Source organism: Sphaeramia orbicularis, chromosome 4 (assembly GCF_902148855.1).
Source record: "Sphaeramia orbicularis chromosome 4, fSphaOr1.1, whole genome shotgun sequence".
Lineage (NCBI taxonomy): Eukaryota > Metazoa > Chordata > Actinopteri > Kurtiformes > Apogonidae > Sphaeramia > Sphaeramia orbicularis.
Window position 1 is genome coordinate 33,571,072 of NC_043960.1, and position 144,179 is coordinate 33,715,250.

Genomic DNA, 144,179 nt, shown 5'->3' on the forward strand with positions numbered 1-144,179 from the left:
AAGACTGTATTATTTACAGACTTTACAATGATTTTTTTAGAGTTGTTATTAGCGGTAAGAATATTAAAAAAAAATAGTTTTACAACATGTCGTATCAATGCTAAAAGGACATAACAGGTGTAGTATATATGGTGACATGTATTAAAAAACTAAATAGCTTAAAGCAGGTGCAGTGATCTTGTAGGTAATAGTTGAATGGAGTTTTTGAAAGAGGACAGCAGAATGAATGAGCTCAGCTTTAAGGCTAATCTGCAGCAGAAAACTGAGAAGAGGAGTAGCCAAAAGAGGTGCAGGGTTTGGATATGAGGAGACTGATGAAGCTACTAGAACACAGAGTATGACTGTGAATATTAAGCACTGACTGTAGATATGAGGGGGTTTTCCCAATTAGAGGTTTTTTTTCTTTTTAATAAAAATGAACCAGTGAGTTTTCCTGTGATTGTGAAGAGAAGGCCAGTTCAACATAGCTTACAGAAAGGTGTGTAAATAAAAACTACTGCTTACCTGTCCTTGTAGTCCAGTTTTTTCCATGTACACATCCATAAAGGTTTGTAAACCTCAGTGTCTGGACTTGACAGGATGTTGCTGCATGTTGCAGATACACACATCTGGTTCATTTCCACGGTTTATGTGGACATGAACACTAATACAACACACTGTGAAGGATTATGACCAGCAGGGTTAGACGTTGTATAGAGACAAGGTTTACTTTCAGGTGGGTACTTCTGTAAACCACCAACTTTAACTCAGTACTGCTAGGATACTATCTAGCTCTACATCCAGTGTGACTTACCTGTATGTGTTGTGCTCTTTGGGTTTACCTGGTGTAAAGAGGTAGTGACATCTGATTTACCGCCACCTGCTGCATTGGAGTGTTACTACACTTACCTCAGTGGTTCTTAATCTTTCTGCTGACAAGATAAAATAAAGCCAAAAAAAAAAATCCCAGGTGCCCCTTACATACAGCAAACACATTTCCATCATGTCTGTTTTGCTACAATGATGACAAATGGGCTTTCTTTCAAACTAACATTCATTTCCTTAACCCATGAAGACCCGAACAGCCACTGGTGACCAAAACCATCTACTGATCTAAAATGCTCAATAACTTTTGAACCACTAAACCTACCAATATGTTGAAATATTTCAGGTAAAATGCAGTTATTCATCTTTTCATGGTCATCAGATAGGACCCATTTGGATGTTCAGGGGCTCCATAGTGAACGTGGAAACATCATTATCTTCTACAACACTGATTCACAAGTAAAACCCATGGAATTGGATAAATGACAGTGGATATATAATAATAATAATAATAATAATAATAATAATAATAATAATAATAATAATAATAATGGATTAGATTTATATAGTGCTTTTCTATGAACGCATACTCAAAGCACGTACAGAGGATCCATTATTCATTCACTCTCACATTCACACTCTGGTGGTGGTAAACTACATTTGTATCCACAGCTGCCCTGGGCAGACTGACAGAAGCGTGGCTGCCAATCTGCACCTACGGCCTCTCCGACCACCACCAAACACAGACACCTGACACCTGGTTTGTGTTCAATTATTGATATATTTGCTGAAAAAGTCACTTTTCCTTTAGTTTTCTCCATTTTGATATAATAACCTTTGAATTCACTCAGAGTTTTAATGAACATCTACATGATCAGTGGAATAAATATCAGAAAATGCCTGATTTTCACTGTAAAAAATGCAAAATTACAAAAGGTAATATTGTAATAAATGGTGATAAATCACTTAAGAAATATTAAATAGAGAGAAAAATTCATTTAGGAGCTGCCACAGAAGTAGGTCTTTATGGGTTAAATAAATCACATTGGCCACTTTTCAGTATGAAGTTGCAGTGTGGAAGTTGTTGGCCTTCATGCAACAAGGGGTACAGAAATAAAGTAGGGCATGAAAATGAAGTAGAAGCTTGTAAAATTATAACATTTCTTGTAGAAGCCATCCACAAACTTAGGAATAATATGAATAAACTTGATTTTAACACACTAGGTTTTGCCAGCTTATAGTATAGTGAAGATAAATGTAAAAAAAAATAAAATAAAATAAAATAAAATAAAATAAAATAAAATAAAATAAAATAGTACCAAAAACATGACTACCACCAGAGAAGACACCCAGACAAGCCCTTAGAGAACATAGGGAGAACCATGATCTACTCACTGTGGCCTATATTATGTTTAAGTATTGGACATTTTGGGTGGGGTATCATTGATTGAGTGTTGCATCATGGGTCATTAACACTACTGTTTCTAGGCTACTGAGTTTATTCAAGTCTCTTTATAGCGATTTGTGAAGAGTCTTAGCAATGAAAGTGTTGATCGGTCCATGTTAACCTGCAGAGTTTGTAGTTTGTCGTAGTTTGAAGATAACTGACCATGTGGTAAGTCATGTTGGTGAAGTCCTCATTAATGTAGTCATGGAAATGCTGGGAATATTAGCCCCTTTTCCACCGTATGAACTTTACCAGGAACTTAAACATTACCCAGGATTTTGTAAAACCTCAGCACGATTCCACTGAAATGACCAAGGTAAAAATATATTCCCTCAATACCAAATTTTCCCTTGAAAAAAAGTTCCTAGCAGGGGGGTGGGATTTTTCAGGTTCTCTGGAATTCATGAGGGGCGGGGCTAAGACTGTTGATAGGTGGAATATACTTGCTGCATTCTGCACTTACATTCATCTACAATATTTAAGCCATAAAGATCCAGACACCCAACAAAATTATCTATTGATCTAAAATGTCTAATACCTGTTGATCCCCTAATCCTACCAATACATGTAAATAATTGGTGTAAAATACAGTTTGTCATCTTTTCATGGTCATCAGATATGATCCATTTGGACATTCACAGGCTCCGTAATGAATGTGGAAACACCGTCATCTTCTACAACATTGATTCACCAGTAAAACGCATGAAGTTGGACCAATGATAGTGGATGGACACACTGGGTTTATGTTAAATTCATGAAATATTTTGTTGAAAAAGTCACTTTTTTCTATTTTTTTCTGTTTTCATCCAAAAACCTTTCTCTGAGCTTTTATGACCATCTAGATCAGGGGTGTCAAACTCATTTTAGTTCAGGGGCCACATTCAGCTAAAGTTGATCTGAAGTGGGCCGAACCAGTAAAATAATAACAGAATAATATATAAATAATGTCAACTCCAAAATTTTCTCTATGTTTTAGAGTAAAAAAAAAGGAAAATTAAACAATGAAAATGTTTACATCTACAAACTCTCCTTTCAAACAATGTGAATAACATGAACAAACTGAAACAGTAAGTGTAATTTTGACAATATTATGCTTCAGTTTATCATTTCCACATGTTCATTATAACGTACAGATCATAGCGGGTCTACAAATACACAAAAACATTTAATATCAGGCAGAATATTGTTAACATTGTACTTACTTCTCTTCAAACATTTCAGGTTGTTCATATTTGTTCAGGTTATTCACATTTTTTTGTGAAAGTACACTTTGTTTTAGTGTAAATACATGAAAATATTTACATTTACTAAGAGAAAAAATTTGGAGTTGTGAGTATTTATAGATTATTATGATAGTATTTTACTGTTTTGACCCACTTGAGATTGAATTGGTCTGAATGGAGAACCTGAACAAAAAGGATTGTTAATATCTTAGTGTAATTTTTGCATTTCACAACTTCATCTCAAGGGCCGGACTGGACCCTTTGGCGGGCTGGATTTGGCCCCCGAGCTGCATGTTTGACACCTGTGATCTAGATGATCAGTAAATTAAATATAAGAAAATACATGATTAACACTGAAAAATGCAAATTACAGAGGATAATATTATAATAAATGGTGATCAATCACTTAAGAAAGGTTAAATACAGAGAAAAATTGTGTTTGAAACCAAACATAGGCTCTAAATTAGTCCAATCAGGTTCATACTGTCTACTAGGACTTATACAGATTTCCTTTTCTTACTTGTCAGACAGATGGAAAAAGAGTTAATTCTTTTACCCTGACATGTTTTGGTTACAGGTTGTAACCAAAACATGTAAAAAAGAACTAACTTTTTTTTTTCCATCTGTCTGACAAATAAGAAAAACAAATCTGTATAGCCTCAAACTTATTTTCACTATATGGCTTTTTAATTTTAATTTTTTTTTTTAAATATAGATTTTCACATTTATCATTTAACTCAAGTGACTACATGGTTTTTTTTTTTTACTCTTCCACATTTCAGCTCTATAACCCCCGTGCTGGAGTTATAACTACATTATACCGTATGATGCAGTCACATACAGTATATTAGGCCCTAATTAGAACTACTTTGGTCTTAGTTTTTCATTATTTAACCTCCCAAGACCCAGCTATGGGTTTTGTGTCTACATTTTTGGACAAGAGTTTCACAACTTTATAAAAAATAAAATAAAATAAAATAAAATAAATAAATTGAAAAGAAAACTGTCCACCACAAAAAGGACATTCTATAAAAATTTTAAAAACTGCATCTGAAAAAACTGTTGCATCATAATGTTTCCAGTATGGACACTTATTTAACAAAAAAACAAAAAAAGCTTGTACTTTGCTGACATTTCCTGGGTCTCAGGAGGTTAAGAAAACAGTCTACTGTCTTACAGCCTCCTGTTTCTGGTCAGTTTTATCTGTCAAATATTTCAATGATAAGACATTTTAATAAGCACATGTCATTTTATCGTGTTCATGATTACTATCACATGAAACTGCTGTGTTAGTCTTTTTATTCATACCATAAAACCCCCTGATGGTAGTTAGTGGATTATTATAGCATTGGCAGGACAAAGGATTCTATTAAGAATTTATCTTCTTAATTATGCTGCAGTTGTCACAGTTTTATGGGACATTTATGCCCTATGGTGTTTTCCAAATATATACTAACAACTCATCCCTGGACTGTAAACTCTGTACTGAAAGTTCCTGCATAGTAACAAAGAGAATTCACAACAATTACAAATGCAGATAATTAGTCAGCGATTGCTAGAAATTAGGCCATTATGAAAACTGCCGCCACCCCCGCTGACAGCTTCACTCCATGATTAACTGTTAATAACGCTGCCTCCCCAAAAAACACTGTTATAGTACTGAACATGTTGGATCCAAAGCAGCAAAGCAAAAACAGGATATACTTTCCAACAAATATAAAGCATTCACATACCTTTGGTGTTTTTATCAGTACATAGAGAGTACATTTGTTATTGTGTTATCAAGTTAATATTGATCAACTATGGTATCCAACAAAACTATAGTGAAACAAAGTGAGCAGTGATTTAGAACATCTACACCAAATCCATGAGACGCAAGGCTGCTCATAAAACTTTGTAGCTCTGCTGTTGTAATAGTGTTACTCAGCTTGAATTCAGAGAAGCTCACTTTCCAGAATTATAGCAGGGAAAGGCAATAAAATGTCCACAGTTGGCAAAACATACCACACTTCTTCAGCTTTTGACAATTGTCCATAACTACTACTGTGTTTCCCACTCATGATGCAGTCTATGGTGTGTATTATGCTCTTTGAATTATCTGAAAACATAGCAGAAAGTATTGTAGAGTCTCACTCCACCATGTTGGTTATGTAAAATAATTTTGGGACAAACTTGGAGCATAAACATTACACTGCATGATGACGAAAATGAAACTAAGCTACTACACTGCTAACAGTGGGTGTCTGAAAACAAGATAAAAACACTACATCTGAGGAAAAAGGCACTCAGAACAAGTGAAATATCTGTCCATGCAGCACGATAATTTCCCTTGACAAGATTTCTCGAATTAGCTAAATCAAGAAATAAGCTTGTCTACAAATGCATGAACACTTTAAACAGTGTTTTTCAACCTTGGGGTCCCGACCCCAAGGTTGAAAACCCCGCCTGCAATTCAAATTGGGTCACCTGAAATTTCGAGTTATTGATAAAAATTAAAATTAAAACTTACTAATAAAAATATATGGTGAGTTGACAGAGACAATCCCAATATATAAAAGACATGACAAACTGAAGCTGAAACTGAAGCACTGTGGTTCTGTTTATCTGTCAAATGTTCATTGTGGTCGGTTTCAGATGCTGCAGCTCTTTCATAATTCATTCTGTGAGTTATTGTTTTTTTCAGTATTAATTGTCAGCCTTGTAAATCCAAGCTGGACTGACTGTACATATCCTGACCAAGGAAAATACAATTCTCACTTTGTGCAGAAATCTCAACCTGGCTTTTCTGCCTCTGTCCATAATAATATACATTATATAGCCTAAATGTCATCTAAAATTAACATTTATTTGCAACATATTTGCACAAAAAAAGTCTCTGTTTTGAATGTCTGGGGTCACCAGAAATTTGTGATGTTAAAATGGGGTCACGAGACAAAAAAGGTTGGGAACCACTGACTTAAAATAAGAAATTAACTCATAAAACAAGATAAATTATATACCATTTCTAAATCTAGGTTGTTGTTTTTTTTTTTTTTTATCTTGGTAAGAACCAAAAAATTTGTAGTGTATATTTTGCAAGATACATACACCAGTGAGCAAAACGTATGTAAGGCTCAGAAGTTAAAATTGTGTTGAAGGAATGTAAGGTTTGACAGTGGAGTAGATTGCAGGGAATAAGTTAATTCAGGTATTTGTTAAAAAAAATATATTGACAGTGTTTACACAACTAACTATTTACATTTATGTTGCAGAATTATTATTTACGCATATACACATTTAATTATTTTCATTTGTTGTCTATAAGCAGCTGAAATAACTTGTTGAATGTGCCTTTCTAAATCACTTAACATTTACCGATCTAGGTACTGTTAGTTCCTGATTGGCTGGTTCAGTCATGTGAGATGTTGTTTTCAGGAAGTGTTGTGGTAGCTGTTACGGCACATGAAAAGTAAAGCACTGTTGTAAGAAGAAATCCATCTCCATCCTGCAGTCTCATTTTATACAGAATGAACTATTAACCACCAACGAACCCTCACGTTACATGTACAATGGAACCAAACTCAGAGCCAGCAGCCTCTGAAAACATAAAAACTGCAAAACAAAACTCAACATCAACTCAATGAGACAAATCAAGTGTGAAGCCAGTGTGTCCATGATTCCTTCAAAAGTCAGAAATTTGTCCTAAATTAAGGCCTTAATAATTCTCAATATTGATCATTCATCCTTGTATCTGGCACCTCAAAGTTCGTAAACCTCTTAAAACCCAGTTGCCCCTGGCAGCCGCAGTTCCATCTGTGTTGCCATGGTAATGCTACACAATGCTTGTAGCAATATACACATGTTATACATCCACATAAACAGAGGAACATCAGCTAAAAGCTCAATAAAACCAATTTTCAGAAAACAGAACTCAAACAACAAGCACTTACATGGACAAATATCTAAACCAAGCTAACAGTCTGAGACCAGTCATGAATAATTGAATAAAACAACAGACCAATGCAACAAACTTCGCAGCGCAAGGCTAACACTAAGCAGATCCAACAGTACAACTATTATTTCTGGACTACTAAAACTCACTGAGACAAAGAACAGCAATAAAAGTCCCATTATGTAGTTACCGTGGAAACACCATCATCTTCTACAACACTGATTCACCCATAAAACCCATGGAGTTTGATCAATGACAATGGATGGAGATATTTGTATTTACATTCAGTTAATGATATATTTGCTGAAAAAGTGACTTTTTCTTCAGTTTTCTCTGTTTTGATGTAATAACTTTTGCATTTTCTCTGAGTTTTCATGAGGATCTGAATAAAGTATAGGAAAGGAAATACAGGAAAATACATGATTTACAGTGAAAATTAAAAAAAAAAAAAAAAAAAAAAAAAAAGAGAATAATATAATAATAAATGGTGATAAATCAATTAAGAAAGGTTAAATAGAAATAAAAATTCATTTGGGAACTGACATAAAATTAGCACCGGGTCTTTATGTTTATGCATTTGGCAGATGCTTTTTTCCAAAGCAACTTACAGTGGAAAACCAATTAAATCACTCAAACAATCAAATTTATTTATATAGCGCCAGATCACAAAAAAGTTATCTCATGACACTTTATATATAGAGCTGGTCAAAACCAGACTAAGCCAATTTACAGAAACCCAACAGAATCTTCCAGGAGCAAACACTTGTGACTGGTGACAGTGGAAGGAAAAACTTCCCTTTAACAGTAGAAACCTGGAGCAGACCCAGACTCCTGGAGGATGGCCGTCTGCCTTGACCAGTTGGGGTTAAAGAGAGAGGGTAAAGCAAGAGAAAAAGAGAGAGCGATAGAGACAGAGACTGGGGGAGAGGGGGAGAAGGGGCGAAGGGGGGAGTAGGGGGTGACACATGGAGGCAGATGAGGATAAGTGAGTGGTGATGATGAGGGCAGGGAAGAGGCAAGACCACTGCAGCAGGTCCAGAGATAATCCTGGAAGAATCTGTGATAATCCTGGGAAAAACCTTATCAGAATATTTAAAAAGGAATGTTTGAAAGTGCTAGGATAGGAGGTGCTCTCAGAAGAGCTGGGTCTTCAGGAGCTTCTTGAAGATAGGCAGGGATGCCTCTGTTCTTGTAGCACTTGGCAGAGCGTTCCACCAACGTGGAACGACCCATGAAAAGAGCCTGGATTGTCTTGTACAAGGTCTGGGGACCACCAGACAACGTTCCCCAGACGAGCGGAGTGGTCGTGGAGCAATGTAATGGGTTAATGTATGTCAGTCACTAGGTTACATTCATCCAGTTCTTCAGAAAACTTCTCCTTCTACAGCTCTTTGGTCTGTGGTGTTTGTTCCACAGGAAAAAAAACAAAACAAAAACATGTCTGAAACATACATTTGTATTTGTCACATTACAGTAACAGGTAGTATCTGTGTTGTTATAGAATCACTGTGTCCTTTTCAGGTCTAGGTTTCATCTACTTTCCTGCTGCTTCTGTCTCTATAAATTAAACCAGACCTTTATTTGAGTTCTAGTGACATTATAATGACCTTACATCACATCATGTGTTTTGTTTTCTTTTTTTATCTGTATATTATATATACTTTTTTTACTTAGTTGAAATGAGTCATATTTGTTGTTAAAACATCTTGTTTTTATGATGATTATTTAAATGTGTGGTATCTCATGTATCTGTGATTATGTTCATCAACACCAAAAACAAACTGGGTGGATGATTTCTTTTTTGTGTTTTTCTGCTGCCTGTCTTTTCCACTTTCCTGTCCTCAGCCGCTAATCGGAAAAATTGGCTTTTTCCACCAACACCTGTTGAGAAATAATTAGTTGATGATTAAGAAAGAAGGAAGAAAGAAAGGGAAGAAGGGAGTAACCAGATCATGCACATACTGTACATACATCATTTATTTCTGGCTTCTTTGTTGTTTTACCTGCAACTGGCCTCAACATACCTAGGATCAATGAACCTTTTGAAAATTTTGAAAACACATTCACAAATCTAAACACAGAATGGAAACAAAACAAATGCTTTTTTCCCCTTTAGTTTTCTTTTGCAGATGAACAAAGAAATAACATTACCCCAACTGGGCAGAAAAATATAAATCCACACATACAGAAAATACATACTTAAAAGTAATTACCATAAAATTGAAGATTTTCTAGATAAATAGAAATAGTAAATAAAATAAATAAATAAAACTAAATTTAAAAAAAAAAAAAAAAATAGAACGACAATACAATTATAAAATTATAAAATCAGACCCTAGTAGTGTACAACTGTAGCACAGAATAGGAAATTAAGTAATACAGATATGACAGAAATAATATTGAAAAATAAATACTTTAATCTAAAATGGAGAGTTGAAGAGCCAGCTAAATTAACAGTGGGAGCGAGGTATGACAACAGGTGAAATCAGAAATCTGGTACCTTTGATCCAGTACCTGTGAGGAATACTTTCATATGTGGCAATTTTAGAAACACTGAGATTCATGTGCAGAAATTCACACATTTGTGGCTAACTAAAAAAAGAGTGTAGATCAGAGTCTGACACTTACACTGACTTCTTTGATTGAAGTTATTTTAAAACTCATCCAAGACACGTTCCAAATTCAAATGTACTGTGATGACTTTGAAACATGTGGAATTCACTAAATTAGCTGTCTTTTTTTTTTTCTAAGACACCCCCCCCCCCAAAAAAAAAAAAAAAAAAAATTAATTCAGACTTGAACATTCATGTGGTCTCACTTTTCATGTACAAGATCTGCACAAAAATGGCTTTGATGTTATACTGGAACTGTTGATAAATGATTAGAAAAAAAACTACAAATCCAAAGGTTAACTCTTCCTTTTTCTGATGAGCAGGTATATGGTACAATAGCACAAATCACTGCTGATTATCTAAGGATGCACACAATTCTCAGTTTTAATGAATCATTCAGTAGCTGCCATTTCTGTCGCCTCTGATTAATTGAAAATAATCAGTCTCAAACCATGTACAGTGACAATGACCATACGGTGGTCCTTCATGGAAAAGAGATGTTTGAAACACATATCCAGTCTCTCCAGGAAAACCCACAACTGATGTCACTATATGATTTGACGAAAAAAATCTAGATGCATCTGTGATGGATCCAGAAAAACTGGAAGGAGAGGCGTTGAAGAATGGTGAGGTCCAGGGTCGGAGCCCCGGTGGGGATTCAAGGGGGAGAAGATGAGCAAAATTACCATTAAAAATGCTTCAAATCACATAAAACTGTATTTTTTCTTATCATATTCTAATAAAATGAATACAGTTGAACCTCATTAATGTGACCACTTTTGGAACAAAAGCAAAGAGTTGGCTTTAATGAGGTTGGACTTAGTTATAGTATTGAATTCCATTGCATTCCAAATAAGGGCGACACGGTGGTCCAGTGGATAGCACTCGTGCCACACAGCAAGAAGGTCCTAAGTTCGATTCTGGGTTCGATGGGGGTGGGACCTTTCTGTGCATGTTCTCCCTGTGTCTGCGTGGGTTCTCTCTGGGTACTCCAGCTTCCTCCCACCATCCAAAGACATGCACTGATAGGTTAATGGGTTCATCTAAATTGCCCATAGGTGTGAATGTGAGAGTGATTGTTTGTCTCTGTATGTTCAGCCCTGCGATGAACTGGAGACTTGTCCAGGGTGTACCCCGCCTTCGCCCCATGTAGCTGGGATAGGACCCCCGTGACCCTAGTGAGGATAAAGTGGGTTCAGAAAATGAATGAATGAATGAATGCATTCCAAATAATTCAAAATTAGAAACAACAGGATACAGCAGAGCAGTGGTTCTCAACTTCGGGGGGGGGGGTATAACATCATTATGCGTGCGTATGGGTGCGTTAGCGACTATTGTTATACATCACAACATCACAAATCACTCAGCACATAATGTCAATATAGACCTCAATCCGTGAGTGTGTGTGTGTGTGTGTGTGTGTGTGTGGGGGGGGGGCATATAGGCCAGCACATTGTCGCAATTTTATTTTTGGGGGGGCAGCAGAATGTTAGGGTGAGTGGAGCTCACTTTCACACTTTCTCCTCATATAGGTCAGTCACGTTACTGTTAGAATTAGTACCCCCTCTCCCAGACATGGGGGGGCACCAGTCAGTCCCTCCAGGAATTCGCGATGTTGCAATCACAACAATTAACGCAAATTCAACCAATCACCGTGAATTCTGCACGGTGCTGCAATTTCATCCATTTGCCACGACTTTTCCGCAAATTTGACTAATCACCTTAGCCCCCTTTCACCCACCCCTGTCTACGTGACATGTACGTCATCACGTTCACTTCCTTGTTGACGGTTGAGAAGATGAAGACATGTGCGATTCAAAACACTCATATTTACCGACAAATATCACTGCCAAAGTTCGAGCAAGTCAGTTTCCAGAAGTGTTACACAAAAGCAGAAGTACACTGTTCTGCACTGCCTGCAGTATTGTGGTGGAACACGAACAAAAGTGGCCGCTCCACAGACACTTTTCAACCGCAAAACATGCAAGAGAACGAATGAAACTGGAAGAGGAAAAATGAGACAAGTCCCAATGACAGAGGCTGTTGGATCCAGAACAACAGCAGGAGCTGAAAGGGTCAAGGTTACAACAGATATACTCTATAAGGCAATAGAAGAGAAGAAGAAAGAACCTGTGGAGGCATCATCGGCTGACGTTCTGTGACGCTCTTCTCTGATTGGCTGACGTTCTGTGATGCTGTGCTCTCATTGGCTGATGTTCTGTGACAGTGCGCTCTCATTGGCTGATATTCTGTGATGCTACACTCTCATTGGCTGGTGTTCTGTGACGGTGAGCTCTAATTGGCTGACATTTTGTGACGCTACGCTCTCATTGGCTGACGTTTTGTGACGCTACGCTCTGATTGGCTGGCATTCTGTGACACTGCGCTCTCATTGGCTAATGTTCTGTGATGCTCTTCTCTGATTGGCTGGCGTTCTGTGACGCTGTATTCTCATTGGCTGGCCTTCCATGATGCTGCACTCTCATTGGCTGATGTTCTGTGATGCTGCACTCTCATTGGCTGGCATTCCGTGATGCTGGGCTCTCATTGGCTGACATTGCGTGATGCTCCACTCTCATTTGCTGATGTTCTGTGACACTGCGCTCTGATTGGTTGATGTTCTGTGATGCTGCACTCTCACTGGCTGGTGTTCTTTGACGCTGCGCTCTCATTGGCTGGCGTTCTGTGATGCTGCGCTCTCATTGGCTGACGTTCTGTGACGCTCCACTCTGATTGGCTGGCATTCTGCGACGCTCCGCTCTCATTGGCTGCTCAAAACAAATAAATGAATGAATGAAAAAAAGCCTGTTTTGTTTAAAATCATTGCTTCCTGGTGGTTTTTAAGGCTAAAAACTCAAAAAAGAAAAGCTGCCGCAAAATCAGGCATTTCAGGCCGCAACAATCAAAAAAAAATCCAGCGAAATCCTGGAGGGACTGACCAGTAGGCTCATGATGCTGTTAGTGGGGCGTGGTTCAAAAAAAGTTGAGATACCCTGCAGTAGAGGTATCGGCCTATGTTTGACAACTTTATGTGATTCATTCAATCACTGCCTGTGTTCAAAGATATTTGATATTCAGTCCATGTCGTTCTATAGTTCCTTCCCTCTGTATAATAATACATCCCATACCTTCTTTGGCTGCCCCTTTGTTTTTCATGCAGACCCAAATGCTGCTTAAATAGACTGTTGTCTGTTCATGATTAGTTAGTTAGTTTAGTTTTATTTCGAGCACATAGAATCCTCAGATAACAAAGAACCATACAACATGATCAAACTAAAGATTTCGGCACTCGAAAAGGAGTGGGAAGAAGTATAACATAAACTCCCACCCCCTTTTTTTTTTTTACAAACTAATAATTAAATCAATTCTGCTTCCTTTGTTAACACTTTTTTTTCTGTGTATTTTTCCAATAACACAAAAACATCCATACAAACCATTCACATACACTTTTTTAGTCACTTCTTAGACTTTAGTCAAGTTTAGATTGAACTCCCTTTAACATATAGACTGTAGTCATAAATGGTGTGTGTACAGTAGACCCCCCCACTCCCCCAATACAAGAGATAGAAGAGCGTTTGGACGAATCCATTTGTGCAACATAGATGTGGATGGATTGTTCAGTGAGTAGCACTATGGGCTATGTTGTGGAAGTCCAGGGTTTGAATCCTGGAAAGTGTGCTTTTATTATCTTCAACATTATACATGTTCAAACAGGGGGGGCACAGGGCCGAGGGTGCCAGTAGGTAAATCCACCACTGTGTATGTATGCAAATAGTTTACTGCAGATACTCTTTTATATTTTCTGTTTTTGATCTTAGATAATTAGCAAATAAGTAATAAAGCCGTCAGCTGAGTCTGTGTATCTGTGACAATGACAGGATCTGGTCCATTTTTACTCTGACTCTCGCTGCAGTGATGTAACTCTTGCACTGAACGTCTGTCTGATGAGGTGAAAAAGAACTTCAGATCTTGGTAAAACAAAGACAACACTGACAGAACACAGTGCATGCAAGAGATGAAGCAGACCTCAACGATGAAATGTAATAATTGTACAATTTCCGTCATGATACCATATAATACACAGGCTGCACCCTGACCCCCTGCACCATACACCAGGACCCCGAGGGAACCACTGGAACTGTCTGAATATTCTGGATTTAATCATTATCATGGATTTATATTTGATGAGGGCCTAAAACACAATGCGCCCACTTTTTCATGACTAGTTGATTAGATGGATGTCATTCTGTGTTTAGGAAATAACAGGTTACTGATACTTGTTTAAGTGCTGTCACATGTACTACAGTTTCAGGACACCCTTATAATTTTACACAAATATCTCAAATATTATGAAATATGTGTGTATTTTTGTGTTTCAAAAGGTGTGGCTGTATCAGAGAGACATAAACAAATGCAAAAATGTGTTTATTGTTAACAAGAAAAAACTGCAAAAGTAAATTTATGACAGTTTCAACATTTTTCATTATTTTGCTGAAACATCCAGTTTTGACCTCGACTGAACTGAGCAATTGCAGAAGGGAGCATGTGCGTTTGGAGAATGGAATAATACTAGACAGAGTTCAGTGACTTCAGAGTGATACTTAATGCAATATATCACAAATGCATGGGGGTGTCCAAAAATGTTTTACCACCACTGCAGATGTTTCCAGAAGCACTGACTACCATTATGTATCCACCATGTGACCATTTCTTCTCCTTCTTGGTAACCACTTGGTGATAGTAGGTATGCAAAGAGTTGATTACTGCTCTTTAAGAAGCTCCCACTGATTTTTGTGATATATGACTTAACCTTTTGTCGGGCAAGTGACTATTTTTGGTTATTTTCACTTACATTACAAGACAGTAACAGTAACAGTTCTAGTGAGGACAGTGAGTCCCTAGTCTCAGGTCCAATGTGGTCTCCAGGGTCTGTAAGGTCCACCTCTGCATGAACAGTGAGTGTACCTGCTTTGTTAGGTACCATGAAGTAATGGTACTAATGTGAGGAATGATGTTCAAAGGGAGAACGTGGATGTGGACAGGTGTGTGGATCAGCACTGATGTTGGTCTAATGTTCTAAAAGTGATGTTCTAATGTTCTAAAATACATGTTCCTTTCCTTGTATTTTTACCTCCGCCAAGTGAAACGGTGGAGGTTATGTTTTCATCAGGGTTTGTTTGTTTGTCTGTCTTGTAGCAAAATAACTCAAAAAGTTATGGATAGATTCTGATGAAATTTTCAGGAAATGTTGATACTGTCACAAGGAACAAATGATTCAGTTTTGATCGGCCTTAGCAGAAGTCTGCGCTCTTCGAGTGCTTTTCTAGTTTATATATACAGGGTGACACAAAAAAACGGGAACTTTTTAACAATCCAATAAAACCAAGAGTGATGGAAGAAAAATATTTTATTCATAGTAATTGAAACCTTAAAACATGCCATTTAAGAAACATTGATGGAATTTTCATTTTTTAAAAATTACTTCCTGTAGATGGCGTCCTTCTGTATGAATGCATTCTTGAAATCTGCTGTTGAGATTCCTCATTGACCGCTGCAACATCTCAGCTGGGATACTGTGAATTTCATCCTGAATTCTCTGTTTTAACTCATCCAGAGTTCTTGGTCGAGTCGTGTACACTTTACTCTTGAGATAGCCCCACAAGAAAAAAAATCACAAATGGACAAATCTGGCGATCTAGGGGGCCAGGGAACGTTACAGAATCTTGAGATCACACGGTTACCGAACAATTCTCGCACAGCCGCCAATGGTTACTAAAATGGGGGTGTGTTTACTTGCTCAAGGTCACTGTCTCGCAGTGCTGCCACTTGCTCATGTCTGCCAATACGCACTTCAAAAATTCCCGTTTTTTTGGGTCACCCTGTACTTGTTCGATTTTTACCTCTGCCAAGTGAAACGGTGGAGGTTATGTTTTCATCAGGGTCTATCTGTCTGTCTGTTAGCAAGATAACTCAAAAACTTAATGAAAGATTTAAATGAAATTTTAAGGAAATGTTGATACTGGCACAAGGAACAAATGATTAAATTTTGGTGGGGGATTTTTTGTTTGTTCGTCTGTCTGTTAGCAAGATAACTCAAAAACTTACGGATGGATTTGGATGAAATTTTCAGGAAATGTTGATACTGGCACAAGGAACAAATGATTACATTTTGGTGGTGATGGGGGGGGGGCAGATCTGTCTTGGCAGAGGTCTGTGTTCTTTGAGTGCTTTTTTTTTTTTTTTTTGCCACAAACGTGCAAAGAACCAAATGCGCTAGCTATTTTATTCATGACAATAAAAAACGTGGAAAAATTTCACAAAATTCAAGTCTTATATCCTCCTCCAATAACACACTAAGTTTGAAATTTTGAATTTCAGAGTATTTCTATGAGTGCCCTATAAAGGGTTAAGAATATTTGTTGGACTGAATTTTTCCAAATGATGAATTAAATGTTCTCATATATCCTACAGAGTGCAGACTATGTTTTTGTGACTTCCAGGGTCTTTATAACATGTCATACTCTTCCTCTTTTCCCTTCATTTGCTGTGACTTCATACCTTTTTATTATATCATAGATCTCTTATCTCATGTTGCACAAGAAAAAGAGCAGTAACCCCTATGAAAACAACAGTGCACTGGTGCAATTTTCAATTTCTACAACTCATAAATTTCCATGTAAGCACACAATTTAAGACACTATCATTTTCAAAAGGGTTACCAGTGCCTGTGACAACCAGACTATCCAACCATATGAACAAGATTTCCAATTAGGACTACTATTTTAGGAAAAGAAGACATCATTGTCAACTGTGTGGAGTGCTATTACAAATAACTGTGGGTCTAGAATTTCCAACATCTTCTTATGAGAAGGATTTACAATGTGTGTAAAGCATTAATTTGTTTATAAGGACATTTCATTATGCATCGTTCTACTGGATACTCATTTGTTTCTTCACACAATGTAAGACAAGGAGGCAACACTTAAACCTTTAAACATAATACTGAATAGAAAATCTACTAATGCAGTACTACTGTTTGCATCTAATTCACATTTAACAGTCGTCAACAACCAAAAGTATCTACTGAACTAAAATGTAACTTCTGAATTACTAATCTTATCATATTTGACTAATTCAGGTAAAATGCAGTTTCCAAGCTTTTCAGCATCATCACATATGACCCATCTGGACGTTCAGAGGTGATGTTGTGAATATGGATACACCGTCATCGTCTGCGTCGTTGATTCACCAGTAAAACACATGGATTTTGATAAATGACAGTACCTGTAGATGCTAGTTTTTATGTTCAGTTCATAATATATTTTGCTGGGAAGTTACGTTTTCATATAATAACCTTTGAATTCACTCTGAGCTTTCATGAATATCTACTTGATCAGTAAATTAAATATAGGAAAATAACTGATTTATACTGAAAAATGTAAAATGCGAAGGATGATAATATAATAAATAGTGATAAAGCATAAATGTAGAGAAAAACTAATTTGGAAGTTGCCACAAAAATGTTTGTAGCTTTTTAAGGGTAAAGATGAAATTGTATTCATGAGTAAATCCAGCAAAGTTGTAGTTTACACCCATGTTTGTCCAAATGTATATTGCTCATAAAGTTGGAATAACTGTGTTTTCAGACACATTCCCCTTTTTATTCCTATTTATACACATCAGTAATCACTTTTATACTGAGTCCCAGCTGCACTTTATCTATCAAGAATAAATGACATCGTCACAATCATATCACTATTAGAGGGAAAAATATTTGATTCTAACTTTACTGACAACAGTGTATGTACAGGGTGACACAAAAAAACAGGAACTTTTTAACAATCCAATAAAACCAGGAGTGATGGAAGAAAAATATTTTATTCATAGTAATTGAAACCTTAAAACATGCCATTTAAGAAACAATGATGGAATTTTCATTTTTTAAAAATTACTTCCTGTAGATGGCGTCCTCCTGTACGAATGCATTCTTGAAATCTGCTGTTGAGATCCTCATTGACCGCTGCAACATCTCAGCTGGGATACTGTGAATTTCATCCTGAATTCTCTGTTTTAACTCATCCAGAGTTCTTGGTTACTAAAAAATGGTTACTAAAATGGGGGTGTGTTTACTTGCTCAAGGTCACTGTCTCGCAGTGCTGCCACTTGCTCATGTCTGCCAATACGCACTTCAAAAATTCCCATTTTTTTGGGTAGTAACCATAGTAACCACAGTAACCAATAAAGTGTACACAACTCGACCAAGAACTCTGGATGAGTTAAAACAGAGAATTTAGGATGAAATTGACAGTATCCCAGCTGAGATGTTGCAGCGGTCAATGAGGAATCTCAACAGCAGATTTCAAGAATGCATTCATACAGGAGGACGCCATCTACAGGAAGTAATTTTAAAAAAATGAAAATTCCATCATTGTTTCTTAAATGGCATGTTTTAAGGTTTCAATTACTATGAATAAAATATTTTTCTTCCATCACTCTTGGTTTTATTGGATTGTTAAAAAGTTCCCGTTTTTTTGTGTCACCCTGTACGCATGTATGTGTTTGAAAGATTTTCCTCAAAGGTGATAAATGTAAACACTGTCAAATGAATGCTGACATGTGACCAAGCTCCAGTGGAAAAACAAACTCTTCACTTAGAAACTATTAGTACTTCAGAGGAGTACTGCAGTCTGATAAAGCCCTCCATCACATGGTGCAGAAATAAACCGAACAATGGTCAGAACTGCAGAACAGTATTAGGTCACAGTAAAGTTGACCTTGGAAATAAAGTGAATACAAATTGGTTGTTGTCATAATTGGTGTATGTTCTTGAGTTCTGACCAAATACGTTGACTCAGAGTGCAAGTGTTTGCCAAATTTGAAGAAACTGTATGAAGGTTTTCCCCGAGAAAAAGCGTATTTAAGTCTGTTCACGGTGATTCGTTACAGCAGCGGTGTCAAACATACGGTCCATGGGCCAAAACCGGTCCTCCAAAGGGTTCAGTCTGGCCCAACGGATTCAAAAAATACACAGACGACACTGACAGTCAAGGCTTTTTTGATCAGAATGTTAAATGCTATATTTTTCCGTTTAGTGTATTTATAGATCCACTGAAACCTGTAAATTATAATACACGTGTAAATGATAAGCTGAGGTTTAATACTGTTAAATTTACACTTACTTTTCTTAAGAAATTTCAGGTTCATAGATGTTCAGATTATTCACATTTTTGTGAAATGATAGTTTGTAAATTATTTTTGCATTAAAACAGAAAAATCATTATATATAGGTTATTATTCTATTATTTGACTGGTCCGACCCATTTGAGATCAAATTGGGCTAAAATGAGTTTGACACTGCTTTTTTAGAGTCTGTTAGCCCAGTTTAACCTGCAGGACTCTGTGTAATGTTTTTTTTCTGTCAGTGGAAAATGAAGCCATGACAACGAGAACAATTTTCGATCACACTGAGCTTATGGTTGTAGAAGTCGACTGTGCTTTAAGCCGGAATTATCAGAAATGCTGACACACAATACAACATTACACCTTTAGTTACGTTATAATACAAAGTTCATGTTTTTAATAATAATATGATAAAATGTCTCTATCTTACCAAACTGCAATGGGACAAACTAGACTGTGAGGCCATTAATGCAAAACACATTTTATCTTAATAGCGATATTAATATCAAAATAATGATCTGCATCTGAGATATTGGTGTCTTTTATGTAATACTGTGTTTTCACTGTGGAAATCCACCAGCTGTTCCTATGTCTGTCTGTGCATCACATATCAAAACTATGAAAGACGATTTTGATTCAAGTCACGGATTATAGCATTAATGCTCAATGATCTGTATGGTGATGTTTATGATTGGTGTTTTAATTAAAGATAGTGGCACATAACTGGATTGTAATCACTTTATGTACTATTTTACTGAGTGTGTTTGTGTGGTTTAGGGTGTGTTCTGGATGTTGGAGGGAGCGCCTCTGGTCATTGCATGCCAGTCTTTTCAATGTAATGCAAGACCTTCCTGAAACTCTTGAAAGCTGACAGTGCTTGACGTGCGCTGTGTTAATTACAGTAATGGCACGCATTCTCATTAAGTCATTGTTTACGTATCCCGGGGCCTTATGGAGCCTGAATGGTGCTGTGGTCTGCTCCAGCACCGCCGCCTCGCTGGTCTGTGCGGCTATGGCCTCGTTAACACAGACAGCTGTTCCTCCGAGCCAGGGCCAACATGACGAGTGGCGCCGGACAAGCCAGTGAACGCACCCACTGAGGGAGCAACTGTCAGAAATAGAAGTATCCCACAAGGCAGAAAAAACGTCAATGAGTAATCAGCGACAGAGCAATCCTCGGGTTATGTTTTTCAGGCCCCCCCCCCCCACCCATCTACCCCCCCAACCCTGATGAACCCGGCAGTCTCCTCTTCATAAGACTGTCTCATGACCCGATGGTTTCCCTTTAAATCGGTGCAGTCAGAGGTGTAGCCGCAGTATAATTCACCAGTAACCTGTGGTGGAGGAAGGGCATGTGCATGAGATGAACAGTGTCATTTTATCAGACAGCACATGCAGCTAAAAGGCAAAGGTACCAGTGATGCTGCAGGAGACAATGGTTGGTTCTCAATATGCGTTCTTGTCTGTTCTTCTGTTCTCGAGAAACATCAAGTACTTTTCCGTTTAAAAGTTTGCACAAACTAAGATCGGATGGAATACTCGGATGTTGTTTTTGTCTGCTGGCTTAAACTAAGGATGCATTGGCTGGTGACTGTCGAGGGACGATTGGAGTCACCGGACGGTGCATAGAAGCATTTATCTCTGTCGGCCATCTTTTATGACTCGCTACGGCAGTGGTTTCCACCTTTTTTGGCTCGTGACCACATTTTAACAGCATAAATTTCTGGTGACCCCAGACATTCAAAAACAGACTTTTTTTTTTTTTGCTAAAATTAATTTGTTTTTGACCATGTAAGAGTTTGCTATACTATGTTGCAAATAAACGTTAATTTTAGACGACATTTAGTCTATATAATGTATATTATTATGGTCGGAGGCAGAAAAGCCAGGTGTAGATTACTGCACAAAGGGAGACTTTTATTTTCCTTGGTCAGGATATGTACAGTCAGTCCAGCTTGGATTTACAAGGCTGACAATTAATACTGAACAAACAATAACTCAAACTATGAATTATGAAAGAGCTGCAGCATCTGAAACTGACCACAATGAACATTTGACAGAAACAGTACCACAGTGCTTCAGTTTCACAGCCATGTCTTTTATTTATTTTTTAGTAGCAAGTTTTTATTTTTATCAATTACTAGAAATTTCAGACGACCCCATTTGAATTCCAGGCGACCCCACGTGGGGTCCCCACCCCAGGGTTGAAAAACACTGCGCTACGGCAACCTCGCTAGGACTGTTGCCATAGAGCTGTGATTACCCTCCACTGCTCAGCTTCCCCCCAGATTTAGATCAAAACATTTGTCAGGTGGCTGTGAAAGAAACCAAAAGTAGACATATAAATTGACTCTCGAAATCACTTCTGATCACTAGAAAGATACTCCTTGAAGGTAAAGTCTCTGTACTTTTACATAATTTGACTCATACAACAGTGATTTGTCCTCGCAAGGTTGCCGTAGTGAGTTGTAAAAGATGGCCAACAAAGATAAACGTTTCTATGTATGCGCAACTCACATCGTCCCGAGACTCAAATCGTCCCTTGACAGGTGACTTGTATAGACTTGGCTGTCAAATATCCCATGATGCATTTGCTGTTACTCTCGAAGGCAACAGTAGTTACTGTGATAACTTACCTCAGAAATATTTTATTGAGTAGATGACCGTCACCAGATGATGTGATACAATGTTGGAACACACGTGAAGCAGAATAGCAAGAAAATACATATTATTATCATGACATGGGATTCAACCAAATTTGTTCATCCAATTTTGAAGAATATACAAAATGTATAAAAAAAATATAAATGACATGTAAATAGTACAAATGTATTGAAATCAATTGTGGGAAATACGTTAGGCAGCATTCCAATTACAGAGAGACTGGCGTTCTTAGGAAGGCCGTTTTCTTGGACCGCTCTTACCAAGACCGTACTCATGAACTTGATATTTAGAAATGGTCAATATAAGTGACAGATGAGGTCAGATTTAACTTTTTTTATTTTTTGGTGACTGAATATCTGCACCTGGTCATAAAAAGACATTTATGACTGCTAGTTTTTCCACCCAACATCAAGTTAAATTGACCTAGCTGAGTTGTTTACAGTGGGGCTGGACTTCGGAGATGTTCCCAAAGTCAAAACACAACACTGGGTGTAGTAGATGTTTGTTGGTGGCTTTTGAATGGGGCTCAACTAAACAAAAAAGATTCTGATTGAAATCCATATTGAAAATCCTGACATTGACTTTTTTTTTTTTTTACATCTAACTTTTTCAGTAGATGACCTTTAACCCCAGTGTTCACCTCTGGCACTTGTTGGACATGTTTAACAAAACATATCAACACTTTGGGGTCAATTCTTACCAATACAAGTATCATTTAAAGCATTATTTTTCTGACAAGCTTTATCATATCCAAGAAAACCTGCTTTTGCAACTGAAATAACTGACTCTGTATCAATTGACTACGAAGTCAGATCAAATTGGGACTTTGTAAATCAGAGATGAGTCTATTCATGTAATCAGTGATGGTGCACAGCCCGACTCTTTATGCCCACATTAAGTTTTTCTGACTTCCCATGCGACTAGTTCTTTCATACTCAAAGTTCCTCATTTGTTACAGTCGGCTTCAAGGCCAGATTTCACCAAACTTCGACTGTTGAAAATTAATACTAACAGCAAATCATTTTAGTTGAATGATTTTAGAAACAGCTTTTTGTAGGATAACAGGAGATGCCATGGTGGGTTACACACCGCATGGAGACTCATAAGTGACTGGACTGAGTATTATATGATTAGTAGAATGCATTAAATGTGTATATAGCCTATGGAGCTTTATTACTATTATTATTTTTGTATTGTTTGTTTGTTATTTGTACTATCATTAAGCATGCATATTGTCTTGCACATTCCTTAATCAGTGGATTTCCCCACTGTGGGATCAATAGTTCCATCTTCTCTTATATTGCATTTTGTGCAACAGCCTCTATTTACGAATTCATGCCTTTATGATAGAGTGAAACATAAATATTTTACATAATGTACAAAAGTCCTAGACCTGTGGTTCTCAACCTTTTTGAACAAAAGCCCCTTTATGTCAAAAAAAAAAAAAAAATGCGCAGTGGGGTGGTGGTGTTTATAGTTCTCCATAGGTAACATCCCCCTTACCTCATTAGCCTCCTTGTCGCATCCATCGAGCGGGGGGCAGTTGGTCTGAGGGAGCTTATATACGTAGCATAGGTAGCACCCCCCTAACGACTGCGGGGGGGGCGTTTCCACCAAAGACCGGGGGGCGTAGTTCCATAAGTGCTGTGAAATACCTTATTATGGAAAAGTGTCAGGGGGAACTCGGAAATTTGTCACTAACATAACATGCTGCTTCATACTGATACTTACACAAACGCCCCCCATTTGTTGCTGTAGTTGTTTAACCTTGTTTTTAATTTCAGCCCCCCCACCCCCGACTCCTCAAGGAGCCATTGCGCTTTGATCAGGCTGCATTTGTAAATAAGAATCTGTTCTTAATTTCTTGCCTGGGTAAATAAAGGTTAAATAAAATAAAAATTAAATAAATTTCAATCTCAGCGCCCCCCCTTGTTGAGAAACACTGTCCTAGTCTAACATTAGGTTTGTTGGTTTAATGAAGTTCTAATGTCCACACATATGCTTTCCTCAGTCTCTGCATTAACCCTTTCATGCATGAATTATGAGACCCTTAATCAAGATTTTTTTTTCTGAGTGTTTTTATTCCTCTTAAAGCATGAAAAAAACATGCCTAAAGAAAATTTTCTTATGAACTTATTTTTCAGGGAGCTGCAAAAATGTCCACTCAACTGGACACCATGCGTTTAATTTTTGGAGCAAAGAAACATATATTTACTGATATATTGTGTGAAAACTATGAAATAAAAACATTTTTAATGCTTATTTTAGGTAATTCATTTATCAGACAGGGGTAGTGGTTTATTTACTTGTTTTATTAGTTTTTCTGATAAATGAATTATCTACAATAATTATATGTAGAAGACAGTATGAACCTTTACCAGACATGTTTAATGCTGCTAATCTAATGTTTTCTCACATTTTAACACTCTAATACCAGTCATTACTCAATTCACGGAGATAGAATGCAAAAAGACCAACAACTTTTGTTTAAAAAAACTATTAATTACAGACTAATAACAATAACAAGCACTTGATTTACACTTAAACATGTTACTCTAGATCAGGTTTATCAAGAACAGTAAAGTTACAATAATGGTATAAATGGCAGTGTATGAGATGATGCATAAGCGTCCACTGTGTTGGCTGATATGGAACTAAAACAACAATATCCATGAATATATAAGAGAACAGCTACAGAATAACTGTCCACTGTAGTGACCACTATGCATGAAAGGGTTAATGTACAATCTGATATATGTGAAGTATGTGCAGCCTTTAGTGTTGTGACCTCCCTTTGCACTTAACATGTCTTTAACCCTTTTGTTCGATATGTGATTTATTGCATTAGTTTTCTGATGTTTTACACCAGGTTTCATTCAACACATGTCACATGTTTCAAACTGTTCGTGCTGCTTCTTGTCATGTGGTCAGGGGTCACAATAAATACTAACTTTAACCTTTACAACCCATTTAGTGCAGTTTTTTGTGTGTATTATAAGGCTGTGCACATATTTCCTGTATTTTCTTGCTGTTTCTGAAGAAAAGACAATGAGAAATAACTGTTTGCTCATTTCAACCGTGAAAAAACACCAAAGCTAAAGGTGGACTAAGACTTCTGCACATTATCGTATACATAATAAAAGCTTAAGAGATACATAGATTTAGATGGACTGATAGATTTTCACACCACCTATAATAAACCATTTTCAAATCAGAGTTTATAAGAAGTGATGAATGCTTTCTGAAATGTATTGCAGTATTTAAATGTCCAACTTATCATGTCAGAGAAAAGATGGCAGCGATGGCTTCAAGAAACGGGGGATTGAAATGTCTAATAAGGGAACACTGCCTTTCCTCTGAATGTGTGAACTATAAAAGCTTTAATTTCCCTATCATCACTGGGATCTAATACCAATCTGTAGTCTTTATTCAGGCCGTCTGTGTTGCTGCCAGACAAAGCCTTTGAAAAGCCAATTCCTGGGAATTAAAGAAAAGAGATTAAAATATCATTAGGTGCTACATAATTGAATGTCAATTTTGAATAAACTTGAATTCAATTCCTGGTCATTAAACTGGATGTGGTCTGCCTTTTTCCAATCACGGTTTTGAGCCCACAGATGAGAGCTAGGTACTAACTTCAAAATCATTAAATTGAGGGGAGTTTGTTTGGCCTTGGCGTGCCAGAACGCTTTGATTCTGGCTCAGAGCGGAGGGATGAGCAGCTGGAAGAGAGATCAAATTGAAACAAAGCTTCGGGAAATTGAAGGAAACATGAGCATAATAATATTTAATAATTAAATTCTCACAAACAATGGCAACCGAATGAAGTAATCTGCAAAAGTGTGCAACATCATTTGCATAATTGACACAGTCCCCCCTTCTCCCTCCTCTAAATGAATGATGAAGACAATAAAAGATGTTGCTAAAATTGGGAACAATAACAGCAAAATTTCATCAAGGCCCCCATGCTCTGATTAATCTGCGCTTGCAAATCAGTGCAGGGGAAAAGAGAGAGAGAAAGAGAAAGAACCCGGAGAAAATTGGGGGAGGGGGGGAGTGAGATTTGGGGGTGTGGGGGGAGGCAGGTGATTAACAACAGCAGGGATTGCCGCTGTGGACAACGTGGCCTGTTTTGCTCAGCTCTGGGGGCATCACACTAGAGCCCCTTCCTCACAGCTGCTGCAGGCCTTGGCTCACCGGATCATCAACCAGGAAAGCATGAACGGGTGCATTAAACTGGCAGGAATTTATATTATCATTAACTATCTACTGCCTCCATGCCTCAGCATTTATAAAGCCACAACTTCAATCCTCACCCCCCCCCCTCAAAAAAAAAAAAAAAAAAAAAAGTGCAGACCAAAAACACGCAGAGTTAAAATAACATGCATGACATCAAACAGCAGCTGATATATTGAGTATCATATCATTTCATGTGGCATTCCTAAATGTTTCTAATCTTTCTCAGCTAATTATTTGCTATCTGAGTATACTGTCAGTTTTAATTAATCAGTCTGAAGGAGACACATTAAATGAAAACGCAACACAATGAGAAACCCATTTTATATTCAGAATTTCTAATTAACGGTTTCTCTTTATACACAATTTCTATCTCTCTGATCATTTAGATAACAACTTTCATCACCATCTTTTGATGTTTACAAAATACAAAAACCAGGCATCATGTAGATTTATGCCGCATATTCTGCTCCCAATAACGTCTGCATTTACTAGTCAATTAACTTGATTAAATTCATATTCGGAGTCTGATTCAACTTTGGGCGTGCAGACAGTTATTGCTCAGTGGATTAAATAGCAACACGGGGAAAATGACGCAAGAGAGGGAGGGGGGGTGGGCTGAGGGGAAGGGGGGTGGGGTGGGATGGGGTTGGGGGTGGGATGTGTCAGGTGCCATTATGCTGTAAACAACACAAGACAACAGAAATTACACATTACAAAACCACCCATGTAACATGTCTGGTCATTCTCTTTTGCAAGCACAGGTATATTTTACCGTTACTTCTAAGACAATAAATCCCATTTTCCTCCACGATCATCAGTGATTGTTCACGTTTACAGGCCGGGCTGCAGCCCCAAAGCCTCGTTAACACATGAATAAAAATCCAATGATTATACGACTGTACATTCTTCCCCAACAACCTCAAATGTAACCCCCCGACTTTGTATTCCCACAAGCAAATGCTATCTTGTAAATTCCATGCAATTAGTAGCCTTACCATACACACAGACATTCATTTGATTTTAACCTCCTCTGCCCAATTAACAAAATGTAGGTTGGAAAATAAATGGCAGACGCCTAAGCAAATTAATTATGTGTCCACCAAGCTGTTAGTCCGTGTGCTCAGAGCAGGGCTGGCAATAAGAGCCGGGCCCACACTGCCATATGGCCTATGTGAGAGCGGACATCATTTGGGGGTGCAGCTCTACGCCCCTGAAATTCTCACACATATTTGTGTCTAAGTCTTGCTCGTAATAGATGTGCGACATATGCTGTAAAATACTGCAGGACGAGTGTAACATAAAGGTTTGGGTGATTGTTTAAAGTGCTCTGTTTGGATCCATCTGTGACCCTTTGAGCCAATCTTATTTTCTATTGTAAAATGCAATTCTGCTCTGACATGGTTTAGCGCCAGAACAATAGCTTTTTGTTTGCCGGACCTTTAGAACAACTCCTCTGTTTCAATACAAATTAAGAGTATTTGACCTATCGCTGCAAACAAAATCAATCCTTATTAAATCTGAATTTGAGTCATGTGTACAAGACCACAATATGACCCAGTGTATGGTGGGTACAAAGACCTACACGTAGCTTATTTTGGGGGATATGGCATAACAGTTCCAGCATTAGGGTAAAAGTTGAGTTGGGAATAGGCCCCACAGTCGTCTGCATCTCCCTGCAGAACATGATCAACGTGGCCACCTAGAGGTAACACTAAATAACACAAACATCTGGTCTCATTTTAAGGACAACAATAACCTAATTCCTCTTTCATAACAGGATCGTGACATTCGATTATTGACACAATAATCATAATTAACATAAATTATGATGGTATTATACAGACAGACAGCTAATCCACGGGGATCTGGTTGTTGCGCAGTAAATATGTCTGATAACTGCAATCAACATAATAATCCTAATCAGATTTTTACTCCGTGTTCCCAGCACAAGTTCTCACACTATGGAACAACGACGTAGTATTATTCATTTATGATTCTGTGTATTTCAAGACGTTCAAAATGGACTCAGCTTGGCACATGTTGTAGAAATTGGTGTTAGACACAGTTACATAAAAAAAACTGGAAAAATATGAACAACAACAGATTAACCCTTTCATGCATGACATTACTGCAGTGTATAGTTATTCAGTCTTTAATTAAAGCTACATTATTAATAGTAATGACTCAGACTCTTCATTTTCTAATATTTATGGTCAATTTTTTGTAAATACCACTTACTGCACACTCACTACTTTATTTAATATTATTATTACCATTTATGTCATTTAGTCAATTGAACACATTTTTATATTTTTTTATCTTCTCTTTATTTTTCTGTTCTTTGTTATGTTTTTTGTCTTGTGCTGCTGTACATTTGAATTTCTCCCTTGGGGGATCAATAAAGTATATCTTATCTTATCTTAAATACTGCTCTGAGACTTGAATATCCCCATTGTAGGTTCAATAGTCATATCGGATCCAAAATAAAGAAATTGTCTAAAAAGCTATAGTTTACAGAAGAGTTTGTTCATAGTTTAATCCATGTTTTGTTTTGGGTTTTTTTTTGTCATTTTGTTTCAGTGACTAAAGTTTCCTAGAATATAATCACTGATTCATGGCATTCACAACAGTTACATTTTACACTGAAATAATGTATTTTCTTAAATTAATGCTAAAGTCGCGGAAAAAATTATTGACCACCCCTAGTTTTCTTCAATTTCTTGTTCATTTTAATGCCTGGTACAACTAAAGGTACATTTGTTAGGATAAATATAATGATAACAACAAAAATAGCTCATAGTAGTTTAATTTCAGAGCTGATATCTGTCCATTTTCCTTGTTTTCTTGTTATTAACCAAAATCACTTAAGTTCTTACATCAATATCTAAGGCACTGTACTGACTAAAACAGTGCTTTTAGACATTCCATGTTTTCTTTTGCCTGTTTTAGTCACATAATACACACGGGAGTTAGTACCTGATTTGCATAATCATTGTTTTTGTTGACTTTTGATGATTTAATAATTTTTTCCGCAACTCTGTGGAAAGAGCTTTATGGATGTGTTCATGCTTCAGAAATAATACATGTTAAACTGTTGATGCATGGATTCAATGAATAGCTGTGTATTATGCTAAAGAAATCCGACTGAATACGCTTTATGTCAAAAATACCACTAGTTTATATACTATACATGCATGAAAGGGTTAAAAATGCAAGAACTGAATGTTATAACACTAACCCTAATGACACTGAGCATATACAGTAGATATCAGTCAGTAAAGATCCCACAAAGCATCTAAAGGAAATATTAGTGAGCCTCACCAGTGTAGTAGTTGGATTCATTAACCTCACATAACACTAAAGCACTTATTACTTATTAAACATGACCTAATTCTTCCTGTTTAAAATAATGCACATCAAATGATCAGATTACACCACACGCAAACTGTGAAACTGTGAAGCAGAAGACACAAGAGGAACGAGCCGACTGCAGAAACAAGAAACAAATGTATATTTAAAGAAAACTGATCCCTGGTCCGAGCACACAGACAGACAGACAGACAGACAGACAGACAGACAGACAGACAGACAGACAGACAGACAGACAGACAGACAGACAGACAGACAGACAGGATATTTTCTTTGGTTATGCATAAACTCTGCCCCATATTTCCATGACATCATCAGCCTGCATAAATTCTAAAGTTCACACGGTCACGGTGTGTAGATGTTAATCTCAGGATTGGAAGAAGGGGGGGTGTGAACATCAGTACCCCCCACCCCCCCACCCTCACCCCCTCAACCCAACCCCTTACCTTCCCCTGTCTTTACACAGAACAGAGCACCTTCGTCCCTAAAAGCACAATTTCATGCCGAGTAGCTTGGAACGTTAACTATTAACTCTGAGGCTACAATTAAAAGCATTTCATCAGATAATGCTTCCTGGCAGAGTTCTGGTGCCGAACCAGTGTTGACGATGACGCTGGAAATAGCTTGAAGTTGAGTATTTATTACAGCATGTTTGACTCGTATGTGGTTTAGACCTAAAACAACATCCATTTTTCCTTGAATGTGAATAGAAGCAGTTAGAGATTATCACAACCTGACTGTGTTTAGCCTTAAACACACTTTAGAATAACTGAAAACAGCAAATAAAAGCCATCATGACATAGATAAACACTGGTAAAACTCCATTTCCGTCCATGTTTTTCATCACTAGGTCTTCCTCGTTTTTACATTTTCATTTCTATGTATTGTAATTACTCTTTAATCTATTTTACTTCTTTGTGTTTTATGCATTGTCTGTTTTATCCTCTGCTGTACAGTGTCCTTGGGTGTCCTGAAAGGCACTTATGAATAAAACTTATTATTATTATCATTATTATTATTATTGTTTTATTATTACATTTTATGAGCATTTATTCTATCGTCACATCTGATTATCACAACTTGAGACTTTGTGTTCTGTTTTTAGCCTTAAATATACCTCGGAATAATTAAAAACAACAAATAATAGCCATCATGACAGATTAACACTGGTAAAACACCATTTCCCTGCCATGTTTTTACATTTTCCTTTCTACGTATTGTAATTACTCTTTTTTCTATTTTACTTCTTTGTATTTCATGCATTGTCTGTTTTATCCTCTGCTGTACAGTGTCCTTGGGTGTCCTGAAAGGCACTTATAAATAAAATTTCTTATTATTATTATTATTATTGCATTTTATGACCATTATTCTATTGTCACATGTGATTATCACAACTTGAGACTTCGTGTTCTGTTTTTAGCCTTAAATACACCTTAGAATAATTAAAAACAATAATTAATACCCATCACAACATGGATAAACACTGGTAAAACTCCATTTCTCTGCCATGTTTTCCATCACTAGGCCTTCCTTGTTACATTTTATGAGCATTTATTCTACATCTAAGATATCATCACACCTGGTTATCACAACTTGAGACTTTATGTTTTGTTTTTAGCCTTAAATACACCTTAGAATAATTAAAAACAACCATTATTTGCCGGCATGACAAATGTAAAATGCTATTTGGAGTAAACACTGGTAAAACTCAGTGTTCCTGCCATGTTTATTGATCACTAACCTTTTCTTGTTACATTTGAAGTCCATTTATTCTACATATACTTTCCAAATACATATAGTATAAATGTATTCACTTTAGTCTCAGTAACTGAAGTATTTTATTTATTCATAAAAAGTGGGACTAGTCAATAAAATAAAAAGTTGGGTTCCAGATTCGTCGTCACTGATGTTAGCTTTAATGGAGGACGTCACACCACTCATAACAACGCCTCCATTTTAGGTTGAGCTATTAAAAAGTGCCTTACATTAGCACATACAGAATAATAACACCCATCCTTAGAGATTTTCTGAATTATTTTAAACTTCCTGTATTTTCTCTAGTGGAGCATGTCCTTGTTCTTCAACTGCTAATGTGACTTTGCCTGATATATCCATATGCCAACACTCCTGAGGCAGCAGCCACGGGATGGTATTATGTAAAGAAACGTTCTGAGGCAAATTTGTTTTTCCTTTTACGTAACGAGGAGAGAAATGTAAATGTTATATGCTGAGTTTTAATGGTCACTGTCAAGTTTGGATGCGGTCTGATGTACTTTGTCTCCCCCAAGTGGTCTCAGGATCACCCCATTGTCTGTGCACTGAGGGTCTGATGTGTTGACATACAGTCGTGGAAGAAATTATTAGACCACCGCTTGTTTTCTTCAATTTCTTGTTCAGTTTAATGCCTGGTACAGCTAAAGGTACATTTGTATGGACAAATATAATGATAACAACAAAAATACCTCATAAGAGTTTAATTTAAGACAGTGTTTTCCAACCTTGGGGTCGGGACCTCACATGGGGTCACCTGGAATTCAAATGGGGTCGCCTGAAATTTCTAGTAATTGATTAAAAAAAAAAAAAATGTACTAATAAAAAAAATATGGTGAGTTGACAGAGACAATCCCAATACATAAAAGACATGACAAACTGAAGCTGAAACTGAAGCACTGTGGTACTGTTTATCTGTCAAATGTTCATTGTGGTCAGTTTCAGATGCTGCAGCTCTTTCATAATTCATAGTTTGAGTTCTCGTTTGTTCAGTATTAATTGTCAGCCTTGTAAATCCAAGCTGGACTGACTGTACATATCCTGACCAAGGAAAATAAAATTCTACCTTTGTGCAGTAATCTACACCTGGTTTTTCTGCCTCCGTCCATAATACTATACATTATATAGAATAAATGTTGTCTAAAATGAACCTTTATTTGTAACATAGTATAGCAAACTATTATATGATCAAAAACAAATTAATTTTAGCAAAAAAAAAAAGAGTCTGCATTTTGAATGTCTGGGGTCGCCAGAAATTTGTGATGTTAAAAATGGGGTCACGAGCCAAAAAAGGTTGGAAACCACTGATTTCAGAGCTGATATCTATCCATTTTCCATGTTTTCTTGATAATAACCAAAATCATTTCAGTTCTTCCATCAATAGCTATGGCATTGTTCTGCCAAAAACAGTGCTTTTAGGCATTCCATGTTTTCTTTTCTCTGTTTTAGTCACATGATACACACAGGAGTTAGTGCTTGATTGCATAACCATTGTTTTTGATGACTTTTGATGGTCTAATAATTTTTCCTGTGACTGTATATAGATGTTTTCCAAAGCTGATACCCAGACAAGATAAAACAGGCAAAGCACAAGTGTTATTAATATCTTTAATGACGGCAGCATTCCACTGTGACAGACAGTCCTGTGGCTCTGCTGCTGCTGTTGTTGTTGCAGACAGGAATGACCTCCTCAGTGTAACAGCAGGGTTACGTCATTAATGTTATTAATTATACCTGTGTCTTTCCTGTTATGGTAAGTTAAAGTCAGAGCAGGAGAGGCTTCAAAGTAGTTTCGCTGCATTTGTCTCTGGTGCTAAATTACAGGCCACATATTGTCACGTTCTCATTTTTCTGCACTAATTATAGGTATGTTTTCAATAAAAGCTAATATATAAGTAAATACCAATATGTGACCAAACCAGACAGTATTTTCTGGGTCTATTCTGACTGTTACATTAAAGTTTAAGGATGTGGTGGAATTTAAAACAGCACAAACTGTAAATAAAGCAAGGAATAATTTACTTACTCTTTTCTGCTGGGCCTGGCCAAGTGAGAACACACTGTGCAGTAATACTAATCATTCCATAACTGTTTTACAAATTAATTTAGCAGCAACCATAATAGCTCAAATTGTAGGTCTAAGCAAGTACTGTAACATGCCATTAAGGAATAATAACCAAATATTTAATAAAAACAAGAATTTATTATCATTGACCAAGTAATGGAGTGAGGAAAAATATACAGCAGTTATTCAAGGTTTGGAAAAATACCAAAAAGTGCTGTTCCTCAAGGAAAGTGCAAATATTTAGCAAACCACACTTTTCCTAATATACAAGAGTACATTATATCCAAAAATGAAACTGATATCATTTTTATTTTAGTTTTAAAAGACATTAATTCACGGTATCGGAGTGAGAATCCAAAAAAGTAACACAGTGAGGTGTTTGTTCAGCGTGACGCACCAGAATAATAACCAAAGGTTTTATTAAGATACTCATGAAATTATCAGTCTGTGGCCACATATGTTTCATTACTGTATTTAATACACATCTTTCTGCTGTTGTTTTATAATACATAACATTCAAAGTCATTATAGTATTTGATTATTATGAAATATAAGATTAGACACAGGCATATATTTTGAACATATTTATTTACACATTGCTATTTACATTCTGAATTTATGCTGTATACATTCATTTACAACCTTTACTGTTCTTCATTTAGACTGTATTCTCATATATTTTCTTATATATTCAGATGTAAATTAAAAATTAACAAATTAAATAAACACAGTTTTAGAAACTAGAGATATATGTCTTTCATGCTGAGTAATTAAAAATATTGTTTTAGAGAAAAAAGAAATTGACCCTGATGTTCACTTTCACTTGGCCAGGCTCCACTGTAGTGGACAAGAGTTTCACAGCTTTACTTAAAGGTGCGGGAGACTTTCATGACCAATTTTTCATCAAATCTGTAAAACCTCAGTCACAGCCTAAGTATCGTGAATCTGTAAGTCTTTCTGTGATTACTCACCTGAATCTCTTGCATTACGGTGAACAATTTCACGGTGCCATCCACCATAAACAAATAATTTGTTTACAAACCGAGCCAGGAGGTAACTTGGGCATCTTCAGAATTTTGACGCAAACTGCATTGTGGGAAGCGAAAGCTCGCGCAGCTGGAACAGACACGACGCAGAAACGTCAGGAGCTTCCTTCCCTCTATGCATATTCCTCCAGCCGTTTCCACGTTTCAGCTGTTTCCGCATCATGTTTGTTTCATCCATATAATATATGGTTGCGCTGCCACTGCCGCTGTCAGGCAGCTGTGTGAACCTCCCTTTCCCACAATGCACATCGCAACAAAATTCCGAGTTACCTCCCGCCTCGGTTTGTAAACATATGGTTTGTTTATGGTGGATGGCACTAAGAAATTGCAAATTACAAATGTTTAAAACGGTGTTTTAGTAAAAAGAAAAGAAAAAAAGTTTTTAGCATATTTATCAGAAATAACTGTAAATATCCATAAGAGATTGCAAAAATAAACTTTCATCTATGATATGCATTTGACACTGTGGAGTAGTTTTGTGGAATGGAAGAAAATATCATACCAAAATGTTATTAAATTCAAGAAGATGTATATTTATTTATTTTCAGAGATATTTTAACAAAGAAAGAGAGCGTAACGGTAACAGTTACTGATGGCGAGGGTCTTATAGATCTGCTTTGCTTTGTTTTCTTTCTCTTGGAACTGAATAGACCTTCTTTTGTGTACTGTATCATACATCGATTAATCAAATACCATGGAACTGAGGGGGGCCAAGATAAGCTCATCTTCCATTTCAGACACAAAGTGCTTTTAATGTCCTACATTGAAATAATTGTACACTTTCTTTGGCCTCGCCTCTTTCTGTCTGTATTCTAGAGTGTTCTGTTGAACTGTTTTCTTTTCTTTTCCTCTCTTCTACCTTTACAGGGTGCTTGCTCTTTATCCAAATAAAAATTCAAGACCTTTTCAAAACTGCTATTTTTTCTCCCAAGACCTTGACTTTATGTACTTTTATGCTTGCGTGCCTACTTTTTTGGTTGAGACTGTACCTGTTGTGTGTAGTAGAAACGTTCATTTTAATAAATAAATAAATGAATGAATGAATAAATGCATAATTCACAGTAAATTATGTTTTACTGACAGAAATGTTTTCAGAACCTATGAAAATCACAAAAGTGCATGAATATCACACAGATAAGTTTCATTCGGATCATTACAGTATCGACCGGTTAGTGAAATCATCTCTAGTTCTTTATACACTTTCCTCATGTATTTCTTATCTTACAAGATGGTGTGCCTTTGAGTACACTCTAAAATTTAACTAAGAGAGAAACTTTTTTTCCAAACTTTATTAAGATTTTTACACAAAATTCCAGGCTTTTCAAGGTCTGGAAAATAGCATTTCAAAATTCCATACTTTTTAAGACTTTCAAGACCTGAACAAGCACCTTGCTTAACAATTTTGTTGTTTCTTGTGTTTGAAATAAAGTTTATCATTATCATCAGCCAATGGGGTGTCCTCAGCCTGGGGGAATTATTCTATTCTCCCAGGGTGTGAGTTAAAAGGTAGTTAAAGTAAAGCTGTTTAACATTGTCTTCATCTCTACTGTGAATGTCTAATAATGGACAAAAGTCATTAGGTTAGTTAGTCTAGTGTCATGTCTCGTCAGATTTGTTAATTATGTTCATGTTCAGTGTTTCATGTCTCGTCTTTGGTTTTCCGTGTTTTGTCTTTGTTTCATTAGTTACTTTATGTTAAGTTAGAGTTTCACATTTTGTCTTGTCTTGCACTTGCTGTTTTATTTTGTACACATCTCTTCCCTCTTGTTTCAGACCCTGACTTCCTCCCTTTGTGTGTTTTCCCACCAGTGTGATTGTTAGCCCCACCCCTGATTGTTGTCACCTGTGTCCCCCTACCTCATGTATAAATAGTCCTGTCTCCCTTTGTCTTGTGTCAGTTTGTCTGATTCTGTCATTGTGTTTCACGTCAAGCTGCCTACCAGGTTTTTCTGTGTTTGTCAAGTTTTATGCTTCAAGTTTTCCTGTAAGAGTTTTGTTCATCATAGAGGTTTGTTTGTAGTTCTTTATATCCTCCTTGTGAGCGCTTTTTGTTAATCACTGTCATAATTAAAATATTTTTGTTAAAATCTTAAGTTTTTGTGAGTTGTGCATTTGAGTCCACCATTTCATGTCAAGGAGTTCTAACGTCTAGTAGAGTTATAATGTCCACACATTTGCATTTCTCAGTATAACCTCCTAAGACCCACTGTCCACATTTGTGGACAAGAGTTTCACAACTTTATACAAAAAAAAGAAAACTGTCCACCGCAAAGGACATTCCATAAAAATTTTAAAAACTGCATCTGAAAAAACTGTTGCATCATGATGTTTCCAATATAGGCACTTATTTAATTAAAAAAAAAAAAAAAGTTTTTACTTTGCTGACATTTCCTGGGTCTTAGGAGGCTATTAAGATCCAAATGGATATATAGGGAGAATGTACAGCAGTAAAACTAATGTTTCAGGGAAAAACAACTTCTATAAACCAGTGGTCGTATTTACTGTGACATTCTTTTGCACTTAACGTGTTTAACCCTTTTGTTCAATGTGAGATTTATTGCATTAATTTCTGATATTTTACATCAGGTTTCATTCAACATGTCAGATGTTTGTGCTGTTTCTTATCATGGGGGGTCAAACTAAATACTAAATGTAACCTTTAGAACCTGTTGAGTTCAGTTTTGTTTTATTGTGTGTCTTTAAAGGCTGAAGAGAATGTGAAATATATGTTCATTTCAACCCTGTAAAAACAATAGAACTAAAGGTGGCCTAAGACTTTCCCACAAATAGAATTATAATAATATAAATATAGCTATTATTAGCTAAAAGATGCTCTTACCTGAGGATTCATACCAACTGAACTTCTTCAAAATAGTTCTTTTTATGAGCTTTTTGTATTTTATTTATCTTGTTTGCATAATGTAATACCATCTAATATTTTGTACAAAAAAGCACCAAGGGCTTACACTAGTTCACTTTGATGTCCATAAAGAAGTGAACTTGTCCTTCAGCTTCATGGATGTATTGGCTTATGTGATCACATCCTCATTTTACTACATCGACTCACTGCAGAGTATTAAAAACAAATCAGAACTCTGCTGTATCTACATGTTTGAGCCAGGATTCAGTAGCACCTCTGTTCTGCTGATGAAAAGTCATCCAACCATTAAAAACATTCAAACATGTGTTGAATGAAATATTAAATATAAAAGACAAGAAAATGCAGTGAATCTCATATTGTCTGAAAAAGAGGCAAAAGGAGGTCATACTAATTATGTCACTTTGGTCTAGAGATGTAGTTTGTTGTTTTAAATGCTCTACACATTGTAAATCGTGGTCATATCTTAATAAAGATACTGGGAATTGCATATGGATGATGGTTGTATCTTTACTAAAACAATAAATACTGTTTCTTCACATAGTGTATGTAATACTGTGCAAAAGTCTTAGACCATCCTTAGCTATGTTGTTTTTATATGGTTGTAAGGAGCTTAATATCTATTCTTCAGTCCCTTTATTTAAACATAATACAGAAATAAAAGTAAATATTATGTACAGCATTAAAAACTAACAATCACTATAAACTCCATGGTTTCAGCAGGAAACATTCAGTATTTAGTATGATCTCTATGGCAAAAGGAGCCCAAACAATAAGAAACATTGAACATGAGTTGAATAAACCTGGTGTAAAACACTAGAAGAATAATTCAGTAAATCTCAGAATGTCTGTGCAGAAGAGTTCAACATATGTTAGTTACAAAAGGTCACATGAAAACTGAATACTTCTGCTTTTTCTGAAGTTCTTGTTTTTAATACTCTTCTATATTTCAGTTGAAATCTGTACATACATTATAACAGCATTATATTTTCGTAAAATAAACTTACTTGTGGAATAAATCTTTTATACAACATTACTGTAGTTAAATGACAAAGTACAATATTTGAGGTTATGTTTGGTTTTAGTGTAAAAACAACTAGAGAATGATTTTAATTAATATGATCTTCTGTTAACATTAATAAAATCAGATGACTACAGTTGATGCATTGGAAGTGTTCTGGTCTGTACCAAACTAATCATAGCTATGATTGAAAACTTTTTACTAAAAAATGTCAGAATTTATACTGAATGAAGTGACCAAATCCATCATGAACAAGACATACTTTTGAGACATTTTCAGCTAAAATCCTATTTAAATCAACCCAGACACCCATGTGGTTGGTCATAAACTTTGGTTTGTTTTTTATTTTGGACTGGTCACTTCTGGGAACAGGTTTAGATTTCAGTGTTCTGTAAACAGGTCTCATCTGAGGATTATTTCATGCTTGGCTGCTCGTCTGTCATCATATTCAGCCGAGCGCTGCAGTAATAGAAACTATTACTGACTAATACTTATTTATTCTGAGAAACTTGGGAGATAAATTATTTCTGAGTATCTCTGATGTTATTAAAGAACATTTACAGAAGGGGAAGAAAACCTCCAAAACAGCTGAGTGTTTCTAAATGTCGTGTGTTGTGTGGCTGCCCCCTGGTGGTCAATAATAATACAACTGTTCTACTTTCAGTAACATACAATCAAATATGGGACTCAAAGATATTAGTCTTTCTCGACTACGTTAACAAAATTACTGGTTTTCTTGAGCAAGTGTTTCACAAACAAACTCAAATAAAGGAAGACAAGAGAACAGAACACTGATAATTAAACAGCTTAAATAATGGATAAAAGAGGAACATAAGAGATAAAACAAGTACAAAACTAGATAAGCACTCAGAGAGTGCAGACCTCCACCAAAGCAGATCAGTGCCCCCCCCCCACCCCATCACCACCAAAATTTAATAATTTGTTCCTTGTGCCAGTATCAACATTTCCTGAAATTTTCATCCAAATCCGTCTATAACTTTTGAGTTATCTTGCACACAGACAGACAGACAAACCAATGGCAGCAAAAACATAACCTCCTTGGTGGAGGTAATAATTGACTAAGTCCTTTATTCAGATTTTTCAGGAAACACAAAAACCTTAACCAGAAATTGAACATTTGATGATTAAGCCAAAATCAGTTCTGTCAAAAAATGCCATGGGAAATTATTTTAGAAGGGTGACGATATGAAGAAAACTACAAGATAGGAAATTAAGTAACATTACTTAGAAGACAATATGTATATAAGTGTCTCCTGTGAAAATGCAGATGTTTCAGACACTTTAGTGGCAACTGCACACAAGTAGAGCTCTAGTTCCAGTTTGACCTAAATACTGACTTCTGTTTCGTCACCTTCCTAAACTAATGGCCATAATTTTCTAAAAACATTAAAAAATATATATTACCTGCTCATATATTTGTTTTTGTTTTTTTTTGTTTTTAGAAAAACTTGAAAATTGTGACTTTATTTTAAGGTGATGATTTTATTGTTGTTAATATTGTGGCGAAGAGCATAACAAATAAAAGTTACTCATTCAACTGTAACATCACCTTTTATTTCAGGGTTCCTACAAGTTTCTACAAGTTAAATTTCAGACCTTTTTAAGAGCTGTTTAAGACCTGTTTAGGATTACTTAGAACAGAATCTAATGTCTATGTCACAGCCTATTTCACGGCCATACTGGCAAAAATTTGTGACTCCTAAAATTTAGGAAAATGTATTTATTTACTCAAATGTCTTTATTCCCAATGTTCTTACCAGAGGCTGCAAATTTGGAGATAATTGGTTCCTAATTTCAAAATAAATTGTCAGGTTGGAACGGATGGAACTGAGTAGACGAACGTTACTTTCTTTGCAGTTTAGACATTTCCCAGACACATTTAAACACAATACAGTGAACACGTTTATGGCAACATAACTTAAGACCTACCATAACAAATTTAATACATTTTAAAGACTTTTTTATGGTATTAAATGCAGATTCCTAAATTCAAGACTTCTAAGACTTTTAAGACCCCATGGGAACCTTGTAATATGTAATTAAAAAGAGCCATTTGTAAGTTCAGATCAATAAGACAATGTTCAAACAAAACATATCTGACGGGTTGATTAAAAAAAAAAAAAAAATCAGTGTACTCCATCATGTTTAAGTTGCCCAATAAAACAAGAATGTTACAACTGAATGGTCTTCTGTATTCCTGCTAATCAGTGTCTGTTCCTTGTCAAGAAGTTACAAATAATGTAATCAAAAAGCATATTTAATAGAAATCTGAAATAGTAATTGGATTATCCTGGATGGAGGGGTTCACATGATGTCTTCTGATATTGATATCTGATATTGATCCCTTCTTTAATATACACAGTACTATGGTTCATACTTTCATAATTCAGTCTCATTTTTTAGTACTCTGACATTATATCCCATTTGTCCTAGATTAATGTATGAGTCCCTGTGTAGAGTTGAATTTTTTAACTAAATTCTTGAAAAAATTTGTGCAGATAAATTCGTGAACAAACACCATCAAAAATAGTTTAAGATTTTTTATTTTTTTTACGTGTCTATTTGTTAATCTGTGGTTCTATACATTAAAGACACCGATATTTTGGGTGTTCAAACACACAGTCAAAGAAGAAACAGTCAAAGTTTTATAGTTTAATAGGAAATTTGTGTTCAAATTTACAGTAAAATAGTTCTTTCTCAGCTGATCCATGTTGTGCTATTATTAATTGTATTCAAATAACCAGTAACACAAAAAAAGGAACAAATAAACCATTATTTTGAGATAAGAAACAAAAATAAATCTTTTTTATCTAGACTCACACATTGGGGGATTTATCACAGTAACAGTGTGGTTTGAGTACATTATATGTGTGTGTTCAGGGGGGGGTCCTCCATCTTAGAACAGGATGAAGGTCAAAGTCTTCAACACTGATGTGGTTTGAACTCACAGTTTGTTGTTCTTTCAGTCTGATTGAGCTGTTCATGTGTGAGTCCCATTATACTCTTCTCCAGTTTTTCAGAATGGCCTCTGCTGCATCCAGCGTACTGTCTTGCTGTTGAGACAAAGACAGTGAAAGGTTGGATCACACTCATGTGGTTTTCCTCCATAAACCTGGTGACATTGATGTCTCATATTTACCTTAATGAAGCACAGGCGAATATATTTCTCAAACTCTTTCTTGGACTCATCTCCAACAAATGCAGTGACTGGAATGGCTGCCAGTTTCTGTATGAAATACGGTTAAAACACAACAATAAGAGGGTAAAACTAGGACTGTGTGACGGCCAGCAGATGGCCTTTGTGCTGAAGCCCTTGCTGCTCATCACTCTTGTCCTGTCTGTCCAGGAAGCTGGGGGTGTTGTCCCAATCAGGCCCTCATCTGCCTCACCTTGCTGAAGCCCACAAAATGGCTGAGAGCATGGTTGTTCTCTCTCTGCTCCTCTCCTGACCTGACCATGGGCTGTCTTCATTTAGTTTAGTTGATTGATCCACACTGCCACACACCACATGCACCAACATCACTACTTTCACTACTGACTTACACGTTCACATTATTTTTATTTAATAAATCTTTGTTAAACTGTTTATGCCTTGTGTGGTCTCCCCTCTTTGTTGCTGCTCCTGAGCCAGAGTAGTAACAACTGTGATGCAAATCAATGTGGAAAGAACACAAACATTACCTTTTCTTTAATCATCCACTTGACAAACTTATAGTCATAAGCTTCATCTTCACCCATATGTGACAAGTCCTGATCTAAAACAAAACAGGACAAACAAAACACATCATATAAATCAATAAGTGGTAGGTGCCCCTTCTTATCCAGGTTAAACATTAATGTCAGATATAAACAAAAAACGTATCCTCAGTCTTATGAACAATGCCATACTCTCCATACTCATTGTTTTTATTCTATATTAATTATATTATCAATATTTCCTTAATAGGTTGTATATATTTCTTCTATGTGAAGTATAGAGTTGGTCTTTTGTATATTTTAGTATTCCTTTGTAGTTTTGTATATCGTCAGTGTTTTTACCCCACCCCACCAAAGGGGGTAGTGTTTTAGGTTCGGTTTGTTTAACACTCCAACAGCAAAACTATTGGTTGAATTCATACCAAACTGACTTTATAGATTGCCAGTGACCCAGAATAGATCTCATTACATTTCAGGAACAGTAGGTAAAAGTTCCAATTTTTTATGAGTTTTTAAAAAAATCTTTCCATTTACTTATAATGGGCAAAATATCTACAAGGGGCGGGGTTTGTTGTGCCTGGCACCACTTGTTCGGTACATATTTTCAGTATAATTTAAGTGTAATACTTTTATACAGTCTTTCTTTTTGCACTTAAAGAATCTGCTGCTAAATTTTCATTCATTCAGCATAAATGTAGTTTTAATCTGCAACTGTCACTTCAAACTACACTGTCTTACATTTCTTTTATTTTTATTGCATATTGATTTTATCCATTGTTGTTTTAATGACTGCTGGAGGTTGTACAGTGTCCTTGAGTGTGAAGAAAGGCACTTAGAAATACAATTATTATTATTATTATTGTTATTATTATTATACTCTTAAAGACCATTATGAAGACAATTCTACACCATTTTACAAAACAAGTAAGGATATGAAGAAAGATGTGAGTTTGGTGATGCTGCTGATGTGAATATAAACAGTACTCGGTGATGGCGCACATTTGTTTTTCTGACATCCCATGTGACTCTAATGCTTTTATTCCCAAAGTTCCTCATTTAAGTGTTTTTTTTTTTTTTTTTACGAGGTGCAACAAAGCTTTACATTCATTACTTTCAACAGGCTTCACCCAACAGTAAATGTGCTTTTGTCAAGTCACATCTTATTGAACATGCACTTACACATATTAGATCAAAGCAACGTTAACAGAGTCAGTTCACGCTGTACACTCTAACTGGGCTGCACAGTTTGGATTAATGGTTTTTGGTTCCACGTTGGTTTTTGTTTTGATGTTTTTGTTTTGTTTGGTTTTTTTTACAGCGTGATCAATACAAAGTTTTTCCCAAAACACATGTAAAATAAGGCTGAAGCTTTAAAATGGACAAAGTAACATTCATTTAATAATCCAATTAAACTAAACATTTAAAGGCCTAAAGTTCAGATTAGTGGAGTTTATGACCTGTAGTAATCTTGTTTAACACTGTTTGAAGTCACAGAGAAATTAAATGTTAAAATTAAATGTATGTCACTGTTTGCACACAGAATCAAACAGTGAATGACGTCATTACAAAAACATTTGGAAATAATAAGGAGACACATACAAGCACTGAACAGTATATAAACTTTTACTTTTGCAGATGTTTTGATATTTAATCATCCTTGTTTATGTTGACATTTAAATGAATAAAAATGTGTTGCATTTTCTCAGCTTGGGTTATAATATGAAATATCAGTAATGAAGTTAAGCTCAAGTTTGTGGGTCATGGATCTTCTTCAGAAGGTTGGAAACCTCCTGGACATTGACGGCTGCTCTATCTGTCCTTCCTCTGGACTCCACCCTTTCCTTCCAGTCTCATGGTAAGTCCGTCACCAAATCCACCTTCTTTCACAGCAAAAATATCTCCACACTCTGGCCAATTCTCTCTGATTCTACAGCTGAAAAACTCATACATGCCTTCATAATTTCCTGTCTGGACTATTGCAGTAGTGTTCTGTCTGAGGTCCCATAAAGCTCCAAGTTATCAGAAACATGCACAGGGTTCAGAGGGCTCATTTATGCTCTATGTTAAAGACGCAGACGGATACGGATGAAGTGTTCTGTCTGTCCTCTGCATACAATATGTGTGTAATTCTGTCCGTTTTCCGGGAGCTTGCAGATCTGTACCCAGACGGAGAATACAGCGCAGTACCGCCAGGAACCATGGAGGCAGTGTTGAGATTTGAAGAGTATAATGTCCAAAAATAGTGGGACTTTTCAAAGAGCGACTGTGTGAATTACTGAAAAACTACTACCATATTTATGATGACGACAAATCTCTATATCCACATTAGTATCCATCTTAGTAATACCTCCTGTAGTCACCATGTTTGTTATTATTAACTTTCTTCTTCTTAAAAAAAGTTAACTCTTTTTAGTGGTATTTGGATAGTATGTTAATAGGAGCAGCGCCCTCTGGTGGATTGATTAAGAAACGCTCATTACAACGCAATGGACGGATGGAAGTATGAAGGCAGTGACACATAAAGTGACACATAAAGTACATAAAGTGAGTATAAATGAGCCTTCATCCAGTCCAGCATTACATCACAGATGCCCTTGTACCTCAGTTATGGTCTGACCTCCTCTGGTCATACACCCCATCCTGCTCTCTCTGATCCTCACACATGGCCTTAGAAGAGTCACCCACTCTTCCATGGTCAAGTTAAAAACTCCTCAAACACCATCTATTGTCTACACCCTCCCTGAGCTCTGCCCTCCCTAACTGCCACCTCTGCTCCATTTCCTGTCTCTGTTGTTTGTCTCGTTTGGTCTACTCTAAAGTCTCCTTGGGTCCCATGAAAGGCATTATATACCAGGGGTGTCAAACGTGCCAAAACCGGCCAAGGGATGAATTTGTAAAGTGCAAACATTACACAGACGATATGGGTGTTCAGGGGTCACATACAGACTAATGCGATCCCAAGTGGGTCAGATCAGTCAAATAATAGAATAACCTACAAAGAATGAACAAATATGAACAACTTGAAATGTCTTAAGAAAAATAAAAGCAATTTTAAGACTTTTTTGCCTGTTACTAAATGTTTTGTGCCTTTGTAGCTCAAATGTGATCTGTAAGTTGTAATACACATGTGTAAATAATGATCTAAGGCATAATATTGTTCAAATGGCACTTATTTTTCCTTAAGAAGCCTCAGGTTGTTCAAGTTATTAACATTTTTTATTTAAAAGGATAGTTTGTAGATGTAAACATTGTCATTATGTAATTTGATTTTTTTCACTCTAAAACAGTTTGGTGTTGATGTTATTTCTTGGTTATTTTTCCATTATTTTACTGGTCTGACCCACTTGAGATCATATTGGGCAGTACGTGACCCCCTGAGCTAAAATGAGATTGACACCCCTGGAATATACATTTAACCTAATATCATACAGGCCTACATGTTCTGGATCATTCTGGCTGCTATTCATGTATACTAGTTTGCAAATGTCTGAGTTACGTATCTGATCAATTATCAGTATGAATATTATACAAGATTTAAGAATAGAATAGAATAGAATAGAATAGATCTTTATTGTCATTGTTCCTGTAAATATGACAACCAGTTTAGCAGCTCTGTCTCTGTAGCAGCAAACACTTAAAGTGCAAAAAAAAAAAAAACCCTGTATAAAATATCACACAAAATACTGAGAAATACTGGCCATATACAAAGACTTCAAAGATAAAATATTATACAATTAATACTAAAATACTATTAAAATATCAAAAAGCTAACTCTATACTACAGATAAGAAATATATACAACATATGAGGATGAAGGGGTGACATTTAACCACTTGTGGGTAAAAACTGTACTTGAGTCATTATTAAGTCACTTTACAGACACAAGCAATATTCACACGGTGCAAATATTACTGATCATTTGTGAACAATACAATACATTCAATGATCAATCAGTGAATCAGCCAAACGGCAGAGCAGGAGTGAATGACACTGTTTGAAGCACCATTGGTGTAAATATGAACAAAATGGCAGTTAATATGAGTGGGAACTCACTGAGAGAAGTGACATCGACGAGCATGAAGTATCCTCCCTCTGGGATGACTGGAGACATACCGGCCTCCTGCAGGATGGAGGCCATGCGGTCCCTCTTAACTTCAAGTTCCTCTGCCAGGGAGGAGAAGTAGCACTCAGGCTGACCCATCAGCTCGTAGTTCCTCATCAAACCTTGTGCCACAGCCTCCTATAGAGACAAAGGAACATTAAAGTTTATGAATACAAGTCAGAGTGAGCTTCTGATTTCTGTCATAGATGCATGAGCTGTACCTGTAAAGGTGTTGGGCAGGTGTACAGTGTGTTCTGCATGACGGTCTGTAAATGTTTTACCAGGTGCTCAGGCCCTATAGACCAACCAAGCTGGAGACAGGACATTCAGTTACAGGACGCACAACAGTGGACCGACATTTTAATATTACATTTGTCGATATTCTCACCTTCCATCCAGTGACACTAAATGTTTTTCCTGCACTTCCAATAGTGATTGTTCTATCCCACATTCCAGGCAAAGTGGCTATGGTAAAAAGTATATATATCTATAAATATATATATTTAAAGAGTGTCATTGGAAACTGAGCAGAATACCTACCAATTTTGATATGCTGGTGGCCTCTGTAGATGAGCCACTCATAAACCTCGTCACTGAAGCACAGTGTGTCATGTTTAATACAAAGGTCGGCAATCATCTGCAGCTCATCTCTGGTGAATATCTGAAGGAAGAGGAGAGAGGCTACTGAGAAATTCATACAGTAAATGAGACATTTATCTGTAGCAGAAACAGAAAAACCTCTTATCCTCATGTAGGTCATTCTATATCCAGATAAGGATACATATCACAATTTCTGTATGTTAAAGGAAAACCACACAGAAACCCTATTTCCTTTTACATTTAGAATCATACAGGGTGTCTGCAGGTATAAGACCCTTAAATTAGGGATGCACCAATCGGACTTCTTCCGTTTCGATGCCGATACCAATGCTGGGGCCTAGCGTATTGGTCGATACCAGGTACTGATCTGAAATCGTTGTTGATTTAAGAAGCTACAAGCCTTATCTAGTGCAGTGTTTCTTGTGAAACTGATCACTTGATGCGCACGCGGGTTGGCCGGTTTCACAATTCACAACCTCACAATTTCGTCTGCTGTGGTGATGTCGGCCATTAAATGTCCATGTCTGTCCCATACATCTCTCTCGCTCTCTCTAACTTCACGAGGTACACACATGGATGAACAGTTGTAGGCGCCAATAGTGAGATGCACCATGGCAAAACCTTACCAGTGGAAACATTGCTGGTGTGGTAAGTGGGCCTGGTTCTGGGGGGGCAATGCCCCCTTACACAAACGTCCTGCCTCCTCAAATTACAGTTTCTGAAGGTAGAAGCCCCCCCCCCCAAGGATCAGTCTTATGGATTGGGTGCGTTTACCAATCCAGCTAAAATGTTGATACTGGATCCGATACCCAATAATAATATATGATTGGTGTAACCCTACCTTAATTTTAACCTTTTCAGACCTTACATGATAAATATAACAAATTATCTGTTCTTATTCGGGCATTGCAGGTAAATATAAAAGTAAGTAATATGTATGTGGTCCAGTGCACAGGTAGTTTTTATGTCGGGATATGAGGATTATGGTAAGCAAGTTAGGTTAATCAATCACATGTTCAAATATAAAAATTTTTAAAAATTATGAAAAAGATGTAAATCAGTGCAAGTTTGAATGATATGGAATAACAGAACTGTGGGCATACACTTCGAACTGTCAGTTGGACAAACAGAAATTAGAATGTGGATGATGATGTAAGAGAAAGTGTCCAAATATACATTTACATTTGAGTTGAAGGTGTTTTAAGAGCCTGTAGACACCCTGATACAGATGCTCATATTGGATCACTTTTCTCCTTTTAATTTAATACCTTTGTAAACAGAAAACACATTTCAACCCTTTAAACAAGTATCTATACCAAACATATCATACTTCACGGTGTAGAAGCAAACAAAAAATGAGTGCAGGCCCAAGATAAATATTAGCATAAGAAATACTGAATGTAAACATGAAGTTCTTTTAAATCTAAACTACAGCAGCAAAGTAAGTATCATAATATACACATAGTGACTGTGATAGGTGATACTGCAAATGTTTTTCTTTTGTTAAATGATACATATCACTATTTTACTGTATGTGCCTGTCATGTAAACACATCTGGTTTTACAGTACCTTCCCTATAGGATTGTTGGGAGTGTTGATAATGATGGCCTTTGTCTTAGAGTTGAATTTACTGGAAAGCTCCTCTGGGTCAAGGTACCAGTCAGCACTTGTACCTGTCTTCTTTCCAGGCTTCTAAAATTATGCAGAACAACAGCACACTCAATCTAACAACATACTAGTAAAGAAAATACTGTATGTGGAAAACACCACTCATACACAACAAAGGTTTCGAGTTAAACTTACAAGGCGTAGAGGTATCAACACAGGCGTGGCCCCTGCCATCCGCACCATAGGTACATAACAGTCAAAGAAAGGTTCGACAATGATGACCTGAAAGCGGGACATTAGAATGAATATACAACAAACACTGAAGGGAGGTTTTCAATAAATACCCACAGCATCCTTACCTCATCTCCGACTTCCACCAGACCCTGCATGGTGCTGAATAAGGAACCGTAACCCCCCACCGTGACCAGGATTTCTTTGAAGGGGTCAATGGTACGTCCATAGACTTTCCCATAAACCTGAGAAAGGGCCTTCACCAGAGAAGGATGGCCCTTTCAAGATGCACATAAAAAATAAAATAGATTATTTACATGTAATAAAGGATGTCTAGCTATGACAAAAGGGAAATTTCATAAACTTGAGACTGCTTTGAAAATACTTCAACATACAGATCAGTGCTGGTCGAATATGAAACTGTCAAATTTTCTTCATTATTAATTTAACCCTAAAAATATGCTAACTGCCAAAAAAGCCAACTGCAAAACTTGACTGAATAATGATCTGATGTAATTCATTCTATTTGCTCAAAATTAACAGCTTAATTAACTGATGGGAATTAATGCATAACTGAAGGAATGAAGCAGAGAAATGAAACACATAAAGACTGAAATTCTGCCTCTTCTCCTTATTAGAGCCATGCTTCTTCAGGTGGAATACTACAAACTATTAGATATCAGGGCATATACTTCTAGTAAATCACTCTTTTGGCCATACTTACAAAGCCTCTGGTGTACTGGTTCAGTTTGTCCACCGATGTGGCTTTCACTAGTGCCTCCTTAACGTAAGAAGGTGGAGGGATGTCTGGAAAGCCTTGACCCAGGTTAACAATTGTTGGATCTGCTGCCACTGAAGTAAATGCAACCCTGAATAAACAAGAAAATGCACCATGTTGTGTAAGTATAAGATGAAGTTTTGACTGTGATCTTTCAGGTTCTGATGTAAGAAGTGGGCAACAAGCGGACTCAGATTGTCGAGGGAGATAAAACGAAACAGAAACAGTGAAAGACCTTGTGTTTCAAACACAATAAATAAAATAATTTAGGACACAGAATAACAATTCTAATTGTTCACTTTTTTAATGTGTAAATGACTGACTCAATCCCAGCTTACAGAATATAAAGAAGTCAAAGATCCTTACTTTTGCTTGTCTAACACTATCAGTCTGGATGACATTCAGTGGCAGGACAAAACAGAAACATGTTGAGGAGTCTGTAATCAAAACTTCTCTCCTGGTGTTAAAAACACACAGATGGACAGTTTCTAGAACTTACCACACATTCTTGTCCAGTCCTTCAATTCTTTTGGAGTGAGTGTGTCGTGATGCCATTATGTGCTGCAACAAAGAACCACATCATATTACCCCCCATGTATTAAAAGTAGAGAAGCTTTGCTAAGTTCAAGTCACCAATAAAGAAAATATGTCAGGACAGGAGTGTAAATTGACTTTGCATGTGTGTGTAGTAACAATTTATTGTAAATCTTGGATTAAGTAGATTTCCAATAGTCATTAACTTTATCTTATTTAAGTACACAGTCAAGGTATCAGGACAAATTCATCTCTGAAGTACATCATTTCCAAAAAATTGCAGACCTTAGCATTTGAGGGTTTAATATTAAAGTTGTTTTATCACTTGCTCAGTCAGTGACATGGGACAGACATTTTCTTGACTAAAGAGAATTTTTTTTTAAGGTACCCTCTCTTCTTTCCCTGATACAAGAGGTGATTATTATACTTTAATAGAAGTCAGCAGATGTTTGGACTCTTTATAAGGGAACTCATACAACATTTCCCAGAAACTGGACTTTGAAACATGACCCATTTTACTCAGTTCGCACTAAAAACTGCAAACTACAGAAAAGCTGGACTTTCCTCCCTTAACCCTCATTGCAAAACTGAACAATTTTTTTCTTTTTTTTTTCAGGATAAATGAAGCATCACAGCATCTTAACCCAAGTGCCTGTTTAGGACTACGTGACTCTCAATAGAGATGAAAACAAAGCGATACTCACTCCTCAGGTATTATGCAGTAGGACTACGATTACTGAATTTGCGTCTGTTTTAATGATGTGAGAAGAATTTACTGAATGAATTAATGCCTAATTTCATTGACAAGCACAAGTCTGACAAATAAATCCACCAAATATTCAGGGTGCTCGCTCTTTATCCAAATAAAAATTCCAGACTTTTTCAAAACTGCTATTTTTTCCCCAAGACCTTCAACTACTTTTTTGTAGAGATTCTACCTGTTGTGTACAGTAGAAAATTTCATTTTAATAAATATATGAATGAAAGTATAATTTGCAGTAAATTATGTTTTACTGACAAACATTTTCAAAACATATGAAAATCACCAAAGTGCATGGATATCAAACAAACAAGTTTCATTAGAATCATTCCAGTACTGACCAGTTAGTGAAATCATATTTAAACTTTTTTTTTATGTTTTCTCATGTATTTCTGATCTCACAAGATTATGTGCCTTTGAGCATATTCTAAAATTCAACTATGTGAGAAACTTTTATCCACACTTTAAGACTTCCACACAACATTCCAGACTTCTCAAGGTCTAGAACACAGTGTATCAAAATTTCATAATTCTTAAGACTTTGAAGAGCTGTGCAAGCACCCTGAATATCATATAGATTACCTTTCTTCACAGCTATTTTAAGTGGATTTACCTGTGATGTACAAAAGGCTCTACTGCAGTTTATGTTGATCAAATGACAGCGAAACTTGGTACAGTTGAGGATTTGTCTTGCTGCGCTCATGCTGGAAAAAAATAGAGAACATTACAGTGATTTTTCCTGTTCATCTTTGACCGAGTAGTAATATTCTGCATACATGTGTCACTTCTGAGGGTTTACTCTTTTGTTACATCTGATCTGCCCTACAGTTCAAGTAACTCACTTGTTCTGCTACCTACTCCATTTAACTCTAATAGATTTTAAAAAGTAGATAGTTTATTTCCATGTTAATTAAGGAACTAAGGAAAGGCACTGTTGAGAAAAAACACTGATCTCAGTAATTCAGGTTAAAACTAGGGAATTATTAACTGTACAAAGAGTAAAATGTAAAATAATTTCTGATAAACAAACATTACTCACATTACAAGACTTTTCTTCATGTATTTTACTGTACATCTTGAATAATCCCTCATGATCATGCACTCTTACGTTAGTTGAATTATTATTATCATTAGTATTTCAGAAAACATTAAGGCTTCTTAATCCTGAAACAAAAAACATAAAAACACCTTTAGATGGCGCAAATGTGCTTCACTACAAGAATCCTGCACAAGTATGAGCTACAGTAAGATTATAGCAGGTTGCACATTTCAAGAACTTTATCTAACATTACGTCTGATAAATTGAAAATATGATGACATTGTTAGGAATGTGCAATGCCTATGCAACGGGAAGACATGCCACATCGAGCAGTGTTATTAACCCATGTGCTATTATCGTCTAATCGGGCAGGTGTTAGCTAGCTAGCACCGCTGGCTAGTTGTAGCCACCGTTAGCAACTGTCATATAAAGCTAGTTTTGGCTACTGAACGGGCTAGCTGCTCCGCTAGCTTTTCATTCTAACAACAATACTGGCCATGTTCCAACAAGTGTTTGTTCAACGCACACGTACCATGTACTGTCATATGTTTAGCCAGGAGTTCAGTACTGACAACTTACTTCTGGGTACAGTAATGAGCAGAGGAAGCTCAGCGGAGTTCAGCGGTCAGGAGGAGGAGACCCTAACATGGGACACGGCGAGGAATGCTGCCTTCACTGGCATCGGAATTGGCAAAACTCTACCTGCAACAATGGAACTAAATACTGCTTTAAGTGAATTGACTGAAAACAGACAACAGTTAGTGTTTGTTTCTTTGTGATTCAAGAGACAACACTTGTGTTTGTTTCGTAGTGATTCATAATTCAGTTTAAAATGCCCTTCTTCAGTATCTCATTTAAAATTTAGCCGTGATAAAAACTTGTACACTTAAAATCCTACATTCATCAAGATTTATTTAATTCCGTCACCTGCTAAGAGGTTTAGATTTCGCTGAAAATATCTCTAAAACAGTTCATTAATGCAGACGTTCATCCATCCTATGCCAACACACTGGACAAACACAACAACGGAACTTTCTCCGAGGAACCCCTGAATGCAGCATTGTCCCAGTCTGGATGGTCCATGTGCAGTGATGCGTGTACATAGTGGCCTAAATAAAACCATTTTTGGTCCCTTCCATCTGCCTTGTTTTTCAGCTGCGCACTTTAATGCTGTTTAGTGCCTTGTTTTTGTTGTTTAGAATTAAACCTATATTAAAGGCACTCAATAGGTCAGACATGACTTTGTCTAATTGAATGCATATGTACAGAAAAGAAATAATAAAAAGAAATACGGCAGTGTTCTCTACGGTGGTGGATTTAAAAATTATTTTATGGTGTTATCTTGTGATAACGAATTAATTTATTTCATTACTTCGTAATAGAGAACCACGTACAGAACTCAAGATGCGAGCAGGTACCACATCCTCCACATCGCAGCCTTCCAGACATGACATGTGCTGTACAGAGTAGAACACACATTCAACAACCACACAACAAGACAAATGTACAGCTGTGGTGTGTGATTTTTATGACACAGAAAAATGCATCTTCAAAGACCAACACATTGACTTACATCTAGAGACGACTGCATTCCTTGTCCTCCATCCATCTTCTTCCACTTTATCCGGGTCCAGGTAGCAGGTGCTGAAAAGAAACAGAACAAGAAAGTTGTAGATGAAATCCCCTTATACTGGAGCTTTGACAATATAAAAAAATATGAAATCTAACTGAACACATGACCTGGAAGCATGGGTCCCCAGCCCTATCATCAGGTCCTAACTGTACATGACACCTGTGACACCAGGTCTGCATCTGGACTGGTCCTGTTCATGTGGTCTCTCTCCCCTGGTCTGTAACAAAAATGAACAAAATGAACAAATGAGCCAAAATATAGAGAAAATTATCAACAAAAATGACAAAGATACTCAATAAAATGAACTGCAATTTCCAAATGAATCAATTAAATGTGTCACCTGTCTGACTGCAGGGGTTCCACAGCTGCAGACCTGGTCTGTCCTGGGTCAGCAGGAAAGTTGTGGATGAAATCACATTGTACTTGAGCTTTGACAATATTTAAAAATATAAAACCCAACTCAACACATGGTTCATGTCATCAGGTCCTGATCTGCAGCTGGTCTGCATCTGGACTGGTCCTGTTCCTGGGGTCTCTCTCCTCTGATCTGGTACAAAAATTATGAACAAACTGAACAAATGACCCCAAAAAATATAGAATATCATCAACAAAAACACACAATAATGGGATATATAATGTTAACCTGTCTATAAACTCAATGTATTCATTATTACTTAGATGTATTGGCAGTTATCTATATGGTATGTGTGTGTGTGTGTGTGTGTGTGTGTGTGTGTGTGTGTGTGTGTGTGTGTGTGTGTGTGTGTGTGTGGTGTGTGTGTGTGTGTGTGTGTTTACTATACATTTACATGTATAGTGGACTTGATGTTTGCCACTTTCCAAAAAAAACCATCCATCCATAAAATTATATTACAAATATTATAGTACAAATCACATAGTTTATATATTGTGTATCAATGCATAAATTGTGATGATGTTATGATGACAGAATTAGATTAAGAAGACACTTAAGAATACTTAAATGAGTAGCACACATGTTTACCCCTTGTGACTTATTAAACCAATAGATCTCTCCAGACTCACATCTCTGAACATCAGACTGTAACACATGCTATAAACATGGAATATTCTATAACTGAACACTATGTCCAGGCCACTCATGGCTCTGCTGTATCCCTAAGGTTCTGGTGGACTGAAGAGTTTCATCTCCTTCTACAGGTGGAGTTACACTTACATGCATTTTATACGCATAACACAATGGAGCATCTTGATATAAATGAAGAACTGAATCTGTCATGTTACCTTTAATTTGTCAGCATTTGTAATATATAAACCTAATAGGCTTAAGATACTTTACACATGATAAAGCAATCAAGAGAATCAAGCAACATGAACATTGGCTCTAAGATTAGTTCTCATCTTCTAAACAATGTTTTTCCAAAACTCTAACTGATTCAAATGTTATTTCCCATGGCATGAATATACAAAAAATACACCAGTACTGTAGTTCTCCATTAATCTATCCATTTCAGTGCTTTAACAGTCAGAATGGAGGAAATCTGCTTGTTTTTGCAACCTACTGTAACTTCTGCGTCATATTTTAGATGTGTGACAGTTTTATCCATATCTTAGTTCTGAGGTCAGGCTGCAGTCATGGTATGCTGCTGTCTGCACACTTTGCCTTGTACTCAGTTCCCATGTGGGTCTGCAGACAAGACGTCTACAGTCCAAGGTTTACAGACATACACGGCCATATTTTGTGTAAATTATTACCCCACCCCCAGAAGGGGAGGCAAGGGGTATTGTTTTTGGTTTGCTTTGTTTCTTTGTTTGTTTATTAACACTTTAGCAGCAAAACTATTGGTTGAATTCATACCAGCTTGGGTTTATAGATTGCCAGTGACCCAGAATAGATGTGGTTACATTTTGGGGAAAAGAAGGTCAAAGTTAAATTTTTTATGAATTTTAAATCTTTTTTCTGCTCCCATTTTCTTATGATGGTTGAAATTTGAAATGTCTATAAAAACATCAGTTTTGTTTCAGTTTACTTCAAAGTTGGCACATAGAGGCAATTGACATGCTGACATCACCACATGCATAGACGCGATGACATCAGCTGGATCGATGCCAAAATAAGCTACAATAAGTGCAAGGGGCGGGGTTTGTTGTGCCTGGAACCACTTGTCTGTATCTGTTTTCCTTCAGGTTGGGCACATAAGGATTATTTACACTGTGTACATTGGTCAGTGCATTCAGTACTAGATTATTTGTGTAATATCTGTTCTCACAATCTTGGTTGTAATAAATGTTTCCTTCTTAACACATCTAGAGTCCTTCCTCAGTCTTCAGTATCTTTCTACAACTTCCCATACTTAAATAATGGTTTGCTGTCAAAATTTCACTTTGTTTTTTCCATTTCCATACAACAACAGAGGAATAAATGCACTGTTTGCCACTTCTCATTACAGTACATGTTATTTCACATGTCATGTCCTGGTGAGGCAGATTACATAATGACTCATAACTCCTCCTCTGAGATCATGGTAAATTCCAGACTTGACGTAAATGTCAATTATGGTTTTTGCTGAATGTTTTAATGTCTAATTTTAAGACAGGTTTTACTTACTCTGCATGCACAGCAAAAAAAAAAAAAAAAAAGCAGTGAATACAGCTGGCCATGCTGGAGGAGACACAGCCATGCAAATACTCAACTGTGGATGAAGTCACCTACTATTTTAGGTTGCAGAGGTCAGCAACACTAAAACTGAGAGAAAACAAAATCGCGAGCCCTTACATTAATTATCCTGTTTGGGGCTAAAAGTACACACTTAGGTTGATATTTCACCGCAGCTTTATCAGACACCTACGCAGCTTTTTCTGTGCACTGAAATAGAATGGACACCTGGACATGTGCTGGTCACGATGGTCCTCCTACTGCAACAGAAAAGATATGCAAATGTTTGGCTTTGGCTGCTTTTTTACCCCTTTGCACACATATTCTCAAATTAGGGACTAAGTATGCTTCCTTTAATTCCTTCACTTCTACAGTTTTGATATACTCCAGATACTTTACACAGTTCGCTCAGTATATTTCTTAGGTAAATATTGTACTTTGGTGTCTCTTGTTACCATTTCAATATCATAAATGCATCTTAACCCTTTAAAACCAAACATGTCATATTTGATACATTAGTTTTGAAGCCCTCCTTGTGATCAGTGTGATATTTTTTTCTTGAAAAACCTGATGTATACAATTAGATACATGCAATACACGGATAATCCACCAGGGGGGAGGAATTCATTGACCAGAGGCCTTTCCAGTGACACTACAAGATTGTCATTAATGAAGAAGGAGGCAGAACTTTGCCAATTTTGAAAAAGAATTACCAATTTGTTTGAAATGTTTGCGTTATATTATGTTTTGTTTATTCAAAAATAATAATATTTGAGCATTGACACCCGATGTATCAAATATGATCCCAAAGTGAAACTCATACATGGAAATTGATATTTGAAAAAACATTTTTTTTGGGTTATTCAGAAGGACCAATAAAAGCTCCAGTTTCAAAGAACTGGAATTTTCTGTCACTGATTTAATCGTTCAGGCTTTACAGGGTTATAGGCAGCAGCATAGTATTATTCACCGGCATCTTAAAAGTGGTATTTTAGGATGTTGTGCTTATAATCCTTTAGCATGTGTTACATTCTGACCTTAGAACAGTTATGTGTAATGGTGTTTTCACATTGTCCCATTGCTTTGATGTGCTGATAGGATCTGGATTGTGTCTGCCAATTGAAGCTCTGCAGTACTCTGGCAGATTTTGGAAATAGAAAGTGAGGAAAATAAAAGGCAGTTTCCTTGCAGTAATGTCATGTTTTGAAGTACAGTATATTTGCAAAATACTCAACCTGTGCTGGTGTTGTGTCTGGCAGGAGTTTGAGGAATGTCAGTCACTGAAATAGCTGTTAGGTCAGAACAGTTTAACAGCTGAAGGGCCGACAGCATTGAAACAGCTCTGACAGGGCAATGTCAAGTATGGACTAGCATAATAAACATAATGAGAGAGGGAATGTATGTACAAATCTGAACTATTTGTACTTTAATGGGTGTATCTGATTTATGTTCTATGTTTTATTTACACATCTATTTTATATTTGCACTCCAGTACATGTTAAAGGCATATATAGTACTTTTTACTCCACTACATGTATAGTATGTCTGATTTCAACCTAACACTTTAAGTGGAAATGTTTCATGACGAGTACTTTTACTTTTGATATCTTAAAGTACAGCAAAGTGCAAATGTAAGTATTTGTATTTTAATGGGTGCATCTATTCTATATTTGTACTCCAGTACATGTTAAAGGCATTACTTGTAGTTTTTTTGTATCTTATTTTATACTAACACTTTAAGTAACCATTCTTCATGATGAGTACTTTTACTTTTGGGCTCTTAAACGAATGAAATAGTGCAGATGTAACTACAGATTTGAGGTAATTTGTTCTTTAACCCATAAAGACCCAAATATCCACCGGTGACCAAAACCATCAACTGATGTAAACTGTTTAATAACTTCTGATCCATTAATCCTATCAATCCATGTAAATAATTGTTGTAAAATACAGTTTGTCATCTTTTCATGGTCATCAGATATGACCCATTTGGAAGTTCAGAGGCTCTGTAGTTACCATGGAAACACTGTCATCTTCTACAACACTGATTCACCAGTAAAACCCATGGAGTTGGATCAGTGACACTTGTTTTTATGTTCAGTTATTGATATTTTTTGTTGAAAAAGTTACTTTTTCTTCAGTTTTTTCAGTTGTTTTTTTTTTTTTTTTTGATAAATTTTTTGTTTGTTTTCAGTGTGCATCTCAGAAGTACAATACAAAAGAAAAAGAGAGACATTCACATTTTATAATATAAGATTCTGTGACACACATAGTATAAACCCCACCCCCCCCCAGAACCAGTGGCGACCCCCATACCAACCTAGTCTGGATCTCCGAATACAAAAACCAACTAATAAAGACAAATAAAGACAAATACATGTATATAGATGAAAGAGAATATAATTCACAGATATAAACAGAATAATGATCAGGAAGTTTTTTCAGTTTTTGATATAATAACCTTCAACTTTAATCTGAGCTTTAATGAACATCTACATGATCAGCGAATTAAATATAGGAAAATACATGATTTACACTGAAAAAAATGCAAAATAAGGAAGATAATATTACAATCAATGGTAATAAATCACTTAAGAAAGGTTAAATATAGAGAAAACTTCATTTGGGAACTGACACAAAAGTAGCACTGGGTCTGTATGGGTTAATGGGCATGTCTAATTTATACTCATACCCCAGTACATGCCACAGGAAAAAGTACAGATAAGTGCCTCAGTGACACTTAAAAGTCAAGGTTATATTTATTATACATATAGATTACTTTTATTTAAGTTTTTCTCAGCTGTGTTCATACTACTGATAATGTTTACAAAGTGTATATTTTCATCAGTGAAACAGTGTTATTTTATGGTAATAGTATGCTATGGCAGCATTTATACTTTATTTATTAAGTTTTTTTCTTTTACTGTTATTATTTTTGGACAGTGTTTAGGTACTTTCTATTTTAGACGCTTTCAACTTTTTTTTTTACTCCAACAGAGTCTTGCACCAGAATTCCTGTACACCTGGACTGTTTGTACGTGCAATTTTTGTCTGTAAGCTCAGGTTTGATGCCAATACTGAATCTGTGGTGAAGAGGGGCCAACAGAGGAGACTGAACTCTTTTAACCTCCTAAGACCCAGGAAATGTCAGCAAAGTACAAGCTTTTTTTGTTTTTTATTAAATAAGTGCCTATATTGGAAACATCATGATGCAACAGTTTTTTCAGATGCAGTTTTTACAATTTTTATGGAATGTCCTTTGTGGTGGACAGTTTTCTTTTCTTTTCTTTTCTTTTTTTTTTTTTTTTGTATAAAGTTGTGAAACTCTTGTCTACAAATGTGGACAGAAAACCCATAGCTGGGTCTTAGGAGGTTAATGTCAGTGAGAAGATTTTAAGGAACTTTTATTGTTCATTCATTGAAAGCCTTCTAACATTTTCTTTTATCTGTTGGTCCAATGTTTTAACTATGAAAGACAAGAAGAGTCTGCACACCATCGTAAGAATATACTGCAAGATCATTGGAGTCAGACTTGTCTTCCCTCTGGGAGCTTCAGGTGGTGAGGAAAGCAGATACCATCATAAGAGATCCTCACCATGTGCTGAGTAAGAAGTTTGTTTTGATGCCTTCAGGCCGGCGTTACCACACACCTCAGAGGAGAACCAACATTTATTCAAAATGTTTTATTCCTTCAGCTATCACACTTTTAAAGTATGACAACAGCTATTTTAGTCATTTTCTATGAGTTTTTTTTTTTTTCTTTAACAGAACCAATAGGGTCTCTTAGTCTGGGTTGGTATTTATTGATTATTTATTGTTGATTATTTAAATGCATTTATTCATAGTTCCTTCCAATGATCTTGTATTTGTACACTGATTTATTTAGGTTTGTCACATTGCACTTTGGATGTGGGCTGATGTCTGTGGTAAGCTGCAAATGAACTGCCCATATGAAATAAATAAAGTTTTCTGAATCTGACTCCTACACATCTTGTAAATGTAAAGATGTTGTTTTTGTTGTTTGTCAGGGGCAGTGCTGCAGCCTGGGCCTCTCTCTCCTCAGCAGACTACCAAAGCACATCTCAAACAGAGGAGTGTGTGCTCCAGCAGTCCACGCCCCTGCGCGCGCGCACACACACACACACACACACACACACACACACACACACACACACACACACACACACACACGCTCCGGCCAGAGGACTCAGGACGGTGGACGGACCGGGGACCGCCGCCTGCGCACATGATGATCCTGAGGTTTCTCGCATGAAAGCGGACCCGGCCAGACCCTGCAGAAGTCCAGCCGTCAGCTCCAGGAAGGTAAAGCGATGTTTTAGACCCATATGACAGAGCTCATCCACATCCAGGGTTCTTCTGCCCTGGCTCACACCACAATAGCGCATTCACTTTTCACCACTACTCCACTCAGGGCAGATTTCCGTCAGTTTTACGCACTTGGTTTGGTGTCATATTAAAGGTGGACACGGTTTAACATGTGTCCTGACAGAGCTGATCCCAGAGCAGGCTGAGCGGACCCCCTTTACCGCTGTGAAAGGGAACTAAAGCTCCTAACTGGACTTCTTATTATTATGGTCTGTGCGGATCAGTGGCTGAATCCCAGCTCATCTGTCTGCGTTTGGACTTTTCTCTGAGGTTCTCCTTTAAAAAGTGTCTCATTTACACAAACGGGCTTTTCTTCTTCTGCAATGCGGTCTGGGTTTTTTCCATGGACATAACGACACAGGACTTTAGTATTCCCGAGGCTGGGTGTGTTCCAAACAAGTCTGTTTTTGGATATCAGGGATTCAGACACATTTCCTGTCAGGAAGGGACAAGGATATGGCCTGGTCAGCCCAACTCAATGGCTGACTCATCCAGGGGGAAGACAGGAATGTTCCTATAGGACTACTTAAGACACACACACACACACACACACACACACACACAAATGACTTTTACACACTTATTTATGTTACTTTGATTTATGATTAATCCTACATGTGATTTTAAAGGCATATTACTCAGTATTATCGTGTGTTACTTGACTTAAAGTAATGCCACAGTGTAAAGTTATCAAGCTCCTGCACTAAAAACAGAATACTAGAGAAAGAGTATTAAAAAAAAAATGTCAGCATAAAAGTTCCCAGACCAGAAGTATGGGTTAGTTCACCCGCCAAGATACAGACCCTCCCCTAACACCCCATAAAACTACAACAGTCCATCTCAACACATGTGCTTTGCATAGACTGCATGACATTTCAGAAGCAAACTTAATTTTTTGAAACACTTCTATGCATTTTAGTGTCAACTTATTAATAGTTTGTGAAATAAAATGTTATATGTTGAAAAATAACAGTAATAACTCATTTATACAACATAAAGCAGAATATAGTGTAGCATGACAACCTAAAATAAGAAATGTTGAAGCAAAATGACTTTAAATGAGATAATTTGCTATTTGGGTTCATTTTAGGCACAGAGCTGTAATGTTTGACAGCTTTTTTTTCACATTGTGGTATTCCTATGAATATGATTAACCCATAAAGACCCAAACATCCACTAGAGATCAAAAACATCTACTCATGTAAAATATTTAATAACTGTTGATCCACAAATCCTATCAATCCACGTAAATAGTTGGTGTAGAATGCAGTTTTTCATCTTTTCATGGTCATCAGATATGACTCATCTGGATGTTCAGAGGCTCTGTAGTGAACATGGAAACACCGTCATCTTCTACAACACTGATTCACCAGTAAAACCCATGGAGTTGGATCGATGACAGTGGATGGACACACTGGGTTAATGTTCAGTTAATTATATATTTTACTGAAAAAGTCACTTTTTCTTAATTTTTCTCTGTTTTGATATTATAAATAATAAACATAATATAATAACCTTGAAGTTTCCATGAACATCTCAATTAAATATAAGAAAATACATGTTTCACAGTGAAAAATGCAAAATATAGAGGATAATATAGTAATAAATGGTGATAGATGGCATAAGAAAGATTAAATCAAGAGAAAAATTCATTTGGGAACTGCCACAAAAGTAGTACTGGGTCTTTATGGGTTAGTCATCCCACATCCAATAACGACACATGTCTAATGCATATGGTCACTGCACATCCTCATTTCTGTCTGATTTACCTTAAAGTCATACTAAAAGTTATCGACTGTCTCCTAAAGACAAAAAAAAAAAAACTTGATCTGTTTCCACATTCACAGATAATTCATGGATCTTGTGTTATAATAGTTAATCAAGTCTGAAAAGAACATAAAGTAAAAATTGACCTTTAAATAGTTATGGTTACATCACAGGTACAGTGATCATTTACAGTTAATGGATAATGACAGTTATTTAACAACAGTATCATTTTAACATCTGAAAGTACAGTAAATGTTTACTCCTGCTGACTACCCTGCTGGCTGACCTGGTTAACAAAATTATTTTAACACTATATGGTTTCAGATTAGTTTATTTATATACACTAATTTGTCCTCTGAGGGACTAAGACGGTCCTGATGTTAGAACTTTTTTGGTGGTAACATGACCAAATGCAAAACTGACTGACATGGACAAACGGACAGTAGGTGTGTATTGTGCAATGCATGCTATAAATGAAAATACCAGTGTCTACAAGATAAGATAATGCAAACAAATTCTGTGACGTATTGGTAGGGACATTTTTTTTAATCCTTTCAAATGATTACTAGGGACACGTCCTTACTGTACATATACAAATCTACACTTTCTGCACAGAAACTGACACAATATATCTATATATTTCAGTGTAAATTAGAATATGACAGGCTGATGTGATCTGGGTGTGTGATGGATTGTGGAAATGGAAAGTAAAAGACAATTTCCCTCTGACATTCAGAAGCTTCTTGGATTATTACAGAATGTAATTTACATGAAATGCAATGTATAGAAAATAAGATATGACATATAAACTGGTCTTTTAGCCTTCTAGTTTTAATTGCTTTTATTTAACCATGCACATCCCCTTAGAGACCTGGCTGTGGAAGTTACAGACATACAGAAAGAATTAAATAAACTGCGTGCTGAATTGCAGAGTATAAGTAAAATTCCAAACAAAGGGCAGAAGAATGAGCACTTAGAAAAAGAACAGTCATTAAGTGCTGTAGGCGACTTGATTAAATGTACGTTCAACCCTCATCAGGACTGTGATCTATTAAAAATACCTCAGGGACAAACATGCACTGGGGTCTCTAATGTTTTCCAGATATGGTGCGGTTGAGATTTCTTGAGAAAGATTCCTGTGCTGTTAAGAAATTTGGAATAAATATGCATAGAGATGAATCTGTTTGTATACATATTAGCTTTGGTATCTGACTGGTTTAACCATCATCCCTGAACAGACACTCCTCATGCTTGGTCTTACTGTTATTGTGATGTAACAGCAATAAAGGAATCAATAAATAACACGTGAAAAATGTAATTGTACCATGTAAATATCATCCCTCTAAAAGCATCTGAGCTTTTAAAAACCTTTTAGAGAATACTGGAACCAAACTTCTCAATCATGACCTAAAGTTTGTGTGGTGAATTCAGTCATTGACAACACCTTTTATCTGTGCAGAGGATGAAATAACACACATTAAGGTTTGGCACCTTTTAGATTATTCATGGCATCTGTTTAGACCAGGGGTGTCAAACTCACTTAGGTTCAGGGGCCACATACAGTCCAATGGGATCTAGACCAGTAAAGTAATAGCACAATAACCCATACATAATAATCCAAATTTTAATCTTTGTTTTTGTATTTTTATTTATCTATTTAACCAGGTAAGTTAGTTGAGAACTGATTCTCATTTTCAATAATGACCTGGACATATACAGAGATGAACAACCAATCTCTCCCACATCTACATTATTAAAGCCAAGTGGCCTCCCTGTGCGTGTATATGTGTGTGTGTGTGTGTGTGTCTGGGGATTCACACAAAATCCAGAAAGAGCTGACTGCTTCAGTTTGGTATACTTATATATTTTTGGTCAAGGAACAGACTAGCAAAAACGGCAAGTTGATAGGACCAGTATTTTGGGAGATATTAGTAATTATGGAATGCAATAGCCTTACAACAGTGCTAACCACTGCATCACCATGCTGCCATGAAAAAAGTAAAATTACATCATTAAAATGGGAATAACCTGAACAACCATATGGCACCTGATATTTTGTAAGAAAATAATTACAATTTTAACAATATTTAGTCTATTATTAACACAACTAACGGATCACAGTGGATCTATTATATTGTTAAAATTGCATTTATTTTTCTTAAGACATTTCATGTTGTGCATATTTTTTCAGGTTATTCACATTTTATTGTGAAAGGATAGTTTGGAAATGTAAATATTATCATGTTTTTTTTTTTCCACATTAAACCAAGGAGAACAAGTGGTGCCAGGCACAATAAATCCTGCCCCTTGCATGTACTGTAGGTTATTTTGGCATGGATCCAGCTGATGTCATCATGTCTGTGCGTGTGCTGATGTCAGCATATCAGTTGCGTCTATATATGTGCCAAGTTTGAAGTAAATTGAAGCAAAATTAATGTTTTTATAAACATTTGAAATTTCGTCCATTATAAGAAAATGGAGAAAAAAAAAAAGATATAAAAATTTTTATAAAAAATTGAAACTGTGATCTACTTTTCCCAAAATGTAATGACAACAATTCTGGGTCACTGGCAATCTATAAACCCAATTTGGTATGAATTCACAACCAGCAGTGTTGCTGCTACAGACGTGAAATTTCGCCCATTATAAGTAAATGGGAAAAAAAGATTTTAAAAATTCATAAAAAATTTGAACTTTGGCCTACTGTTCCCAAAATGTAATGAGATCTATTCTAGGTAACTGGCAATCTATAAACTCAGTTTGGTATGAATTCAGCCAATATTTTTGCTGCTAGAGTGTTAACAAACAAACAAACAAAGAAGCAAACAAACTGAACCAAAAACAATACCCCTTGCCCCCCCACCCTTCATGGGGCAGGGTAAAAATTGGAGTTGTCATTATTTATAGGTTATTACGCTCTTATTTTACTGGTCTGATCATATTTGTCTGTATGTGACCTCTCAGCGAACATGAGTTTGACATCACTGATTTTTAATTAGGGCTGTCAAAATTAACACATTAATGCAGATTAACCCATCTGAAGCACAGAGTGACTCTGAACGTCTCTGCCAATGCATTTGGGGCAGTTTGTCCAAGTAGAGTCAACGTCATGCATGTGCAAATGGGCAGTTGATCCAGTAGTGACAGGCAGCAGAACCAACCCATAAATATGGAAGACACTAAACAGCACGTTGGCCCTGTGGATGGAAATATGAGGACAAACATAACAAGATGGAACAGTTGTTTTGTTGAAACTGTTGAAGGTGTTTAATAAACACGTTAAGTGCATATATATTCCATTCTGTCTTGAGTCTGTTTGCTCATGCAAAGTGAAATGCAATTAATTTAGATAAAAAATGAATGATATTTAATCGTGATTAATCGAAATTAATCCACAACAACCCTGTGATTAATCTGATTAAAAACTTTAATTTGACAGCACTATTATTAATATCTTCAGTGTAATTTTTGCATTTCATAAATTCATCCCACAGGCCGGATTGGGAACTTTTGTGGGCTGGTTTTGGCCCTAGGACCATATGTTTGACACCCCTAGTTTAGACTTAGCTCATTTAAAGTAGGATGTATGTCTACCATATACATATCTGTTAACACCTATGAACTGACATAATTGAGTTCATACATTTTACAGATGTATTCACACAACATTCACAGAGCAGGAGTGTGTATCCAGTGAAGTGTCAGACCCACAGTGGAAACAGGACACCGCAAGAGTAAGCACTTTACACAAGGTGACTACAGAGAGAGTTCAGAGGAAGCAGGATCAGAGGTACACCATGCTACTGTTGTTGACGACAGAAGGTTTTATCCTCTTAGACTAATAGTTTAGTCCATAATGTAGGTTTATATAAAAATAACTGAGATGGGATTGTTCTCCCTGTAAAGTAGTGCGTTGATGAATTACCTAAGAGTAGAGACACTCTAAAGCGAGTGGGCTTTTTGAGCTGTGAAGTTATGATCCAAACACTTCAGAAGTGCTTTAAAATGAGTCGTTCATTTATTCCCCTGAGGGCGCTTACCTTAAAATAATTACACCGATAATGTACATTTGTATCATGTCAAAGCTCCACTCAAGACGGGCTCGGCAGTTTGTGAAGACATTACAGATGTTGTGTTTAATTGTCTTTTATTGAAGTTACTGCTCAAGAGGACAAGTGAATTTAAGTGCATTTATACTCTGATTTGTATCATGGATTTCTATTACGACTGGACTTGAAAGGTCCAACATTAGTGGACTGGTAGATAGTTTTCACATTATTACCCCGCCCCCCAAAGGGGAGGCAAGGGGTATTGTTTTTAGTTCAGTTTGTTTGTTTGTTAACACTCTAGCTGCAAAAATATTGGTTGAATTCATACCAGATTGGGTTTATGGATTGCCAGTGACCCAGAATAGATCTCATTACATTCTGGGAAAAGTAGGTCAAAGTTCAAATTTTTTTTTGCATTTTTAAGATCTTGTTTTTCCCCATTTACTTATAATGGGTGAAATTTCAAATGTCTGTAGCAGCAAAACTATTGGTTGAATTCATACCAAACTAGGTTTATAGATTGCCAATGACCCAGAATAGATATGGTTACATTTTGGGAACAGTAGGTCAAAGTTCAAATTTTTTATGTATTTAAAAGAAAAAAATTTCTCCCATTTACTTATAATGGGCAAAATTTCAATTGTCTATAAAAACATCAATTTTGTTTCAATTTACTACAAACTTGGCACATATATAGAGACAATTGACATGCTGACATCAGCACATGCATAGACATGATGACATCTGCTGGATCGATGCCAAAATAAGCTGATGTCATCATGTGAGGGGCGGGGTTTGTTGTGCCAGGCACCACTTGTTATTATTATTATGATTCACATGTCAGTCAAATGCAACCGAAAAAGTTTGTTTACAAGTATGTAGTTTGACAAAGCACAGTGGTTGTAGACACTTGTTTTTATGTTCAGTCAATCACATATTTTGCTGAAAGTCCCTTTTTCTTAAGGTTTACCTCTCAGTGTAATTTACTCTGAGATTTTATGAACATCTACAAGGTCTCAGGTACTTTAAATGTAGGAAAATACCAGATTTTCTCTAAAAAATGCAAAATACAGAGGGTAATATTATAATAGCTGGTATTATACTGTCATTATATGATAAATCACTCAGGAAAAGTTAAATGTAGGGGAAAAATTCATTTAGGAGTCTCTGCAAAAGTAGCTCTAGGTCCTCAAGTGTTACAAAAAAACAAAAACTTCTTTTCCATTTTATTATGGCTATAGCCTATAGTTCCACAAATTCCAAGTACAAACATGCAGACCTACTGTATGTAGAAGAGCAGAGAAAACAAAGGGGTCTAAGATACAGAAATGAAACAGTTTGGATAAGTTGCATAAAGTAGTTAATTGAAACTTAGATGTGGAAGTTACCACAAAGTTGACTGCAGGGCTCATTGAATATGTTTAGCCAGTATGCTGTTTTTGTCTTTCTTCTGAAAAACACAAAATTGTTCTTAACCTGTCTATAATGAAGATGAATATTCCAGTTCACATTTTCTTCTTAGAAAGGTTTCATTTTTGATATTTGCTCATATCTAAAAACCTGTTCATATACTGTCAGATTGTTCACAACTGTGGAGCATCTTCACCAGAGATGATCTTTGTCTTTATCACAGCTGAGCAAACAGAGGCTGTGTGTGACAATCTGTGGGGAAAATATCAAATTCATTTTCTGAATGTGCCGTACACATGTCCAAAATTTTCATCAAGCCAGAGTAATAACAGCCCACATGTCTTAATCTTAAAAGGTTCCATTGAGTAAAAAGGCTTCATTCAGAATATCCAAACAGATGGTGTTTACGCGTCATATTCAGAATAACTGGAATAATAATCTGCATGGCACTGTGTTTTTCATGGTTGTGGGTCATAACTATATATTTATAATATATATGGCAAATTTTCCAAGGATGGACCGCTAAACCCCCCCCCCCTGTATTTTATGGCAAATTTTCCAAGGATGGACCGCTACCCCCCCCCCCCCCCCCCCCGATTGTGCACTTCCTGTCTACCTCACAGTTTCATTCTGCCAGCAGGCCTGGGTGCTCATTTGTAACATGGGTCAATTGTAACTGTTGCAGTTGCTCTAATCAGGAACCATTTAGAACTCACCTAATTCACTCTGCACATGCTCAGTTTAGTCCTTAGTCCACATAAGAAGTTGTAGTGCCGTGAGGCAGACGCATCAAAATTTGTGAATGAAAACATAATTGTGTGGTAAGTAATATTTTTTGCTCTAATTATTTTTGTGATTGCATAGTTTGTGTTTGAAAGTTGTGTAAATTATATTTGTGAGATAAAGATTTATGCAACTGTTTATCCACCTGTCCACAATGATCTAATATAAGATTATTATATCCTGTGTAGATCAGTGTTCTTATTTCATATATTGGCCAATATATCGGTTATCGGCCAATATCGGATATCGAGTGATATATTGGATATCGGCTTTTTTTAGTCCCCATTATCGGCATCGGCCCCAAAAATCCCATATTGGTCGGGCTCTAGTGTCTAATCAGCTGACCGGCATATCAGCAGCTCTGGTTCAGTTACTCCTGTCAGATTGTTTTTGCTTTATGCCTGACTCCACAGCATTTGTTCTTGGTCTGATTTCCTGGTTTTGACTCGGCCTGCTCCTGACACTGTCTCCTTGTCTGGGCCCTGGTAAACCCACCAGCCTTCTGTTCCTCATTATTACCAAGTCTGTCTGTTTGTTCCGTTTTCATCCACCTGTGTCTGTTTGGTAGTGATAGGCAAAGTGAAGCTTTCTGAAGCAATGAACCTTTTCAACACAGTTGGATTGAAAATGGTTCACTACTCAAAGCTTGTTTCGATCATGTGACCCATGATGCCCGAAGCTTCATTTGACACATACACCATGTGACTGGTTCAAACGCTGATTCAATGGTAGTGGTTGACTCTTCCCTCCTATTAAATCTGTATGGGTGATTTTGAAGAGAACATGAACAAAACAAATACAAAAACAAATTAGTGCATAATTTATAGTGTTGAAAATAATGTGTTACAAAAGTAATGGATTACTTTTTTCTGTAACGCAGTAATGTAAGGCAATACTGATCAGTTTTCAGTAATGTTTTACTCGGTACATGTTCAATAGTGCATGTTACAGCACACTTTTCTTCCATAATTCAATTGCTCAAATGAAAGAAAAAAACAGCGAGACCTAAGGAGTAAAAAATGCATCAGGTAACGCATCATTTATGACGAGAGTCTGTATGTAACTCAAAAGTAATACAGAAGTCATTTAACGCATTACAATGCTTAGACAGTAATGTTGTAAGGAATTACTTTTAAATAACAGTTACAAGTATTCTGTAATGTATTACAGTTTGGAAGTAACTAGCACAACACTTGATTCATACATTAAAACCAAGGAAGTATGTGTATAGCAGCAACCCTGACGTAACTGTTCTGTTAATGTTACTGTTTGACTGTGTGTCAGTTACTGCCTAATGCATTGAGTGTGTACAGAGCTACGATGGACAGGTGAGTGGATGAGAATGGTATGGGGGCGGAGCCTGTGTGAAAGAGAGCGGATGAGTGAGACAGATCCAGCAGTTAAGATTCACAATCATTTTTTTCTGTGGTTATGGCCTACAGTAACAATACTGTTCCAATAAAGTGACCAGTGGAATAAACCCTCATATGTCCTTCTGATGCCCAGGTGGACGCTAAAATACTAACAAGTTATATTTACACACAAGTTCATCTCCATTTACTTCATTGGGTTTTAGTGATGTGGACAAATCATACATTTGTGTTGTTTGTGTTCTCATCAAATCACCCATACACATTTATCAGCAGTGAAGTGTGAACCGCTACCATTGAATCAGCATTTGAACCAATCACGTGTTAGATGAAGCTTCGGATGTCATGGGTCATATGATCAGCAAAAACAAATCAAGCTCCAATACAAGCTCCACTGAAATTTCTATTTATTTTGACACATGCTTCAAAGTTTTGCTGTTCCAATTATCACTCCTGTCTGGTTTTTACCGTTCTCGGCTTCCCTGAGAACAAGCTCTGAATCATCTGCTGCTGTCAGTCTCCTGGTTTGTCGTCCCCACAAGGCTTCAGTCCAGCCTGTCCTGGGTGTTCCAGACACTGCCTCTGCCTTTCCTCTAAGACTGTTCAACTGATGCTTCTAAACAGTAGGGCTGTAAGAAAATATCGGGTCTGCAATATATCGTGATATTTCATTTCACAATATTGTATCGATACTAAGCAGTACTGTATCGATATTTTTTAGGTATTTATTCAAATGTAGATATTGTGGAGGTTCTTTTTTTTATTATTATTATTATTATTATTTAACACTCTTTTATTAAATAATGTTAGTTCCTTTGTTGGGATTGCACAAAAATAATGTTATGACGTTAGTTATGAACTAATAGAATATGAACATTTGAACAGGATCTTAAACTGTAATGTCCGTAAAACATAATTTAAGTTTTAACACAGGAAAATTTTGTGATATAGCATTAGATCCTGTCTGATCAAATAAAAATGTGTTTAGTATTTGTGCATATTTCTGGTGTAATTCACTTCTTCAAGGAAATAATCATTTACAAAAAAACGAAACAAAAAATTGCCTTTTTAACAGTATCATAATATATCATGATATATCGTATCATGATCCTAGTTAGAGCCCGACCGATATGAGATTTTTGGGGCCAATGCCGATACCGATATTGGGGGCTAAAAAAAGCCGATATCCAATATCTCAGCCGATATCTGATATTAGCCGATAACTGATATATTGGCCAAAATATGAAATAAGAACACTGATCTACACAGGATATAATAATCTTTTATCAGATAATTGTGGAAAGGTGGATTAACAATTGTATAATCTTTGTTTGTCTCACAAGTATAATCTAAACAACTTTCAAATGCAAACTATGCAATCACATCAAAATCATAATAAAGAACTTTTCTGACTTTTACCTGAGTGTGTTGCATTTGGGTCCAAATACACGACCTGTTACAAAATCAACAATCATCAATCAATCAGTCAAGTTTTATATGTACAGCGCCAAATCATAACAAAAGTTATCTCATGACACTTTACATATTGAGTTGACCAAATCCAGACTCCAGACAGTCATCATTAGGTTATATTTTTGTGTAGAACTGCAAGCTTATAATTCTGCTCAATGCATCGATACAGAAGTCCACATCATAGTGCATCTGTTAATCTTGATTTTTTTCACACCACTAGTATCTATCATGCATTTAGAAGTGCATTGACTGCAGGGATATAGCATAAGTTTGCTAAAGTAGCCTGTTAGCTCTGTGCTTTACCAGTTCCCTATGTACAACAACATATGGAGTGCTATTCAGTAACTGAGCAGATAGTGTTTTTTTTTTTTTTTGCCCGCTCCGCAGGGTATTGTCATCAGTTCATCGTCCGTCTCTGCAAAAACTTTGGCATGGACTGAAGGCTGAGGGTTTTCAGTCTTATTATAGCTACAACTTATACCACAGGAATGTTTCGTGTTTGTTCATTTTTGCAATACACATATTTTACCAATGCATCTATGTAAAATAAATGAGTAACTTCAGTTTTAAAATATTCAAATCTAAAGCTTCTACTGATCTAAAATGTTCACTAAGTTTTCATCTGTTAATCCCAGCAATACATTTGAATAATTCAGGTAAAATGCAGTTTTTCATTGTTCTCAGATATGACCCATTTGGACGTTCAGAGACTCCACAGTGAACGTGGAAACACTGTCATCTTCTGAAACATTGATTCAGCAGTAAAATCCATGTCGTTTGAATGACAGTGGTTGTGTGTTTATTTTTTTTCTTCAATTACCGACATATTTTGCTCAGTCACGTTTTTCCTCTGTTTTGATTTAACCTTTGGATTTACTCTAAACATCTACATGACCAGTAAATTAAATATGGGTGCTTCTATGAAACTGGTCCCTAAAAACAGGACATGGGGGCTAAAAATTCAAACCACATGTAGACTAATGTTATGAAGCAAGTTTGGAAGCACTTTGGGTCTATTTTAAAAAATAAATAAATACTGAGATAAAAGAGAAACTGTTTTTCAGATAAAACACATTTGTATATTATTTTACATTATATTTAATACAAAAATCTGTATGTAATATGGTCAAAAGGACACGGAAATTACACGCTACTATTTTTTTTAATATATCTCTTTATTCTCTCACAGGTACAGTTTGGGAATTGGACTAATTATTCAAGACAGAGTGTTTCACAAAAATGACCACTGTTGCAAAATCATTTGTGATTTATATGTGTTTAAATGGGCAGGTTCTGCAGGTAATGCAAGTGGACATGATGGGTTACATGCAAAACCTGGAATGAGACTGCTAATTCATGAAAAACACGCATGTCTGGATTAAAAAAACCACTAGAATCATCCATTTTAACAGTGTCTTTATTTATAGTGGTATATAAGACCATTTCAAGCCATGTTTTCAAAAATAAAACGGACTGACGCCTAGGTAGTTTTTCATGTCCCAATTTTGTTCCTATTTTTGACCCAATATTTTATTAAAAATTCATTAATTTTGGGATGGCTCAGAGCAAGAGTATATATTTTTTTGCATTTATCTGAGGTCATCATTAGGTACATCCTGGGGGGAAATATGTCTAAATTTCTCTTTTATTATTGGGTCTAAAAAGCTGGCAAAGTGTCAGGTACCAAAATGTACCCAGTTTCATAGAAGCACCCATATAGAAAAAGATTTCACTAAAAAATGCAAAATTTGGAGGATAATATTATAAAACATGGTGATAAATCACTTAGGAAAGTTTAAATGCAGAGTATAATATATCGAGAAGTCGCCGCAATGGTAGTTCTATGTCTTTAAGGGTTAAAAGATGATCAAACTACTTTCCTTTTTATTATCTGGACAATTCCTCTACAAATCACAAAAAGTAGACTCATTCAAGACGGGAAAAAAGCATTGAAAAGTAAAAAAAAAAATAAAAGCGTTCAGACAAATTGCAAAAAAAAAAAAAAAAAAAAAAAAACCCTGATCAACATTTAATAGCTTTGTTTGTGTTTCCTGAAATGGATTCCTTTTGCTCCTCTGTTCCAGCATTTTCCCATCTCTCTTTAATCCAACGTTCTCCTTTGGTTTCAGGCATCATGATTCCTGTGATGGAATTCCGTCGGTTCTCTGAACAGCAGCCGGCGTTCAGAGTCCTGAAGCCATGGTGGGATGTGTTCACTGACTACCTATCTGTAATCATGCTCATGATCGGTGTGTTCGGATGCACCCTGCAGGTCAGTGGCTCTGGACAACGTTTTCTAATGTTTTATGATTTTGAACTGCAGAACGTTTGAGAACAGTAGAGTTTTTTTTCCACTAAATATACAGTGATTGAGTCATCAGAGAAAGACTGACGGAACATAACTCCTCTGCCTCCTATACTGGCACCACTTCAGACCCACTAATTCCTTGCTTTTACAACCTGGACTGCAGGCAGCAAAAGAAGCATTCAGCCCATCAGGAGCTCACCAGCGGAAACATTTACCCGCCCAGCCCCTTTCAGTAAACACAGGATTCCAAACCCCAGTCGCCTGGCTCTTGACTTCACTCTCTTCTTTGGAGTCGCAGCAGTTTTTGGCTGAAACAAGACTCTGTAGTGTAAATCCTGGAAATGATAGCAAAACATTTTTAGAAAAAAACCGTTAACTGGAGATTTATCAGAGTTGAATCAGCCATTGTTTCCTATTCTCACCACAAGAATGTTTGGACATGAGTTGATCTGCAATTAATAATGAAGCCAAGTTTACTTTCCAAGTCAGAGCATTATCAACATGCCATGTTATCTGATTAGTTCACTGTCTGACACACAAATCCAAACATGGAGTAAACACAGGGACATGGTGTGTACGATTCTGCAGATCAGCTCTTCATAAGCCTCAGCAAATTTGACTTTACATTTGAGCACACTTCACTGCTGTTAGTGTACTATTATAACACTATTTACACTTAGGGTTAGTATCATTCTGAGAGCAGCATTCAGAGTTATTTAACCGCAAAACGGACTGTTCTTCTTTCACATCATGTCCAACATATTCAGCTTATTCAGGGTCAAGAAGCTAAATACAGAGCAGTAAATGTTTTCCCTTTAGGCCTGCCATAAGTGAATTAACATCCCCATTTCCTGTTATTTTCATGGCACAACTGAAGCAGCTGGTTTTCATTATTTACACAAGCAAGCATAACATTAGACATTTATTGTTGTCTGATGTTGAACACGGTCATTTATCAGCAAATGTACACACAACAAAACAATAGATGACAGAGAAATCACACAGGTAATTAAAAAACTGAAATAACCTAGTTCCTGTTTACATGTCACACTTTCCAGACTCTACATCCAGCCTTAGGTTCTGTCCATATGAGGACAGTTTCGGTCGTATCCGCAAAAGTTTTGTATCAGATAAGGATTTCGTCCACATGTCACTGAAACCACAACTTTTTGAAACAGGTCCCAGAGTGGATACATTTGAAACCGCCAGTTTCGTGTCTTCATCTGTAAGATCAAACCGCAACTTTTCTAAAATGATGATGTCATAGCCCCACCTCTCTAACCTTTCACCCCTGAAGCAAGATGTCACTTCACAACAACAACAACAACAACAACAACAACAACAACAACAACAACAAGTAGTGCCCATGCTACAACAGCTATTGAGCTTATTGGAAATATTGAATCACAATCTTCGGCTACTCTTTCATTACAGTGAGCAACAAACAACCGTAGCTAACAATATTTACTACATGCTCTTTGATCTACTGTGGAGAGTTGTTGTTGTTCTTCTTCTTCTTCTTCTGTAGTCTATGGTTTGTATACAGTGCACAAGCTTTATGTGCATGCTCCAAGTCTTGTCCATTTTTGGCGAGAGCATTACAGCACCACATGCAGGCCTGGCATTTGTACTACATCGCTCTCAGTTGTTTTCAGTGGTTTCGTGCAGATATTTCCTGAAATGGCTCCGTGTTTACACAGCACTTTTTTGAAAATGACAAAGAAAAAGATCAGATAGGAAAACATAAACATGGCCTTAATTTGGAAGTGTTATTTAGGTATTTGACTTTAGTAATGATGTGTGATGCAGAAAGACGATGTAGTGAACGTACAACATGTCCTCACAACACAGTCAGATTTAACAAACACACTGCAAAAAGGAATTTCAAGAAAGTATTTTGTGTCTTGTAAAGCTTTTCATTAGTAAAGGTAATTCAGTTGTAGAGTATGTTAGAGAAAAAGAGTATATTGTACATCTAACCTTTACCATCATAAAACATTTAAGATATTTCACACAATACTGAGCTTGATTAAACCCGTAACATGCTTTATTGACTAGATTACTTTATTTTAAGAGGAAGATCACTCAAACAACACAATTTAAGCACAATCTGCTAAATTTTGTAGATTTTGTCACTTTATCAGTGGCTAGACTTTTATTGTAGTTTCAAAAATTTTGGAACCAAAGCAAAATTGTTTACCTGAGTGGCAGATTGTAATTAATACATGACATTTTGATTCTTCTTGTTTGGTATAAGTAATCTTGCCAGACAAAATCTGTTGATCCGTTACCCTTTACTAAGCCCCGCCCATCATAGTTACTGTTGCTATGCCTGTCAACCTTTGACTCTCAGCATGTCACAGGAAATGACTCTGAAGTGTCTGTGATCAGGGGCACCGTAAGGGGGAGAAAAATGATAATGATTCTAATGACTGAAAGGGGCCCTATAAAATAGTAGAACATTAGTCTGTTGTTTTTACAAAAATTATAAAAAATGTTTGCTTCTCTAGACGCAAACATATTAGATCTTTCCATTTGTTTTTTTTTTATTTGTTTGTTTTTAAAATATCCCCTCCTTATTTCAACAAATGGTTTGGTCAAGGTGTCAATGTTAGTAAATATACTTTCATCCAAATGGTAAACTATATTTTATTTGTATATCAATGTGAGAAATCTAATACTGTTATTAGAAAATATTAAAATGTTTAAGTTGATTTGAAACTTTCTCATTAATCTTGTATAAAATCTATTGTAAGCAGAATATTGATCCACGCCTGCACAAATAGGCCTAGAAGAGCTGTCTGCACAATGTAGTGTTTATTTGTTCAGCAAAATATGAGGTAAACTTCTCACTATGTTAACTTGTTTAGTTGTAAGCAAACATAGTTTTTTCTAGTCAGAATCATTTCAATCTAACTCAAAACAATAAATTTAGCTGATAGCAGAAGCTTCATTCATATAAAACCAAATTATGATCAGAAAACAGCAAAGGTTAAGATAAAAATCATAATTGCGTCATTATGTGTGTATTTATTTTTGCACTTCTTTGGCTCATTCAGTGAGTTTTACTTGTACTGTTGGAGCTGCTTAGTGTTAGCTTAGCATTTAACTGATCATTTAGTAACTATAATGTCAGGTAACGATGGAAATGACATGCCGACGATATTAATATGTAAAAAGTTCGTACACACACTTCAGCTTCAATTCAGCTTCCACTTGATCTGAAAGCTTGACAGGCCTCCCATGTAGTTACGGCTGATAACGGGGGATTGGGATAACTTTTCTTAGTTACTTTTTGAGAAACTCAGGATTGCTCATATCAGACCTTTGGTTACAAGTAACTGCCCACGTCTTTCTCCAAAACAAAACGTCTATTACCTGATTCTTACTGAAACTGACATTCATTATTGTGGTTATGTATGTGTCTGAAATGTTATTGTGGTCAAAATGTTTTTATTCTACTTTACTAATCTGTGTTTTCCTAATTTGGTGTTAGGTCATGCAAGACAAAATCATCTGCCTTCCTCGAAGAGTGCCTTCCGAGAACACAAGCGACACAGAATTGTTACACTCGGACCTCGATATATCAACTGTACCAAGAGAAATGACAGGCCTTAAAACTGATCTGGATCGTCAACAGTATGATTACATCAATCAGATGTGTTATGAAAAGGCACTGCACTGGTACGCCAAGTACTTTCCTTATTTGGTTCTTATACACACTGTTGTTTTCATGGTGTGTAGCAACTTCTGGTTTAAATTCCCCGGGTCGAGCTCTAAAATAGAGCATTTCATTTCCATGCTGGGCAAGTGCTTTGACTCTCCGTGGACCACACGGGCTTTGTCAGAGGTGTCAGGAGAAAATCCTGAAGAAAAGGAGAAGACTAAGAAGAGTAGCATCCCTAGATCCAATATCACCATGTCTCCAGGAGAAGGCAGTTTGGAAAAGACACAGTCCCTTCGGTCAATCCCAGAAAAGATTGTAGTTGACAAGCCTTCAGCAAGTGTACTTGATAAAAAAGAGGGGGAACAAGCTAAAGCCCTTTTTGAAAAGGTAAAGAAGTTCCGTTTGCACGTTGAGGAAGGGGACATTCTCTACCTTATGTATGTTCGCCAAACAGTGGTCAAGGTGTTTAAATTCCTCCTGATCATTGCATATAATAGCTCCTTAGTGAATAAAGTGCAGAACAAAGTACGTTGTGAAGTTGAGATCCAGGACATGACAGGCTATAAACAATTTCAGTGCAAACACACCACAGCACATCTATTTTCTAAGCTGTCTTACTGTTACTTGTGTTTGGTGGCTGTCTATGGATTAACAAGCCTTTACACCTCGTACTGGTTGTTTTACCGATCACTAAAAGAATACTCATTTGAGTATGTCCGCCAAGAAACAGGCATCAGTGACATACCAGATGTCAAGAACGACTTTGCTTTCATGCTACACATGATTGACCAGTATGACCCGCTCTATTCTAAACGATTTGCAGTTTTTCTGTCTGAAGTCAGTGAGAACAAACTCAAACAGCTTAACCTCAACCATGAGTGGACTGCGGAGAAGTTGCGTCAGAGGCTCCAGACAAACGCCAACAACAGACTTGAGCTTCAGCTGTTCATGTTCCCTGGGTTACCTGACACTGTCTTTGAGTTGACAGAGCTTCAGTCGCTCAAACTCGAGATCATCAACAATGTCACCATCCCTGCCTCGGTGTCCCAGCTGGAAGACCTTCAGGAGCTGTCTCTTCACCAGTGTTCCTTAAAGCTGCACACAACAGCTATTTCATTCTTCAAAGAGAACCTGAAAGTATTGCGTGTGAAGTTTGATGATAACAGAGAATTTCCCAACTGGATGTACGGTCTGCGCAACTTAGAGGAGCTCTATCTGACAGGACCATTGAGCCCTGATGCCTCCAAGAATATAGTCCTTGAATCACTGCGGGAGATGAAGTGCTTAAAAATTCTTTCCCTCAAGAGTAATTTGACCAAGATACCACAGTCAATAGTTGATGCCTCTAGTCACCTGCAGCGACTCTACCTGCACAATGATGGCACGAAGCTCGTAATGCTCAACAACCTGAAAAAGATGGCCAATCTGACAGAGCTGGAGCTGGTGCGCTGTGATTTGGAACGCATTCCTCACGCAATCTTCAGCCTCACATGCCTGCAAGAGATTGACCTGAAGGAGAACAATCTCCGCTCTATAGAGGAGATCATCAGTTTTCAACATCTGCGCAAACTCACTTGCCTTAAACTTTGGTACAATAGTATCATGTATATTCCAGAGCATATCAAGAAACTTGGCAGCCTGGAACGCCTTAATTTCAGCCACAACAAGATTGAGATATTGCCTTCACACCTCTTCTTATGCAACAAGCTGCGCTACCTGGACATATCCAATAATGACATCAGGTTCATCCCTCCAGAGGTAGGAGTACTCCAGAGTCTACAGTATTTCTCTGTCACTTGTAACAAAATTGAAAATCTTCCCGATGAGCTCTTCTTTTGCAGAAAGCTCAAAACCTTAAAGCTTGGCAAGAACTCACTGTCCATTCTGTCACCAAAAATTTCCTACCTATCTCTGCTGACGCACTTGGAGCTCAAAGGGAACCACTTTGAGGTGCTGCCACAAGACCTGGGGTTCTGTCGGGCTTTGAAACGCAGTGGCCTTATTGTTGAAGAGACGCTATTCGAAACTTTGCCTTCAGATGTCAGGGACCAAATGAAGGCAGAGTGAGACGCCTTATTTTAGCCACAGTGCCTGCTGATTGTTCTGTCTACCATTTCAGAGCATTTGTTTTGTACATACTTTACACTACTGCTAAGAAAGCTCTTTTCAAATTACTTCACAGAATTAAGTGTTTTTGATATAGTTTAAAATAACTTTAATATAAAGTGCAGAAGTTTTAGGCCACCCTTAGCTGTTTTGTTTTTACACAGTTGTAATTACCATAGTATCTATTCTCAGTCTCTTTGTTAAAATACAACAAAAGCAGAAGGGAATATTGTAAATATGGTTCCTACATGACACAAAGTAGCCCAAACAATAAGAAACATTGGATATGTGTTGAATGAATTATAGTATAAGACACTAGAAGATTCATTAAATTTTATATTGTCTGTGTAGAGGGGCTTTCAAGACATGTTCAGAACAAAGGAACCTCACACTAAATACAAGATAGTTCAGCCTGTTTTTTTTTTCTGAATTTCTGCTTTTTAATGCTGGTCTAAATTTCTCTTGTATCTTTTCCCAACAATTGAAAAATTCATACATAGATTACATCACTGTACTCTGGCTAAAATAACAAACCTACTTGTGGCCTAATACTTTTGCACATTACTGTATATTATATAATTATAACTAACGTTACTGTTTTGTTGCTACATTTTTATTTTATTTTTTTACTTTTTTTTTTTATTTCATCCACTACCAATATTTTATGAAATCATGTCACCAGTCACTGCTACAAAAGATTACTGAATGTAAATCTAAACTGAAAACCTCTTGGCCAGTAGCCTAATGCTGTATTGTATCTACTTTTTGTTGTTCTGATAAAGTATTTTTATTTTCTTTGAAAGACTGTTAGTTCATATGAACCACAGCAGGGAAACCCAAAAGAAAGACATATCTTTCAGTTAGAATAGATTAATATCATGACTAAATAAGTCTGTAGCCAATATATAAGATGCTGTTTAAATTGCAATAAACTTGAAGGACTGTATCATTTTACTGATTTATTTGATTCTTTAGATATGTACAAAAACATTAGCTAATTAAGAAACATTTATTTTTATGAAGACTATTTCAATTACTTATACGTAAATGTAATATTTGAGTTGGATTTCTGAAAAGCCTCATTAAACATTAATACAAACTGATTAAAACATTTGCCAAACATTATTATATGTCCATTACAACAAATTATGCAGTATCTTGTATGCAATAATTATAAATAATTAAAAATAATGTATCTTTGTTACGTGTATGTCAGTTGTAGTCTGGGATGATATCACCCTCTGTAACCTGACGATTAGCCATATTAAGAGGATTATCTGTGTGCAATAGGTCTCAGATGAAAATAAAATTGGTCTGAAGTGTAACGGAAATAACTGGATATTGTGACACCAACAAAAAAAGGAGCTTATCTGGATGTTCTTTGTGTTTTCTTCATAAGGGGCAGTACAGTACCAGAAAAAACAATGAATAACTGGATTAAATCAAAAATAAATAAATACATTAACAATAAAGTTATAGAATGTATAAAACAATCGATCATTGACGTCACTAATTGGTGATTGCTGGGTTTGCATTTTTGAAGCAGAAGTGACTATATTTGGACAAGAAGGTGGAACTGGGGAACAATAGTCATAGTTAATAGTTGCCACATATTTTGAAGAAACACCATAATGTTACCAATATTTTCTTAAATTCTGGAACACTTGTTGGCTGAATTAGAGTCAGACCTTTATTTCTAATTCCTCTGTTTTATAAGTATTTAGGACCAAACCTCATTATAATCCAATCCTGTTTACATTAAAAGTACTACAGTATACTTTTCTATTAATGCAACATTTCCTTTCTCATGTCAGTGGACAGAAATGCTTAACAGAGCTTTTATGAAGTACATTTTGTCTGTCTGTCACAGTTTTGCTAAAAATGTGAGATTATATTTCTGAATGTATTAAACTAAGGGTGTTAAAATAATTTTGGGTCAGGGGTCACATACAGTCCCATTTGATCTCATGCTGGCCAGGCCAGTAAAATAAAGGCATAACAGGTTATAAATAATGACAACTCCATTTTTTTCTCTTTGTTTTAGTGCAAAAAAGTAAAATTGAATATTAAAATGTTAAAAGTTAAAAAGTAAATTAAAAGTTTTCTTGTTAAATAATTGCCTTCATTGGAAACAGCACAGTGTTGTTTTTTGTTGTTTTGTTTTTTTTCAGATAGATTTTTTAAAAAATTGTATGGAATGTCCTTTGCAGTGGACAGCACATTTGTTTTTAAAGGTAAAGCTGCAAAACTCTAGTCCCCTACAGAGGACACAAATCAATCAATCAATCAATCAATCAAATTTTCTTTATATAGCACCACATCATAACAAAAGTTAGCTCATGACACTTAGAGCTGGTTTAAACCACTCTTAACCCTTTAACACCAAATGTATCATACTTGATACATGAGTTTTGAAGCCCTCTACATGATCAGTGTGATATTTTTTTTTTCTTGAAAAACCTGATGTATACAATTAGATACATGCAGTACACAGATAATCCACCAGGGGGGAGCAATTCATTGACCAGAGGCCTTTCCAATGACACTACAGCAGGGGTGTCCAAACCTGGTCCTCAAGGGCCGGTATCCTGCATGTTTTAGATATTTCCTTCTTCCATCACACCTGGACGCCATTCCATTGTTATCAGGCTTCTGCAGAACATGATGATGAGCTGATCATTAATTGAACCAGGTGTGCTGGAAGAGGGAAATATCTAAAACATGCAGGATACGGGCCCTCGAGGACCAGGTTTGGACACCTCTACACTACAGGATTGCCATTAATGAGGAAGGAGGCAGAACTTTGCCAATTTTGAGAAAATGAATTACCAATTTGTTAGATATATTTGTGTTATATTATGTTTTTATTTGTTCAAAAATAATATTTGAGCACTGAGACCCAATGTATCAAATATGATACAAAATGGAAACTCATACATGGAAATATATATTTGATTTTTTTGTTTGTTTGTTTTTTTGGGGGGGTTATTCAGAAGGTCCAATAATGGCTCCAGTTTCAAAGAACTGGAATTTTCTGACAGTGATTTAATGGTTCAGGCTTTACAGAGTTAATAATTCAATCCAGTGCTCAAGAGAAAAAAACAAGACATTTTCACCATAAACTGGAGGCACATTTTCGTTAATAAAATTCACTAAGATGCAGGAAATGATATGTTTAAAAGAAGCATAAGTGCAGAGTGATCATGTTAGAAGACAAAGAGTTCCTTATGGTTATGGGGATGGATTGTTTGCTATCTCTTAAGGAAATTTGACCTGCAAATAAAATTATAACAAGATGCAACTGATGTGAACCCACTGGCTTTTGCACGCACATCATGTAAAAATAGACTGACTGGGTACGAGCATAAGAAAACAGCTTTAATCCTCCAAAAACATCCCATCAGAATGACAGTGCATGATGTGCGCCCCCTCCAGCAGCTGGTGCTGTGTCTCTGTCAGAGATGGAGGACCTGACCATGTGAGGCTGAGGGAGGGAGGGAGAGGGAGGGAAGGGGAGGGGGAGGGTGGTCCGCTAAGCCGCTTACATCCTGGTCTGTAAGGCCCACAGCCCAACTGATGACTGAAGAATGAACGGCTACATCACTGCTCTGCACCATGGCATGTAGACAGAGGCGCTGCTCGGTTCTGACATCCACATAACCGGACCGGACCTCCTGAAGGTGCGTATTTACGCGTCCCACGGTCCTCATGCACGGGCTGGGTTTGGACTAAATCTGCAAGGAAAACCGTAGCGATCGGAATGTTAGCACGCTACATAGCCTGGTAAAGCCAAACAGAGGCTGCAGACTGGGAAAATAACCCCGGTTTGGATCAAACTGTGGCAGGTGCTGGTTTTCCTTCAGTGGACCCGGGATTTAGTGCTGCGTTTAAAGGCTTCACGGACATCAGGGCCACCTCTTTGCACCCCCCCACCCCTCTGCTGTAGCCGGTCTCAGCCTGTTATGCAGCCTCACTGAAAATATTGACCTTCATGCATTAAACACACAATAGGATGTAGACGCAGAGGCACAGACGCATATTATCCTCACTTTGCGCGTCTTTTATAAACCAACCTACTCAGACTGCATATAGGCTGAGTTTGACACAAACACAAACAGTGTTTACAGTCAATATGCCAAGATTTCACTAAACCACTGTGGGCATACATGGTGAAGTAGAACATGCATATAAACTCATGTCACTGGGTTCCATATGAGCTGCTGAGAAGAGCAAACTGCAGAGGGAAAGTAAAGGCAACGCAATGTGATGCATAGATTACTGTTCTTGTGTTACAAATGGCACGCACTGTCTTCATAGATAACTTCACCGTGTCCCAGTTCAAGGCCAGTGTCCTCTATAAATCCTCAACAATCTGACAAGGCTGTCCTGCCGCATGCCTCCTCCAAATATACCTACGAAATATGGCCTTGCCTAAAATTGGAAGACAGTAGAACCAGTAAATCTTTCCCAGTATCCCCAAATCCATTGTGCATGGTTACCATCAGTATGTCCTTAATCAACTAGTAAAGTCAGGGATCTTTTTTTTTTTTTTTTTTAAACCAGGTGTGAGTTCAGGTGGTCATCAGTCACTGGTAAATACAGAAAGTGGCCAAGAGAAAAGAAACATGCATCTAAAGTAACACAACAGCGTTACGAAATAAAAAATACTACATGATGGAAAATTGTTTTGTTCTTCAGTTCTAAAGTTGTAGATGGATGTTATGTTGCATTAAAAAAAAACATGGTTTAATATCATACTTTAATTCAATTTTTAAGTTTAATATAATTACTATTAGTAGAACAATCATAAGTTAGTATATCCCGGCTTGAAGTAAAGTAGCTTTTTTTTTCTTCTCTTGTACAGCTTATTGGTATAAATATCCCCAAAATGTATGATGATTTTGTGAAACTTAATGATATAAAAGTACAATTTAGCTTGAATATGATAACAAAAGGGTTAGCGCATATCTGGGTAATATATTAAATACTAATATTTTTTATGATTTACATTTTATTTTATTTTATTTATTTATTTAAATAATAATATTAACTTAAAGGCTAATCCTCATTTGCAGTGATGTTAAGTAATAGTTTAAAATGACTTGAAAGACAATAATATATAAGATAAAACAGACAGTACATAGAATAGGTAAAACATACACAAAATAACACAGGCAGAGGCAGAAGATGAATGATACTTGTCTCTCTTTGCACTGGCATGTAGTGTTTCTGAGCTTAGACTACATTTAGATTTTAGTTTTTATTTAGAAAATAAAAGAAACATTTTTCTGCTGCCTCAAATAAAAAAGTATGGATGGATATACACTATAAGGACAAAAGCATCGGGATACATTGAATTCAGTTAAATGAAAGATGTTAATATAGTTTTCTGGGCTGGTAGATATAATTACAGTAAATGTTTGGTTTTGTTTTTTGGATTAATTTGTTTACACCGTCCTCTACTCGTACAAAATAAGTTAATTTTACTCAACATTAATGTTTTTCCACCTCTTAAGTTCTGAAATCTTGTCACATTGTGACTGTGACTCTGACTCAGGAGGAAAAATCAGCCTTTAGGGTTAAAGTAATATTGGTTTGACATTTATTATGATAATAATTGATTTACATGATAAAAACTGAATGTTTTATTATTGTAATCAACAAGAATGGGAAGTCCTATGTGATGTGTCCACATACTGTAAAAGTTGTGTCAATCTACTGGATAATATGTTTCAACACATTCTTTGGTGCAATTTTGTAAATTTTTACAATGACATTGAATCACATTCTCTGTTGCAGGAATGTTCACCCTTACAGAAGTCGCCTCTCTGAATGAAGTCCAGCCGACTTATCGAATACTGAAACCATGGTGGGATGTCTTCATGGACTACCTTGGCATTGTTATGCTGATGTTGGCCATATTTGCTGGAACAATGCAGCTGACTAAAGACCAAGTAGTTTGTCTTCCAGTTTTGGAGCAAACTCCAGAGGACCCTGGGGGATTCATCAGACCCCAACCAACAGAGGCAGCCGATGGTTTATGGAACAGAGAAAGTGCCATGGGGGAGCAGGCTGCTCCCTTAATGGCGAAAAGGCCGGCTGGAACCATAGCACCCACACTTACCTTCACACAGTCGCCTACTTTTGGACAACCGCATCCCACTGGTGTCAGAACCAAGTTGGACTTTCAGCAGTATGTTTTTGTCAACCAGATGTGCTACCATGTTGCTCTCCCTTGGTATTCCAAATATTTCCCATACCTCGCTCTAATCCACACTATTGTATTAATGGTCAGTAGCAACTTCTGGTTCAAGTACCCAAAGACCAGCTCCAAAATAGAACATTTTGTTTCAATACTTGGAAAATGTTTTGAATCTCCATGGACTACTAAAGCTCTTTCTGAGACAGCGTGTGAAGACTCGGAGGAGAACAAGCAGAGGCTGGCCGGCGCCTCGTCCCTCCTCAAACATCTGTCCACAAGCAGCGAGGAGGGAAGCCCCAACCAGTCCGCTCCGGTCTTGACTAAATCCGGGGTCACGTTTTCTGCTGAAAAGCTGGTGAGTGAAATTCCATCGATGACTATACTGGACAAGAAAGATGGTGAGCAAGCAAAGGCCCTGTTTGAAAAAGTCAGGAAATTCCGTGCCCATGTTGAAGACAGCGACTTGATTTACAAACTCTACGCCATTCAGACCGTCATCAAAACAGTCAAGTTCATTCTGATCCTGTGTTACACCATGACCTTTGTTGCATCCATAGATTTCGACCATGTGTGCGAGCCTGAAATAAAGCATCTGACTGGATATGCTAAGTTCCAGTGTACACATAACATGGCCTTCATGCTGAAGAAGCTTCTCGTTAGTTACATTGCTCTCATATGTGTTTATGGTATCATCTGTATTTACACACTCTTCTGGCTTTTTCGCCGACCGCTCAAGGAATATTCCTTTGAAAAAGTCAGAGAGGAGAGCAGCTTCAGTGACATTCCTGATGTTAAGAATGACTTTGCGTTTCTCCTTCACATGGTCGATCAGTACGATCAGTTGTATTCTAAGCGGTTTGGTGTTTTTCTCTCAGAAGTGAGTGAAAATAAACTCCGGGAGATCAGCCTAAACCATGAGTGGACCTTTGAGAAGCTGAGGCAACATGTGACGCGCAATCCTCAAGAAAAGCTAGAACTTCATCTTTTTATGCTCTCTGGAGTACCAGATGCTGTGTTTGATCTCACAGATCTGGAGGTCCTGAAACTAGAACTAATCCCAGAGGCCAGAATAACAGCAAAGATTTCACAAATGATAAACCTCCAGGAGTTGCACTTCTACCACTGTCCTGCCAAAGTTGAGCAGACTGCTTTCATTTTCCTTCGTGATCACCTCCGGTGCCTTCATGTCAAATTCACGGACGTTGCTGAGATTCCTAGCTGGGTGTACTTGTTGAAAAGTTTAAGAGAACTTTACCTGGTTGGAAACTTGAACTCTGAAAATAATAAAATGATCGGACTCGAGTCTCTCCGGGATCTCAGACACTTAAAAATCCTACATCTAAAGAGCAACCTCACAAAGATCCCAACAAACATAACCGACCTTTCTCCACATCTGATCAAGTTGGTTGTTCATAATGATGGCACTAAACTCTTAGTGCTGAACAGTTTGAAGAAGATGATGAACCTTGCTGACTTGGAGCTTCATAATTGTGAGCTGGAGCGAATCCCTCATGCTATCTTCAGTTTGAACAACCTTCAGGAACTTGATCTAAAATCCAACAACATCCGCACCATTGAAGAGGTCATCAGTTTTCAACACCTGAAAAGACTGACTTGTCTCAAACTCTGGCACAACAAGATCATCTCTATTCCATTATCCATCAGCCACGTCAAAAACCTCGAGTCGCTCTACCTGTCTCACAACAAACTTGAGTCTCTGCCAGCTCCTCTGTTTACCCTCCTCAAGCTGCGGTACCTTGATGTGAGCCATAACTCAATAGTGGTCATACCACTGGAGGTGGGCTTTCTGCAGAACCTCCAACACTTTGCCATCACAGGCAACAAAGTCGAAGTAGTTCCCAAGCAACTGTTCAAATGCGCCAAACTACGGACATTATGCCTCAGCCACAACTGTATCTCCTCCATTCCTGAGAAGATCGGCCATCTATCACAGCTCACACATTTGGAACTGAAAGGAAACTGTCTGGATCGTCTGCCGCCTCAGCTCGGTCAGTGCAGCCTTCTGCGCAGAAGCTGCCTGATGGTAGAGGACCATCTATTTGACTCACTTCCCATGGAGGTCAAGGAAAGCATCAATCAGGAATCAAGTGTTTTGATGGCAAATGGCTGCAAGTGTCTAAGTGACAGTCGGTAGTGTCACACTGTGTGAGCGTTTCATCATAGGTGTAAGGATGTTTCTTAAATCACGCCACTGGAAACAGTGTTTTATGGTTTGTGGTATGTCTGTATTTTTAATTTTATTGTCAGTAAATGTGGATACACAGCCACATTAAACCCCTCCATTTGTATTTTTATCTTTTCTATGCCAAATGTGTTTTGTGAATTGACAGAAATTTGTATCAAGTTGCAACAACCCCTTTCTTTATCTCTGATTTTACTGATATTATGGTATTAAAGCTGAGTTTACACAGTGGAACGTGACCTTAAAGGATAAGATAACTAAAAAATAATCCAATATTTAGCTAGACGGGTGGTTTTGGTTTTCTTCCTGAAGTTGTATCTTTGGAAAGTCAGTTGAATACATTTTTAATCCACAAATGAAACTGTATTCACTTCTGTTGAACTAGAATGAAACAGACGTCTAAGAAACAAATATCTCAATATGTATGTGCAACCCTACCAAATGTGATTCTTTGCTTTTTTTTTTTTTTTTAGTAATTTGGGAACAAACTCCTTAAAAGCTGTGGTATTTCTGACGGTGTTAGGTGTATAACTACTACAGTATAGACCGTGAACAGTGACACTCGCTGCACAAACTAAACAAGTGTAACCCAGTATAACCTAGTATTCTTCTATAACCTAAAGCATTCCACTTGGAAGACCATTTTAACACACTTCCATATTATATACAGAATAATAATGCTTCTGCATCGCCTTCCTGATTCCCTACACCTTATTGCGTCCTTTTACTTAAATAATTTAATTTGTAATTTTACTTACGTATAAAAATACATTTTGTCCACATGTTAAGTTACACATGTCTTGTTTTATTTTTGTCAATATATTTATGCATTTGATGTGTTTTATTTTTTTAAGTATTTATTATCCTAATGTGTTGATACATTTATTTGTCCTTCTCATTGCACAGCACTTTTGGTTTTTCAGACGGCTAAATAAATATAACTGTTTACCTACTATAACCTTTTATTCAAAACTGGAAATGAATCAAAATTCACACTGTAATGCTGTTTTTGCATCAAAATTTAAAAACAATATTTTGAATACAATATATTTAAACCATTCTCAGCAATAAGTGCGTGGTATATTTCTCTATTTCGATACCTTGTTTGCCTCAAATTCACATGGAAGACAATTTACTACAGAAAAACTGTGTATTTACAACTAGATGAATTTGTAAATGAGCTTAAACCATAGCATATATGTTTGGTCACAGCTCATCTATTTTATAGATTAGAATTAAAAAGGAATCATCTCTTATTAGTGTGTCTAGTCACTATGATGACACCGTTAATGAACATTTATAGAAAAGTAATAGTAGGAACATTGATTTACTGCACCTGCCATATGCCCCAGTTTACTTTCATATTGTACATGTTAAATCTGTGTGTGTGAGACGCAGAATGCATGTGAGCTTCATGGATGCGTGATGAACATAATGAAAATAAACAATGCAAATGATTATGATTTTTTTTCTCTCTTTTTTTAGATGGTTGCTATATCTTGTACAAGTATTCTGGTGAAATTTTAGATACAACTGTTGCTCATTATGTAAACTACGGAAAAAAAACAAGGTGCAAGTGGAAAAAAAAAAAGATTTTGAATGATATCCTGCAACCCATCCATGTGCTTTTAACATGTCTGCAAATAGTTGATCGTAACGTTTGGTTATGGTTATCCAGAAAATTTGGGGTTTTACAATTGAATCCCAAACCATTTATGCTTGAGAACTGAGCTTAGGGGGAATGGGGTTCACCACTGAGTTCTCCAGTCTGGGGTCCAATGAACGTTCCAGCTTCACATCCCTATGAACTGCACCAATTTATTGTCTTTTAAGCATAGCACTTTGGATCACTTGGAACAGGGGTAAATGGTAAAATGGTAAATGGACTACACTTATATTGCACATTTTCTACACCTTCATGGTACCCAAAGCACTTTACAAAGCCTCACATATTCCCCATTCTCAAACACACACACACACACACACACACACACACATACTTATACACCAGTGGGAGGCTGCGGCTGAATTTTCACCAGGGGTGTCAAACTCAAATTCAGGGACCACATAAAACCTGATATGATCAAAAGTGGGTCGAACCAATAAAATAAAAGAATAATAACGTATAAACAATGTCTACCGCAAATTTTTCTCTATGTTTTCAAGTGAAAAAAATAAAATTACATAATGAAAATATTTGCATCTACAAACAATCCGTTAAAAATATGAATAACATGAACAACCACAAACAACCTGAAATTTATCAAGAAAAATAAGTCAGATTTAACAATATGATGGCTTAGTTTCTCATTTAAACATGTGCATCACAACTGACAGGTCACAGTGATCTACAAAGGCACAAAACCTTTAGTAACAAGGATGATATTATTAAAATTGCACTTACTTCCATTAAGACATTTCAGGTTGTTCATATTTATTCAGGTTATTCAACTTTTTTGTGAAAGGACTGTTTGTAAATGTAAACATTTTAATGTAATTCAACTTTTTTACACTAAAACAAAGAAAACTTGGAGTTGTCATTATTTATAGGTTAATATGGTAACATGGAACTGGTCTGACCCACTTGAGATCATGTTGGTGTGTATGTGACCCCTGAACTGAAATGAGTTTGACGCCTTTGATTGTTAATATCTTCAGTGCAATTTTTGCATTTCACAAATACATCCCAGTCCAGATTGGACCCTTTAGACTGTGGACCATATGTTTGACAACCTCTGTCTTAGAGCTTACACCACTAAAACACTGGAGGACTATGCAGCTGAGGGCTACATACTGACTTCTATGAAACAAATGCTGATGCTGGAGAAATTCTGACTTCAGATTTGGAGTTTGCATACCTGATTTAAGAAGAATCAAGTGTTTTTCTCCCAGTGGCAAAATCACTGTTGACCAGTATAATTGACAGAGTTCTATTAAGAATTAAATGAACAATTACATCATTAACTGCAGTGTTTAAACACTTAATCGGGTCAACATTAAACCTCATATTGTGCTGAAGTCATTGTGAAGAGAATTCAATTTTACAGACAGACTCAACACATTTCTTGGAGAGTGTTGCCCTCATGTGGAAGTAAACTGTTAATACACACAACTTGTCTGTTTTTTCCTTGTGCAGTAAAGTACATTGCAAACTGCTGTGTACCTGCAGGACTAAAGTGTAATAGACTATTTTGGATGATAAACTAAATGAATGGTATGAAAAGAGGAAGGGCCACTGAAAATAAATTACCAGTTGTGATGAATATATGTAATAAACACCTTAACACTGCAGGACATGCCGACTCCCTATATTTATCACAGTATTTATGGAAACTAATCAGCTGATAAATAGTTCAGTGACCACGATGTGTATAAAACTGTAATGTTAATCATCTTATAAAGGATAAGACACAACTACTGTGTAAATAACTATTGAATGTATGTTATATCATTTGTTTTTGTCTATTTTTATTAATTTTGTCACTGATATGTGTAATGTAAGAGAGGGTAATTCTTGGAGGAAATACACTCTAAACTACACTAACATCTACAGATCAATTATACTCCAAACACAGACCAATTATAATTTTTGCTGAGAAAAAATATGACAAACAGGTTTCAGTGTCATGTGTTCTTTTTGGCAAAAAGCTTCTTTTAGTCTCAATTAAATCTTCATACATTTAACACCATGCACTAAACGATGAGCACTGGTTTAATCAACTTTTCTGCACAGTTTTTAAAAAATGTTAGAAATATAATCAAAAACAATAAGTACGATACAAGTAGTTGAACGTTTTTACATTAATTATTATGATTTAACAGAGGACCTAGAAATATTTGATTACAAAGATAAACTTCCCAATTAAAAGAATGTATGTTTCTTAGCAGCATAGTAGGTTAAGCTGGTGCCACATGCATTAAAATTAAACACTTAAAATTCATGGAAGTGTATGAAAAACAGTACGTTTCTAATCCCTTTGCATATGCTAACATCATACTGTGTGATAAACCAAATATTAGGTGTTATATACAGTCCATAAATTGTCTAAAGTCATTTGCTCTGTGTTTTTGCAAAGATTTTCCGTCAATTTTAAGTACATTTAGTACCACTTGCACACATTATATTGCCTTACGTTAATTTCTTGGAGATTTAACTGAAACATGCTTAACCAAAACTGAAAGTAACTTAACTAACCTCAACTCAGCTTTAACACAACTTTTAACCATTAAATGTAATGACTTTTGTTATGGGAGCCTGCAGGTTTACATCCCATAATAGTGTACAGTACTGTATAGTGGTGGGAAAAGGTGTTTGGACACCCCATAGGATATTTTGCATTAAGAATCACTCTTAAGTCATTGAAGTATTCTTCCATTGTCCAAACCCACATGTTCCCTTCTGCATATGCTCTGTCCCATCGAGGTCAAAACTTCAAGACAATGTCCACTGAAACACATCCAGGCCATTGCATGTTGAAACTATCATGAATTTAGTTTTTTTCTTTGTTGACAATAAACAAAAAAACAAACAAATCATTTGCATGTATTTGTGTCTGTCTGACGCGGCCACACAATGATTGGACAGCAAATATTTGTGAAAATATTTGAGACTGTGATGTGATCATCCACAGGCCTGATTTTATTTTATATAAATGAACAATCACAGTGATATGGTCACTCCCAAATGTTTATTGTTCAAGACTTGTGTTTTTTTGTTTTGTTATCTTCTTTCTTTTACTTTATTTTAATTGTTCCTTCTACTGATGGTTGAGAAAAGGATATATTAGAGCAAGAGCCTTGAGAAAATGAGGCTACAGTACACATGTACGTGTAAAAGAATGCACAATGTGTATGTGAATATCTGTATGAGCCTAAGATGTACATGTCAATGGAAAATTCTAAAAAGCAATAAACAAAAATAATTATGAAAAAAAAAATGAGATTGCGTAAAACTGTATGGGTATTCAAAAACTTTTTTCCCAGTACTGTGTAATGCAGAGGTGGGCAATTCATTTTTTATGGGGCAACATGAGAAACTTTGACAGTTCTTTAGAGCTGGATCAATACATCTGCAGTTCTGCTAGCTCTCTCTCTCTCTCTCTCTCTCTCCCTCTTTCTAAATATATATATATATATATATATATATATATATATATATATGGACAGACAGACAGACGGATAGATAGATAGATAGATAGATAGATAGATAGATAGATAGATAGATAGATAGATAGATAGATAGATAGATAGATAGATAGATAGATAGATAGATAGATAGATAGATAGATAGATAGATAGATAGATAGATAGATAGATAGATAGATAGATAGATACTTTATCCTGAGGGAAATTCAAGTATTCAGCAGCTTTGCACAAGAAGACAAAAAACAGACAGACAAAACAAAACAAAAACAGTGGGTTAGTAACCAGGTTGACATTAAGGTTAGTATTTACACTCAAAAAGACACATGCTAAAGAACTACCTCCAAAAGAGCTTCCTGTGCAGTTCTGTAAATAAAGACTTCTGATTGTATTTACACATTTCAGGGCAGTGACATAAAGTGAATCAGTGATTTAAGTGTTCTACGGTGGTTTGAAAAATAGACGTAGTCCAACTACATAAGGTGCTTGGATGTTTTAAAGTCTCACTGGATCAGTCCTAATGTGGTCATGACTGAGACAGAGACCCACCCCCCACCCCCGACCACTCAGTGATCAGTTGAACAATCTGATGGCCAGGGGGATGACAGAGTTCCTGCGTCTGTTTGTGGAGCAGGTCGACGACAGCAACCTGGAGCTGAACACACTCCTCTCTATAAAAACAGTAAATGAAACAATACAACGATACAATGAAAATGCCGAACAATGTGGAGAATAAAACTGTTTAATGAAAATTCACAAAAACAATTTTGAAAATGTGCAAAACCAGCTCCAAATTGATTTTACATGAAAAACAATAAATGCATCCAGTTTTGTTTGCATATCTCAGTTCCTTTTCTTTTTCTTTACCTCTGACTTCAGTGAAGAAATACTGTACTTAGAAGTCCATGTCTTGTTCAAAACCTCTGCATTCTGAATCAATCTTTCTTTTTTTTTGATGTTGGCTGACATCTTCATGGGTTGAAAACTGACCAACAAACCAATCAGTGCATAAACCTTATGCTAAGTACGGAAAGTACATGCAAAAAATGTTATTTTAGCAAATCCTTCAAAATAAAAGCAGTGCCATTGTATGGGTTGCGTCTCTTACGATGATATATATTTGCATTGACTTTGAATTTCCCAATGACCTCATGAGGGCCAGTCAGGGTCAGACATTAGGCCGCATGTTGCCCGTGAGCCATACAATGCCCAGGTCTGGTATAATGTTTTCATTGATTCAGTTTGATGACACTGTGGAGAGACGCCTACCTATCTTGCTTTTCATCCACGTTCTGCTCAGTTCACACACACATGCAAACACAATGAATAACATACAGTGTGAACACATTCAGTCTGACCTGATTGTGACTACTGCTCTATTTGGCTCCACATTGCTGGGCTAGGAGCAGTAAATATGTCATGCTAACTGCGGTGTGACTTTAAGCAGGCCTGACACTGGCCATGTTAGAAGTGTGCCATCAGGTGGATGAAGAAAGCACACGGCCCACAGTCTAGCCTTCATTACTTCCTTGGGATCAAGCCGTGGCCTTAGCACTCGTCACAAACACTTAGCGTGCACCTCTCCCTTCTCCCCACTGCCAGCCACGTTTGTACGAAGTGGCTACGATAGAACCAATGACCATCCAGACGTATTGCAACCAGGGGAACAGAGCTAACATGATGTCAATTTAGAAGGTTGACTGACTCCTCAATCTGCACGTTGCTGTTTTCCAGAGCATACAGTTTGACACATCAGCCGAGGAGACAAGTTATTGCTTTAACGACCTGCTGTGCATCCTGCCTTTCTGCTTTGATGAACACTCCCTGCTTTGTCCTTGGCAGACAACATATTTTTAACAAATGCAGGTGTTTATGGAGGATAATAAGTACTAATGCAATCTCCATGCCCAACTAAGTACTACAGGAATAATATACGAGTATGAAACGTTGGGGCTGATTTATTTTCTTCGTGGTGTTTCTGGTAATAAGACATAAGCATTTATTTGGTGAATGTGCTGTGAATTTTGGATGTGTATGTGGCCTGTTACTCGGCGGATGCCCCGAGGAAAGCAGCAGATCTTCAACGACAGCACTTTGTGAGCACTTGCACAGCTGATGAGCTGTAATTATGCTTTAATTATTTCTGTAGGGCATCATTCTCTCCCGACGTGAAGCAACCCACCCACCTCCCCCATTTGCAAATTAAGACATTCAGTATTTTGAAAACATTTGGTGATGAAACTCTCTTCAGTGAAGTCCACTAATTACTGCACAGCCTCGTGTCAGCGCCAGGCTTTGATGTCTACTGCCCAGGATGATAATCAAGGGCACGGATTGCATGTGATTGGCCGTATTTGGGACAAGTTGTTTAAAAAAGGGCACCACATGACTTTGACGGCTGCTCTCCACAGCCACCGCTCCGAGACACTAACCCCCCTCTCCTCGCTCCCCTGCCACCCCCCCCCCCTCCTGTTCTGTGCCCACGGGTGAGGAAGCCTTGTCACTTATTAAGGAGGCTGTTGCCATGAAGTGACAGATGTCCTGATGTGATCTGTCTGCATCTTTGGCCTCCATCTGTCTTGTTAGTACACATAGTTAAGATTGGTGTGAGGACAGAGCTGTTGTTCTTTCATATATGTTAAATGTATTGGAAGCGCTTGTTTTCTGCGAGATGATGCTAGCTCCCCTGGCAATCTCTCGTCAACAAGCTTCTCCTCTTTCCCACCTCTTGTTTTTTCAAGGTTTCCCTGCCTCCTCCACCAGTTCTGTAGGCCCTGATGCTCAGGGTTCAGTGCCACTGAACCATCTGTAAATCTCCATTTTTGCTCTGCTTTTGCTCCCTGCTTGGCAGAGAAAGATTAGGGCCCGGGTCCTGGGGTGCGTATCCCACCCTCTCTCTCGTCCTCACACCCACCCTCCCTTCTTCACCCATCCTCTGAGATTCAAATCCTTTTAGCTTCTTCCTCAGGTAAAATTGCCAAGGACCTTGTGAGCCCTAGGTTCCCCTGGAGGTAAAATCTATAATGGAGTTTTGATTTGAGCAAGAACAGCCTTGAAAATGGACTTCTTTAACTAGGTAGCTGCCTCGCAGAAGGTCAACAGTACTCCAGGTGGACACAACATGCCACTACTGTGTTAGAAAAAAGCAGAACAAAGGAACAGTTTTACTCCAAAGAAAGTGACCTGTAGACACTGTTGTAAATAAAAAATCAAAGCAGATGTTGCAGCTTTTTAAAATTTCCAAGTGGAATAATTCAACATCACTTTGTCTCAGCATCAGGTGACGCATTAGAAGATCTCAGTCGGTATTTTACCTTGTTCACTTTAAGACATTTTATAGATTTGTGGTTAAACATCATATACATTATCAGACAGTAGACTGAAACTTCACTGCAAATATTTTCAATCTTTATTAAAGGGTTGATCATTTTTCATCTTATTGTTTATTTAATACTTCCACTCATAGATAGAGGGCACCAAAGCCTCAGTTTTAAAATGGATGCAGCTGAAAACATCAACAGAGAAGCTGGAGCATTGAGTGTACTTAGTGTTTTTGTCCTTTTCAGAACACATTCATAAATATCGTCTGCTGCATGGAATCATTTGATGACAAAATTAACACAAAATTCAATAAACTAGTAATTTAACCCTAAAACTACAAGAATCACGTAAAATACTAAACAGAAAAAAATATTAAATATTTGTGGTATTATAATTATTATTATTGTTAATTTTGAGTAGATGTACAGCATTTGAATAGGCGACTTAATAAAAAATAAAACAAATTGATATACATTCAGCCTCATCACAACACCAGATGTTACCGACTGCTAGAAGAGTGATAGAGTTTCCGAATTAGAGATTTCACACAGATATGCTTCATTACCACTTTATTGATGTACCCTCTGCTGACTTTCAATTATTCATCAGCCACTCAAAAAACTGTTTGCTCTGCCTCAATTTATGCTCCGTATCAAAACAGAAATCACATTCCTGCTGCAGCTATAATCTTAGTTAATCAGCATCATTTAATGCACTTAGCAGCAGTGTTTCAAATTCAAATGAAACACTTGTGTAAAAGCAATCGCCGTCTGCCCTAGTTCTCATCGATGGTGGGTTTGTCAAAATGATGCAATTGGTCATTACCTCGCATCAGACGCCTCTGAGACATAATTCTGCCTGACAGTTGGATTCTAGCTTTGACAGCCTCAAACTTGTTGAGTTTTCTCTAAATACTTGCCATTGCAATGAGTTAAACATCCCCCGGAGGCACCGCAGAGTTTTCCTTTTGAACAAACACCCGAGGGACGCCAAGCTGGGACTGCATGAGGAACTGGAGGTCTTACGGAGAGGGCTGTTTGGGTTTATCTAATGGTACAATGGGTAATTTCTCCTGCCACTGCAGAGGGAGGGGGAAAAAAAGAGGGATGAAAAGCGAGAAGGGAGTATGTTTAAGAGAGAATCTTTATCTGGGCTTAATTTCCCATGCTCAAGCAGAGTGGAGGATTTTTTTGCTGTACAGATCTCTTTTGTCAGATCCTACCTACCCATGGAAGACCCAGGGGCACTCTAAGAACATACGCATCACCTAGATTTGCCTTCCAGCCCACTTCTCTCCAGCGATTGCACCCTCTCCCCGCTGGCTTCTTTGTGGAGAAAAGACGAGTGAGCATTTTGGAAATCAAATCTCAGTTTGTCGGTGTAAAATTGGAGCAGACGTCAATTTGAGTAGATTTATTTCTACATAATTGTTCTGAGCACATACATGCACCAAACCCTCCTCTATGCTTTCTGTGGTTGTGATGCAAAATAGGGCTGAATGGGAGAATTCCTCCCTGGCTGTGCCATTGAGAATCCCTCTACAGCGGAAAATGTAATCCTCCACTACTGTCAAATATAACTGTATCTACTGCCTGAAAGGAATCACCAGCAGAGACGCCCATCTATTATCTGGACATTAGTATTGGTCAATATTTGCCTTATTGCCATCTGCATAAATAGTATAATCCTATGACATATACTCTCTGTTGTTGTACATGCAGCCTGCTCCATTCACTGCTATCTAATTCAGGGGTGTTAAACATACGGTCCACCATCCAAAACTGGCCCACCGAATGTACCAGTCTGGCCCAGGATGAATCTGCAAAGTACAAAACTTACACTGATGACATTAACAGTCCAGGGTTCAGGGGCCACATACAGCCCAGTGTGATCTCAAGTGGGTCAGACCAGTAAAGTAATAGCATAAAAACCTAAAAATGCTAAACTCCAAAGTCTTAACAGTATTATGCCAGTTACTAAATGTTTTGGTATTTGTAGATCCGTTGTGATCTGTAATGGACATGTATAAATGATAAGCTGAGGCATAATAATGTTGAAATTGCACTTACTTTTCTGAAGAAACTTCAGGTTCTTCTAATTGTTTTTGTAAAAGGGTAGTTTTCATAATTCTTTTTTTTTTTTTTTTTTTACTGAAACAAAGGAAAATTTATTTGGAAAAATATTGTTTTATTGGTCCAGCCCGCTTGAGATCAAATTGGGCTGTATGTGGCCCCTGAACTAAAATGAGTTAGACACACCCCTGGTCTAAATAGTCCTAAAACCCAGTTCAGTCATCAGTATTCTACCCAGTAGCTGTTAAAGCAGAGTCTTGCCTTGTACTGTGTGGCAACTGTGCCGGTCTGTAATGATAAATCATGAATCATAATTAAAAATGTAATCACTGATATAAACTGTGACTTCATTGTTTTATTAGTGGTTAGCATGCTAGTATTTTCTGACGAAACAATGTCACAGCAAAGTAAACAAAAAAACCTGTAATCAGCATTGGCTATCGCCCAAACTGTTCAATCCATTTAAGGGTTAAGCTAACATGTTAGCTACGTTAGAACTGGTGTACAAGTTTGTGCATCAATCACACGCTAAGTACATAAATTAGAAGATGTTCCCAGTCTAATAAAGTCTAATAAAGGCCTTTTAGTCTCACACTTTCTGTGTTATAAGCTTGACCTTAAAGTCCCATGGAAAGGATGGATGCTATATAACTGGTTAGGGTACTAACAGTTAGCACATGAGCAGTTTTTGTGGTAGTGATTAGAAACAGAACAATGCAAAAAATATATATATCAGTATCAGCTATCGGCTAAATTATTGCTTTAACATCTGCGTCAGCACTGGAACAGAATTTAAGGACCAGAGCATAATAACAACAAAAACCAAAATAAAGAGGAGGGATCTGCATCTCCTGCTTTCTTCTCCTCTTGCAGTAACACCCTACGAGGCCTGAGCCTGTGCACAGAGTGTGGCTGGTCTCTGAAGGCCAAGCCACTTTACAGGGGAGAATTCAGGCACGTACAGTAGTCATCATTGTCAAAAAGGAGTGCACAACACTGCTGGGACAAAGGAAGGTGCTGGTGAAAACACGAGGTGAGTGGAACAAGCTGAGGTGGAGTTAAGGGGAGGGAGCTGGGGGGGGGTTGGGGGGGTGGGAGGTTGAAGAGAGTCCCAAAGCTCCCTGCCAGTGATGACCAGAGTGTCCATCAGCGAGGTCTCCCGGGTGCCCACTGAAACAGCAGCGCTGGCAGAACTAAAAAACACCCACCCTGGGAAAGTGCTTTTTCTCCCGCCAGACGCCGAGTGATGGATTGGGCCGGCCAGTGCGCACAATGCATTTGTGAAGAGAGGGAAGGGGGGAGAGAAAAAAACAAGGTCTGTCAGAAAAACACTTCCACTTTACTCCTAGAATGCACTAAAATATTTAACAGTTCGATATTTATTTCATTATTCCACACATCGGATGTGAGAATGGACATACACAGAGATGGAAGCATACAACAAAGGGTTTAAAGTCACACACTCTATTCTACACTTAACTGCTTCAAGTAAAGACAAAGACGTCCCTGGATGAATATTTCAACAGGGCTGCCATATTTTAAGTTGGAAAAACAGAAATTAGCCGTAATTAACCACTTCAGATGAGGACCGATGGCCTTGGAAAGTTGGGAGTAGATTTCCAGAGTGGCCACAATGAGCTTTTCTTCCTGAGTGATGGAAATGCTTCTACTGAGAGATATAGCATACCTGCCGACCTCTGGAGTCAACAGTATTGATTAAACTGCCGCATCCTCTCAAATCCAACCCCATTTCCTTTGAAGGCGAAAATCATCCTTGATATGTGCCAACAGCTTACTTACTTAGGGATTTCTTCCTTTCCATCTAGGTTGTATTAATTAATGCATGCTTTTCTTAAATTAGCCCTCTGAGGAGCTATAACTCAAATTCCTGTATTTATGGAAGTAATAGGTTGAAAAAAAAATGCTAAACTGAAATAATTATGCAGTCCAACACTTTGCTTTGAGAATAAACTGCAAGAAACCTGATGAAATATGAATGTGCATTGGGTGCAAAGATAGTTAAATATTTACAATCCTGTGTTAGTCCACAACCCCAGTAAAGATGCTAGTCAACTGCAATAATTGCTTTACTGCAAAACTTTGCACTTGATTCATGGATTCATAGCGTGTTATACAACTTCAGAGCACCTTTTTTTTCCCCTAAATGTAGATCCATTAAAATATAGATATTTTTGAAAATGCTGGTATACCCTGTATGATCCCTTACATTCATTTTTTTCTGCTTAATATAATCAGACAGGTAGTTGCATCTTAAGCAGTTGTCCACGCTGCAGTTAGGAAAGGGCACACTGCAGTAAGATGATGAGGGAGCCCCCTGAGGGACTGATCTTATATCAGGAGACTGTATATTTCTGCGCTAAAGAGGCTATTCAAACCCACCAGTGCTTGAATTATTAAACACACTGTATGTTTTTCAAAGCCTTGATTTAGCTTTTTTAAGGGGCGGGATGTGGGCTGTGTTGGAGGTGGCGTGGCCAAGGATGAGGATAGTAGGGAGGGTGAGTGGGTGGGTGGGTGGTAGTCGTGGGCTATCGGCTGGATTGTTTCTGTTTTCACCCCTCCCTCTGTTTGGCCCCGTCTGCTAAAATGGCCTTTTACTTTCTAAGCATGCTTTTACAGCCTTTGAAGAGTTATTTTTGTTGATGAAAAAGATATGCCGCCTCGGTTAAAGCGAACCCCGGCTATTCACAAGGTTGTTTAATACTTTCCCCTCAGTTTGGCTTATAAATTTATCATCAGTAAAGTATACCAGTAGTCTCATGCCTTGGTACAGGATTGAAGCTAAGTGGCTATAGTGACTGACTGAAAGACAGAGAAAGTGGAAGATAAAAAAAAAAAAAAAACAGGAGAGAAAGGAGGAGAAGAAAAAGGAGATGGAAAGCAGTGAGCAGTTTAACAGTGGTTGATCCCGTTCTGGAGTGGAGGAGTGTGTACTCACGGTTTTAAGACATTAAAAGTCTTAAATTGGCTTTATCGATGACTCTCTTGATTCTGAGATAATGTACAGAGGCCTCACTTGTTAACAACTTGTATGTTAATGACTTGTATTAGAACTGATCAATCTACTTTGGATGCAAGCCTTTCCCATCGCTTTGAAGTAAGCACATTGATCGGTGAGAATATAACAGAATTAAACAATCGGTCCTCCTAAGTGCTGAGTGGAGCTGTCTCTTAGAGCGAGTCTTCTCTCATTTCTGTTAATAGGCTGTAAAACAACATCACAAAAAGTACAGATGTGATACTGTAAATACTACATGGCCAAATGGACAATAAAGTCTTATAGTAACTGTGTACCATGTGACTGAGCAGGTATTAAACTGGTATTTGGTATATAGGTATTTGGATCAATACTGCAGGGATTTGCTCCCATTTAACCACAAACGCTTGAAATGTGTTCGAACTAATGCAGAAATGTTCAGTAAGATTGAGGCCAGTCAACATTTTGCAGCCTCTACTATTATTGAAGAATGCTAATATGGTTTATGTTGAAAAAAATAGTAAAACACGTCTATCTAATGGGAACATTGGTCAGTATTTCACTACATATCCTGTCTTTCTGCATTATACACTGTTTATATCACATATTGATTGATTGATTATTTATTTCAAACATTTTGTAGAAGAAAAAAAATACAAAATACAAAATGAATGTACAATATTTAAGTGACAGTGTGTGTGTGTGTGTGTGTGTGTGTGTGTGTATATATATATATATATATATATATATATATATATATATATACACACACACACATACAAACATAAACATATACCCTACATATATTAGCCCAAAAAGGATTTGAAAGAAGTAACTTATTTATACTCACCCTCATTTAATAGTATCTTACTTTGTATAAATTTGTTCAGCTGCTTCCTATCATACTATAAATCAGCACTGATAATAACAACAACAACAACAACAACAACAGTAACAGCAGTAAGTAAAGGCATCTGCAGCATAGTTAAGATTAGGTAAAACCATGGTTTTGATTAAAAAAAAAAAAAAAGTTTAATGTATGATATTCAGTGCTGTGAATATGTAACTTATTTAATTTAATAGCTTTTTGATAACAAATTAACTAATTGATCAATAATGTCACAATTAATAAAATGTTTTTTTCACAAGGAAAATACTGTTGATTTTTCAGCACTGACAAGATTTCTTAAAACTCATTTATTTCACTGTTGCATGTAACTAATTTCTCCCTAAAACTGATTATCCTTAAAGGCACTAGTTCATACATGGATGTAAATAATGAAATGAAAAACTAAAATCATAATTCCTACAGTAGTCACACTGGTCTTGGTCTTCCAACCATTTCTTTTTTCATTTTAAATCAGAAAAATGTCTTCCTTAAATTGTTGCCCCAAGGCTAGAAGCACTCTATTATCTGAAACACTGATACCGTCTGTTAAAAGTAAAGCTGCATGAGTGAATATTTTTATATATTTACAACAGATAAATTGGCTATATTTAATGTAAAAATGGTTGCATGTGACAAACTTACAGATGATTACAATTTCCTTTTAGCTCTGCTGTGTTTCTTAGCATCTATCTTTACAGTCCACAACTTTACATAATCCAGTAAACCTTTGGGGGGTTTTTTGTTTCAGAAAAGCCCTGACAAGCCTACTGTACACCTCTGAAAGACTGACAAAGTTAGCTGGTGAACACAGCGTAGCATTTAGCATCTCTAAAAAGACAGACTGCCTCATAGACAGATGCTCAAGATCATAGGTGCTATTTAGAATCTGGCATGATTGGTGTTAAAACCATCAGATCCTGTACAAACACACATAACCTCCATCACTCCCACCCCTGCTCTCTGCTCCCTGTATGTTTAGAGCAAGGTGAAAAAGAAGAGTTGCTGTTTACGGATGCTATTCCAGGTGGAATACTGCTGGTGTATTGCCCACCAAACAGATGTCTCTCCTGAATTAGTTACCACAAGATCCTCCCTGAATACCAAATCAGGGGAAACAAACAAGTTGTGCACAATTCTCATTTAATTCATTCACCCTGTGCGCTTAATCCCTCACACATATAATGAAAATCCAAGGCATTTAGCTCCTTTTTTCAAGATGTATAAAATATCCTAGCATGGATGCAAGAGTTAGATGTTTTATTGATTTGTCTACTCAAGGATATCACAGGTGAATAAATGATACAGCCTTGAATTAAAGGTTGTTTTGACACCAACACTGTGCTGGGAGTTGGATGACCATTAGGAAATCTCCAGCCTGAGAGCACCCAAACAAACACAGATTTTCGTTGCAATGCAGAGGTGGTCCAGACTGTGTTCGATCAAGCTTACATCATTTCTTCTCCTAAAGAGGGAAGGTATGAAAACAAGTGGAACTCCTGATACCCCCCCCCCTCTCTCTCTCCTGTCTCCTCCTCCTCTTCCTCCTCCTTAGCTGACCACATGGCTCGGCCTTTCTTTATTGATAGCGGAATGCTTGACAAAGCAGGGTAATTAAAGCAATAGCGCCGGTTGGGTTTCATTGATAAAGATTGGAGCCGATGCACCTCTCTGTGGTGTGTCAGCAGTAGAGAGCTCCCGTCCCCTGGATCCCTCATTCGCCTTTCATCTCCCCCACTCAGCCATGAAAATTCATCCAAGACCTCCAGAAATATTTATTGTAAAATCTTAGGGAGAAGTGGTAGCACTGAAAAATTCATGGCCTTATTCGCCTCCAACAGCTGTGGACCCCTTAATTAATTTGATAGCTCACATTACACAATAAATTCATTTATACAATATTTATCTGTCCTTTTCCTCAACTTGGTCTAATCAAACAGACAACCATAACATACTAGGCTGTTTTATTATATCCCCCACTGCAAAAAAAAACCACACGGTATATATTTCTATCTTAAGGGAGTGTCTGATTTGGTTATCACGTCATTATGCTCTTCTCTCACACATAAAACTACCAACGTTATAAAAGGAACTGACCACATTCTCTATTAAACAAATATTTTTTCATATAGATATACTTTGGTTCAGTAAGACAAAATGCAGACCACGTCATTTATTGTATACAAATCTTAATCTAATATCTCTGTTAATCTTTGAAGTCTAATCACCTGTTTTGCTCTTTTAAAAGCTCACTCTGTAATTTGTGCCATTAGGGGTCTTTTTACCAAAGACAAAACATAACATGTGATGTTGCGTGGTAGTGTGAGATGATGTATTTTCATTACCATCCCAGGATCGACCTGATAGGAATACTATTATGTTTATAAATTAGGTTTATTTCCCTGCCCCCCCCCAAAGGGGAGGCAAGGGGTATTATTTTTGGTTTGTTTTGTTTGTTTGATTGTTTAACACTCTAGCAGCAAAACTATTGGTTGAATTCATACCAAATTGGATTTATAGATTGCCAGGGACCCAGAATAGATCTGATTACATTTTGGGAAAAGTAGGTCAAATATCAAATTTCTTATCAATTTTTAAAATCTTTTTTTTTTTCCCCATTTACTTATAATGGGCAAAATTTCAAATGTATGTAGCAGCAAGACTATTGTTTGAATTCATACCAAACTAGGTTTATAGATTGCCAGTGACCCAGAATAGATGTCACTACATTTTTGGGAAAAGTAGGTCAAAGTTTCATTTTTTTAAGAATTGTTTTAATCTCTTTTTTTTTTTCCCCCATTTACTTATAATGGGCAAAATTTCACATGTCTGTAGCAGCAAAACTATTGGTTGAATTCATACAAAATTGGGTTTATAGATTGCCAGTGATCCAGAATAGATGTGGTTACATTTTGGGAAAAGTGTGTCAAAATTAAAAATTGTATTAATTTTTAAAATCTTTTTTCCTCTCCCATTTACTTGTAATGGGCAAAATTTCAAACGTCTATGAAAACATCAATTTTGTTTCAATTTACTTCAAACTTGGCACATAGTATATAGAGGCAATTAGCATGCTAACATCAGCACATGCATAGACATGAAGACATCAGCTGGATCGATGCCAAAATTAGCTACAATCCGTGTGAAGGATGGGGTTTGTTGTGCCTGGCACCACTTGTTCACATTGCATTTAGTGATATACAGTCCTGTTCATGCCATTTCATTCTAATGTTAATTTTAGTAAAGGGGATGTGGTTCGGAAAACTCATGCAGACTGAAAGACAGAACCCATCTTTGGACTCAACCTATGAACATGTTGCACTAAAACAACCAAATAACAAATGAGTGTTACTTACTATCATCAGAAGGTTTAGAGTGAAGTGCTGTAGTAGGAATAGATATAAAATTTCAAAATCTCAATTAAAATGTTAAATAATGGTAGATTATTTTTGGATAGTCTGATTTTTGTATGGTTAAGTTTATATACAGTTCTGTGCAAAAGGGTTTGCATGGTTGTAAATACACCAACATATCTATGTTTATTTACCAGTTCATTTATTAAATGACAAGAAAACAAAGGAAATATACTGTATATATATACAAATATGTTGAAAACACACAAAAAACTTGTATAACAAGATGAATTCTATTGCCAAAAGTCAGTATTTAGTGTGACGCGTGTTTAAATGACAATAAAATGGCCAAAATAACATGAAACATTAGATATGTGTTGAGTGAAATCTGGTTTAAAACACTAGAAGATTAGTGCAGTAAATTCTGTATTATCTGAATAAAACAGTACAAGACATATTAAGTGCAAAGGGAGGTCACATTACTTGACATTGTGGTCTGTGGAAACAACAAAAATAAAAATAAAAAATAAAAAAATAAAATCTAAACTACAAAACTGGGAGATATTTCTAGTATATGCTGTTATATGTCAATCCATAGGTACATAAATGTGGACAGTATCAAAATAACAAACTTAATGGTAGCCTAAGACTGTGGTTACTTACATATTATATACATATATTTTTAATTATAGCAACTGAATGCACCTTTGTGTGATACATTTTATTTTAGCTATTTAATTATTTGTTTGTGTGGATGCCAAGGCAATTACCAAATCCATACACTGTGGATTAATGAAGTGAATCTTGAATCTGGAGCCTTCAATAACACCAAATAAAACATCTGATAATATTACAGATTGTCTTAATTTGAACATTGCTGGAAACATTTGCACAATGAAAGTACAAGGTCAACAAAGTATCTAACATCGACCCAACTGTTTTATATTAATGCTGATATTATATGAGTAGTTGAATGTGTTAGATTTGTGTGTGTTTTGTGCTGTTTGTTGCCATTAGCTAAGACCATTTCTTAGCTAAGCCATTGTCTTGGTTTCCCACATCCATGATCGATACCTGCATACTGGTAGTGAGATAATAGTGAGATGGTCCAGTCGCCTGATTGGTGAGTCCCAGTCTTGTCCCGCCTCCCTGTACACTAAACAGGTACAGAGGATGGCTTCATCAGTTCTTAACAATGACTCCCATCCTTTACGAGGTGAATTTCAACTCCTTTCCTCTGGACGGAGGTTCTTAGTCCCAAGGTGCAGGACACAGCGTTATAAAAATAGCTTTGTTCCTGTCGCCGTCACTGAGCTCAATAAGAAATAGTGACATTGCACTTTACTAACTTATTTAGTTATTTATTCCATTTCTTTGCTCTATTTATTATTATTGTGACGTCAAATTTTTTAAATTTTATTCAATTTTTAAAATTTTTACATTTTAAGTTCTTATCCTGGTTTTTATCCCAGATTGTTTTTATTTGATCTTTTCTGGTTTTTATTGTGTTTTTATTGCATCTTGTTTTTATTTATTTGATCTTATTTATTTTATTCTTTTACTTATCCATGCTGCTATACCGATGAATGGTGGAACACTGAGCACTTTTTGTCCTGTCTTTTTGTCCTGTCGGTAAGCGTGATCAAGTGCCTGTCTTGCATGTTCAATGTATGTGTTGTTGTAATGCCAAGGCAATCACCTAGACTGCAAAACAAATCTACCTACGGGTATAAATAAAGTAACCTTGACCTTGACCTTGATACTGACGTCCGTGTAAAAGAAATGGGTAATTTATGGTGAAAAATTCTTGTGGTCACTTCCATGTTCTTCTGTGTCTGTATTTCTGCTCCTCTACAGCAGCTACATCATACAACACTAGCTAGTGTTACCCAATAATGTCAGTAAATGATAAGCCTCCAGCCCAACATAGACACCTACACAAACTTCACACAGACATATGAGCATCAGCAAATGTTACATGCTGAACCTTTAAAGTATAAGGAAAATGTCTCCATCAAATAACTGGAAAACTATCATAGAATTTAAATATAATTTAACGGTTTCTGACAGATGTTGATAATGACCATCAGATCTATATTTCTCTTTACTGGGAGGTCCTTTATTTTTGCAAGGTTTGATGAATATTTTATAGATATTTCTTCTTTCACATGTAAAGCTTGACACACATCAGTGGGGCAGCTGTTTATAATGGTGAATGGTGACAGTCACATTGCTTTGTTAGTGTTCGTATGTGTCACCACAAGTAATATAATGCTGATATATACGGTAGCGCTCCAACATTTAATCAGCTTTTGTCTCTGATCGTCAGCACCTGGCAGTGACATTACAGCGTCACCTAAAAAACTTCAACTTCAACGGTAAAAAATGATTCACGAGTGCCACAGTGTTCCAAAATCACTTCCCTCAGTCTGTAATGCGCAATTTGTTTCTGAGATGGGGATTTGCCCATATACAAAAAGGAAATGATACACTTCAGGATTAGGTTTGTCATTGACTATACACATTTATATGAGCAGCAACCAATCTGTAGGAAGCCTTGACAGCTAGTAACAGCTCCATGTGACAGGTGTCTTCCTCCAGTATGTAATCACAGTGTGAGGAACCATGCTGAGCAAAACAGACAACAACAGCTTTTATAATGATGGAATATCTACAGTATGCAGACTTTAAACGAGGACTCTTGAGGATGCTTCCGATGCACCTTTTGAATTGCATTTTTAAGTCAAAAGCAGCACTACGAAAACCACAACCTAGCAATAATAACACACTGTCTCCTAAAGGTTGAATTTACACTTAGTGAATTGCAGTAGGTGAGACATAATAGGGCCTATCAGACAATTCATTACCCGTGGACCCAGGTATTCAGTCTTACTGCCCACTGAGATTTGGTACCGGTCCAGTCCTGCACCAGATGTAAGCCTGAGGGGAGTGCTGGGTCAGGGTTAATGGCTATAGCATAGAATCATGTTAAGCACTGTTGAAGTCCACCCTCTCACACTGCCAAGAGGGCTTCGAGGTCAGCGGGGACATTAGTCTCAGCCCTATTCTTCATTAGCCTTGCTAATTACAGGGCTCCTCTATGGGGATGGCAGCTCATGCCTGGGACGAGCCTTACACTGTTCTGCCTCCTGTCTTTACTTTAATACACCGCGGTCCTACTATACACTGAGCGTCGGTTAACTCCTAAAAAAGACGATTATTCTCAACTCAGTGTGTCTCCAGCCTGTTTAGACACATGTCAAGTCGACATGTACCCACACCCGAGATCACTCGCCGGACTGCGCTCTCTGACATGAAGCCCTAGAATTCTGGCATGCTGACAGGCCCTATTTTCTGCCACGAGAAAGCGCTCTTACAGGTCCTTTGCACTGTTATCGATGGAGAGGTGGCCTGTGACATTCCCTTTGGCCTCCATCGCCTGTTGTTGTTATGTGTAAGACAGCTCCTCTAGCGCTTGTAATGCTGCGAGGAGCGGCGCTGCCTGCTGGGTGAGGTGTCAGAATGATGATTGCTTTCTGACCTTGGCCGGCTCTCCATTACATCCATAATGAAACCTACACTTCCTCTGCAGCTGCCTCTAAATGGTAAAAGGTGCACGGCTCTGTGTCTTCGCCTTTGATTTCGTGTGCTTGCTGGCATTTGATCCTTAGCGTGTTTCCTCTTTTGGTGGCCGTGCACTCCTGGGACCCTGCCATCATCACACACTTCTTGGGTGCCCCGGTCTGTCTTCGTTCAATCATCGCTGTCTCAGACTGCAGCTCTTTGATTGGGCTCACTGAACGAGTAGGAGGGACCTTTAAGACCACCACGTCTTAGAGCAAACCCATGACCTAGTGTGGAAAACTAACCTCACGGCGATTCAAAGAGACTAAAAACTGTTGATGGTGTCTGAAAGAATGAATGGCAATTACCAGGCTGATGCTGATAATAGCACTAGTGACACTAATTAATACCTTATAAATATAACCGTAATTTAAACACTTAATATTATGCTAAATTGTACCATATTATACTGCATGTTAAATTATATTACACCTCATTTATGCTAACTAGCATTGTAATTTCTGATGTGTAAAAACAACTCTAGGCCTATGTTACTGTATTTCCTCAAATAATGACCTTTATTCACCTCAGGTAGTGGACCAGGCCTTCATTTGAAGGACCTGGTCTTAGAGTCAGGCCTTTATTTTTGATTCCCTTTACTAAATAAGTAGAAATTGTCATATTTTGCAATGTCAAGAGTAGTGTAATAAGTTTCTCCGCAAAGAATTTCCTTTAACAGTTTAAAATAAAAGCCCTTCAGTGTTTGACAGAGCTTTTATTGTGTAAATGCGGTGTTTCAAACTACAGTTTTATTGACAAAATAAGACACACACCTGCAGTGGCTGAGATCAGACAGAAATACTTCTGGTGAGTTATCTACCACCACAAAGTGTTGAGAAAGACAGATTACATTGTTGAATCTGCTAAATTAAACCTGTAGAGGAGTACATTGTGTTTAACTACCAGCACACATTACATGACAGGAGTCAGAAGTTTATATTATTTTTTCCCTGCCTGTAATTGAGAGCCAGTGTATATTTGTTCACAACCTCCAACCATGCTATTGTTAGAAACCTGGATTATAATTGACTCCCAATTTTTATTTGAGTAAATATGATATCTGTTTTGTTGACTTGTTCACATTCCTTTTAAAGGTATAGCTTAAAATGATTTGTTTCTGTTTATTAGAATTAAATAGCTCAGTGTAAAAAAAAGTCACTAAAAGTAATGTGAATATAACATTACTTTATGCTTGAGTCACACCAGACAGAGTTTCACTGGTAATGGTGATGAAAACAACAACTCCCATTTTTGGCTTAGTTGAGAAGGATGCATTTATAACTTACTGAGATGACCTAGGGTTAGCAAAATGCTATTTTTAATTCAGTGTACCTGAACACAATGTTCACTGTTTTGTCAAACAATGAAAACGGATTTTTGGCTGTTTTTCACCAAAAAGTGAATGCACATAGAGGAAATGGAAATATGTGTTTCAAATAAAAACTAACAAATCGGAAACTCATATATTTGATCATCTGACTGATCAGTTGTTTGCTGTGTCTCTGCAGACATACTGACAAAGTGTGAAAACATGTCTGGAACAACCGGTCTTGTTCACTGATGACGAGACTGGGAAAAAAAGACACTGAGGTATTTTAGATTAAAAGATCTGCTTTTTCTACTATGTGTAGAACCATGGGTAACATTGCCTACACTGCCACCTACTGGCAACACAATGCAGCCTAAATTATTTGTTCCAAACCAGTTTTATTGGAAATGCACATAATTCACATTTTGTAACTTTTGAGAAGTTCTTTTCAAACACATTTTTTAAACAAAGGTTTTTACACCCATAATTGTTTTCCCCAATACACTGTAAATTGAAACTCCATGAAATATGTTGAGCATTTTAAACTTTATACCATTAACAAGTTTAATGTTATTCAAATAGCTATAGTAAAAAGGTTTACAGTGTAATTCGCTGCAGATAAAGGTCACAAAGCATTTTGTGAAATTGTAAATCAGCAGGGTTAATATGTTTTAAGTCACTGTAGAATAATTCTGTATTGTTGTGTAGCATTCCCAACCAAGCGCTGGGTGCCATTACTAAAAAAAAAAAAAAAAAAAGATACTTTAATCTAATCAGTTTCTATTACAAGGTGATATTGTGCTGTAACATCAGATTTACACAAAAATAATCTAGGTGGCATTACAGAGTTAATTTTATATTTGTTGCTGGTGATTAAATTTGCATATACTAATTATCTTTATGGTTGACCTGAGAAACACTAGTGTATTAAATATTTCTAAAGCCTGTTAAGGAGTATGAATCACTATGAAAATTGCTACTGAAACACCCTAGGTTGTGATTTCAGTTTTTAACAAATGAATTGTTCAGCCCTGTTTATTCCCTGCCGACATATGCTGGTTTCTGATTAATTAATAATTGAATATAAAACTTCAGTTGGGCAGCAGGCCAATATCCAATGCAGTATGTGCACGTTGTCATCTTGTGTCTTTGGAGCCAGAGCAAAAGTGAAGAGTGGTTAATAACAAGTGAAAAAGTGGAAAGGGGAGCTTTTGAGCGGTGCAGAGGTACCATCCCATAACTTCTCTGCACATAGGCCTGTCTGAAAGGTCCCATTGATCAGCTCTGCAAGTCTCTTGTTCAGCACTAACCGCTATCCCTCATCCCAAACTGTCACAAAGCCATCAAGATCAAATCCCACTCCTACACAGCAGGCCTGAGAGTGCGTTTCCCTCTGATACTGTACAACCCCAATAGACAGGGGAGCAATAGAAAGAGCCCAGTAGAAAACTAGAACTGCTGCCACATCTTTGGCAACCATTACTGCCTTTTTTTGTGACATGGTTTTTGATATGTCACCTTCTGATCTGATGCGGGTTTCTGCTGGTCTCGCCTCAAGGGGTCTGGGGGTAGGCTGCGCTTGCAGAAAAGTCGGCAAAAAAACGAGCACTTTGCATTCAATTGTTCCCCGTTTGGTACTTCTTTCCTCACCGCATCTGAGGAAAAGAGCAGACAAACAGATATCCAGAGGAGCTTTCTCTCCTTTTTCATCCCCATTGTCAAGTTAATTTACAGCAGAATCTTCCTGGATGCAGGATGCCATGTGAGTTATTGATTATTTTCCTCCCGCTCTCAGAGCCATCATTCTGAGCCTTGATGGAACAATGAGGGAGGGTTGGGCCCCAGAGGAGTGGTACGTACAACTCTGTACACGCCACTTTACACTTGTAGTCACTGCCGGGAACATACAGCAGAATTCAATTTACACTGCTTTTAGACAAATGTAAACACATCGTGTGCAATGCACAAGTGTAAATCTCAGTAGTCTGAGGTCATCAGATGCAAGCAGATAGGAATGTGTACTGACTTCCACTAAAGAACGTGTAAATAAAAGGAAAAAATATATTTTATGAAAGTAAATTCTCAGAACAGTAGCTGTGAAAACACTTTTTACTAGGTCGCTCATTTTTTTGTGTAAAAAAAACAAAACAAAAAAAAAAACATGATTGGATAATGACAATATGACTACAATAAAAGTAGCATGCACAGACATGTGAGGTTTGGAAGTAATGCAGATCTAGCTTTGATTTGTTGTTAATTTTAGATAATTAAATTAATTCAGTCCCCGAGGAAGAAGTGAACCACGATGTCTGGATGGAGAGTGAGTGATGGAAAACTGTCAAAGCAATGTCAATAACCCCACACTGACTCAACTAACAGTACTTTGTTGTGATTTATTTTCTAAAGAACAAAGCGGTCATGAAACCATGAATCAGAATAATGCATCTTAGACGGTTTAACCTCTGTTTTCTGATGATGCACAGGTTGAAAAAAAACAAAAACAAAGGTAATTTCCAGAACAAAACACTTATTGTTGTAAATTAAATTAAGCAGATGCAAAGATTCCGAACCATAAATGTGAATTTGATTTCCTCACATTCGCAATTAAATTTTTGTTTACTCACTGTGCATTTGTTCATTAACATTCTTGATGAATGATACTGTGTGATTGCATAGTACAGTAGCCTATAGCACTTGTGAGTCTGTACATCATGTGTTTACCAGCAGTTGGCTCAATCGGTTTTATACTGTGTCATCAAAAGAAAATCAAACAGAGGGATTGTTGCGTTTGATGTGAACAGATTAAACCATCAAAGATTTTAATTGTTTCTAAAACGCTTTCAGATCTTTAGTATTCCCTTTGCTGAGACTGTCTTCCATCTGTCTCCCAAACGCTGTACCATGAAGGGGGATGAAACACACACACAGACACACACACAAATAAATACACACTAATATAAACACATTGTGTAAGGCGTCCATAACAATGCACCAACTTCTGTGTACTGATGCATTATTTTAAGAGAACTGACTTACTGTTAATTTATTTGGTACAGATCAAAGAATAAACTTTTCATCTTTCATTAGTTCTTGTCATAGTAACAAAGTGCTTGAGAAGCTGCTGTGAAAACAGACAAAAAAAAAAAAAAAAACAGTATGTTGGTAGCTAGCCAAAATTAGCTACCAAGGAACAAGATATTCTTAGCTATATTCAGGGGCAACAGCCAGATATATCAGACTGTATTTATCACACAGTAGTGAGTGCACATCATGTAAAAGCCCCTGTTAAATATATATATATATATATATATATATATATATATATATATATATATATATATATATATATATATATATATATATATATATATACATATATATATATATATATATATATATGAAAACAAACATTAAATAAACAAGGAGCTGGAGCTAGATATTAGCTTAGCATAAAGACTGACAAAAGGAGAACAGTTAGCTAGTATAATCTAAATTTACTTGAAATTTACCCAAAACTTTACAGGTGTTTGTATTGTGTATTTTTACTGTTTATTTCTGTTTATGGTACTGAAAACACAATACTGTAAACATTTATATCACCGTAGAGGCATTAAGAATTGTGGTTTAACTACAGAGAGTCAAACTAGCCATGTCCACTGACTAGCATAAAGCTAAAGCCTTACTCCTTCTATGACTTAGAAGAAAACTACTTTGCATCAACTTATCACTTCATATATGTTCACCAAGGCAAGAAAAAGAATTCTTATGTATGATGCAGGGTATAAAGAGTTCAGCAACTGTACCAAAAAAAACTACTAGATTATTTTGGTTTAAAACAAAATTAAATCTCAGATTGCTAATAATGACCTTGCTAATAACTATACTAGAAAAGCATGAGTGGGCAAATTACTTCAGACTAGTGTGTGATCTAACACATTTTAGAGTATTTTTGTATTGTGTTTATTTTAATTTGCCTTTTAAAATTGGACAAAATGACATCTGAGTTTTATTTCAATCTGTATGAATGAGTGAAATGTTATATTTCATCATTTGTTACACCACACAGTTGCCCATAAAGATGGAATTCTTGTGTTTTCAGACACATTCCTCATTTTATTCCTATTTATACACATCAGTAATCACGTTTGACCCGGTGCAATGATTACATACTGAGTCCCAGTTTCACTTTATCTATCAAGAATAAATCACATTGAAAAAAATTATTCCAGCTTTATTTGCAATAGCGTATTAGCTATGCTTTTGCACCAGTTAACACTTGAACACACATTTTGTATAATGTACAGGCTTGTGATTCATATTAATCTCTACAATTAAATAACATGTAAAAGAATATGTACTTCCTCATGACAAGACCCTCCACTGGCCTCAGTATATGCTCATTTCAACTCTGCAAAAACAACAAAGCTGAAGGTGTCTTAAGACTGTTGCAAAGTACTGATGGTAGGAAATATTACACATACTGCATATGTTTATGCTCATTTAGCTCTAACCCTGACCCTGCTGAACTGTTTTGATCATAAAAAATAACCTCCCTATAACTAAGGTGCTCATCACTTTTTTTTCCCTCTTTAAATTGAAGCCAAATCGGGGGCAATTATTAACTTAAAAGTTGCTTCAGTGGTAAAAGTGTCCAAACTTTGCGCTGGCGGTAATCTTGGCTTCACAGTGGGTCTCGGCCCCGGCTTCAACCTCTGTCTTTTATCTCGTCTTTGTTGGCGTTGGCTGCGCTGAAACAGAGGTTCAACAGATCTCCTCCCTCCTCTGGTGTGGCTCCACAAAGATGATTGCCTTCTAGAAACAAGTCTCTGCCCTGCATCACCGCTGCATCACCACTACCTCACCCCCCGCCCCCCCTTTTCCCCTTTTACTCCATCTCTTTCTCCCTTCTCCCTTGTTCCCTGGCTCTATGCTTATCAAACATCAAAGGGACCTATCATACCCCAGTGGTTTAAATCTTTTAACAGGGAATAACAGCCGGAGTACATCCAGACCCCTCGCGTCCCACAGTCATGTCACCATGTGTTCCCGCAATGATCGCCAGGGGAGAGGCTCTGGCCGGGTGGAAATCTTCTTCTGGTGGTGCGTGTTCTCTCTGCAGGACTGTGCAGGAGGGTAGGGGGTTGTTGGGGAGGGGGGGTCCTGATCCCCACACTGTGATCAGGGTCCAGGCCAAATTCTGTTTGAAATGTGAATGGGTTAATTTTCATCAGCCTCTCTCATGCTAGGGGAGGTCCCAGGTGCCACAGCATGCCAAGGGTCATCATTAGAAGACGGTTGCCTTCAAAAAAATAAAATAAAAAAAAATAAATAAAAAAAACGTCCAGGCACGCCATTGCATCTTGTGGCAATGTTTCTCTTTTATTCTTTTACTACTTCTCAGTAAATTCAGAAACATTAATGAACAAAATTTATACAACCCACATGCTCCTTCTCTGAGGCTCCTACGTTTTCACTTTTTCTTTATCTGATTTGTTTCTTTCTTTTTTTTTTTACTCCCTTACTCCTTCTTCTTTTTCCTTGGCTGGCGTATAAACAAACAAAATAGTGACTGAAAAATGTGGAGACGACCTAGCTTGGGATGTGGGGGGAGGGAGGTTCATATCTGATTTGAAATTCAGACGGATTCCATGATCAAAGACGGCTCAATATCTCTCAGCTGTTCAAAGGGACTTGTATAAAACAAATGTGATGTGACCAAGTGTAGAGGAGCACTCATTAAGAGCTAAAGCAGATAATGACAGGTAAGATGAGGAGATGGCGCCGTGCTCTAATTCTCTCCCCCCACTGAACAGGCATTTGTTTGCTTTCGCGAGTGTTTTTGTGTGTCTTCTTCACGCCTGCGTTTTTGTTGCTTTTGATATTGATTAGGGAGGGAATAGGAGAAGAGGTACACGAGGGTTTCAGACACCGCTACCCTGCTCCCTTTTGTCAGAGACAGCCCTTGAGTTCTTACTGTTGTTCGCTGCCATGCGCCAGCGCTGGGAGTTTGGGTTGCTTTGCACACAAAGTCACAAGGAGCTAAACGCCTCCCTTTAGGGTCTGCAGGGTATAAACCACCCCATTGTTTTCTCTTTTGTGTTGTTAGGAGAAGTGAGGGAATGAGAATTTTACATTCACCTCGTCAAGGCTTTCTATAATAAAGAGCAACTTTATGCATTTACAAGTAGAAGAAAAATACATCAATCTAATGAACCGACTGTATCTACTCTGGAGAGAATGTCAGTCTCAGGTGATGCACTGCAGAAAAATAATACATGTTCTTGATGTTCACAACGAGAAACAGTATGCAAAAGAACTTCTAGAAGGATATTATAACATGTTTGTCAGAGACTTTTAACATCACTGTCCCCTTTAATGCCAAGTTGTGTGTTCTTGGAATATACTCAAAGGAATTTCTACGTACATTGAGACACTCTGCATTGTTGGACTTGATGAGGCCAAGAGAGTAATCTGTTGGAAGAGGATGGAAGCTCCTGTGCTAAAGATGTAGGTGAAGGAGCATATAGGCTGTATTGGAATGGAAAGTCTAATGTATATTGCACAGGGCAAAAGCTGTGTTAACCATATACGAATATCATAACATTATGGAAATGTGTAATCTGTTAAACTGTTGATTCTAATTTTATTATTGATGGTATTATTATTATTGCTATTGTTATTGGGGAATATCTTAGTTTAAATGTACGTGTCTGATGTGTTTATATAAATGCTGAAATGTAAAAAAGACAAAACATATATTTCACAAAAACAAAACAGTATGCAAAAGAAAATGTCTGTAATTTAGTCGCAGATATGTTTGATGTTTTGGACTTTTTTTCCCATACGAGTCTTTTGCCCCTGCCTCTCTGTTTTCAGGTCCTGACCTTCAGCGAACACGCCGTTCCAAATGAGCCAGGTCAGTTTTGTAGTCTTTTTGTGCTTGGAGGAGCCATGAAATATTCAGGATTAGTGCTTCCCTGAGACCAGGCTGGTGGCTGTGGCTTTGTTAGCACTCCTCACCCCCATACTCTTGTCCAGTGTCCACCCCGTACCTTACCTTGAACCATGGTCTTGAGGGGGCGACCATGGGAGTTCACTCCCTCCGAACATAATGTCCCATTTTCTGCTCATCTTCACTGATGGATTCTACAGTGCTCAACTAGAATGCTCTACGCCGTCGTGCAATTCCTCCCACCTCATTTCTTGATAGTAGCATATCTGCTGTATGGCTATTTCCAGCAGGTAAGGGTGTGGGATATAGCTCTATGTGGACTTTGTCAATTCATGACCAATGGCGAGGTCCTGCATTATACACTAAGCTGAGCAGGAGAGCAGGTTTGTTTTATTCACAACCTTGTGGATTCAAACAGATTGCTCAGACTGGGGAATTGAAGCAGATACTATCATACAGGTCCAAGACATGGAGAGAGAACAGGTAGGAATAAACTATGTATAAAAGCACTGGTAAGCTTCAGCCCCAGGCAAAGCTACATGGGCTACAATGTTACCCTCCCCAAAGCCACAATCAATTCTTGGCTTCACGAATTGAAAAATGTTTATTTTTGCTCGGCTGCAATGTAATGACAAGTCGTTCTGAGATACAATTGTACCCTTGGCTCGTGCTGGTATTATAGAACCTTGGTTAGATTTACCTTGGTTCGGGATGAGTTCAGAGCTGATCAAATCTAAACAAGTTCTAAATACTGACGGTTAGAGGAGAATCTGCTGCTCGCTGTTTGCTATAAAACAGGAAACATGAGGGATTCACATGATTTCCTTTGCCCATGCATAGGATTTCTAGATACATTAACACCAACCAATTTCTACAATTCATATCACTCCAGATTCCAAATCCTGCATGTCAGATCTAACAGCTGGAACATATTACTACTCTATCCCTCCTCTATAAAATCATGCCCCATCACATCCAAAAATATTATCATCTCATTTAGATTCATAACAGTGATGGCTTTCAAGCATCGTCTATATAATCCTGGAATAATTTCCCCATGCGTCAGTCCATATCTGGAGTCATAAATAACTGTTCCGTGACAAAATCCTTTGTAAAAAGGGCAGGATGTATGAGGCCATGTTGCTGCGATGTGTCCGTCCTGTGTGATTTATAAACCCAGCTATCTGCTCCGTCTAGCCTGACATGCTCTTAATCCGGCCTGACGAAGGGATGCGCTCTGTCGGTTAGCAGGGGCTTCACCGAGGCGGCGAGCGGCACCCCAGTCCTAAATCCCACCTCTACCCCAATCTTTCCCCCAGCCTCAGACACACTACATCTATAAGTATTCCATTAACCTCAGTCCTACCTGTCTGAAGGGCTTAACGTGGCTAAATCAATGAGTGTGTGTGTCTCTGCTCACATGTGCTGTGTCTGTTTGTGGGTTGGTCTATATTAATGTATCTTATGTTTCTACAAATACCTGTGACTGTGACATCCTGCATTATTTCTGCTCATCGTCAGCACTGAAAGTGTCATTGGCTGTGGACGTGCTTCTACTGTATGTCTTCACCTGCTGTTCTTTATAGGTTGCAATACGCCCACCTCATGATGTGGCCCCCTGCAGAGGAGCGTGGGGTCCCAGGCTGCAGTATGAGGAGGGGGTTTCACCTGCGCAGAGCTGGTATTACCTCAGGGGTTAGAAGAAAAAGGAATACATCACACACTACTGTACACATGCAACCTTCTATACACATAATAATGGAGTTACATGCAGACACTGGTAACAAGCGCACACATTCTTAGCTTCCATCCAGGGCCTGTTCTGACCTAACCTTCATGAAGGTGTATTCTATCTTTAGGTGAGCATGACTGCGGCGAAAGCAAATATGGGACACTGGTTTTGTTCCCAATTACACAAGCCACCCTGATTCCACAATCCAAAAATGTTCTCCTGTTGTGTTGTTGCACTGAAAAGCCTGTATTTATAGACATTACAGATGATTGTCTTATATGTTTACATTGCCCTCTTGCTATAATGCATCTCAGTCCAACAGTCTCTCCCACTGGCTCAGACTGTGGCACTGATTTACAACTGCAAAACTTCACACTCACACTAGGGGGCAGTATGTGACTTAAAAACATACACAAGCTAGGGTCTTGACAGGCCCATGTGAGCGCTCTGAAAATTAATGAAAATTTAAAGTCAAATTGATGTTATCCTCTATGAAAGCAATCCTCACAGCACACATCAGCAACATTTCTACAAGCCGTGTATACTGCGTGTGAATTCAACAGCCTCTAAATAATAATATGGGCAGCAATGTAGCTCCATACTGGAGTTGTTTTAAAATGCAATGTCGCATGTATACTACGTTAGCAGGATTAGTGGCTAGTTTCTAGTTTTCACTACATGACTTTTACAGCTCATTCAGTGCTATGGTGAGGTTCATATCTCACTAAGTTTACAGTGTGTGTAGGAGAAATACACACAGAGCATACACACACGCACACACACACTCCAGATACATGATGTGTTTAAAATGCAGAAAACCTGAAATATATGCAGATTTGCTGTAATATACAGTATGAGGATAAATCTGAATAGTTTTTTTATTAACTTAAAAACATCTAAAGGCTTTAGGCATGTGACTCCATGTCCATACATTTATATTTATTTTTCTTTTAAAGACACTGTTGCTCAGGCCCTCCAAATTAATCCCACAATCCACCTCTTCTTTATGTTATGCGATAAAAAGGACTTCAGGGAGATGCTTTATATTTAAATGCATGTGTAGATGAAGATAATTTACCCGGTGCACTCATGCAGGATATGATGTGGTTGATTTGTATCAAAATACATATCATGGACAGCACAAAACAACCGTTTACGCTTTCATTTAACATGCAGGTGGGCATGACCACGGAGATGACACATGCACCGGTCTATGAACAGAGTCAATTAGGAGCGGCTGCAGATTATTTGTTAATTAAATAGGGGCTACCTTAACCACAAAGGTACAGAAGCTCACACCTCACAGTGTAACACTAACAGCTGCCAGGCCTTGTTCTGTCGAGAGAGAGGGGGCTGTTCATTAAGCAGCGCTATCTCTCCTGGGCTTGTCCACCTGCCTTGATCACGTTTGCATTAATAATGCATCGCCGAGTGCAGTAATACAACCATTACATTCGCTGCTCCTCTCAGCCTCTCACTGGCAGCTCTGCCACCACAACATGGGGGGAAAATTGTAATCTTTTTCTCCTTTATCCGGGGCTCCTCTTATATTGCCACCCCAAAGAACACATTTCTGCTGTATACACACACCAAAATGGCTTTACCCTTTCTCTTTTAGGTTCACTACACTTTGAAAACAATACAGTATACAGCTTCCACCAGATGAAAGTTGACCATTTGGAGTCACAGTCTGAAGAATTTTCATTGCTCTGCAATTCCTCATCTGAGATGATATATATTGTAGCAACTAAAGAACAAGCATGTTTGTTTCTGAGAGAAAGAGAAGTACCGACTGACTGCAGACGGTCTCTTCAAGGTGACCATGAATTTTAATGGTAGCAGGAGATGTTTGGGAAGATTCCCTTCTATTATTGGGCTTGCACGGTAAGAATAGATTGGAGAGATTTGCATAGATTTAAAACACCTGTAATTAATCTAAATGTGGCCGCTCTCAAACAGCAGGAAAAGAGACCAAAAACCAGAGGAAAAGACACCATTTCAGGGATCACATTCTTTTTAAAATTCACAGAATAATTGTCTTTGTATAGGGGAACAGTATATCCAAACAGTCAATAGGAGAAATTGAACCAGTTGCGAAGCAGGCATGACTGCTTGCTGCTTCAGTAAATATTACTTATTATTTCCTAATGTAACACTCCTAAGCCTGAGCTCAGATTTCCATTTGGAAGCAAACATTAAGGAGATTCAGGAGCCATCCAAATGGCCAAGTAATTAATGTTACCATGCACGCCCAAGATATTAGAATGTTAACAGTGTTGGAGCCATGTGATTCCGAATACAGAGTGAGGGCTTTATTACTGCGGCCCAGACAGGGGGTGACATCCCTCCTAATTGGGGACATCAGAGTTCCTGCTGCTGCGTCTTATCCTCAGTTCAGATCGCTCCTTTTTTAATTTATTCACTTTCCCTTCTCCCCCTCTTTCTCTTTCCCTCTCTCGCTCCTTATCACTGGGATCTGCTCTCATTAGCAGTCGGCTGCGGCCCCCCTCGTTTGCATTTCAAGTGGCGGCGCTGTGCAGGAGCAGCCCGCCGTTGTACCGTCAGGCAGGGAGAGGAAAAGAGGGGAAAAGAGAGAGAGAGAGGAAGAGAGAGAGAGGATGCAAAAGCAGGAGCCGTCGTACACAGTTGATGCTTCATCACGCCGCCGCATCCCGACATCTGGGGCCGTCTTTTTTCCCATGAGCACCAGTGTGTCATTAACAGGATTAATCTAGGCCCTAATTTCCTAATGATCGCTGTTTTAATGTATGTGAACGAGTGCAGTCTCTTGACTCATTACCGCCAATTTGCCTGAGACACACATAATCAGACTCTCTAACAACCCACCAACATTTATTTTTGCTAATATGATTTTTTTTCCACTGTGGATAGAGCAAACACAGTTTAGTTCTGGCTGAGTGGATTCCCAATCAGTGCTTACTATACGCTTTACAGGCGCTGAATGACATGCAAATGTGCGAAATCTCATTTATCACTTCATCTGTGGCCTACTATTACAGTATTACATCCAACAGAAGATGAGGAATATGTTCCTCCACATTATAGCCCAATGTAACAACAGTACACAGCTAAAAAAAAAAAAGAAAACCCTGCAATAAAGTTTTTGAGCAAACAAAACTTGTATTAGCAGGTAAACCCGTTAGCATCAGTGGAACCGTTTGAACACAGACTAAACAATGTGGTGGAAAACCAGCAGGCCTGCTTAAAGATTAACATCAAGTCTACCACAAGGAGTCCTGACTGGAGAAATGGTCGGGGGTTTTGTGGTTAGTGGTACCACACCGTCCTATAAACACACAGATGTATTCAAGCCCCAGGGCAGCTGCCGGGCAGACCTGTGAAACCTGGCCATGGTGTCTTGGTTTAAGGGAAAAGTCTCAAAGATCTCCACCCAGGAGGATCCTCTGTGGCTTCTGTGACAGTTGACCTTTCACCCTCAGCCTCCATAGCATCTGAAAAAAAAGTAGTTCAAGTTGCATCTTTGCAGGTCAGCAGCCTGTGTGATTTTTCTAAAGCTGCACCTTAACAGAAAGTAGGGCCAACAAGCTTTAATATGAATATTTAAGATATATAAAAGTATCTGCAAAGCTTTGTTAACCTTTATATTTTGAAGTCTATAAACAGTGGTTTTGCATATTACTACCAGTAAATTACAAATGTAGATACAGAGTATTTTCACATTGCATTTCTACAATTAAATATTAATGGCTAACATTTTAGAATACACAAAATTGTTATAATTACCGAGAAACAACGTATTAATTATTCAGTAGTATGTCTCACTTATTATGGAGTGCACAAGAACCATAAGTAATCTGCAAATAATCATGAAATAATAAGCAATTACTCATTAACTACTGATTATTACATTTCACTTTACTGTAGGAGGTACAAAAAAGTAACTAATGATGACACAGTGAATAAAGTGGCATCTATGACCATTAATAGATATTTATGAACGCATTATTACCTAATATATATTCATATTGTGCCAACCAGTCCTATTATCTCTCAACAGTAACTACTATATTTTACACAGTTTGGGCTTTTTAAGCTCTAATTATAAGTTCCTTTTTCATACCTTTGTAAGTGTGTACAATTTTATGCACTGAATTGTTTTGTGTTATGTATATTTAGTCCAAATTGTTTCTTGAATACAGGGAACATTTTTAAAGGATCCACAAAAAATTCAATTCAATGTGCCACATTAAAGTATGTTATCATTGCTTATAGAAATTTAGTTTTTTGAAGAGGAGATGGTTGATCTATGTGATGAAATATGTATGCATATGTATTTATGGGATTGTTTAGTGTATACATACAATCAAAACGGCATATGTTCATGTGATTTTATATATTTGAACAGATTAGTGTTATACATCATGTTGCCCAAGAAGTTGGAATAATTTTGTTTACAGACACATTCCTCTTTTTATTCCTATTTATACACATCAATAATCACCTTTGACCAGGTACAATTATTACATACTGAGTCCCAGTTACATTTTATCTACCAAGAATAAATCACATTGTCACAATCATTTCAAGAGAAATATTTTATTACAACTTTATGGGCAACAGTGTAATTATATTATTTGTGTTTACCTTTGTAGCTGGAATACAACACTATTTACCAGAATAAATTCCAATGTTGGGATGATAAAGGATGTCTTGATCTTAATTTTAACCTCAATTAACCTGATCATTTAGTGAAACTGAAAATAAAACTTCATATTGTCTAGCAGTGACTGTAAGGTAATTTAGAGGCTTCATGTTTGAGATACACTTATAAAAACTAACCATTTATGAAGCCAATTCAGGATTTCTGCCTTGTAAATCCACCTTGGCATTGGCATTGTGCGAAATGAATTACATTAAAAATTGATTACTACAAAACCAAATCTGATTTTCCACCATTAAATTAGCGATTGCTTTAGCAGAGCTCCTCTAATTATCGGTCATGCTAATCTCTAAAATGAAAACAACAACCAATAGTCATTTGGGTCAATCAATACACATTGTATATGGATGAATGGATGCCAAAGGTTGTTATGTTAAACATTTAAAGCGATACCACAAGACAATTCCGTCTATTTTTTCATTAGGAAATAAATATTTTATGATATGAAAACATATTTATTTTATGAAATATAATACCTACTTGCATTATTGTTTCTGGCCAATACATTGGACAGAACAAACGTAAGAAAATATATATGTATAGACATGTGTGGAGAGAGGCTTCTAATTCTCTCAGGTCCAAATAATACAGAGTAAAACTACTTCGTAACATTTCTACTCAGTGCAAACAGTACATGTGTTTCAGCAGATCCCAGCAGATGATGCACAGCTGCCAATTGTGCAACTTCTCAGGACCTCAATATTTGCAAAATCCTGCAAAAGACATTTAAACATATCTGATATCTGATTTAATCTGTGACGAAATATTAATTAAAGTCCTTCAAATGCCAGCCTGCTAATTGGTTTGCACCTGCATACGAGAAGCAGATTTTATGATTAATATTACCCCCGACTCACCTCTCTATCCTCAGTAAAACTCCCGGTACAAGTAGAGGAGTGCAGGGTAAATATTGAATCTGGGACTAAACTCCTGCTGTACATGGTAGAGCAGGGGAAAAAGATGTGCGAGAGTTGAGAAGCTATCCTAATTAAGAAGCTGTAATCAGGCTCGGAGCTAGGGGGTAACTCCCTGGGTGTCATTTGTGATATTAAACCATGCTGTCCTCCTCCTTCTGTTTGTTGTGCTTCGCTGGCTGGAGCTAATCCCTTTTAATATAGCTGCAAATATGCAAATGGCCATTTCAATATACCAAACCTTCGATAGCTATCCTCTTTTAATTCAACAAAAGTCAAGAGCAGGACCTTGTCAGTCAAATTCTCTTTCCCCTCATAACAATACTAATGTTTTCCCATTACCCACAGTCCAACTAATTAAGGGGAAGTTTGTGTGGAGAAGGATTTGCCGTTCCCAGGAGAATGCAGGACATGGCTTTTTTTTTTTTTTTTTTTTTTTTTTTGCTCTTCTTCAGGCTGGCCCCAGGCAGATCTGAAAGTTGTTTGCTTGCACTCTTCATGAAATAATGCAAAAATGGAAATGTGCATAACAAACGGCTTGGGTCCGGTCTAGACCAGCTCCCCTGGCAGATACTCTCCACATGAGCGCTTGTGGAATGAAAAGCTCAGCATCACTATCTGTGAATAGATGGCGCAGTTTGTGAGCGGGGTTCCAAAGGCCAAGTACCCCACAATGAGATAGCAGCATTTATATCCTTGCGACACAATTCATAAATAATGGATGAGTCTGTAGATCTCTAGCACCCTGTGCATCTACATGTCACAAGTGACTCAATGATGATACCATAAAGCAGAGCTATAGTGGTTTAAGGTCTATTCTGTGGAAGTCTCAGGATAAAGAGGGCTAAGAGAACCAAGGGACATACTTCCTCTAGTATTCCCCCACCGCCTGTGGGGAATACTAGAGGAAGAAAAACTCTGCTCTCAGCTGCTTAACCTTCCAACTAAAAGCAACTGAAGAACACTCTTACTACCAGCTGATGGTGAGTTTCACATGGCCGGGCTCATTCGGAATTCTTCACTCGTATCAGTAACAATGAGGAGGTGGACAAAATTCTTAATAACTTAGAGCAATTTGGAGCAGCAGAGTTAACAATATGACTTCTTTCCAGACATGGGCAGCACAAATGTAACCACTATGACACAACCCATTACTTTTTGGACTAATTTTCTGAAGCCTCAAGCTTGCATCTTAGTTTCTTTGGAGGTGGAAGTGACCAAATTTGGATAAGTGGGTGGAGCTTGGGAGCATGAGGGGAAATAGGCGAAACTTGCTAGGGCTAATGCTGCGACAAATATAGAGAAATTGTAAATTTCATGAAACATTTGTTTTACAAAATCATTTCCTATTCTTGCCAGTGCAATCACAATTACAGCAGAGCTTTCCGTCAGAAAAGAAATACAAAATATTCACTAAACAGAGGTGCAGAAATACAATTCAGCAAAAATATTTGAAATTCACCTGACCTTGTGTGCTTATGTGAAGTTGCAGTGTACTATTGTGCTAGTGCCACAAATTGTTGTTGCTGTAGAAGAGCTGAAGGGAGGCACTCTTTTTTTTTCCAGAAAAAAACAAATGATAGCAGGCAGTTATCATGAATATAAGTAATAAATACAGTTGTTAGGTTAGAAATTGTGTTAGCTACTATAAACAACAACAATAAAAACAGCCACCAACACAACCTCCATCGCAAACTTCACATATGCACACATAATAACATACAAAACCCGTGCCGCAAACAATAAAGCCAAATAAAGCAAATGTGATCATAATAAGGATCATAATAATAGTTTTAGTATTAGCAAAGGGTTCAGTGGATGTTAACTGAAGCCAGCATTGAATGCATATCAGCTGTAATACACATTAAGATGCTTCCACCTGTGTTGTGCCTTAGGTTGTGCACCCAATCTAAACATAGCTAGGACCATAATCTAAGATTTAACCTGATAATAGGATAATCTGAATACTTGTCTTTGTTTAATTAGTTGTAAAAGGCATTTCATAGCTCTAAAGCCTCTTTTGATTCACCAGAGGCTTCAATCACTGGGACACATTTATAGACACCATGCCTGACTTGACAGTTGCTGGAAGGTGTTAGCTCTGGTGGAGTGCAGTGCTCGGCTATGACCTGTTGTTAATAGTAGTCAGATGCATCCCTATGGCGCAAATGAGGTGAAAATGAGGAAGGGAAAGAAACGGCTGAGACCATCCATTCACTGTATTTGTGTGTCATGAGCTACTAACGACAGACTTAGGCAAAAAAAAAAAAAAAAAAACAGAAAAGCAGCAGCTGTATTCAGTGTAGAAAAGCTTCCCGACATGTATTTTAACTTGCTGGGTAAACTCAGCCACCCTTGTGCCCCTTCAAATAGCTGTGGAAAAAGCTCCTTCGGTGGCTGTTCAATTATTGATTGACAGTAAAAAGCTTGTGGGTTCATTAAGATCATAGATGTGCTGGGGGTAATGCTCCAAAACTAGGGTAACTGCACAGCACTTAGTCACAGATGGCCCGGTAACAGTGCTCAATAGCTGGGAGGAAGGAGCACATACTGGAGCAGCAGTATCACACTGAACCTGGTATTGGTGTACCATTAAACACTGAGCCAGACTGTTTCTGCTAAGGATCTGTGTATCTGCTTGAGGGGAGCTCAAAGCAACAGCCACAGACAATCTCCTCAAGGATGCCACGTAAACGTCACCTCTTACTCTTGTTAGAAGAAACCCTCTATCTCACAATGCCTGCGTGAGAATTAAGTCTGTCGTCTGCTAAAGCGTATGAATATCCATATGACTGATCGAATCAAAGTGCAGCCGATGTGCCATAGCCAACACGTTTCCAACCACATCTATACTGAGCGGAAACAGCGCCGAATGACATTATGTGACAATCTCGTCTGATAGGCGCAGACATGGCACCTCCAGAGTCAATTTATTGGGGAGTTTACATTTTGGGGAGGCAGGGTAGAAAGGCTGGCTGTGACACAGTGAAGCCAGGTAATGGGTCTCTCAGCAGTGGGAAGGGGAATATAAAATAAGAAACTACTTCATTAAAAAACCTGCTATCTAGGCCACTTGAACTAACCGCATAAAGATCACTGAATTATTAACTCTAATTGGTGCACCTAGTTGAAAAAGACTGAATCAAATGAAGAAATCGTTAATAGTAGACTAGAAAAAAAAAAAAAAAAAAAAAAAAAAAGATTCTGTTTACAACACCAGCAGGAAAAAAGAGTATTTTACACCACATAAATGTTATGCACTAGTGTATTTTCTCATTATTATTTGGACCCAGTGACGGTATGAAGCTTAACTGACACATGATTCAATAAGTATCATGTAGGTACTGGATGATTTTCTTGACTTGCTGTATTGTCTTTTCATAATTAAGGCAAAGAGAGGACTTTTCCATTCCCCCCAGAGGTGGACCAGGTTAAATTGAGTTGAAAATGAGATTTTAGCATCTCCTGCAATAATAGCAGGGAGCTGAACTTGGGTATGATCTCTGTTAATAGAGTGAGAGCACAGGAGAATTTGGTGTTACGCTGTGAATAGAGGCAGAGCAGGTGGAAACCAGGATCCTTTTCATGAACAGGCATGAAGTCAATTAGACAGCAGAGAGGTAGTGTGAAGAGTGGAGGGAGGAACATGTACTTATAGGCTAGAGTAAGCAATGTTTGGGTAGATACCATGTGATGGGGGAAAGAACAAAAAAAACCTAAACAACAATCAGCCCTGAAATTAGGACTGATAAAGAAAAAATAATACAGCTCCAACAAAAACTGATTTGTTCATTCATCAGTAAAAGGTTGTAGTCTGCGAAAAGGGGCTACATTGGTGTTTTTTCTTCTTATCTAATATTTTAGTCAGTATTATTAAGAATGTATGTACAAGGATTATTGCAGTTGATATTGTTGCAGCCCTATGCATTATAAAATAGGTTTATTTGTAGCACTATTCATCATATTTTTCAATGTAATTCAATGCAAAATGCAAAATTTGCTAGCATGTTAGCGCACTCTGATTTAGTTTTTGCAATATTTTACATTCAGATTGAGAACAGAATTTCTTTTTTGCTGGTTAAGGTCGGCCCAAACAAATGAAACATAACCTTCCAGTAAAACCATATATTTCAAAATAGCATATTAGCTTGTGACACTTCAGCATACCTTATGGCTTACCCAGTATTTACATCTATGGGTTTCAGTGTCCAAAGCAGTTGTTTCTAAGTGGTTATGAATGTAGGCTACAGCTTTATTTTTTCGAAGGGGCTTGGTTCTAAAATGACTGGGGACTGTTGGTTGTAGGAAACTAATTAAAAAAAGAGTTAAATGAATTTGTTGGAGAAGATTGTTACAAATTTGAAGTACTAACGTTTATTTAGCTCTAGGACAGAGTATTGAGGTTCACAAACATAGAATAACCTACTCCTACAATGTGTTTATGAAAATAAAAACAAAAGTGCTGTACATGTGTAATTTGCTATTTCTGATTTAAAAAAAAAAAACAACTAATGATAATGCTAATAGGTATGCCATTAACTGGTTTTGATAACTAATTTAAATATTTTTTTGGCAATAAATAACCTGGAGAAATAACAATCAAACAATCAATTGCTTTGACAACAAGAAAAATCTAGAGAAAAATATTTACTTTCAGTCAAGATTTTTATTGTGTTAATCAACACATTGCAGAAACATAACGATTAGAGATCATCATGTGTACACTAGTGTAACTATGATGTGTGCAGGTAAGCAGCAGAAGGGCATGGACAGTAATATTGTGTCCATGTTTGTGGTGTAATATATTCATATTCTACAAATATGTTTCATCTACACTGACATGACCGGCCCTAAATTAATCAGTAATCTCATCCAGATTGCCACGTGTGCAGATAAGACTGTTTACAACACCATCGCCGTGGGGGTTTGTACAGTGTCTTTCAATTAAACCCTGTTGTCTTTAACGTTCTAAATATGCAATTAAGCTAATTGGTAAGATGACTCTTTGTGATCCACAGTGGAGGATGATGAGGGGCTGGCCTCATCAGTCCCCTCTCAGCCCAATTCGTTGGCCTTTCGCTGTAATCTGCTTCACTAGGCGCACTCTTGCACTCCCCATTAAGACTATCCCCAGTGGAGAGCCTTTTCCTGCATTACACTGTAACAGGCTTGTTAATAATACATTAATGAAGAGCAGCTCCTCCAGATTAGGTGGTGGCCCCTCTGATAATGGGGAGCTGGAAGAGGGCCAGGCAATCACCTCACTGTTGTAATCTAACCTTGGGTTAAATAAGCTTTTGTTAGTGAGAGAGAGAGAAGAGGAGGGGGTGACAGAGAGCAGTCGCCCAAGGAAATGTAAATGGCTCTTTTGTCTCAGACATGGGTGAAAATATGAAACTGTGAGGAAGCAGAACTAAAGCGTGCCGCTGTTTGTGGGCTCGCCGCACATAATTGTATGGTGGAAACACAATTACCAGTTACTTTAGGAGATGGCAGGTGGATGCAGGTGATTGTTGCTGTGTGCCTCTGAAGTGCTGCACACAGGCTGAAATGCAGCTCTGTCAGCAAGTGTGTGGCAGGAATCGTTCCTCATATGTCATATTTCCCTGTTCTCCATGAGTGACGGTCCACGGTTTCGCACGAGATGTACTACTCGGGGTTTGGAATCCCGGCTTGTAAATGTATTCCGATCCCCGCAATCAACACACAATAAACAACGGGAAAATGCCAAAGAGTTTGGCTTAAATATTTTAAATACCCTGCGCTCTTTTGAACGGTATTTCACTTTGGGATGTATATACTTGTCTTGTCGGCATGGTGTTTTGGCAGCCTCTTTCCCCTGTCTGTCTCCTAATAGAAATCTTGATAGAAATATCAGAAGGAGATTTTAATCACAGGAGTGTTGTGCATGCTTACTTATCTGAACCACAAAGGAAGAAAGAATTTCCAGCCGACGCTGTCACCCTCTCATACAGCAGCCTCTGTCAGGGAGAATGTGCCTTAAGACACGTCTTCCATTCAGGCTATGTAACACTTGCCAAAGTGCAGCAAACTTAACAGCAGCCGAGAACAAACAGAATGAGGAAGCGATAGGAAAATAAGATCGAATGAAATGTTTCCTAGAGTCAAATACAGTATGTTAAAGGAGGCCTTGAGAGAAAACATTCAGGGGGAGAAGGTAAACACAACCATTAAGTTTCTAACTGAGAAAGAGTGCACAGGGAATTTGGATTGTGCTTTTGTCTCCTGATTCCACCTCCTACTCCAAACCCAGTCTTTGTTTTGTTTTGTTCCTTGGGGTGTTTTGATGGGGACAAATATTAAAATCCACCACTCAAGTATTTAATTTGAACTTTGCAGGAAAAAGAGATGAAATGCCACCATTAATCTGAAGAGGTCAAACCTATGTCGAAACGTTTCACCTCTGGAATAAATGTGACATTGTGCTGAAACTGTTATGTCCCCATCTGTAAAGTTGCTGCCAAGAAGCTCGACTAAATCCAAGACATGCCTTTTACTTTTGTCTGTAATAAATAAATAACAGCACAAATAAAACTTTGGGGAGTGGATTAAAATTAAAGACGGCTGCTGGAGTAAAGTCAGTCGTGTTCAATTAAGCCCTAATAACCAATGTTCTTTCTAACGTTGGGGTAATTTGAAGCTCCCTGATGTTTTCATACAGGCCTTTTTCTACTCATCTCCACATAAAAGGGGCAGTTCAGAAATTGTTGTCCCAAAGTAAGTTCTAAAAGACCTTCAAATCATTAAGTATGAGTTTTCAAAGAGCTGCCGATTGAAAGCCAATGGGAAAGTCCTAACACTTTTATCTAGGATGTTAAAGAAAAAGATGAGGATCTTGAGCCTGGGCCTTTCAGATAAGTGAATATATTTAATTTTTGAAAGAATCACAGACTTGGTGTCTTTGGTCCTCATGCCTACTGGGACCAAGGCGTGAAGAAGTCAAAGTTTTTTTTTTCTCTCGCTCCATCTCTCACCCTGCTGTACTCATAAAGACGAATAGGCCCTGAAACCTCACTGGGCCTCTAAGTTGATTTATTTATCAGGTCTACTCTTCTCCCGAGTGATGGCTGCGTGTGATGGATACCCAGGGGTGGGTCTTCATGGAGCACAACCCCGCTCCCCCACACCCCACTCCCCACCCCCCCTTTACCCCCCGCCTCTTCGTTCCCTCGCCGTGGCATCAGAGCTCACGCCTGACCACCGGGCTTCATCGCAGGGGCATCGGCTCGGGCCCCCTACTCCTAATGAATGTCGAGAGGCTGCATTTGCAAGACTGTGACTGACCAGGCCATTAAACACAGACAGGTTAGGTTTTGCATTCCCATAAGTCCCCTCATCCCTCAGACGTGGCGCCGTGCTGTACGTCCTACCCATATGCCACAGCTGTTTGTTTAGCCCTGGGAGAGCGCTCTGTCACCTCGCCAAAGCAGTATTCCAAGAGACTCCTGGAAAGCACACTTCCATTAAAACCCAAAAGAAGCTACCTCATTACCTCGAATAGAAGACAGTCAGACAGAGCAATTCAAAGTGCAATGAACAGCAACGACTCCTTCTGTGGAAAACACGACTTGTAGCCACCTGCTGTCACGAGTCCCAAAAACTCCTTTTGTTATTTGTTCCAAAATGGCTGCTGTTGGTAACAGAAAACACTTGTTTGTTGTTTGGTTTCATCGCAGTGTTCCAACATGTTAACGACGCTGGGACCACTGATAGAAAGAACATCTGGCTTTTGTGCATAGCTGAAAGATTCCACATATATTATACATGATGTTCTGTACATCTGCCAAAGAGCCAGTCGGTATGTTGCTCAAACGGTGCAAACATGAGCATGCATAATAATACACCCTTTCTCTGGTTTTTACAGCTAGCCAAGCAGCACAAATACTGCATTACATGTAATTTTCCTGCATTATAATATGATTTACATTGAGTGGGAAATGGTTTAGCTGATATTCTTGCTTGTATTGTTGCACTTAGGGGCAGACAGTGTTAAATATTGAGTTTTCCAATTAGGGAGTAAACAGATGGACTGCCATTGGTGTTACAAGCAACACCTGAATTCTGTCAATAATTACACCAGGCCCATGTTAGTAGGAACATCAGCCCAAACCATCAACTCTCTTGACATAATAAGCACCTTTCTAATTCAGTGACAATTATAAAATCTAACATTAATTATTTTAGCATTCTGCAGCTAAATGCTAAGCTAACGGTGCTCATGAAAGGGTGAGGTAATGCCAAAGCGTGTGTATAACTTACATGCCACTCAAAGGGGTGTGTAGAGATGAATACCCATGCAAAAAGAAAAATTACACAATCCATGAAAATGCTTCAACTTGCAGCATTTGAGCACAAATTGTCTGGTATTACATGCATGCCAGCCGTCTGAACACTCAACAGTGATTCCTCTGGGGTGTGGGTCAGTGAGGTTCCACCACCATCTGTTTCATGACTGATATGATAACAGGAACTCTCCCTTCTTTTTATACCTTGCAGAGGAAAATCAACTAAATCAAAGCAGATGCTATTCAGTCTAGAAGAGGAAAAGGCTGAAACCTGTGTGTAGTATTTGTCCAAGAATACAAAGGGAATAATACATTCAACCAATCCTGTCTCCTGATCATTATGCGCACATAAAACATTTTTTTTTTGCTCCAAAATTCTACCTAAACTTGTTGGGAGCATCCATCACAGATTACAGATAAACTTAGACCTGCTGCTATTTACTTTAGGTTAATATATGTATGTTTAGCTATATTTCACTTTAATCCCACTGTTAGTAATGCTATAATTTATTAACATATCATTGGAATTATGCACATACACCAACTTTATATACATTCATAGAGCCAGTTTGGAACATGTTAATATGAATACAGGCACAAGAATAAAGAAGACAGCAAAGATGAAAACGATTCCATGTTCATATTCGAAGTGGAATGAAATTATGAATACAGGTATACAACACACTCATGATTTTTGTTCAGTTATTTGGGCTTCAACTAAGCCTGATCTTATACAATTACAAACAGCTCAAAACAGGGCAGCTAGATTTACTCTTGATTGCTGTCATAGATTTAGTCTTGACCAAATGCATTCTTGTCTTAGATGGCCAAAGGTTATTCATAGGTTATCTACCAGTTTATTGTTATTTATTTGCAACATTATTTACACCAAGTATCCTACAGCACTTGCTAATCAAATTGGATATAATTCTGATCTTCATCACTGGTACCAGAGCCTCAACTCAAGGTCTACTTACATTACCACGCCCCAAAAACTAACTCAATGAAAAGCACTGTTGTGTATAGAGCTATTTTTTTATAGAACACTCTTTCTTTAAATATTAGAAATATTTCAAGTAAGAACGCATGTAAAAAAGTCACTATTCAGGCTTGAGAGTTATAGTCTTTTATGTTATCATTTTGGGAATTGTTTTTTTTCCTTTCTCTTTTCTTTTCTTCCTCTTCTTTCTTTTTACTATATCTGACTCTCTGTATGTATTGTAACCAAATCTGTGTATTGTGATTTTGTATCCTGAACCTTTTTTTATTATTATTATTTTTTAGAAGACCTCTGGAAGACTAGCCTGGCGTTTGTATGTCGGCTAATGGGGATCCTCAATAAAGAATAAACAGGAATAAACTTTTAAGATGGATTTTTGATTGATTTTTGCACACCTCTAAAACAAACAAATCATAGTTTTCTTTAAATGCACAGAATGTGATATCTGCTGTGATGCCTCAGTCAATACAATAATATGGAAATAGATGGCATACTGTTTTCTTTCTTTCTTTCTTTGTGATGTTTACATATTAGGTGAAGTTGTATTTATTGTCTTCCATTAAATATACAGTACTGTGGAGAAGTCCTAGTCCAAAATTAGGTTTGTTGGTTTACTGAAGTTATAATGACCACACATATGCCTTTCTCATGTGTATTAAGATACAATTTGGACATATGTAAAGTATGTACAGCAGTAAAAACAAAAGTTTCAGGGAAAATGACAGCTTCTACAAACCAAGGTGGTAGTAGCATTAATTGTCAGATTTTTAACATCAGATTTCATTCAACACGTCAAATAGTGAATAAATAGTGACTTTAACCTTTAGAACACATTTAGTTCAGTGTCTTTTAAGGCTGTGCACATATTTCCTGTTTTTTGTTGTATGTAAAATAAAGAGAATGAGAAATAAATATGTATCATTATTTCAACCTTGGAAAAACCTTACATTATATCAATGGTTTCTATAAAAATTATTTCATTTCACTTTAGTTAAGTTACCTGTCAATGGCAAAAACTGAACTAAATGGGTTCTAAGGTTATGTCAGTATTTAGTTTGACCCTGACCCCATGATGAGAAGCAGCACAAAACAGAAACATCTAATGTGTTGAATGAAACCTGGCATAAAACATCAGGAAATTAATGCAATAAATCTCATACTGATATTACCTTTTTGGTTTATAGAACCTATTTTTCCTTAAACCCTTTGTTTTTACTACTCTACGTACTTCCCATATATCCAGATTGTATCTTAATACTGAGACTGAGAAATGCATACTTTACCAAATCAACAACCTAATGTTGGACTAACAACTTTTGCACAGTAAAGGGATACGTCCTTTTTTTTTTAATTCTAGATGGAAACCACTGACTTGAAAATCATGTGTGACTTTTCTAAATATCCCTATAATCACTAGTAATAATATTACTACTGACAGAGGGATCTGAAAGGACTAGAGAGGAAATAATTACAGTACTTTACACGATTGGACACTTTGAAATCACATTGGGCAAAACAAATGACTTGGACACAAAAGTATTTATAAGAGACAGGGTTTGCAGATACTAACTCTACACTACAGCCTAACACTTACTCCATTGTACACACAATAACAAATCCTAAATAGGATATGGTAAATCCACATGCAGCAGTAATGCATCACACTGTTGCTTACAGTCCAAAATATGTCACATTGTCTCCCAACATAATGCAGCACACCTCTTGCCTTATGTGTCATATCTATTTGCTGTCAACTGGGGCAAGTGTGTACTCAATGTGCCGCATGATCCGCACTTGTGTTCTCACAGGAAAGTTTCACTGTTCCATGCCGTCTAGCCGCGAGCGTGATAATTGGGTAATGAGTAAATAAACAGCTGGAGTCACTGTGGTTGCGGCTCTTCAAGTAAAAACGCTTAAATTGTAGGACTAAGCCGAACACACACCTCGTTACTGAGTCATACACACACACACACACACACCATAGTCCTCTCCGACGCCTCTTTCCGACACTACTGAGGTAAACTTGTCATAGTAGGAGCAGCTATTTGGGGGCCATCTTGTTGTGTGTATGTGTGTGAGTGTGTGTGTCTCTGGCTGAACTGTGGGGAACAATGACAGGAAGGAAGCAGGCTGGAGGTGAGCGAGGTGTGAGAGCCCTAAGAGTGTGTATCCAAGGCCTAATTAACTCTCTGCTGCTTCCTCTCTCCCTGGCATTTCTGCCTTCCTGGGGCACATGCCAGTTACATTGATGGTGTGTGTTTATGCGTGTGTACTGTATATGTGTGTGTATTTGCAAGCACCATAATATCACTGTCACTGCTGTTTGTTCCTGTGGTCTATCCCACCCTCTTCACCCCCCAAACCCCCCCCCCTCGCTTGGCACGCCTGCCCTCCTGTGTCAGGTTTTGTGAAGCGTCCCGAAGCCACCGGATGGAGTGTAATTACCCTCTGCTCACCGTGAACCAGTGTCCCCCCAAACAAGACTTTCTTAGACTGTATCCATAAACAAACCAGCACCCCCACACCCTCTTCCTCCTCTTCCTCCTCGTCCTCTTCCTCCCACTATGCCACCCACTATTATGGGTGTTCTTCTCTCTGCAGACCTGGTCAGAGAGTGCCCTGAGTCTGGACAGCAGCTTTTTAATGACATCTCAACATCGTACATGTTCTCTAACACATACTGTCTTGTATAGTAGGTTGTGACCCTCTTCTTTAACCAGGAAAGTCAGCTATAAGTATAACCTACGAGCAGGGGGGCTGCTGTTTACTGAACTGTATACTACTACAACAAAAATAAGCCATTTATTATTCCCAGAACACCAAGGTGCAACCAGCCGCCCAGCCCCTCATTTTGCTAAGCCCATTGCTTTAAGTAGCCTTTTCAGAACTTGATGCGAGCCATTAAAGGCAGTGATGATGACAAATGCCACCCCCCCTACACATACCCCCCCCACACACCCTGACAGCGGCACTGTCGCCGCCAAGCAGCAAAGCTTTAATACATGACTAGGAAGGCGTCCAAAGACCAGAGTAAATAAAGGAGGGAAAAGATGAAATGCATGCGACAGTGAGGCAGACAGCTGAACAAACGCAATGACTTAGAAAATGGGCCTAACAGCTCACTCTTCCCCCACTCTTTACACAATCAACCATGTAAATTATTGAGATATCATGAAAAATAAATAGTTCAATAAAAAAAAAGCCCCTGCCAAGTCCCAATTATGCAGTTTAGCCGCATATATCAGTGTTTTTCTCCTTGGTAATGAATGGAATAAAAACGACTATTGTTTATCTGGAAAACAGTGCAGATCTAACGGATCCTACAGCATCTCTGAATGTGGAGTACATCCAACTCAAAGAGGGCTCAGACCACCACATAACACAGCCAGCTGCCAGCCTTCATCTCTCCGCCCAACAAGGTTATCTAAGAAATCAAATCAGGTGAACCTGACATGGCTCACTTCCAATCCAAGTCAGGGTAGCTCCGTTGTTGCTGCGGTACTATCTTTGAAGCATTAGCAGAATGAGTCCTACAGAAGGAGGAGTGCAAAGGCTGTGTTAAATGTCCATTGTTTTAACGGTTTGAGGCTTTATCCCTGTGTTCTCCAGTGGCGCTTCCTCAAAGAGTAATGCCCTGGGAGTCCAGCCGCTTTGAGCTGGGACTAGCCCTCTTCCTCTGGTCCTTACATGTGATCTCCTTGATTTTAATGAGGCCACATGGACCCCCTGTGATGTGCTTTGGAGGATGGGGAGATCCCGCGCTCGCTCTGAGGCCGTGATGGTGGTTGAACACTAGTGACCCCTTCTCCCCCCCACTCCTCGTTTCAGCCCGGGCCTCTCAGGCGCTTCTAATGTTTTATTAACCAGGTTCACTGGTTCACACTCTTCTGAGGAAATACAACAGCCTGTCAATCATCCATCTGTATAAAGTGCACTGTGGCTCCACAATGGGGCCTATGTGTATCACATGCACTAGATCGATAAGAAATCTTTCTGACTGCTTCACAGAGGATGTTGACAATGATGTCTGCATATTAAACTGACTTTGGGAATCGTCTGTTTTTACAATTATTACACAGTGGCAGTAATTAAACAAACCCGCTAATTAGTCTTGTCATGTAAGCATGACGAAAATGTCTTACTATTCTTGCCGAGTGCAGCAGCAGAATGTGTGAGACATACAGTCGGCTGCTTCAGGGTGAATTCATGCATGGGGTATAGTAAGCATAAGAGACAAAGGACGGGCAGGACAGTGGATAAACTACTGTATGTCCATTTATCTGTTAAATTTCACACATTTGGACATGTATCAGCCATTGTAATTCAAATGTCTTACATGGATTTTAATTAATCACATGGTAGTGTGGAGCCTGAAAGGTAGGACTCAGAAAGGTGGACAAGGTTGTAAAAAATTAATCAACTGTGACTGTAAGACATGTAAACTGAATCTATGAGCTAAAACATTCAGCATAAAATACTGCAAAAATTATAAGCATGCTTAGACTGACATTTAACATTTTCCACATTATGATCAACTGTCTTGAAATTTTATTCATAAATAGCAAATTCAGCTGTGTTTTTTAATGCCTTGACTTTCTTGTAGTAAAATATAAAGTGTCATGGAAGGAGGCTGGAGGTTGCATTTTGCTGTTGAAGGAATTCATGGTTAGAAAAAGATTGTGGTTTAGCACAATTTTGGGAGCCTGACCTAAAAAAAGTTCTCAAGTAAATTTAACTAAGCAAATAGTTCAAATCCTGCAAGTGATTAATATGTTTCAGCAGGAAACAAGTTTTTGTTTTTGTTTTTTTTTAACCCTAACTAATGCAGTGAGCAGCTTTTATTCCTTAAAAAACATGTCTTAATCTTTCAGAAGGGTCAATTAGTGGCTTGAATCAAGCAAGAAGTAACTAAAGGGATTCTGAAACTACTGAAAATGTGTTAAAAATGTTTGGCCACATTATTAAAACCTGATAGTAGTGAAAGCATCATCTTGAAAGAAGAAATACAGTTTGAAAAAAACATCTGAAATGATTGTGATTTAAGAGTCACTTAAATATTTGTTGAGATCACTCATAAAAAAATCTAAAGTACAACTGCGAGGGATATTTAATAGTAAAGTAAAAGCATTTCAACAAGCTTATGTAAGGAGAACTCAAGGGACTGGGACAAAACAGCTCCGTAACCTTTAGAAAACCACTTATTGATGAAGCTAATCAGAAAGACAGGTGTACATTGTATTTCTACATCTTTAGACATTATGTGCATTAAACCAGCCCTGGTATATGTCTGTAAACCTGACCCAAGTGCTGTCAGTGTCTAAACCGAGCCAGAAAAAAATACTGTCAAAATGACCTGTACATGAAACAGGCAAAACAAAATATGTTGTCTGAACAATTTGCAGGAAAGTTCAAGAGCAAATTTTTTTAAATGTAATGCAGGCACTGTGTGTTTTATTAGTCGTACTGGCAATTGGTTTAGTTACATATAAGTGGAATTTCTGAGATGACGAACACTTTGCCCATGTTAAGTAGCCATTCTAGTTTACTATGGATAATCTGAGTTCCCCCAACTTTTATTTATTCCCTGTAGTTCCACAATTCTGAAAATTCTTCCACTTTTACGCAAAAAAATGTCAAAATATGTAAAGCATATTTGAAATCCCAAATGATCCTCCAGTCTGTTCCTTTTCTGACCTAACTCCTTGTCCTATGTGTCAGCCTCAGGACTAAACTGTAACTTCTATGTTATTTTACAGGTATCATTTTACACTTTTGCATGTAGACAGTTGCAGCCACTAGGGGACGCTGGTCTATTCACACCATGAAAACATCTCCCAGTATGTATGCATGTCTGTCTCCATGCCATGTAAGACAGAGAAAGAAGGCGTGTGAGTGTCACAGTGTTGTGTGTAACTGTGTCTTTTTATTGTGTGCATTCACACAAGCATTGAGAAATGGCAGTGAGTCAGAGGTGACACTGTTGAAGGTGAGACAGTAAGACAGGGTAAGACATAGGGGAGAGAGAGTGAGAAGGAGAGTGCAGGTCTATACAGGCTCTGAGACAGGCCTGTCATGTCAGCATGGGGCTGTGCACCTCCTCTGACACAGAGTACACACACACTGGGGCTGGGACACTTAATTGTTTCAGAGTTTGCATCTTCACCTTTACAGAAAACACAGTCGCACAAACTTTTTTGTAATCTGTAAAGGTGTTTAGTTGTGTAAATTTTGTATTAAGAAATGAACATCCAAATATAGGGCCAGATTTAATCACCCTTTGAGCTAGTGAAAACCTGTTTCATGATGAAAAAACAAAAAACAAAAAACTACTGTTAATGTTTAAAAGTGCCCTGCCACACAAAACCGTTTTTACTTTAATTTTTTAAAATATGTTGTGTAGTGAATTTGAAAATGAAGCGCTACCTCCTCTGTCTGCTATTGCCACTGAAAAGATGTAAGTGAAGAAATCAGGTCAATTAGAAAAGCTGGTCAGTGTGACGTGTTAATGCTGGGGCTCATTACCAGTCATGAGCTCGCCTGGGTGAGACCACGCCCACATAATTCATCTAGATCAGTGACTGCTTTCGTATACAGAAAACTGGGGCGCCGTAAAGGGGGGGTAAATATGACAAATTCATGGGGCCCAGCATCCATAGAGCAGTGGAGGGGGCCCAGTGGATACAGGTTAGAAGTTGTGAAAATTCTTTGTAAGTTCTGCTGTACAAGAGAGGCATAGAAGCCAGGAGTCGGATATTCAAAGCATGTTCAGTTTCACTTTCGGTTTACACCAATTCCTCTCCTTGTTGTGCAGGGTGTGGCTACCCAATCTGCACACCTACCCAATGAGCTTCGCACATGCGCAATACAGTCAGCCATCATGGCCACAAAACTACGGCAACTCGGTTTGGACAAAACAAAAAAGGATTTGTGGGCCTTATCCAATTTGCATTTTTTTAAAAAAGCAAAAACTTTATTAACAACCTTTAAATTTACTTAAACGTATTTTATTGATCCCAAACTTGGGAAATTATTTTGTAATAGCATGACATGCAAACATCAACACTTAGAAAGAAGTCTTACATAGAGCTAGGAATACTAAAAGGACAGAATAGAGATAAGAGGATAATAAGAGGATTGAATATAATATAGGATGTAGGGGAGTATGTACAAAATATAGAACATGGACTGTGCTGTCCAGTGTGTACAATGTACAAATGTATACATTTACGGAGAAATATGTTTACCTATATACAGAGAATGACCAGATTTAGCCTGCCTATATAGCCCACAGAGGAGAAATGTGGTAAAAAATTGGGCAGGTGTGCAGATCGGGTAGCCACACAGGGTAAAGGACACTGAAAAGCCAGGCTCTCATTGGCTAGCTGTTAGCCAATCAGAGTCAAGCAGATTAGCTTGTTGAATATTTATGAGAACTGTTGCAAATCGAGCGGAGTCTTCTAGCAGGCTTTCTAAACCACATTAGAATGGCCTGAAACTTGGTAACCAAGGCATTTTTTTACAAAAAATGTCACAGACTCCATGGTAGAACTTCAGACATTGCCACAAAAGTAATGAAATCTGTGTGGCAGGGCACCTTTAAATGCTCATTTATGCTCTAAGTTAAAGATGCATACGTATACAGACGAAGCGTTCTATCCGTCCTCTGCGTTCATTATGTGCGTATTGCTGTCCGTCCTCTGAGAGCTTGAGGATGCAAACTTGAACAGAGAATACGGTGCAGTACCACCAGGAACCATGGGGGCAGTGTTGAGATTTAAAGAGAATCATTTCCAGAAATGGCAGAACTTTTCAAACTGTGTGAATCGGTGAAAAGCTACCGATATATTCACAACAACTGACATTCTCAACATCAACATTAGTGATACCTCCTCTTTCGTCACTATGTTTCTTCTTCTTCTTCTCTAAAAAAAAAAAAATCTCTACTCTTCTTCTTGGTATTTGGCCAGTATATTAATTCAGAGCAGTGCCCTCTGGTGGACTGATTGACTGACAAACGCTCATTCCAACACAATGAACACATAGAAGTATAAAAGCAGTGATGCCTCACAGGGTTTGAAACAGACATACCTTTTTTTGTTTGTTTGTTTCATATTTTTATTGAAGTGTATACAAGAGAATTAAAGGTACATACAAATACCAGGGCACACTGATGTCAAACAAATAACAAATAAACAAATACAATGAAATCCGACAAACAATACAAGGAAAAGAGTACTAAAACATAATCTGTAGGAAAAAATTAAACTGGTGACATAGACATAAGAAAAAAAAAAAGGGGGGGGGGGTTACATTGTCTCAAAAAAAAAAAATCCATAAACGGTTGCCATTTATTTTAGAATTTGTTCAAGTTTCCTCGTTTTGAATATCTATTTTTCTCTACTTTTGAAAAGGACATAACCTCGTTAATCCATTGTGTTCTGGAAGGGGCTGTTGTGGATTTCCAATTAAGAAGGAGGTAAAAGCTATTACTTCCAATTCTTTAGTAGAGTATTGGGTATACTCTTCCGGAAAACCAAATATACCAATGTGTGGTGATGTGTCAATAGTTTTTGAAACAGATGTACCTTTATACATATTTACATAAATGGGCCTTTATGATCACTTTACTTTTGTAAATAGGTACATACTGGAAAAGCATGGTTGGTTGTTTAAGAGTCTGGTTAGACCATCTCTGAATGTAAAGTGTCATGAGATACTTTGTCATATAAATAAAATTAATAATAATAATAATAATAATAATAATAATAATAATAATAATAATAATAATAATGGATTGGATTTATATAGTGCTTTTCTAGACACCCAAAGCGCTTTACATTATTGACCCAGTATTCATTCGCTCTCACATTCACACTAAATTGACTGACTGACTTCGGCATCTGACCTAATTGCATGTATGTATTGTATGCATGTATTTGTTAGAGTTTACATGTCACAGCACTAAATTTGGGGAGGAGAGTATTAAAATGAGTCATGCAATGGGATTTACGTAGTTTTATATTATTTAACACAAACAAAAAGCATGTCGTCATGTTTGCGTCTCGCAGGACTATGAGTTACGCACAGAGGCAGCGGTAGGGGACAGACAATCTGTTCTACTCATCTTAATTTATTTGGAAAGACAGAGGATGAACAGATCAACTATAAAACAGTTCACATTTTCATCTGAGTTGTTCCTGAGATCAATACTGGAGCACTGACATAGTGTTACCAAATCACCAGGAGGATCAACAAGTCAAGCAGAGGTTTTACTTTCATGTAAAGTAACAAGACCTCGTGCCAAAAAACTCTGATGAAATACTGAAATATAATGAAATATTCAGCTCGATAACACTCTGATATCTCTGTCTTTTTCCTTGCTCTGTACCAGGTATAGACAGCATGCCATGTTTCCTCTGTATGACTGACATTAAAAAACAATAGCCATAGCCATAGAATAAATGTATTTACCACAAAGGTTTAAGTTACATTCATGCACTCACTCCTCCAGTTATACCACAGAAAATCCCTTCTTCTACCACCTCTCTTTGGTCTGCGTTGCTGTTTCCAGACACAAACACATGCATTAAACCTTCACTGTGTTGTTTGAATCCCAGTAGCTTCCATCAGATGTGTGTATGTGTAATCTGGCTCTGACCTGAACTGCACTGTTCAGACTAGAACTGCTGATGATTGAAATGAATCATCCATGTTTGTATTTATAATTTTATGAATCATTAGTAAATCACCCACAAATAGTGACCATTCCTTTAGGTGCTTTTTCTAGATTATGCCTTCACTCATTTGATCTACCTTAGTAAATATCGCCCATAGCTTTTAATTCATTAAAAAAAGCGAAAGGGTTGTTTCCTTTAGCTTTGGCCTGAATAAATGATAATCCATTACAGTTGTGCTCATAAGTTTACATACCCTGACAGAATGCGCATGGGACGGTCTTGGATGTTCCAACATGACAATGACCCAAAACACAAGGCCAAGTCAACCTGTCATTGGCTACAGCAGAAAAAAGTGAAGGTGAAGGAGTGTCCACTTCAGTCTCCTGACCTCAATAGCACTGAGCCACTTTGGGGAGGTCTCAGACATGCAGTTCATGCAAAACAAAACAAAAAAAAAAATCTAAAAGGAGTGATATTTTACTTTTTTTAATGGAATTATGCATTTTAAAACATTTCCCTGTGGTCTACATAAACTGTAAATGCTGGCTCCTTTATATGTCAGTGTATATGTCTATGTTAT

The 144,179-nt window shown here is 37.5% G+C and overlaps 3 protein-coding genes across 4 annotated transcripts; 2 read left to right on the forward strand and 1 right to left on the reverse strand.

Moving 5' to 3' along the window:
- Positions 1-40,907: 40,907 nt before the first annotated feature.
- On the reverse strand, positions 40,908-52,329 carry LOC115418244 (kynurenine--oxoglutarate transaminase 3). 2 transcript variants are annotated; one of them, XM_030132644.1, is made up of 14 exons: positions 52,199-52,329; positions 51,194-51,284; positions 49,786-49,847; positions 49,233-49,377; positions 48,637-48,786; positions 48,473-48,559; positions 48,239-48,361; positions 46,609-46,729; positions 46,457-46,533; positions 46,290-46,379; positions 46,020-46,206; positions 41,952-42,025; positions 41,410-41,496; positions 40,908-41,323 (listed from the first exon to the last, which is right to left on the reverse strand). In XM_030132644.1, the coding sequence occupies exons 2-14, from the start codon at positions 51,281-51,283 to the stop codon at positions 41,267-41,269; spliced, it is 1,350 nt and encodes a 449-aa protein (XP_029988504.1). In that variant the 5' UTR covers position 51,284; positions 52,199-52,329; the 3' UTR covers positions 40,908-41,266. The 2 variants fall into 2 exon arrangements, with proteins under 2 accessions (XP_029988504.1, XP_029988505.1); XM_030132645.1 differs by having other exon boundaries at positions 52,152-52,280.
- A 7,746-nt stretch (positions 52,330-60,075) lies between these two features.
- On the forward strand, positions 60,076-80,152 carry lrrc8c (leucine rich repeat containing 8 VRAC subunit C). Its single transcript, XM_030132643.1, has 3 exons — positions 60,076-60,210; positions 73,255-73,397; positions 76,930-80,152. Exons 2-3 carry the CDS (start codon positions 73,260-73,262, stop codon positions 79,165-79,167), a joined length of 2,376 nt encoding a protein of 791 aa, XP_029988503.1. The 5' UTR covers positions 60,076-60,210; positions 73,255-73,259; the 3' UTR covers positions 79,168-80,152.
- Positions 80,153-82,732: 2,580 nt separating this feature from the next.
- On the forward strand, positions 82,733-89,074 carry lrrc8db (leucine rich repeat containing 8 VRAC subunit Db). The gene is made up of 2 exons (XM_030132205.1): positions 82,733-82,886; positions 85,006-89,074. The coding sequence occupies exon 2, from the start codon at positions 85,008-85,010 to the stop codon at positions 87,561-87,563; it is 2,556 nt and encodes an 851-aa protein (XP_029988065.1). The 5' UTR covers positions 82,733-82,886; positions 85,006-85,007; the 3' UTR covers positions 87,564-89,074.
- Positions 89,075-144,179: the final 55,105 nt, after the last annotated feature.

What these genes read in the sequence shown, in the direction of transcription:
- LOC115418244 (XM_030132644.1), bottom strand. Translation starts at nt 51,283, where the DNA reads ATGAGCGCAGCAAGACAAATCCTCAACTGTACCAAGTTTCGCTGTCAT. An exon ending in TGGTGGAAGTCGGAGATGAG is followed by an intron (nt 48,560 to 48,636) that starts GTAAGGATGCTG and finishes TCCCGCTTTCAG; the next exon opens with GTCATCATTGTCGAACCTTT. An exon ending in CCAACAATCCTATAGGGAAG is followed by an intron (nt 46,730 to 48,238) that starts GTACTGTAAAAC and finishes CTCTTCCTTCAG; the next exon opens with ATATTCACCAGAGATGAGCT.
- lrrc8c (XM_030132643.1), top strand. Translation starts at nt 73,260, where the DNA reads ATGATTCCTGTGATGGAATTCCGTCGGTTCTCTGAACAGCAGCCGGCG. An exon ending in TGTTCGGATGCACCCTGCAG is followed by an intron (nt 73,398 to 76,929) that starts GTCAGTGGCTCT and finishes ATTTGGTGTTAG; the next exon opens with GTCATGCAAGACAAAATCAT.
- lrrc8db (XM_030132205.1), top strand. Translation starts at nt 85,008, where the DNA reads ATGTTCACCCTTACAGAAGTCGCCTCTCTGAATGAAGTCCAGCCGACT.